Source organism: Mytilus californianus, unplaced genomic scaffold (genome assembly GCF_021869535.1).
Source record: "Mytilus californianus isolate M0D057914Y unplaced genomic scaffold, xbMytCali1.0.p SCAF_13, whole genome shotgun sequence".
NCBI classification, from domain to species: Eukaryota; Metazoa; Mollusca; class Bivalvia; order Mytilida; family Mytilidae; genus Mytilus; species Mytilus californianus.
The window spans coordinates 32,472,996-32,617,174 of NW_026262615.1; the positions used below are offsets into that span (position 1 = coordinate 32,472,996).

At 32.5% G+C, this 144,179-nt stretch overlaps 5 protein-coding genes across 5 annotated transcripts in view; 3 read left to right on the forward strand and 2 right to left on the reverse strand.

The window, feature by feature from the left end:
* Positions 1-8,020: 8,020 nt before the first annotated feature.
* On the forward strand, positions 8,021-30,964 carry LOC127723521 (protein disulfide-isomerase A6 homolog). The gene is made up of 12 exons (XM_052230159.1): positions 8,021-8,159; positions 13,121-13,256; positions 13,812-13,869; positions 14,181-14,307; positions 22,347-22,465; positions 22,871-23,092; positions 23,683-23,835; positions 25,158-25,315; positions 25,723-25,795; positions 27,636-27,721; positions 28,536-28,626; positions 29,300-30,964. The coding sequence occupies exons 1-12, from the start codon at positions 8,147-8,149 to the stop codon at positions 29,363-29,365; spliced, it is 1,302 nt and encodes a 433-aa protein (XP_052086119.1). The 5' UTR covers positions 8,021-8,146; the 3' UTR covers positions 29,366-30,964.
* Positions 30,965-49,363: 18,399 nt separating this feature from the next.
* LOC127723524 (coiled-coil domain-containing protein 43-like) lies at positions 49,364-54,663 on the reverse strand. The gene is made up of 5 exons (XM_052230164.1): positions 54,460-54,663; positions 53,240-53,324; positions 51,899-52,043; positions 50,839-50,885; positions 49,364-49,627 (listed from the first exon to the last, which is right to left on the reverse strand). The coding sequence occupies exons 1-5, from the start codon at positions 54,628-54,630 to the stop codon at positions 49,437-49,439; spliced, it is 639 nt and encodes a 212-aa protein (XP_052086124.1). The 5' UTR covers positions 54,631-54,663; the 3' UTR covers positions 49,364-49,436.
* Positions 54,664-54,707: 44 nt separating this feature from the next.
* Positions 54,708-69,287, forward strand: LOC127723523 (lipoyltransferase 1, mitochondrial-like). Its single transcript, XM_052230163.1, has 5 exons — positions 54,708-54,814; positions 59,264-59,799; positions 60,605-60,718; positions 62,081-62,212; positions 68,840-69,287. Exons 2-5 carry the CDS (start codon positions 59,308-59,310, stop codon positions 69,239-69,241), a joined length of 1,140 nt encoding a protein of 379 aa, XP_052086123.1. The 5' UTR covers positions 54,708-54,814; positions 59,264-59,307; the 3' UTR covers positions 69,242-69,287.
* A 33,299-nt stretch (positions 69,288-102,586) lies between these two features.
* Positions 102,587-106,414, forward strand: LOC127723525 (uncharacterized). Its single transcript, XM_052230165.1, has 4 exons — positions 102,587-102,600; positions 104,272-104,601; positions 105,293-105,452; positions 106,073-106,414. Exons 1-4 carry the CDS (start codon positions 102,598-102,600, stop codon positions 106,156-106,158), a joined length of 579 nt encoding a protein of 192 aa, XP_052086125.1. The 5' UTR covers positions 102,587-102,597; the 3' UTR covers positions 106,159-106,414.
* A 30,315-nt stretch (positions 106,415-136,729) lies between these two features.
* LOC127723803 (ANK repeat-containing protein nipk-1-like) overlaps positions 136,730-144,179 on the reverse strand; it is a 13,477-nt gene continuing 6,027 nt past the window's right edge. Inside the window, exons 4-5 of the mRNA XM_052230538.1 lie at positions 141,151-141,272; positions 136,730-139,029 (exon numbers count right to left, since the gene is read on the reverse strand). Of these exons, the coding sequence (XP_052086498.1) occupies positions 138,793-139,029; positions 141,151-141,272 (359 nt within the window). The 3' untranslated portion in view covers positions 136,730-138,792. The remainder of the gene's footprint in view (positions 139,030-141,150; positions 141,273-144,179) is intronic.

Below are 144,179 nucleotides of genomic sequence, written 5' to 3' on the forward strand. Positions count from 1 at the left end.
AGCAGACAAACGATTGCAACTTTCAAGATGAAGAACAGGAACAAGAGTGTTGTTACACTAATGTAGCGACTATGTTCGAGTCACGTGATATTGGTAATTCAATGTCAAAGCGTTGTCTAGTACAAACGATATTGTTTAATTGGCGCTTTATCTGAGGGGACAACAATTTTCGGGAAGATAAGATACAATTTATGATTAAAAAGGGAAAAAAGTAGAAAGTTAAATAACAAAAATATCGAACTCTAAGGAAAACTCAAAACGGAAAGTCCCTTATAATAAATTATCAAATGGCAAAATCAAAAGTCAAACACATCAAACGAATGGAAAACAACTGTCATTTTCCCGACTTGGTACGGTCATTTACTTATGTAGAAAATGGTGGATTAAACCTGATTTTGTAGGTAGTTATTTTAAACAAAGTCTTAGTAGATGACACAAAAGAAATTGAAAGGTCGATTGAACTTTCAATAAGTGCGAGCATCCCAAACTATTAAATATTTTGTGTTCTTGTTATCTATCATACCGTTATTTTAGAGTTGAATGATTTTCCTGTTCTGATTTTTTTTTATTGTATGTTGTTTTATGTAAGTTTTTTTACTTGCTCGAGATTAAAAAATGGGAAAGATTTAGATTAAAAAAAATTTAATCCCTCCACAATCAACGGTGCTTGTCAGGAACGTCAGTTGTGGCACATCTTAATTTCATTTTGTTGTTGAAAATTTGGTTTTGATGGTATAAGTGTTTGGATGGGGTTTACAGAATGGAGAATACTAGACAAAATGTGCAGAGTAAATGGCTAAAAAAATAAAGAATGGAGAAAAATAGGCAAAATAAAAAATAAGAATAGAGAACAGAGGACAAAAGAAATACAAATAGAGAAAAAGTGTATAAAATATTAAAGAATGAAAAATTAAAGGACCCCACATCCAGACCCTCATGGTACAGATAATTGATTGTTTCTGATTAATTTGTTCACAATTATTTTTTTACTCAAAATGATTTTGATGTTGACATATAGTAAAATGTAAAGTACACATGTCTATTGTTGAAGACTGTATGTTGTCCTCTTTATCTCTATATCATAGAAAACCGAAGGATATTGGGTATCCATCCATGACACAAACTCAGTATGTGCAGAGTAAAACACACACAAAAAGCAAAATGCGCTTTAATTACTGTCCTCATCTCAAATTCCTGTGAGGCCTTCGACACGGAGCAAAAAATACAACCTCATTGCAAGTTTAAGACGGCCCCTAACACCAGTTTGAGCGGAATATATGGTTATTTCTGTCTTATTGACATATACCAAGGCAACCGTTGGGCATCTCTTCTTATCTGTATAGATGTACAAAAATAAGAGTCTTAATGTAAAATGGAAACATACAAAGTGTCTTTTTTTCCTTTCTTCAGAAAACAAATACAGAACGGAAAATAATAGCAAGTCATGCAAAATCATTATAGTCGAACAGAACCAATGCGCTCTGGTGTATCCATAAAATACCAACTAGAACACCTCCAACGGATATTATATCATACTGCTTATGACGTCTTTATATTAAATCCGTTGCAGTTATTAAGAAATATTGAATAACTAACCATAAACACCAGCATTAATGAGAAATTAACAGGAAATGTTGTTATCTATTTACATGTGCTTAGATAGATAAAGGGAATGGGGAAACAATCAAGAACGAAGCCAGCTCGAAAGGTGATATTTATCAATGAGTATGTAAGAAAAAAGTTTTCTCAAGAACCTTTAACTCAATGCAGATATATCAGGTTGTGAAGAGAATGCAACCCTACGAATGGAAGAAGTTTCGGCAAGAGAAATATAACGAAAATGCATTGAATAATATATAGCCGATTCAATAAAACCATAGCTGGAAGAGTAACTTGAAGCTATAATGCCTATAGCTATAAACTAAAAGCGTACTCTTTTAGTAAGGATTTAAATCAAGACATTGGCATGATTTTATTGATAATAGTTTATTACATGTAATTAGCTTGTACTGCTATCCATTTATTAACACTTATGGTTTTACAGCCTGTCGATATGTATAATTTGGTATTGCATATGGTCATGCTTTTCTCATACTGCTTATGACGTCTTTAAATGAAATCCGTCGGAGGTGTACTAGTTAATATCTTAGTCTGGGAAATCATAATTTATTTAGTAGTTGCAATTGGGGTTTGAACTAGCTTCATGAGCTGCAGCTAGTACTTCTCATTCTGAACTTGATGTCTTTTTGCTTTTTCTGTAATAGTTGTTGTGGTTGTGCTTAGTATCGATCTGATGGGTCAAGTCCTTTCCAGCTGATTAATGCAGTTTATGTTACATTTCATGAGTTATTACACGACTGTTCTTAGTTAGGCAGAGGATTTAGTGAACACACATTATGTTTTACCAGCCACATTCTTTAAATATGTGCCTGTTCCAAGTCAAGAGCCAGCTATCTAGTGGTTGTCGTTTGTTTCTGTCTTTCTTAAATATTTTTCTTTTATTGTTTTTTAGAAAAAAAATTGTATGATCTCACTCAAATTGTTTCTCACATTTCGTCATGCCGAAGCTTTTTATAGCTTACTATATGGTAAGGGTGTTGCTCATTGTTGAAGGCCATACGATAACCAGTAAATGTGTATATCTGCGTCAGATGGCCTCTGGTGGTCTGTATAGTTGTCTTAGTGACAATTATAACACACCTCCGAATTTATATATAGACATGTACAAAGCCACAAAGGAGAGTATCAATGTTATTGAACCATAAGTTACCAGGGTGATATGAGGTGTTCCGGAAGGTTAAGCAAATCTTACTCTACATGCGGCACCAGCTGTGTTGCAAATGGTAAGTACAAATGTAGTGTTCTCATTCGGTGATGTCGCAATCGAGGAAACGAGAACGGGTTAATGGCTACGACAATTGGGACATACCCGTGGTCATCTGTGATACAGATATTCTATAATGGTCAACCAGCTCATGTCGATTGAATGCACCCGCAATAGCTTCCTTGTAAGCATCAACCCTCTATAATCAAGGAAATCATGACAAGAAACACAAGCTCTGGAATATCGTATCAATTGGAAGATATACATTCCACATGCAAGCATGTGCGGATCCAGAATTTGATGTTAGAGGGGCTAAGAATTAGGAATTAGAGGTCTTTTTTTGACACAAAATTGGCTATAATTATACTGTTATTGCATTTAAAAAAAAATTTTTTTAGGGGAGACTATCTGAATCTGCGCAGGCGCTAATTGGAGAACTCATAACTCGACAATTGTGGTATTAACAGTGGACTCTTTTCGGGGTAACGCGGAGCAATGTAGAGGAGGAACCGCAGTACATCCTGCCGGATTCAGCCTTATTGAAAAGACCTGCCCTCATGGTTCTTCTCTGCGGGTCACTAGTTGGTTGCTGGGTGTTAGAATACACAATTGATCCTTGCTGCACTGAATACTTCAACTAGAGAGGGGGTCTCATTGGGGGTTCTGAACCCGGATCCCGCTTACTGTTTTGTCAGATTCCCGTATCCCGCTTACACTATGAACGTAAGCAATTCTATTTTTTTTTGTAATTTCCCGTGTCCCGCTAGACTTCATTTCCCGTTTTCACGCCACAATAATTTGACTTTCACGTGTCACGCTTACAAAAAATTGGCAATCCCGGGTCACGCTTAGACCCCAACATGCCCAATGAGACCCACTAGAGACATGTATTGGTGTGAGCCAAGGCTCCGTGTTGAAGGCCGTACTTTGACCTATAATTGTTAACTCTTCGTTTATACATTGTGACTTGGATGGAGAGTTGTCTCATTGGCACTCATACCACATCTTCTTATTTATATAGTACTTTTTATGTCTGCTTTAACATGTTAAACAAGAAAACTAAAACATGTATTCTGATTAAACTGTGAAATTACAATATTGTATTATATGTCCTACGCTGCCTTATTAATGTATATCTTCCTTCTAGAGGTACAGATAAAGGACATGATACTTATAGAGCATCCTTAGACACGCTAAAAGAAAGAAACCCACTCAATTGTTATTGCTGGGGACTGTAACGCCTTGTTCATTAGACATTACAAGGACTCCCAAGATGAACTATTTAAACAGTTTTTCAAAGAAAATCAAATAGAACTTCCAGTCAAATACCCAACTGATCACACATATTTTCAAGGAGAATCTAGATCACAAATTGACTACATATTGGTCAAATCTATTGAGAATGATAAAAGACTAGTTAAGGGAACTTTTTCAGGTCAAGATCCTAAGTGTAGGTCACAACACCTCTGACCAGTGTCCTGTGTCTGCCGATTTTTGTATAGAACTAAGGACTAGCCAGAAACAGTACAGAGAAAATACCTGTACCAAAATCAACTGGGAAAAAGTAAATAAAGATAACTATGCACTAAAAGTGCAGGAAGAACTAAAGGATAGAACATATCTAAACATGAGAACACCTTAAGGAATTGATCAAGCTACAAACAAATTACTTAAATTACTTACTGGTTGAATAATGCACTAGAAACATGTTATTCTCGGAGGAAATTAAAGTTTAGCAGGAAGAAAAAGTAAGTTGGGCACCAAAGTTGGCTAATGAGGCCCCTCATGGGGGTGTCCAAGTAATCACATAATCACAAATTTTTTGTCAATATAATCACATAATCATGTACTATTTTTTTAAACAAGATAATCAAAAAATCAAAAATACAGTTCTAGATTATCAAGTAATCAAATAATCATGAAATATTTGGTCTGGTAATCAAATAATCACTATGAAAACGGCCAAGTAATCACATAATCAAAAACCCCATGAGGAGGCTCGCTAATGCGGTCAGTAAATCAAAAAAGGCCTTAATTCTACCTCTGGAAAAATCAGGATCACCTCCTTCTAAAGATAATATATATAACATACATAGGCTTGATTCCAAACGTACATTAAGATCAATACAAAGACAACAAAGTGCTGACAAAAGAAATCAACTCGCCATGAAGAAATTATGAGAGCATCTGACAGGAACAAAGATTTTTCTTTAGATTAATATAAACTCAAAGATCCTCTTCCTCCCAATTCACTCACACTCTACAAACGGCGGACAAGGAAGCATCCACCCCAGATGATATGAATGATCTATTTAAGGAACATTTTGCAAACTTAGCAAAAACAAAGGTTAATCATCTGCACAAGAGATAATCTTAAACCCAAAAAAAAACTGGAAAAAAACTGACTCATGATATGATAGATTCAACTTGGAAAACAAAATGGTCTGAGATAGCTGAAACCAAAACATCACTGAATCATATGGAAGTAAGCAATTGGAACTTCCGAAAACCTAATACATGTTAGAGCAGTGACAAGAGACAACAAGCGAGATGTTGCTAAAGGAATAATAAAGTCCAGAATATTGACTGGGATATATAAAACTCAAAATATTAACAACCGCTTTGATTCAACAAAATCTGCAGAGTGCAAATTGTGTATGAACGGAACAGAAGATTACAAGCACTTTCTTGTTAACTGCATAAGCCTTAAATCAGTGAGAAAAATCCACAACATCAGACTTAAACACTTGATGGCTGAACTTAATTCAGATCAACTACAACTACATCGTTGAATCTGAAGACGATCTGCTTCAATTACTAGTCGACTGTTCCAGCAAACGTCGCACACCTGTGATTCACCTAGTTGTTATAGAAATGATATGCAAAGACTGGGTATATGCATTGCATACCAAGAGAGCGGAATTATTGCAGTAAAATATAATGAACATTTATTTTTGACTAGAAGATTGGAACCTTATAAGATCCTATACAAAGCTGGCTACTATCGGTCATGAGAATGGAAACAATTTAGAGAGAAATCATTAAATTAAATAAGGATAATCTTTCTCAGTATCCTGTGCAGGGCTCCTCTGGAGCATTATCGCACAATCGGACTATGTACAGTTAAAATCGGAGTCGTGTGAGACTTAAGCCTATTGTTGGTTAGTAAATATATAACTATATGACCCCTGCATTCTATTTTACACATAAATAACAACTTTTACTAATAGAAACCAATAACTTGGGTCTTTGACAAGATTTTAAATTTTAACAATATCTAATGTATGGAACCCCACGTGATTGTTAGAACTTTTTATTTATTTTTAAACTATTGGAAACTTTTAACACAGTTATTCATGGTTATTAGAGTTCTATTCATTTTAAAAATATGGTTTGAGCTTATGTCAGTCTGTTATAAGAGGGGCGTAAAGGGGGGTATCTGCACGGAAGAACGCGAAATAAAATTGCCATTTCACGATGAACGAACAATTAAAAATTTCTTGCACGTTGATCTTTTTACCGATTTCTCGAAACACGGTGAATTACGAACCTTTTAAGCTTAAATCTTCGGCAATAAGCTAATGCCTAGGCAGTTAGTCTATTGCCTAAATGATGTTAGGCGTTAGTCTTAAATCCTAGGATATAAGCTTAAATCCTGAAAAATGTGTACAGGCATTAAGCTTAATTAATGCCTAAAATATAAATGCGAGTACATAAAAGACATTTATTCATTTAGATAAAAATATATTTGTAACATAATAACATTATGAGAACTGAAGTTTAAAATGTCATCTACCGATAATAAAATATTTCCATTCGATCTCTCAATAATACCCTGTGATTGGGGATGTCTCGGCTTCCCATGAATGATAACACATGCAGTCACTATATGGCGCACCAAATATAGTGAAAATAGCAATTAGATTAAAAGCCACCTCAGACATTTTGACGTAAGAGCTTTAATGTTACAAAATGTGTAAGGTGATCTTGGAACACCATAAGAAATTTAAAGTTTGAAACTTTCAATCTAGGTTTGATTGAAAATCATTCAAATAAACTTGTCCTCTACTGTTAAAGTCTTTAGATAAAATAGTCTTCACTACTTCTTCCTTCCCTATATGTATTTTTTTTTTTTTTTCATATTACAATTTTCATATTTAGTGAAAGAAATAGTTCAATAGCATCACGGAAAATATCAGCATATCCGTTATTCAGTTGTTTAATCATGCGGTTAATCCAGATAAAGGAGGTAAAAAAGGTAAAATGGCCTAGGGGTATTTAACAAAATTTTTAATAAAGAAAATTTACTTATCCAATAAAAAAATTGGAAAAACGGTGTGAGCAAAAAATCATATCTTAATTTTGTCTACTTTTGACCAGTTCAAACCAGCTCGACAAGTGAAGAGTAAAAAAAAAATCAAATAATTATTATAATTATTATATAGAATTTCATCCCCCCTTTTTAATTGGATACAATCACTCTTTTTAAATCTTTATCATTTTTTGTAATACAACAAAAAATATGAGTCAATTCTGTTTTGAATATGAAAAATACTAAAATTTGAAGATCTGTCAAATGAATCTATATTAATATTAGGACTATAATTACTGAAAAAACTACTTTATATCAAGAATAAATCACCGAATATACATAAATTCCAGAGTTCACTTATTGCCTAAAATTATGTTCGGCAATAGGTTGAATAATCATCATCAGATTTCAGGAAATATTATAAGCTTAATGTCTGAAAATTTCAGGCAATAACTTAATGCCTAGGCATTAGCTGGATTTAAGCTTAATGCCTAATTTCACTTATTGCCGCTAACATATACAAGTTTTACCTTTAATGCTTTTTATCCGTATTATTTTATTTTAATTTACCCTAACACAGATAACATATCTTAATCTAATAATTTTTTTAAAGTACGCATATTTAAAAATATAAACTAAAATATGTTTTTAATGCGGCGACCCTGCAAATAGGATCAAATAGGGTGGACTTCCGTAAGAAGAAGAAGATGTCCGCCATTCCTTCTGAATACTCCGCTCTAAAGGTAACAATTAGCAACAAAAAAACAGTTGGCCAGTTTAGCTTATCATGTTATAAAATGTAAAATAATTGAATTTCCCGCAAAAACGACAAGGAAAACGGTGCTCGGTTATGTCTGCTACACGTAAGAATTATGTTGACCAATGAAAACGGGCCACGATCGGTTTCCGGTTCCATCAACGTGTTTGTTGATTTGTTCAGCTTCACTATTCCCAACTTGCATCTAGATATTATTACTACAGAGGAAAATAAGTGAAAAAAAAACACCAAAATGATTGTTCTTGGTAAGTGCTTCACGGATCTTAGGGCAAAATAGCTTATGACACCTTATATTATTTTTTTTTAACGTCGACATCATAAAAATTTTTGTACTTTTTTTTTAACTTCGATTTGTCACAACTCACAAGTTGTCAAACTACATGTATTTGTAGTTTTTATCTTTTTGTGTTCGTTTTCTATCAAGAAGTTACTTATCGAATACTGAATGAAGGCTTTTAAGCGCACAGCAAATTAGTTTGTGATATTAAATAATGAAGTAATTATAGAACTAATCCAAGAATATTCAATTTCAAATGGAAAAAAGTCACTCAGGCTACGATTACTCGCAAAGAGTAACTATAAGAAATAATTATTATTTCCAAGACTAATGGTTGAAACATATTTCCAGACAGGGCCCCGACTTCATACGGAAATTGCAGCCATGCAGGTAGTCCAAATAATTATGACATCTTGAAAGGCTATTATATTGTTTTCTTTGACGCCTTATATACCATGCAGGTAACAATTATATCATGCAGTTATTGTTACCTGCTAAAATTTAATCAGACAGACTTTGATCTAAAAAAAATGTTTGATTTTCGAGCAACCTGTGTAATGAATTTAAAAGATTAAATTATGATGTAAAAAACATTAACATAAGAAATTTTCAGATGTATTGACCAATGGCAATGTGACATTCACTTTTGCCTAAGTCAATGTAAGATTTGTAAGTGGGTTGATTAAAAACATCTCGCTATAGACAACTTTCGAATTTGTGGACTTTTCTGTAAATGTCACAATTTATTATTGCTATCTTCAATAAATAATTTCAATTCATATAAATTTTTTTCAAATATGTAAAACAACATAAAAAAAATGAAGACAGTACAAACACCCGATGTTACATAAAAAATGACATAATTTGCAAATGTAAAATTTTGCAGGTAACAATAAAAAATTATAAAATTGGGTCCCTGTCTGGAGACACATTTCGGTAATTAGTCTCGGAAGTAACAATTATTTCTTATTGTTACTTTTAGCAGGTTATCGTAGCCAGTGCCTATAGAAAAATATTTAACCAGTGACCAAACAACACAGGAATTCATGAATGCATGTAGCTCATGAGTTAATTATCAGTGTTTTTCAGTCAGGTGTTGTCAGAGTGTTGAATATTTTTCGATATTTGAATTCTTGGATTAGTTATTCTTTTTATTACCTTGACCATGGCAGAGCTCCAGATAAGAATTCACAAATTGGGGTTTTTACCCACCATTTTTTTATGTAATTGGGTGATAAAGTTTTTTAATTGCATTATCAATTCCAATTCACCCCTCAAGCAAATATCAAATTGGGTTTTTCACCACCAAGCTCCTTAATGTATTGGGTTTTTTCATCAACACAATATTGAATATTTAGGCATGTTATAATCACATTATATCAACCCCAGATGTGTTTCCATCTTAAATGTGTTTCTTTCTTTGTATATGTGCTTAGCTGTTTTATTTGGTTTATTCACTGACGAGCAATTGTACGTTTAATTTGTGTCCCGTTTTAAACGTTCTGTCAGTTTTGTATTTTCTCAAAACTTATGTAAACTGCAGCTGGTGTCACTAGTTGGACAGTAACTAATTGCCTTTCTAGATCCCATATGATCACCCTACAGTTTATAGTTGAGGTAGGTTTTGCTAAGTGTTTAGATTTTTATGTAATATATGTGAAATTTAGGTGCTGTAAGAAAGTTTTGCCAGTCCTTTCACCTATTTGCCAGATCTACTTTTTAATTAAAATAAAAAGTAGTTCACCAGATTTAAGATATACCCCAAAACCTTGAGATTTATAGGGTGGTTTAATGATGGAGACCACATTTTACAAATTTACAAATAATTCTGCAACATCAAGTAAATAAATGACAATGTTATACTGCACTTGCCAATAAGACAACTATCTTAAGCATCCAGAACAATTAAGACCAAAACAAAGAAAGTGTCAAGATGCATAAGTTGACGTAAAAAACGGATATGTGTATTCATTCATCAACTCAAATGAGAAAAAAAACTAAGATATAAACTGTTTTTGTTTAATTCAATTTACATAAATCTGGATTAAGTTGTCCCTTTTCAGAACTTTTGGTTTCCGATGCTTTCCAACTACATATCATGTCATAATTGATTTGGCCTTTCACTTTTTCCAACTGATTTCGTTTTTGATGAAACCCCGTGTTTATCGTTCTATAGCAATGTTCTCGTTAAGGTACGCAAACACGCCCGTGCGTTCAATGGACGCTTCCTAAAATCACTAGCTGAGTCTTGTTATCATCATAACTTTCCCTCAGCTATCAAAAAGAAGCCGAAAACATGCTTCTATTCAATATTTTTATTGGACATTTACTTTCGTTTTAATTCATTGTATGTTATGATAAATCCCGAGCAATTCGAAAAAATATGACAGCATGTCACACGCTAATTGGATAAACGCTGAGAAGATCGAAATGTTTTCATAAACACGTGTACCTTTTGAGCAACGGAAAATTCCAACAGGGACCCATTACAGCTACTTGATGCAGGGCTCTATTTTAAGAACAAAAGGACAGTTCCAATTATAAATATTATAAAAATAGATTTACGCGACGACTGTAATCAGATAAGGGTAAATAACGCAAACGATAGCGAATAAAAGAGTTAAGAACTCATGGTTTTGGCATATTATTGGGTTTTCCTTTGAATTAATTGGGTTATTGAACCCTGCAATGGGCAAATGCATTGGGTTTTTAATTATTTGTATTGCGTGATCACGCAAATACGCAGCTTATCTGGAGCTCTGCCATGGGCTTTTTTAATGGAAATAAAGAAAATAAATGACAGACAGTGAGGAACTATATCATATCTTTTTCTACTCATTCTCAATTGCAGGGTCCGACACTTACGGTTGTCCGATTGCCCGGGGCAAATTAATGTTGTATTCGGACAAGTAAAAACATCATCTTGGTTGTCCGATTGGGCAAGTGAAAAAAAAGTGTTATATGATTAAAATTTCACAAAATCAATAATGTCTGTTGTTTTGTCCAAAGATTACTCAGTGATAACACCGCACGGTCGAGTAAAGTGGTCTTAACCCCCCTTCAATGCGTATATTTCGTCATTTGTTCGCACTGAATTCCCCATTTTACCAAAAATAGATCACGTTTAAAAATATTAGCCAATCAGGCGGCCGCGGCGTTGCTTCATCATTATCGTTATCAATCGGGACACCACTCGGGCGTTTCCTACGCACGTGTTATTCCCACTGACCAATGGAAAGCGGAGGTCTATTTTCGTTGTTCTAACTTTAGAATTTGACATCGGATGTGTATTTCCCTAAGATGAAAAACATAAAAGCTTGAAAGAGAAAATGAAATTAAACTTTAACAAATTTCTCAGTTTATCAAGAAGGGTTTTTTGAAATGGCATTTCTTAGATAAATTATTATGAAATGAGTATCTCTATGTAAATGATCCAATTCCCGTATATTCGTCGATCTTTTCCTTCCCTCCTCGGCTCATAAATGCATGCCTCATAGTATCTCAGTGGTCAAGTCTAGTTGCTGCCATCATGGCACAACAATCAACCCTGGCAAGTTTTTTCAGTGGAATTCCTCAAAAAAAGAAATCTGACTCCCAGCTGTCTGCATGTATTACATTACAACCACAAAAATAGCATGTAAAAGTTTGGGCATGTAGATTTCACTTTCGGACAAGTAAAAGTAATAGGGCACTTGCCCAACTGGACAAGTTGGTATAAAAGTAAATGTCGAACCCTGAATTGTATCGATGCAATGACATCGACAATGTCTTGACACCACCCATTGTTGTATGATGTCAGAGGAGTGAAATTATAGGTTTTAATATATCACTGGGAATTCATAATAATTCATTGCAACCAATGTAATAAGTTTTATAACAGTGCATAAAAAAAAGATACAATAGGATTTCATTGAAAATATTGAAAAGTTTTGTTTGTCATGTTTGTCATAATTATCGTAGGCAAAGAAATAATAAAAAAAAATATACGTGTGATTATGGTACACTGATGGAACCTACATTTTTAGAGCTGAACCTAGAGGTGACAGTATTTTGTTTTGGACAACTTAACTAAGGCCATGCACAAAAGGTTGTTGGTTTCTTCTATTAAACCCTGCCAGGTCAATTCTTTTAACAGATAAACAAAAAATGAAAGAGTCTCTTTTAAGACAAATATCATTGATGCCTTATATAATTAATTGTCTGATAATTTCTTAAACTAATGTTTCATTTATCTATTATCATTCTTAAAGTTTAAATGGCTTATCTCAAAATAAAGATTAAGATGTAATGCTAAACAAGGTTTTTTTTTCCCTGTTGATGGTTTAGGCAAAATTCTCCGTAGAGTGAAACTGCATATGCCTTGTTTGATTTGATAACATAACCGTCATCAAGGGCATTATAATTGGCATCAGTAAGCTCGATGGAGTCAAAAAAGATTGTTTGTTATGACTGTGAATAAAGTTATGTTTTAACATGTTGAAAGGGAAGTGGATTATTCTCTAAAAACATTTCACACAGATAGTTTTTGGTTGGATCTCTGAAAGGTTAATAACAGGATCTCCATTTTTCACATGTCAAACCCTGTTATGATAGAATATAGATGCAATGACTTGTTTAACATGTTTAACACTGCCAAATCTTTTGCGCCTGTCCCAAGTCATGAACTTCAAGCCTTTGTTTGTCTTTATTTTGGTTCATTTATATGTTTCGGAGTTTAGTGTGGCGTCCTGAACTAGTATACATTATTGTTAAGAGGCTAGCTGAAGCCCAACTCTGGATGCATGATTTTCTTGCTTGGTTGAAGACCCATTGGTGGCCTTGGGCTATTTTCTGCTCTTTGTTCAGGTTGTTGTCACATTCCCCATTTTTATTCTGAATTCTATTTGTATACAATACGTAAATCTGTAATAAAGTTATTTTTCTTTGCAGTTTTGGCAGCCTTGTGTGCTGGTGCAACAGCCTTCTACTCCAGTGGAGATGGAGTTGTAGATCTTACCCCATCAAATTTTGACAGAGAAGTTGTTGGCAGTGATGCTTTGTGGATTGTTGAGTTCTATGCTCCATGGTAAGTATACCATGTAAACTGATCAATACAAACTTTTACAGAACGGAAACAAAATGTGAACTAAAAAGTCACTTGTCATGCTTGTCCTTTTTGTGATTTTTTTAGTTAGAATTCCATTACATGTATAGTATTTTTATACTTCAAAGAGTCGAAATTTTTCTCCAATAAGCTAGCCTTTTCAATTTCAGGCCTCATTGGTTTAAAGGAAAGTCTTAAAATTGAGAATGGAAATGTATAGTTTGTGGGTTTTTGAAATGATATTGTCAGACTGCTCAGATCAGTTTAAATTTATGCTTTTCAGGTATCTGATAATAAGTTTTAGTTTTCATGAATCACAAAAGATTCTGTATATTTGTTTTATGTTGTTATTGGTCTGGTGTCTCCATAAACAGTCGTCCTGAATATGCATGAAATATTTGCCACTGGACATTAAGCAACCAACAATCAATCAATCAATCTCCATAAACAGTGTTAGAGAATAGTAATATGAGAAATATATCATATACTGAATTACAAGACTGTTGTTTTAACATTTACATATTTTTACCTGTACAGGTGTGGACATTGTCAATCTTTAACACCTGAATGGAAAAAAGCAGCCAAAGCACTCCAGGTAAGAGGATGATGTAACATACAATATATTAATGATACATGTAGTTTATTAATTTTCATTGGTTTTAAAGTTCAAGGTCAATACCATACTATGTATTCTTTGTTTCGTAATATTTGTACATGATACATTTTTTTAAGGTCTTTTCTTTAAATTAAGTACAAGTTCGTTATGTCAGTCTTCAAGATAAAGTCAGTGGTGATCCTTACAGTTGCTGGTAGTGAAGACTGCTGTGTGTTAGTTTATAAAGTGGCCCTATACATGTTAGATTTATTTTCAGTTTCTGAATCTGACTTTTGTTCTTAATTTTTCAGGGTGTTGTTAAAGTAGGAGCCGTGAATGCAGATGACCATAGAGATCTTGGAGGAAGATTTAGTGTTCAGGGCTTTCCTACCATTAAAATATTTGGACTTAACAAAAATAAGCCTGAAGATTATCAAGGTTAGTGTTTCTTACACTCAGAAATGAATCACACATTAACTATGTTTGCTGTAACACCAACATTAATATAATTGATTACTGTAAATTCAGAAATTCGTTTCAAGTTCCTCTGACTTTTCCCATTTAATAACATTACCAAATTACCATCTTTTCATTTTCTTATTTCATTAAAAACATCATGAACTTCATCACAGCAAAATCTGGTTAAAAACTTCTTATTTCTCAAATGATTCTGACAGTGAAACTATTTCTATACAAAATATTAAAAATCATTAGAACTTCTGTTTCCACCTAATTTTGAAATGCTTACACCCAAAATCAAATGCATAGACACATACATTTTGTTGTAGCTTAATACTACATGTATGTATTGAGCACAGGTATTTCATATACAAGATTAACTGTTTCTTAAACTTAAGACTAGTGAACTTTCTTAATCATGTTAATGAAATCAGTGTTTCTATTGAGTAGAAAATGTAATTGGAAGAACCAAGCAATGATAAAAACTTATGATTTAATCATGTTAATTTTTGCTTGTTATATTTGATTGCAAAACAAATAGTTAAATCATGAAAATTAATTGTATGATAGCTAATCATGGCTAAAGGCTTTAACCATAAATGTACATATCTTATTCCACTACTTATTCTACAATTTAATGGAAGGATTGCAGATTGTTTACATGTTGTTCAGTTGATGATACAGGAGGGTCTGGATGGGGGTCCTTCATTTCTTTATTCTTTAGCTGTTTTAGATAATTTTTTCTGTATTATTTATTTATTTTGACCCTTATTCTCAATTCTTTATATATTTCAGCACCCCATTATTCTCTGTTCTTTATATATTTCAGCACCCCTCTATTCTTTATTATGTAAGCCTATTTTTCTCTATTCTGTAAACTCCAACCAGACCCTCATACAGGAATTGATACTCATCGGGATCTTTAACCATGTAAAAGAATGACTGGTACTTTTTATCACAAAACCTTGGTTTAAATTCTCTGCTTGAAATGTTTTTATCTAGTTACAAGAAAAACTTGTAGATCCTTTATCAGTCAGGGGAGTTACTTGTACAAGTGATTTTTAAAATCACTTATTTGCGTGATTTTTTATTTTTGCATAGAAACATAGCGATCGGTAAATAAAATTGAAAATTTGAATTTCCCGCAATTTGTAGCTCGTTGTAATCTCGCGAGATTTTGCGGAAACCACGTGGTTTTCCAAAGATATGGTGGGAAAATACTGTAAACATTGACAAGATAAGGAGTTTACAAAAATTGATTGAAAATGACTAAAAATAGCCTCGAAATATTAATAGTCTGGGGATTTTATAAGATTTTTGCTGATACTGTGAATATTTTTCCGATAAACTTCAACATTTAAACTACGTTTTGACGTTGAAAAATTTACGTACTCTCGATTGAAATTCAAGTACTCGCGTGGTCAGAAATTTGGACCTTCTGAAGATTGGAAATCACGCCAATGAGTGATATTTTTTATTCAGGTACAAAAGATCATTTCAGCAAGTGATTTTTGGGAATGGTATTAACTTAAAGGGGATTAACTCCTGACGACTTAAAAAGTTTAAATAATTTCCCCGTGCATGTTTGTCAGAATGTCAGAAAATAATTTTGGCACGATAAAATAAATATGAAATCATTGTGCGTTTTCTTTTTTTATTATAATTTCACACTGCAAACGGAAATATTAAATATTTATTTGATAAATACAGACTTAATAAAGCAGATCTTTTTTTACCAAACTTCGTAACAACTAACATGCAAAGATAATTTTTTTTTGCCAGAAATGGTAAACAAATAACTTGCATATTTATCTCCAAGTGTATTTTTTATAGTTTATTACATTTGTACATGCAGTTGTATAAATTGTGCATATCATGTACTATGTGTTTCAGGAAAATAAACAGATAAACAGTTGCATATATAGACTATGTGATTAACCATTACTGCATTAGGCATTAAATGTTCTATCACATTATCATGCATATTTCATATTTGTTGTTTTTATAAGTCCCCTAACTACTGACAAAGTCGAAGGGGACTTTAGGTTTGCACTCCGTCCGTCTGTCTGTCCATCCGTCAGTCTGACAAATCAGTTTTCCACACTTTTTTTCTTCATGCTTGAAGATATTGATTTGATATTTGGTATATAGTTTTATTATGACAAGTTTCAGATCAAGTTTTCATATTGTTCCGGTCTGATGATTTTGTGCAGAGTTATGGTCCTTGAACTTAGAAATTTCACTCAAAAAATCAGGTTGCCACACTTTTTTCGGTCAAGCTTGAAGATATTGATTTGATAATTGGTATATAGTTTTATCCTGACAAGTCACAGATAAGTTTGAATTTTGTTCCAATCTGAAGATTTCGTGCAGAGTTATGGTCCTCGGACTTGGAAAATTCACTCAAATAATCAGTTTTCCTCACTTTGTTTCGTCATGCTTGAAGATATTGATTTGATAATTGTTATATAGTTTTATCATGACAAGTTACAGATCAAGTTAGCATTTTGTTCCAGTACAATGATTTTTTAACGGGTAGGGGACTATATATTGCCATGCAATACTCCCAGAATGCTTGTTGATCTAACAATCTAACATTCAGATTTATGCATGTTATATGAAATTATTAAAAATCACTGTGCAGTAAGATCATTTGTACCATCATAGAAATCACTCTGTGCAGTGATTTAAAATCATTTGTACAAGTGATTTATATTATTAAATGTAAATCACTCTGTGCAGTGATTTAAAATCATTTGTACAAGTGATTTACATTGTTATTTATCCTGGTCTTATGGGTTTTTTGTCGAGCCTGCGACTTTTGTTGCAGAAAGTTCGACATAGGGATAGTGATCAGTAGGCGGCGGCGTTAGCTAACTTCTTAAAAGCTTTATATTTTAGAAGCTGGAAGACCTGGATGCTTCATACTTTGTATATAGATGCCTTATGTTACGATGTTTCCATCTGTCACATGTCCATTGTCCTTGACCTCATTTTCATGGTTCAGTGACTACTTGAAAAAAAAGTAAAGATTTTTTGTGAAGTTAATTTCTCTCTTATTATGAGTAATAGAATAACTATATTTGGTATGTGCGTAGCTTGCAAGGTCCTCATGCCCGTCAGACAGTTTTCACTTGACCTCAACCTCATTTCATGGATCAGTGAACAAGGTTAAGTTTTGGTGGTCAAGTCTATATCTCGGATACTATAAGCAATAGGTCTAGTATATTCGGTATATGGAAGGACTGTAAGGTGTACATGTCCAACTGGCAGATGCCATCTGACCTTGACCTCATTTTCACGGTTCATTACTTAGTATTAAGTTTTTGTGTTTTGGTCTGTTTTTCTTAAACTATAAGCAATAGGTCAACTATACTTGTTGTATGGAAGAATTGTAAGCTGTACATGTCTGCCTGGCATGGTTCATATCATACAACTCATGTTCTCCAGCTGAGCCTAGCAATATTCAAGGTAATTTATACACTGTCCAACATTGCCCTTAAAATCTGGGTTATAACCTAAAGTGCCCTTTCAGACAACTAGCACCCTTCTGCCCTGAGATTCAAGCTAGAACACTGATATGACATTGACCTCATTTTCATGGTTCATTGGTCAATGTTTAGTTTTCTTGATTAAGTCTGTTTCTTAGAAACTATAAGCAATAGGTCAACTATATTTAGTGTATTGAATGATTGTAAGGTGTAAATGTATTTCTTGTTTGGTTTATATGACCTTGGCCTCATTTTATTGGATCATGTTAAGTTTATGTGATAGTTGTAGTTAAGCTTTATATTTGTGACTATCAACATGATATCAATGATTAGTAAAGAAGGCGAGACATTTCAGCGTTTGCACCCTTGTCTTACTATTAAGAAAGCATTTTAACATCACAATGTCCATTAAAAAAGCATGCATATATAGTACAAATTCATATGAGGTAAGAAAACATATGATCTCACCATAATGAAAATCACTGTGTAGTGATTTGAAATCATTTAATTTGTACAAGTGACTTATATTATTTAATGTAAATCACTCTGTGCAGTGATCAGATTTGAAATCATTTGTACAAGTGATTTACATTATTATTTATCCTGGACTGCGTGGTCTTATGGGTTTTCTTAACTATTATAACAGGTTGGGAACAACCCCCAAATGAGGGATATCCCTTTAATGAGGGACTGTCCCTCAGACAAGGGGTCATTTTACTGTTGTAAAACGTAAAACTTATATTTTTTAACTTAAAAACAGTTTATCCCAAACTTTGACTGACCAACAAAATGTCAGACAAAAAGTCATTCGGTCAGACAGAAATTTTCAGATTTTTTTAGTTGAAAATATAGACGAAAAGGTCAAATTTCTTTTTCAGTCAGACAAACTCTAAAACTGTTTGGCATAGACTGTTAAAAGGGAAAAAATTATTATACATGTATTTCATAATTTTGAACAACTTTTCTAAAAGACGGGTACACTTATTTTTAATAATAAAGAAGATATACATGTAAGTCCAGAAATATTACAAAATTCTTGGACATGTTTTGACCATTTAATACAAGATAGATTTACAGTTCTTTGGGAAAAGTTTCTTCAAATAATATAAATATTTGCTCATTTGCACATGTATACCCTGTGATGCGTTTTCAGATTCATCACTCAACAACTAAAGTTACTTCCTGTTTACCGAACACTTGTATCGTTTTACACATGATAGCCAAGTTTTGGACGATCAATGCATTTGAATGAGAAAATATGGTTTTACACCCCTTATACATTAGTTGGTAAATATCACCATGATCACTGACAAGTTCAATAAATAAATTGGGTCAATTGGCTATAAATACCTTGTGTGCTATAAATATTTCTTATCAATTAAAACATTCAAGGCGTAACAATAATCACAAATACTACAAAATATTCTTGTCAAAAGTTGTTTTATATATATTATCTCCTTCTGGCGTCAACACTTTGTGGTGTAATTGTCAGGAAAACCTTTCATGTGCACTCAAATACCCCCTCCCCCCAAACCAATACACTTAAAAAGCATTTGTGCATCATCATCATAATGATCAAGTTGATCTGTGGCATTTTGAAGCTAAAGTAAAAAAAATCACTGGTTGAAGTGATGCACGTAGAAAAATTAATTAAAATCACTCTACACAGTGATTAAGATTCAAATTCACTACATTAGTTAAAGTTATTATAACTAAACAACTAAACATACTAAAAAAAACGATTGTGAAAATTTGAGATATTTGTACTTTTGTCCCCCCCCCCCCCCCCCCCCAAAAAAAAAAAACCAACAGTTTCCTTCAAGCTACACCTATTTTCAAATTTATTGAAATAAAGAACACATCATGCACATTAAAGAAAAAAAATACATTTGAAAATACTTGTAGTAGTACAATGTAGCTAATACTTGTAATAGATATAAAAAAGAAGATGTGGTATGATTGTCAATGAGACAACTCTCCACAAGAGATCAAATGACACAGAAATTAACAACTACAGGTCACTGTATGGCCTTCAACAATGAGCAAAGCCCATACCGCATAGTCAGCTATAAAAGGCCCCGAAATAGAAATGTAAAACAATTCAAACGAGAAAACTAACGACCTAATTTAAATTTAGACCTGGCCTAACATTAATTTGCTAGTTTGTCTGACCTTTCAAATAAGTGAGCAAAAAAAAAATAAAAAAGAAAGCATAGCACCCTCCCTTTTTTCAATTGATAAATGGTTTGGCAGTTATCGTGTTTTTGCCCTATGAAATATTCTTAAAAAATTATAGATTTGATCTGATTGATAATTTTTTTGTAATCAATGAAAAGATGTTACTTTAGTAAGTCAGTTTTTGAAGGTAATTTGAAATTAATTTAAGGATCCTGACCAGGGACATGACAATGTGAGAGGAATAAACATTTTTTTAGAATTGAACCCTGCTTTCATCCATGTATAATGCCAGGTAAATATGGAAACGAGTTCATGTAACCTTTTTACAGATAAATTTTAATCGCAATTTGAAATGATTTGGGTTTCAAGCACCTGGATAAATCAATTTTTTCTTCATGAATGATCTTGTGCTGGACAGTCAGGACCCCTTGCTGAACCAGATTACAACAAAAATGTTATCTGAATTTAAATTTATAGAAATAGTTATATTCTGACAAAAAGATTCAAATTACCTTAGGGACTGCAAAATTTGACAACTTTTATGACCTCTGCATTCTGTTTCAACCCTTACAAAGACTAAAATCTGCAACAGAGTTCAATCATTGATGATTAGTCCTGGTCATTAAATAAAGATTAATATTCTGGTACTGGGTTTCAAATAGGGGAGGGGTTTCTAATTGGAAATCACTTCTACCAGTGTTCTGTTGAAATCACTCTGAACAGTAAATAAAAGTCACTCAAGTCATCCCCCCTTTTTAGCTGACTGAGGCCGTAAGTGCCCTATGTGAGCTTATGTCATCACTTGGCGTCTGTCGTCATAAACTATTTCAAAAACTTATCCGCTGAAACTACTATGCCAAATACCTTCAAACTTTAAATGAATGTTCATTAGGGTATCTAGTTTAAAAATTGTATCCGAAGTTTTGATCCACCAACAAACATGGCCACCAATTCATTAAAGAACATTTAAATGGTATTTTTAAGCCACTCATTATTAATATATATTGAAAAGCAAAAATAATCATTGATGAAAGATTAAAGCAAAAAATAACAGGTAGGTGATTCAGGCTCTTGAGAGCCTCTTGTTTATTAAGATTCAATTGCTGTTGCACACATTTTGTTTCAGCCCTCTGAAATTATACAATTTACAACAGATTTGATTTGATTGATAAATATAGTTTTTTTTTATTTTGAATTAAAAAAAAACATATCTGTTTTTCACCATAGAAGTTAATTGGAAATACTGCTGGTATCAGAGATAAACACACATTTTAATTCACAGTGATTTTAAGTCATTTGTACAAGTGATTAACATTCTAATTGAATGAAAATCACTCTGTGCTGTGATTTAAAATCATTTGTACCAGTGATTTACATTATTTCAAAATGTATGTGATGAAAGACACCCTTTGAAGTGTTTTATTTTTATTTATACCAGTGATCAATACTATTTTTTTAATGAATGATTATATTCCATTAACTTCACTACATATTATAATTATGACCAGAAAATCTTATTTATTACTGTTTGAGTCTTTAGTTTTCTACAAATGTATGTAAAAATGTTTGTGATTTTTTTTGGTCATATATATATATATAGCATTTTCAGTTTATGAGTTTTTATTGTTCCTTTTTATGCCCCAGCTGTAGCGTAGGGGCATTAAGTTTTACCCTTGTCCATGTTGTCTGTACATCCCAAAATTGGTTTCCGTTCTCTAACTTAACTTTGCCTCAACCAAATGTAATGAACCTTATAGACAATGCTTATTACCGCCAAACTCAGCACGACTACAAATATGGTAGCATCAGTTTTACAGTTTGTGAGTTATGTCCCTTTATTACAGTATATGCAAGCAGTTTATTTGAAAGAACATTTGAACAGATTGCTACTAATCATTTCTAATGCTATTGTTTGTTCAGAAAATAAATTTTTCTCCTTACAAGTTAGTTTTTATTTATTTTCACCTTTTAAACAGGTGTCTTCTATTAGCTAATGTCAAAATGACCCCTGTTGTGATGTTGTCCTCTGAAAGAGGGAGATAACCCTGGTTTCTTATTGAAACTTTAATTTTCCAAACATAATAATCACTTGAATGAGTGATTTAAAAAAATATTTTTAATCACTGGTAGAAGTGATTTTTAAAAAGTAATGAAAGGGAATTAACTCTAGTTTTGTTGAAAAAATCACTTGAGAAAGTGATTTTAAAAATCACTTGTACAAGTAACTCCCCTGACTGTTTATCATGTTTATTAAAAATATGTATTCTGAAATTATATCTGTATGAACTCTGAATCATATCCTAGAATTTTTAATCCAGACTAAGATAAACTATGATTATAACATTTCAGGAGGTAGGACTGCTGATGCTATTATAAACACTGCCTTAAGCAAAGTACAATCAATGGTGAGAGACAGAATGCAGGGCAAGAGTGGAAGTGGTGGTGGGGGCAGTGGCGGTGGATCTCAGGTTAGTTATCATACAATGTCAAGGTCAGGTTGAAAGATGGGGTAGAATTTGACAGTTGTGAGGATCAAAGCATAAGGGTAAAAAATGTTGTTCTATTCTAAATACTGTAGACTTTGTGGTCCTAGTTTTAACAGGTATTTCTTTGTAGAGTCTACACCAGAATTCATTAGAACATACAAACTTGTCAAATAAATGTACATGCATACTTCAACGTTCTCCAAAGGGACTTATAGCACTATGGTAATATAATGCATTATAAATGTGGTGCTTAAATTTTAGAGGAGCAGTGCTATTTCAAGTCTATTTGAAAATGCTAGGGAGAACACAATTAAACTTCAAATTACATGAATTGGGTAAATACTGTAATTGAAAGTTTTTAAAAAATATTTTTTCTTATCCATACAGAAACCTGACCCAGGTGCAGTGATTGAATTAACAGACAGTAACTTTGAAGACTTGGTTATTAATGGTGATGACATGTGGCTTGTTGAATTCTTTGCTCCATGGTGTGGCCACTGTAAAAATTTGGCTCCACATTGGACACAGGCTGCCACACAACTTAAAGGGAAGATTAAAATGGGAACTCTTGATGCCACAGTCCACACAGTCATGGCTAACAGATATGGGGTAGGTATTTGTTTTATGGCTCACTTACCATAGATGGGGACATCTTTTGATTTAGGTATGTATGTCCGTCCTTTTCAGGTGTAAGTTGGTTGGTTAAAGTTTTAGTTTAAGGTACTGTACCATGACATTGAGGTCACATGGACCTGAACCTTAGTAGACATATATAAAAATAAAGAGATGTGGTATGATTGCCAAGTAGACAACTTTCCAACAGAGTTAAAATAAAGTGGTAGTAAGCAATTATATGCCTTCAACAATGAGAAAAATCCATACTGTGTAGTCTGCTATATATTAAAGGCCCACACATTCGATAAATGTGAAACAATTCAAACAAGAAAACTAACAGCCTAATTTATAACAAAACAATTTAGAAAAAACAAATATGACATGAACCATGCAACTACAACCAACATGTTATCTGATAGTATGTTCAAAATAATAATTTAATCAATGTTACCTGGTTACAGGTCTGAGGTTATTCTAAATGTTAATGTTATCAATGTTTCAGGTCTGAGTTTATTCTAAATGTTAATGTAATCAATGTTACAGGTCTGAGGTTATTCTAAATGTTAATGTAATCAATGTTACAGGTTAGAGGTTATCCAACAATTAAGATGTTTCCAGCTGGTAAAAAGTCTGAGAGTGATGCACAGGAGTATGATGGAGGAAGAACAGCTTCAGATATTGTAGCCTGGGTTAATGACAGATATACTGCTAACCTACCAGCACCAGAAATATATGAGGTAGGTACTTGCCATATTTAGAAACACTTACACATAGCAACTGATAAAGCAACTTAGCCTTTTCTTTATTATGTTATGTTGTACAAGTGCTTGTATCGAAATAATCTAAAGAAAACCCTTTTGCAAAGAAAAATTTGAGAAAGTAAGTGGTCAGAGGACACAGTTATCGTCGTTTGGTTTTTCGTTGTCTACAAATATAGTCCTTAGTGTGGACAGTGTATAACTTGCAAATTTTTTTCATACACTTTCCGAATTTATTTCTTTATATTTTATGCATGAAATATTAAGTAGGGGTATGGAAACTTATACAAAATACTTATTACTACAAAACTCAGATCAATAACAAATTTGGGTTGCGTCACTTTTACCGTTCTTCAGTTATGTCCCTATATAACTGTATATGATATGCAAGCGGGGGCATCATCTGTGTCCCATGGACACATTCCCCATTTATTTGAATTTGAATTTATTGTCTAAAAGAAATACACTACGAAATAACTGTGTTCTCAGGCCAAGTTACATGTAACACTCTCAAAAGTATCTATCCTGCCAAACGTGTCTGCCTTGCAGAAATGAGTCCTTTTTGCTCAAACATGTCCTTCAAATCACAAATAGGCCAAACGTGTCTTAACAATTTCTATCTGCTGCAGCATGTCCACTTTAAGACACCATAACATAACATCTCAAAAACTTGAAGCGCTTATAGTTCTCTATGACATCAATAATTTCTAAGGCAGTCATAAGGGACTTAATTGAAAACATCAGGGTTTTGCTGGAGTTAGACACAAAACAAAAATCAAAACAGCTATCCAAGGACATCAAAGCAGAATTACTAAACAACAAGAATAAAATTCAAAGTCATGAAAGTGGTGACCAAAAATTGAAGAGATGGTCAGAAAAGTCAGAAAGGATAATGAAAAATGCATACTGCACAATTGTATATTACAAGGAATCTGGACGCAGTGAAAATCTTTAATGTCAACCACAGAATATGCTAGACAAAAGAATAGATAATAGCCAAAATTATAAATACTTACAAAGTGTATTAATTGTGCAATTAGGAATATGCTTTCAACAATGAGCATTCACTTCACGATTGAAAAACAGAAATGATCAAGGAAATTTCTCAAAAATGTTTCTCACCAACATGGCCAAGTGCATTTGTTTATTGCTTGCCCCATTTCAATTTAATTCCTGGGGGTGAGCGCCTAATTTACTCATTGTGTTGAGAGTCAGACTTGCATTTAAATGTTTTATACGTTTGATACATAATTATCATCATGTGTTTTTTATTTTAATGCTTGTTGTTTCTTTCTTTGCAGATTACAACTCAAGACGTATTTGACAAGAATTGTCAAGAGAGCCAGCTTTGTGTTGTAGCAGTTCTCCCTCACATTTTAGACTGTCAGTCAGCCTGTAGAAACAAATACATAGCAACATTGAAAACTATGGGAGAAAAATATAAAAAGCAACAGTGGGGGTGAGTAAAAAGGGCAATAACTCTGTTAACTGTTAACTGTCTCGAGTAGAGAAATATGGTATCACACTTGCTGCAGTGGTAGAATCAATATATATATTTTAAAACCTCAGTTAGGAGAGGACGGAGAAACACAAAACAATACAATGTACATGTTAATGATTAAACAGATGGGAAACAAATGTGACATACAACAAGAAAAAGCAATATCACTAAAAATGTAACTTCTTTTTCTTCATTGTATGTCCTTCCAATCAGGAACACCAAGTAAAAAAAAATGTTTTAACTTGTATGAAAAGGTACACATACAAAACTGTAATATATTTCAGTATCAGGAAAATAGTTGGGAATTTAGATATATGAAAACTTTCTTATAAGCACAAAAAGCAGATTATGACTTCTTGTTTCAGATGGCTGTGGACTGAAGCTGCTGCACAACCCAATTTAGAAAAGACTTTAGGTATTGGTGGATTTGGTTATCCTGTATGTATAAGTTATTGTTTTTGTATGAAAATATAAAATTAAGGAATAACAGTACTGTAGTTGAAGAGTTGCCGCCATCAGTTGGCAATTTGATGGTCACAAATGCAATTTTACTGGCGACGCATATAGGGGAGACAGTATAACGGATATTTGCGACCTTCAAGGCAAAATTGACCGTGGCAACTCTTCAACTACAGTACTGTTATTCCTTTTCTAATGCATTTCAAAATTAAGAAATAATTCATGAAAGCCATAGATTTGTTGGAAATTTACACATGGCCTGGGCCATGATATTCGAATTTTAACCTGAGCGTTAGTGAGGGATAAAATTAACGAATATCACGGCCCAGGCCATGTGTAAATTTACAACAAATCTATGGCTTCCATGAATTATTTCTATTCTAATAGGACAAATACGGTCATTAAAAAACTGAAGCGATGGTGGGTATGCTGTGTGTGTGGCTGTTATTTTTTACTCCCTGTTAGATAAAGCTAAAACATTCTAATAAATATGTAGCTTGCATGAATTATTTTGTAAACAACCGCTAGAAAAAATGTGCTTAATTCTTTAAATTCTCAAACCCAACATTTGCCATTTTTAATTTACATGTTTTTCTCGTAAGCTACCGTCAAATCCAAAGTTGACATTTCGTAACTAAGGAGCCGCCATGTTGACTTGCTGAAATCAGTAAATATGCGAATAATGCAATAAAATAGAAAATAAAACAACACCTACCTCAAAAATCCGTTTTAATGTAATATTATACGAATTTCGATGGTTCACGTAACGGAAAAGCCTTCAGCTTTAGCGTTTTCATTTGTATGATGTCATGTTTTGAAATGACTTAAATGCGCCAAAAGCATTAATGGACTTTCGCGGAATTTTATTTTATTTTGATTTTGTAGATTTCTCCGAGCTCTTGTGCATTAATTCTTTTTGTTATGCATCCGAATAAGAATAAAAGTTCTGTAGTCTATTTTCAATTGCAATTTGTAAAACAATAAAATTCGGCACAGCGTTTGCCAATACATGTGGATTTACGAGGGAGGTATATTGTAACATCCATTATTATGTATATCTCTGAGTCTGCGCTAAGTATAGATATATCGAGAATTTTATCACGATGTTGTTTACAAAGCGAAAGAAGCACGTCATATTAGAATGAAGAAATATGTTAGTGCTTGAAAAAATGTATAAATTTGAAATAAGATAAAATTCCTCTAAACTTTGTGAATGATTTTGGCCCATAGACGTCATGGCTAAAAGTGACATCATATAAATGAGAAATTCCAAACCGAAGGTTATTCTGTTAATTCTACTATATATATTCAAATTTAGATAAAATCACATTAAAACAGCGTTTTTGAGGTATGCATTGTTTTATTTTAGCTAATATAATTGTAGTAATCGAACATTTGTTGATCCAAGTAATTCAAAATTGCATGTCACTCCTTAGTTACGACATGTTAACTGTGGATTTGATTATTAAAAAATTGTAAGATAAAAAATGTTTTTTAAAAAAAAAGATATGGGCAGATCCATAAAATCATACATGGGACCTAGGGAAGGAATATTAAATTTACAAACTTTGGGTCGGTGTTTTTGTATGGTGAGTGAAACAGAAGTTCTAAACTTGCCTCTATAGATATGGTTACCCCATTATCAAAGTGCCTTCCCATGTTTTATGGAACAAACCTTGGAATAAAAGGGAGATTTGAGGTCAGTATAATCAGGCAGAGTTTGGTTTACACATGGTTCGGTTTTAACAGGTTTCCATATGTTTGTTTTCAACAGTTTTGACTTGACTAGCTATCAACAATATTTGTTATATAATTCCAGGCAATGGCAGCTGTTAATTCAAGGAAGAAATTGTATGTTTTATTAAAAGGACCATTTACAGAAACTGGTATTAATGAATATTTAAGGTATGTAATATATACCCATCAATATAGAAACTTCAATAAATTATATATAATCATGCTTCATTGTATTGAATTTCAAAACAAATGATATGGTTAACATGGGTATATATACAGACTTGGTTCATAAGTGTTTCTCGTTTCTCGTTTTTTTATATAGATTAGACAGTTGGTTTTCCTGTTTGAATGGTTTTACACTAGTCATTTTTGGGGCCCTTTATAGCTTGCTGTTCAGTGTGAGCCATGGCTCTGTGTTGAAGACCGTACTGTGACCTATAATGGTTTACTTTTATAAATTTTGACTTGGATGGAGAGTTGTCTCATTGGCACTCATACCATATCTTCTTATATCTATTGACAGACTTATGAATAAATCTCAAAATGAACCATGTTTCACACATTTGTTTTCCCTGTAATTTGAATAAGAATGATTAAAATTATGCTGAAAGATATTTAAAAATCTATATTTTCTTATAATAAATTAAATGAGCAACAATTTACTTTTCTTTTATTGGACATTTCTAACACACAGTGAGCAATTCCAAAAGAAATATAGTCTTACATAAAGGTCATTTTGTAAAAAAATTATTTGGATTAGTGTGACCTGTCATAATATCTTTTAAACTAATTTGCTTATCCTTATCTGGACAGTCTAAGTGAGGTCCATCAAACTGGTCTTAAGTTTGCTACTTGTAGGAATTAATCCAAACACTTTTTCCAATCAAATTAAAATGTATAGCAGTAGTGAAAACAATTCTTAAGCTTTATTTTAAACAATGTTTTCCATTGTTGTATATCTATAAATATCTATAAATTTCAGGAGTTTATCATATGGTAAAGGATCAACAGAACCATTAAAAGATTTACCAAAAGTAGATAAAACAGAGCCTTGGGATGGCAAAGATGGACAGGTAAGATCCTACTTTTCACTCATATCCTTTTCAGACAGTGTTAGAATTAGTAAAATGAGATGCTGGACAGTTGTCAATGAGATAGAAGAGTTTTAAGCTTATTATGTACAAGCAGCTTCCTTGTGGATAATCTACAGAATGGAAGACTTTTAAAGACTGCAACATGAAATTGCAGGCAGCGCATATGAAAAAGAAGGAGTTCAAGAAGGGTCCAAAATGGCCCTAAGATTTTTGTTTTTTTATTTAGACCAAAATACTATAAAATACACCTCGCAATAGGTGTGATTTTACTTTTAGTTCAAAACGAAGTCTTTTGGCACATCACATTATAAATTACGGAGAAGTTACCATTTAATTATGCATAAGTTGTGTTGTAACTTCAGTGTTTGGTCGATTTTCTCATAGTAAATAACTGTTTTAAGCATAATTTACTTTTGCCGCAACACTTGATCCACAAAATGCATAAAATCATTGTATTTTGACAATATATCTAAAATGTGCTGACTTTGAAGCCCATAGTTATGAAGAAATTTGTTTTATCCAGCTTTAAGGCTTTTGAAATATATTCATTTAAGAACCAAATTATGGCTTTTCTGATATTTTATGATAAAGTTGAAATTCAAAGGTCATATATTTATTAATGCAAATTAAATGATGATTCATCTATTTGCAGTTACCAGTAGAAGATGATATAGACTTGTCTGATGTAGAATTGGACGATTTGAAGGATGAATTGTAATACAACGAACTGTAGACAGAGTTAATGTTAGTTTGCTCATTATGTTATGGAGGAGTTGATCATCAAACCATGTCAAAATTACTTTGTAATACTTAACAAATCAGTGGTTATTTAATTTTATTGGAGATATCTTAGTGGAAGCCATGACTATATTTTTAGTTGCTATTTGAAAAATATTAAAGGATGTGTCATCCAATTTAATTAAAAGCTACTGATTTTCAAAAAAGATTTGCTACATTTTTTATACTGGATTCTTTTACTCTTTGATTTGTTTGTATATTTTTTTTCAACCTCAAGCAATTTAAGATTTTTGTTAGAATAAGGTCAGTGTGACCTAGTTTTAAAGTCCAGTGTCTGTTTATTAGATTTGATTTTACAACCAAGGGTGAAAAAGTTGAAATTTTGCACTAAAAGTGTATTTTGAATTTATATTTTAGGGTACGATGAAATAATGTACTAATGAGAAAAAGGATTTGGCTTTTGTTATTTCATGAAATTGATTTTACTCATTGTTGAAGGCTTTCTGATGACCTGTAGTGGTTAACATCCTTGTTGTTGATATTTGTCTCCTTGACAAACACACATTCCACCTTATAGCTATAATGGACACATTTAATGTAAATTGATACAAAAAAATCAAATTGTTTGTTGTCCCACGTCCTGGAAGATCATGGAATTTTGATAAATGAATATTATTAAATATTTCTTTGAAGTAATTTTATTGTTAGCAATCTTGTAAAATGACTTATGTAACAAGGCAAGAATGGAACAAAAGAAGGTATCATTCAGGCAGACTTCATTGGCTGTTAAAAGTTATATAGTTGACCAATCAAGAAAATTTGAAACTCAGTCATCCTCCATTTTTTGTCATGAAATCCTGTTATGCAAGGTCATAATTGTGTTTAAAAGGAATACATGATGTTTTAATTGTTCATTGATATGTGTTTTGTTTTCTTATGTTGTACATGCAATCCAATTTTGTACCAAAAGAAAATGGGATATGAACATTTTACAATAACAAACATCTTAGAAAGCAAAAATCTTTCAGTTCTAAGCTGTTGTCTTCTATGAAAATTAAGCACAATTGGATTTTGTATATTCTAAGCTATTGTCTTCTGTGAAAATGAGGACAACTGTAAGGCCATGAAATTAATTTTTAGGTTAAAGTCTTCATTATTTTATTTGAGAAAAGACAGTGAATGGTTGATACCATCTTTATCCTCTATTAAAAAAACTTAATCCTAAAAAAGAAATATTGTGGATTCATAAATTGTCATGGAAGCCAATTTTCTTGAAATGAAGAAAAAAGGTATTCTCATGGTTCTAAAAAATTAAAAGAAATAAAAAAAAATCTAGATCCTCATGTTTATGTATTGAAATGCTGCATTTGGATACCCAGCACTGATCTTGTTGAAGACTAGAAACTCAAGAATTAGTTTTATTTGGTCTGAATTATATGATGATCATGTGGTAAATGTATGTGAATGATTATAGCACTTGTTATGGTGGATGTATGTGTGAATGATTTAAAGATATTAAATGTTGATAATGAAATATATGTTATGATTGTATGAATAAATAAATTATTTTTTAAAACAAGTCTTATTTTTTTATTTATATGTATTAGACATAACTTTGAAGATTTATGTACATTATTCAAAGGAAAGAAAAGCAGAAAAATATTAAATACAGAAAAAACACATATATCTCTGTAAAAGGGAGATAATTTATGTTATTGAGACAGCAGTCTTGCTTTTAATACTATGTAGAGAACGTTTTTTAATAGTTTGAGTGATTGCTGCTGAATGTTCAATGACGAATATCACATGCATAGTCAGAAAAAAAACATGCTAATGAGATATGTATATACCCTGCATTGTACCAGAAAGAACTGCCAGGGTAGAAGTGCTGCCAAACTGAGACACATTTTTCTGACTCAAATTCAATCAGTCTTTCTTTGTACCTCAAATTGCTTTAAGCAGGTTTCGTTTGCCCATCCAATTCTTGCTTTCTATTCTAGGTAATCCTTAAAATTCTCTGTAAAAAAAGCTTTTGAAAGTTTTCGACAGACTTGCATACACTAAAATAAAAGTTGACATGGGTTTTGGCAGATTCTGTTATACTTTGAGTTATGGGCCCTCATTACTAGTACTGGCAATATGCCACTTTCCATACAAAAAATTTACCTTCAGCATATGGGGATATTAAAAAATAGACCCACTGTTTTAACACATGATAAAAATAAAAGTAAGCAAGGAGCTTGCTTATGAGAAACTCAGCTGTTTCTTGGTGTTGACTGTATAATCATTGATTATGCTAGTACAATGTACCCCAACCTTCACGAAATATTGAGAAATAGAAATCTTAGAACTCCAGTATGGATTCTCTTCAGTTTTTCTCTGGATGTTAAAATGAAAACTAATTTTCTTTCAACAAACACTTTAAAATATTATTTTCAAATGTGTGGGCATCAGCATCTTAATTTTGATTTTTGGATGATCTTGTGTACCTTATACTCAATTCTTTATAGAAATTGTTCATATGATGGGTAGAAAATTAAGCAAACCCTTAAGACACTGATGCCTAGTTTGTTTATTGCCCCAGTGATTTCAGAAACGACAATGCCAATAAAAATTAAAGTGTTCCTAGATTATCCTTAGGTTGTCTTGTCAATTAGCAAATGATGTTCATTGCAGCCCACCAACCAACTTTACCACCTTGCAGGGCTTAAAATCTAATAAATGTCTAATATCTTGAAAACTAGAATATGAAGAAAATCTGTCACATTGCAAAAATGTTCAGAATGTCAAGATCTACCTACTTTTGACAAAACATCACAACAATGATCAGCAGTACATACCGGTATATAAGATCTACAATCTTGCCAATACAACCAAAACCATCAATTCATTCCTAATAGGATTTATGGCCCTTAAATTATGACTTTTAACCGGATTTTTCGAAGGAAATATTGGTTATTAAAATGGTGACATACGGCGGGCGGCTGCCAAACAGGGTCAGCACAATAACATGAAAACACTTGAACAAATTTTTTCAAATTTAAATATGTTGTTTCCTGGGACTTAATGAAGGTCTAGTTTAATTTTCAAGATATTAGTATATCTCCTTTGTGAGTTATCGCCATTTTTAATATCCAAAAGTGGAATTTTTAAATATTTTACTCTTGTTATCATGTTATGACTAAGCATAATGTCTTATCTCACAATAAAAGTTGGAGTGACAGATTTATTTGAAAATTAACTATTTCCTAAGTGGTAATGATTATAAGCTATATTATTAGACATTTTGAAGTTAATTACATTATTAATTATTAATTAGATCTGGGTTATATCTTAGCATATAATATTATTGGAGTGACAGATTTATTTGAAAATTTTCTGTTTCCTGATAAGATCTGTAGGACTGTATATATAAAGTTTGAAATTTACTAGTAGCACTGTATAAATAAAAATTGGAATTTACTGTTCATTATTAGACATTTTGTAGATAACTAAGTCTCCCTAAAACATATATATTCTTACCCCCACCCCCTTTCAATTTGAGGCCCCTGTTTGTGGGAAAAATTTGGTTGATTATATAGGGAATCACTGAAATATGATTGGAGCGGGCCCCCCCTTATGAAAAGTTCTGGATCCGCCACTGAAACAGTCAAGATCCCCACTTCGAAACCATATATATTGTTGTATGGGACAATAAAACAAATCTAATGAAATAAAAAGCGAGTCCCCTAGGGTCACCCCACCCCATCCTGTTTAAGAACTTGTAAACCGTTGAGATCCCCACCCCTAAACCATATATATTCTTGAATGGGACGATAAAACAAATCAAATGATATATAGGGGAAGTCGTCGTTAGCTTTTTACAAAAATCTTCTCCTCTGAAACCACTAAGCCAAATTTAACCAAACTTGGCCACAATCATCATTAGGGTATCTAGTTTAAAAAATGTGTCCGATGACCCTGCCAACCAACCAAGATGGCCGCCATGGCTAAAAATAGAACATAGGGGTAAAATGTAGATTTTAGCTTATATCTCTTAAACCAAAGCATTTAGAGTAAATCTGACAGGGTAAAACTGATTATCAGGTCAAGATCTATCTGCCCTGAAATTTTCAGACAAATCTGACAACCTGTTGTTGGGTTGCTGCCCCTGAATTGGTAATTTTAAGGAAATTTTGCAGTTTTTGGTTATTATCTTGAATATTATTATAGATAGAGATAAACTGTAAACAGCAATAATGTTCAGCAAAGTAAGATCTACAAATAAGTTGCATGACCAAAATTGTCAGTTGACCCCTTTAGGAGTTATTGCCCTTTATAGTCAATTTTTTAACAATTTTTTGTAAATTTTTGTAATCTTTTACAAAAATCTTCTTCTCTGAAACTACTGAGACAAATTTAACCATACTTGGCCATAATCATTATTAGGGTATCTAGTTTAAAAAATTTGTCAGATGACCCCGCCTTCCAACCATCATGGCCGACTTGGTTAAAAATAGAACATAGGGGTAAATTGCAGTTTTTGGTTTATATCTCTGAAACTAAAGCATTTAGAGCAAATCTGACAGTGGCAAAAATGTTCATCAGATTTAGATTTATCTGCCCTGAAATTTTCAGACGAATCCGACAACCCGTTGTTGGGTTGCTGCCCCTGAGTTAGTAATTTTACAAAAATTTTGCAGTTTTTTGTTATTATCTTAGATATCATTATAACATCTAATATCTAATACTATTAATTATGATTTTAACCTTATTTTACATGATTTCCAAAGCATCAGTAAATACAGGTGAGCGACACAGGCTCTTGAGAGCCTCTAGTTTTGAAAACTTGTAAACGGTCAAGATCCACACCCTGAAACTATATATATTCTTGTATGGGACAATAAAACAAATCAAATGAAATACAAGGCGAGTCCCCTGGGGTCACCCCCACCCCCTCCTGTTTAAGAACTTGTAAATGGTGGAGATCCCCACCCCTAAACCATATATATTCTTGTATGCAATAAAACAAATCAAATGAAATATAGGGGAAGTCCATGGGGGTCACCCCCACCCCCTTCTTTTTGATAACTTGTAAACGGTCTAGATCCCCACCCCTAAACCATATATATTCTTGAATGGGACAATAAAACAAATCAAATGAAATTAAGGGGAAATCCCCTGGGGTAACCCCCACCCCCCTTCTTTTTGAAAACTTGTAAAAGGTCAAGATCCCCATGCGGAAACCATATATATTCTTGTATGGGACCATAAAACAAATCAAATGAAATATAAGGCGAGTCCCCTTGGGTCACCCCCACCCCCTCCTGTTTAAGAACTTGTAAACGGTCAAGATCCCTACCCCTAAACCATATATATTCTTATACAGGACAAAAAAACAAATCATATGAAATAAAGGGAGAGTCCCCTGGGGATCACCCCCCCCCCCCCCTTCTAGAACTTGTAAACGGTTGAGATCTCCACCCTTAAACCATATAAATTCCTGTTTGTAATTTCAAGAAGATTTGAATGACATACAGGGTCAATCCATAGGCGTCACTAATGCATATCATAAACCAATTTGTACTGGACATAATGCCCAATGTCAAGCGACAATGGGAATGACGAATTATTGGAGCTTTGATTGGTAGACTTCGTAACAGCATTCTGTTACAATTATTTCTTGTTACTGATAAGTTTTATAGATTTTGAAATGACATTGTATTTTTTTTTTAATGATAAATAAAATTTTGGATTTTTTTCTTCTTTTCTTTGGTAAATTGTTTGTAGAATTTTGTGGCAAGTTTGTTTGTTATTCTGTAAAAACTAATTTTCTGAATGCTATATATATTTTTTTTTTTATGAAGTAAACTCCTTTAAAAACTAAGCTTATATTGTCTATTAATAAACATATATTTAGATTTCTGATTTTGGGCCCAGTTTTTAAGTTGGTCCAAATTGGGGTCCAAAATTTAACTGTGTTCGATTTCAACATAAATTGAATATATATAGGGTTCTTTGAAATGCTTAATCCAAACCTGTATTTCTTTTCATTATTAATAAGACAATACCACATTGAGGTCCAAAGGGTCCTAAATTACACTTTTGATTAATTTCATCAAAAATTGAATTCTTTGGTTCTTTGATATGCTGATTCTGGCAATGTTTGAGTGTTAAATCATATCTAATTTTAGAGAACTTAGTCATCACTGGTTGTTGTTATTATATTATTGATTATAATTTGAAAAATTGCATCATATCTTATTTTAGAGAACTATTTATCCAGTTTGAGTTATTTCCCTTTGCACAGAAAATACTATGGATAAAATTAACCTGTGTTTCATTTCAACATAAATTAAATATACATAGGGTTCTTTCAAATGCTGAATCTAAACCTGTATTTAAATATTAGATTTTTGGGCCCAGTTTTCAAGTTGGTCCAAATCAGGGTCCAAAATTAAACTTTGTTTGATTCAACAAAAAAAATATTTATGGGGTTCTTTGAAATGCTGAATCTAACCATGTATTGAGAGATTTTGGATTGTGGGCTCCTTTATCAAATTGGTCCACATTGAGATCCAAAGGGTCTTAAATTAAACTTTTGTCTGATTTCATCAAAAATTGAATTTTTGGGGTTCTTTGATATGCTGATTCTAATATGTACTTAGATTTTTTAAATTGGACCATAATAGGTATTTAAATGTCCAATTTCAAGTATTTCAGTTCTTAAACCACATTCATTTTGTGTCACAACCTATGCTGTGTCAAATATTCAATCACAATCCAAATTCAGAGCTGTTTAATTTATAATAATAAGCTTAAATATAGTGTCCATACTTGCTCAACTGTTCAGGGTTCGACATCTGCAGGAAAATCCGATTTGCTGACACTCTGACAGCCTCTTGTTAGCATTTAGCTTATTATTTTGAAAAGTATGATAGAAAGTCAGCAATAATTGTCAGCAATGCATCATCTATTATGAAAGCCCCAATATTATCGAAACCTTAAATTGACTCCATAAAGGAGTTGTTGCCCTTTAATGACATTTTTTTCCAATTTTATGGTGCTTGCCCAGTATCTTAAAATCTATAATAGGTGTGCAAAAACTGAAACTGTAGAAATTATAGATATTAGATCTACAAAAATGTAGTTATTGAAACAATCCATTGCTTCCTTTATTGAGTTGTTGCCCTTAACACATCTGTGTATTTGATAATAAGTAAATTTATTTTGATTGTGAAAAAAGGTAAGAATATTATCCATGTGGTATGATTACTAATGAGACAACTATCCACCAAAGTTTAAATGAAGTGGATTTAAGCATTTATAGGCAACCATACCATATAGTAGGCTATAAAAGGCCCCATCATGAAAGATATGAAACAATTCAATTGAGAAAACTAAGGGCCTAAATTATAACAAAACAATTCATGAAAAACAAATATGACCGACATGAACCAATGACAACCACTGGACTACAGGCTCCTGACTTGGAACAGGCACATCAAAAATGTTGTGGGGTTAATAGATATGAGAAGATGTGGTATGAGTGCCAATGAGACAACTCTCCATGTCAAAATTTATAAAAGTAAACCATTATAGGTCAAACGTTATGGTGGGGACATAAAAACATCTAACAAAAACACAGTCCAGGCGTGGCAGGATATTTATAAATCATTTAACAACAAAAAAGATCTGAGAGTACTCACAGTTACTGACAGCTAGTTCAAAGCCAGTCACTAATAAAAATAAATGTGGATATAGTCCACATGTGGACACAGATGATGCCCCTGCTTACATATCATATAGTTATTGAGGGACATAACTGAAGAACGGTAAAAGTGACGCTACCCAAATTTGAACTTGATCTGAGTTTTGTGGTAATAAGCATTGTGTATAAGTTTCATAACATTTGGTTGAGGCAAACTAAAGTTAGAAAACGGAAACGAAAAATTGTACTTGATCTTAGTATTGTGGTAATGAATATTGTGTATAGGTTTCATTATGTTTGGTTGGGGCAAACTTAAGTTACAGAATGGAAACTAAAAATTTTGCAATCTTTCGATTTATAAAGGGGCATAACTCAATAATGGTTAAAGTGACACTACCCAAATTCAACTTGATCTGTGTTTTATCAGTGGAAGTCAAAATTAAACATTGCATTGTATAAAGCATTGATTGTAGTTGATTAAACTATAATCATGGACAAAGGAAGAAAACTCCAATTTTAAAAATTACTTGATATTTAGAAGAAAATAAAAATCTTTCAATTTTTCCATTTATAAAGGGGCATAACTCTAGAACAGTTAAAGTGACGCCACCAAAATTCAAACTTGATCTGTGTTTTGTGGTAATAAGCATTGTGTATAAGTTTCATAACATTTGGTTGAGGCAAACTTAATTTAGAGAATGGAAACTAAAAATTTTGTAATTTTTCCATTTATAAAGGGGCATAACTCTAGAATAGTTAAAGTGACACCACCAAAATTCAAACTTGATCTGTGTTTTGTGGTAATAAGCATTGTGTATAAGTTTCATAACATTTGGTTGAGGCGAACTTAAATTAGAGAATGAACAAGAGTGCACACGCTGAAATATCTCGCCTTCTTTACTAATCATTGATATTATGTTGATAGTCCTAAATATAAAGCTTTATTACAACTGTCACATAAACTTAACATTAACCAAGAAAACTAAACATTGACCAATGAACCATGAAATTGAGGTCAAGGTCAGATGAACCATGCCAGGCAGACATGTAAAGTTAACAATTCTTCCATATAACAAATATAGTTGACCTATTGCTTATAGTTTAAGAAAAACAGACCAAAACACAAAAACTTAACACTGAGCAATGAACCGTGAAAATGAGGTCAAGGTCATATAAAACCTGCGCGACTGACATGTAGATCATAAAATATTTCCATACACCAAATATAGTTGACCTATTGCATATAGTATTAGAAAAAAAGACCAAAACTCAAAACTTAACTTTGACCACTGAACCATGAAAACGAGGTCAAGGTCAGATGACACCTGCCAGCTAGACATGTACACCTTACAATCATTCAATACACCAAATATAGTAGACCTATTGCATACAGTATAAGAAAAACAGACCAAAACACAAAAAACTTAACTATAACCACTGAACCATGAAAATGAGGTCAAGGTCAAATGACACCTGCCAGTTGGACATGTACACCTTACAGTCCTTCCATACACCAAATATACTAGACCTATTGCTTATATTATCTGAGATATGGACTTGACCACCAAAACTTAACCTTGTTCACTGATCCATGAAACGAGGTCGAGGTCAAGTGAAAACTGTCTGAAGGGCATGAGGACCTTGCAAGGTACGCACATACCAAATATAGTTATCCTACAACTTATAATAAGAGAGAATTTAACATTACAAAAAATGTTAACTTTTTTTTCAAGTAGTCACTGAACCATGAAAATGAGGTCAAGGACATTGGACATGTGACTGACGGAAACTTCGTAACATGAGGCATCCATATACAAAGTATGAAGCATCCAGGTCTTCTACCTTCTAAAATATAAAGCTTTTAAGAAGTTAGCTAACGCCGCCGCCACCAGGTCACTATCCCTATGTCGAGCTTTCTGCGACAAAAGTCGCAGGCTCGACAAAAACTAAAAAATTTGCAATTTTTCCATTTATAAAGGGGCATAACTCTAGAACGGTTAAAGTGACACCACCAAAATTCAGACTCGATCTGTGTTCTGTGGTAATAAGCATTGTGTATAAGTTTCATAACATTTGGTTGAGGAAAACTGAAGTTAGAGAATGGAAACTAACTTTGGGACGTACGGACGTACAGACGGACAAGGGTAAAACTTAATGCCCCCTCCACTACGGCGGGGGCATAAAAATTATGAGTATTTTTGCCAGGTGCGTGATTCATGCTATTAGGAGCCTCTAGTTTATCAAGCTAAATACTAAGGTAACAGTCTGATGATTTAACCTTAAGCCTTATAGTTGAAGCCAGTAATAATGTGCTACTGAAATTTTCATGAGAAGAGGCCTTGCGTGAAAAACCCGTTTTCGGTTTTGTGTGTAACCTACGACTGCATCTTACCCCATTACAGCCAGTCTTTGCCTTTTTACTTTCAAAGAGATGCAAAAAATACCAATTATAAAACTAAATTTTGTCTTCACCAGAGATAAAACTCATGCATTACCTTCCATTATCAAGCAACCAACTGATTAGGACACATATATACTTATCAGTGTCATCTAATTAAGCCAAAATCTGCCAAATAGTTCAACATGTTGCTGGAGTCAAATTCAAGTAAGAGTGCAGATATGAATAAATTTGCAATTTTCCCAGTTATAAAGGGCATTACTCTAAAATGGTAAGTGACTCACTGCCCAAATTCAAACTCTGTCTGAGAGTTTTGGTTTTTTGGCTTTGTGTATAAGTTTCATAAAATTTGGATAAGAAAATTTAAGTTAGAATGTGGAAATAAAAGTCGGACTGACTGAAGGACAGCCGGTATGACTGTCAAGGATAACACTTAATGCTCCCATTGCCTACGGCAGGGCATAAAAATATTGGGTGACTTTCATGCAACAGAAATAATGAACAGAGCTCATCCTGACCACTGGAGCATTAAAATTGAGTTTGAGACCTTAGGACATATACAAGACACACAGGTACTTCTTACAGCCAATTTCCATACCAAATACTGTTGACCTATAATGTACAATGATAAAAGAAGAAATCTCCTAAAAACCTGAATAGGTCTCGTCATGTACTTCCTTTGTGACAATTTTTATACGACCGCAAAAATTAAAAATTTTTTGGTCGTATATTGGTATGACGTTGGCGTCGTCGTCGTCGTCCGAAGACACATTGGTTTTCGCACTCTAACTTTAGTTTAAGTGAATGGATCTCCATGAAATTTTATCATAAGGTTCAATACCACGAAAGGAAGGTTGGGATTGATTTTGGGGGTTATGGTACCAACAGTTAAGGAATTAGGGGCCAAAAAGGGGCCAAAAATAAGCATTTTTGTAACTTCCAGACAATAACTTGTGTGTAAGTGTATGGATCTCTCTGACATTGTACCACAAGGTTCCATATCACAAAGGGAAGGTTGTAATTGATTTTGGGGGTAATTGCCTCAAAATGTTAGGAATTAGGGGCCAAAAAGGGGCAAAAAACAAGCATTTTTCTAGTTTCATGACAATAACTTGTGTGTAAGTAATTGGATATTTCTGAAATTGTACTACAAGGTTCCATATCACAAAGGGAAAGCTGGAATTGAGTTTGGGGGTAATTGCCCGAAACGTTTAGGATTTGGGGGCCAAAAAGGGGCCAAAAATAAGCATTTTTCTAGTTTCCAGACAATAACTTGTGTTCAAGTGTATGGATCTCTCTGAAATTGTACTGCAAGGTACCATACCACAAAGGGAAGGCTGAGATTGAGTTTGGGGGTGATGAATCATAAGGGGGTTCAAAAAATTTGGGGGGGGGATTTTTTTTTTATTCTTTTATTTTTCTTTTTTTCCTTTTTTTTTTCTTTTAAAATTTTCCATTTTAAGTTGGTTATTTCTGATTTATATTTAAAAGCAAATAATAATGATATGGTAGGAGATACACACCAAACAGGATGTGTAAATTATTATATAATAAGTATTGTGCAATAGCAAGAAATTTTCAATTGCACAGTATTGCACAATAGCAAGAAATCTTCAATTGCACAGTATTGCGCAATAGCAAGAAATCTTCAATTGCACAGTATTGCGCAATAGCAAGAAATATCCAATAGCACAATATTGCGCAATAGCAAGAAATTGTCAATTGTACAGTATTGCGCAATAGCAAGAAATATTCAATTGCACAGTATTGTGCAAAAGAAGATACTTCGTATAAATTGCTTATTTCTTGATCAATTTCAATGGGGTTTTATTCTTGAATTCTTGGGGTTCTTTAATATGCTGAATCTAACCGTGTATTAAGTTTTTGGATTTTGGGCCCCGTTTTTAAATTGGTCCACATTGAGGTCCAAAGGGTCCAAAATTTAACTTTGTTTGATTTCATCAAAAATTGAATTATTGGGGTTCTTTGATATGCCGAATCTAACCGTGTATTTAGATTCTTAATTTTTGGTTCTGTTTTCAAATTGGTCTACATAAAGGTCCAAAGGGTCCAAAATTAAACTTAGTTTGATTTCAACAAAAATTGAATATATGGGGTTCTTTGATATGCTGAATCTAACCATGTATTTAGATTTTTGATTATGGGCCCAGTTTTCAAGTTGGTCCAAATCGGGGTCCAAAATTAAACTTTGTTTGATTTTAACAAAAATTGAATTCTTAGGGTTCTTTGATATGCTGAATCTAACCATGTATTTAGATTTTTGATTTTTGGGCCCCGTTATCAACTTTGTCCACATTGAGATCAAAAGGGTCCAAAATTAAACTTTGTTTGATTTCATCAAAAATTGAATATATGGGGTTTTTTGATATGCTGAATCTAACCATGTGTTTAGATTTTTGATTATGGGCCCAGTTTTCAAGTTGGTCCAAATCGGGGTCCAAAATTAAACTTTGTTTGATTTCAACAAAAATTGAATATATGGGGTTCTTTAATATGCTGAATCTAACCGTGTATTAAGTTTTTGGATTTTGGGCCCCGTTTTTAAATTGGTCCACATTGAAGTCCAAAGGGTCCAAAATTTAACTTTGTTTGATTTCATCAAAAATTGAATTATTGGGGTTCTTTGATATGCCGAATCTAACCGTGTATTTAGATTCTTAATTTTTGGTTCCGTTTTCAAATTGGTCTACATAAAGGTCCAAAGGGTCCAAAATTAAACGTAGTTTGATTTTAACAAAAATTGAATTTTTAGGGTTCTTTGATATGCTGAATCTAAACATGTATTTAGATTTTTGATTATGGGCCCAGTTTTCAAGTTGGTCCAAATCGGGGTCCAAAATTAAACTTTGTTTGATTTCAACAAAAATTGAATATATGGGGTTCTTTGATATGATGAAAATAACCATGTATTTAGATTTTTGATTTTTGGGCCCCGTTATCATTTTTGTCCACATTGAGATCAAAAGGGTCCAAAATGAAACTTTGTTTGATTTCATCAAAAATTGAATTCTTGGGGTTCTTTGATATGCTGAATCTAACCATGTATTTAGATTTTGGATATTGGACCATAATAGGTGAATGTCCAATTTAAAATTTTTAAGTTCTTAGACCACATTCATTCTGTGTCAGAAACCTATGCTGTGTCAAATATTTAATCACAATCCAAATTCAGAGCTGTATCAAGCTTGAATGTTGTGTCCATACTTGCCACAACTGTTTAGGGTTCGACCTCTGCGGTCGTATCAAGCTGTGCCCTGCGGAGCATTTTATTGTCATCTATTGCAGTTTTAGCAAATACCAAAAATGACGAATGATAAAATATTGTTTTGTTTTTATGTATGAAAGCGGGAATAAGATATTGAGATTGTTAGCAAATTGTTAATTACTTCCTCAAAATAGTAATACCTATGATTTGTTTACTGCCAATTTTGTTACAGTTGAGACTATAATTAAATAAAATTGAGAATGGAAATGGGGAATGTGTCAAAGAGACAACAACCCAATTAAAACATGTTACTGAAAACTGTGCCACAGCAGTATTATTCATATCCAACTACTGTGGATTCATTATTATTCGTTGGATACCAATTTTCGTGGGTTTCGTGGGTACAGGTGAACTACAAATTCAAATGTTCAACGAATAACATATTTTCAATAGGCTTTGTATACAGAGAATGGCAAAACCACGAAATCAAATATCCACGAATATGCAAGTTTTCAGCAATCCACGAAAATTGATACCCACGAAAATAAATGAATCCACAGTACTATTTAAGGCCAATAATATAAAGTGTTTTTCATGTCTTGTCTCTCCCTTAGCCACCCAATCCTAGACCGATTAAGATTATGAATTGGCAAATAATATGGCGAGAACATATTAATGCAAAATAAATATGAACCCTGGTTTGTACTAGACCTACATGCTGAGCCTGATTTTTAACATACTATTTCACAAGGTAACAGTCAGCAGAAAGACATGACGCCACACGTAGAAACCTCATTCTGGAACTGAGTCGACCAATCTTTACTCTTACTCCTAAATGCCTCATGCTTAGCAGAGAAGCAGTAAATTGAAATTGCAAATTCCACTTTTCAAATCTATGTTTTAAAACCATGATCTCCCACACTTCAGGATAGCACGCTACCACAAAACCACAGTGATGGTATATGACAGCTTTTTTTTTAGAAATTCTTGCTAGACTTAAATGAATCTTTCCATCCCCAAATTATCTACTATAAGCATTAAGTTTTAAGGAATCTATGGAGAGACACAATTATTAATAAAATAGTTTATTTGTCAGGCAGTCAGATTAACATACATGTATATATATATGTGTGTAACAGACATAACACAACATGGTATACTAAACAACAAGAGAAATGCACCACCACTGTTTATTTTGTTGGAGTTAAAATAAAAATATTAAATAATTATAATGGAATGTTCAATTATTTTAATACTATGTTTTTGACATAAACAATAATTATAAAGGATATCAAATTCTTTAAAAAAAAAAAAAAAAATTCTCTTAAAAAATACTTATAGAAAAACAGCTATTTGAAGAAAAAAAAATCTACAAAAAAAACCTATATCAAGTAATTGTATAATGTGATTTTTAAGTGTGCTGTATTTCTTTCCAATGCAAGGTGCACACACAAAAAAAAACTAATCTCAGGTTTTGTTCCTCATTTTAAAAATTTTAAAAACCATGCTGCTGCTAGAAAAAATTGTCAAATTTTTTAAAAAAGATTTATTTTATTTAACTTTTTTGCATTTTGATGAAAACCTAAGTGAAAAGATGAAATGCAAAAAATTGTCTGCAAAGAAGTGGAGCATTTCTTAAGTTGTTAAATATAAATATTCATGAATAAATTATTAAACATTCCATACAATTCTGGTGACACAGTGGTATTGAAATCATTTAAGGAATATAAAAATTTGTGTATTTGTAATCTATGGTTACCAAGTATTCCTACTCTAATAATGTCTCTTATGAAACTTGTAATAACCATTAAAACGGATCTGGAAGTAAAAACTATATTCAATATAAACACCTGACAAAGATTTTGTTTTGACAAAAAATAGGTCTCTTCCCTTTCATCATGTCTGAGTTGTAAAAGAAAGTAACTCTGAAGAAAAGTTGTGCAATAGTCTTTTTGTCAATTCTGAAATTGACTTTGTATTAAGATATCCATTTGTAAGAGTTGTTTCCCTTAGGAGGGACATAAATTTTCATTGGCAATGAAGAGCTAGCAGAAAGAGAAAATTCATCTCTGCGCAAGTTTTTTAAATCTACCAGTAACATTTCATCTTTTGTTAAGCTAAAAACTTTTGATATCAATACCAGTAGTTATTTATCACTTAAAATCCCTTTACATGTATATATATCAATTTAAACTTAACATGCTTTGCATGGACAGTGGCTCATATTGTCTGGTTTAGAACCAGTCTAAAATACCAAAGGGAAACAACTTGTGTTAAAGGTGTGTAATAACTGAATCAAATCAGGAATTGGCAAATAGACCATTAGCACAGAACTTTAAAATACATAACAAATGAGCTGTGTCGCATAGAAATCAATCATATGCATGTGCATGAATACCTGTACATGTACAAGACTTTGATTGATTTTGGAACATTCAAATACAATATAAAAGATGTTATTTGGTCTGTTTTGTACAATTGTTAAATCTACTCAATTTTCAAAGAGATACAGACTGTGAATAGAGATTATTTGAACTCGAAATAGGTCAACAGATGTATTAATATTCATTTGCATAAGGTTGATTTCTATTGGCTGTAGCTCAAATGATATATAGGATGCCATTCCGTCAAATTTCATTCCATTTACATGTTAATAATTGTAGATAATTTCATTTTTGAATTGACAATCTTCCACATACTGTTGATTCATTATATTCGTGGGATACCAATTTTCATGGATTTAGTGGGTATAGGCAGACCATGAATTTAAATGTTCAAGGGAGAAAAAAAATTTCTGAAGAAGTTTATGCAGACTTTGGCAAAACCAACAAATCAAATATCCATGAAAAAACAAGTTTTTTCTCAATCCACGGAAAGTGGTGCCTACGATTAACAAATGAATCCACAGTAGACTATAAGCAAAAAACTATAAAAATCCACAACTTCAAATGTTATGTATGATGCTACTCTGTCAAATTTTAATCCATTTACACGTAATCTGTAAGTAATTTTGAACTACGTTAACTATCCTTCACATATAAGATATAGCTATATCCATGTACTAATATTAATATTGATAAATTAAAAAAAAATTATTTAATAAGTGTGGCACAACCTACACATTGTGAAGGATTTCTAACAAACTTCTTCCAATTCTCAAATTAAATGTAGAGGGCATCTTTTCACCAATTGTTTTTTTACAGAAAGATTGACAACAACAAAAGCCACAATATATTCTCATTTTTTAAAAATTGGAGAGAATGACCAGGTAAACTGTAGACATGATATGACATGAATAAATAAATTTCACAAATATTCAGAAAAATACAATGCAGTGATACCTAGCTTTAGTAATTGCACAGATTAATTATTAATCATGAGTTCATCCATCTTTAATACAAAGAATTAAACTAACCTAATATTGTATAAAAGACTCTGTGGTTTTCTATTTAAATATGGTCTTGCTAAAAGTACCAAAAGCTCAAGTCTACAAACTTAGTGTGTTCAATAAAAAACAAACACAAAACAAATGTACCAGCCTCAGATCCAGAAATTTTTAGAATGGGGGTACCAGGAGGTTCCAGCTTTAAACATATCAATTTTAACCCCCTTTGGATCCACCAATGTGTATCATATGGTAAAATTGGGATCAAATTATACTGTAAAATTAGACATTTTTCTATCGTTCTATGATTGCGAAACTTGCAAAGGAACAGGTTTCACAAAAAAAAATAGCTTTTTAAAATTTTGAAGCATATTTGTATGCAACATTATCTGAAATGGCAATATTTCTTCTCTTACTTTTGTTCATTTTTTAAAAATTGCAATGATAAATGTACACAATTTTTTTTTAGAATTTACAATGCATATAAGCTGATGTAGCAAAAACATTTGACAGTAACATGCACCCTGTTGAGGAAAACATTAATATACATGTATAGCCATTCTTTACACGTGTAGGTTGAAACCATTTTTGCAGAAATTTTTTAATTGAGATTGGTATTGTATCTGTATATTTTTCACTTTTAATGCATCAGTACTTCATGGGAGTAAGGGCTATTCCAGAAAAAAATGTATGGGTGTGGGGGGTTGGAAGGCACTTTATATTAATAATACATGTGTGATGGGTATCAGAATAACTTTTCACACTATATTGCACTATGATTCTCAATTACAATTATCTGGGTGGCAGATGCTGAAACAAACTGCCTTCCAACCCCCCATCAATTTTTCTGGAATAGCCCTAATATCAAATACGGGAAATTATCAGACACCAAAAATATTCAAAATATCAACGTGATTCACTTGTTCTCAAACAATTTCAGTGTAACAGAAGCTTTTTTTTTATAACTAATCAGAGACTTGTTATTTAAACTTCAAGTCATGTTATGGAGTATCAGTTGTCTCCCTTCAGAAGCATTTTAAGTGTACTATGATATGATAAATTGATTGAACTTGCACGCTTTGTCATATAACAACTAATCATACCTGCCAACTTTTCAAAATCTCCTTGGGGTATTTTAAGCACAATAGGACCTAATGCATACCTATACATGTCACTAGTGTACTTGTTAGAATCGGGCAATTTAGAAAAAATTCAAAACATGGCTGAAAAAAACCCACCGACCTAACCATCCTATTTTGATGTTACGATCATCCTGAGTTAGAAAAGATAGGTCTTTCTTTTATGCGTGTCAGGTAATTTGAGAAATCTCTAGATAACTTTTGGTTAGAATGATAGCAAATTATGGCGTTAGCTCCCCTTAATTGTTAATTTCTAGTGTATTTCAACCAAATTATAACTTGAATTACCAGAACAGGAAAATGAAACGAATGATATATTCGTGCACCATTATACATTTTGAACATAAATTAATGTCAACTTGAGTGGGTTTTTGTTTGTCACGTTTTCACCACTGCCTGATTCCTAGGCAGATTGGCACTTAATAAGAACATCTATGGTTTTGAATGAGTATACATGTGTTCAAAATGTATTTTTTACTTCTCTGAATACTTTTTTTAAAGTATTTAGTCTATTTAAATAATCAGGTTTTATAAGGATTAGGTCAACACTTCTCATGGGGATATCTCCCATAAAAAGGGAAAGTTGGCAGGTCTGCAAATCCTAATTCAATTTGAAATTCTATGCTGATAGTTTATTATTACTTTAAAAAAAAAAGAAGCTTAAAAGATATCAGTACTGTATTATAATTATGTCTTTTGGTAATTAGATATGGAAAATCTTTTGAGTACCGGTAGTCTTTTTCTATTTGTCTTAACATAAATTTTCACTTTCTTTTTAAAGTAGACACTTATTTCATGAAAACCTCATTGAGGAGCCAATGCATTTTTTTCTTAATCCAGAACAAATGAAAAACTTAACAAATTTATCAAAAAATAAACAGAACACTTTCTGTGGATCGAACAAAAGTATTGATGCTAAGACATGAAGAACACAATAATAAACAAGAGTCAATAAAAAGACCTTTTTATGTACATAGAGGCAGATTTCTGATGTAAGTGGAAACACTGATTAAACATGGGTTCCTGAAAACTATAAAAAAAAATTCACACAAATTTGACTGTTCATTTGGTATTAAATTACACAGCAATAGTAATACAACAAATCTTTTAATATCTATACTCTTAAAATAATACTATTTTTTTTACAGTATACTCAAATCAGATTATTTATAAAATAAAACTTGACACTTGAACATATTTTGTGTGTGTGCCAGTATCTTCCATTTCAGGGTGCTTCAGTTTAAGGAAACAAATTTATTAGACACCTTATGTCTGCCATTACAGAATATCACAGATGGTCACTTCAATAATAAAGCCACAAAATAAAATGTCTTCAGTTATATTGCTATGTGATAGTTGCATGAATGAAGTCAATAGGTCAAGTGTAAAATAACCTTTGGTCAACAATCCCAGGATCCAAAATAGCAATATTTTCTTTCAAAATTTGTAATTTTCTACATAACAACAGTGAAATGCACTAAAAAAGTTGACTCTTCTGTACCATATCCAATCTGGGTAATAAACAAAATTTAACAAAAATTATAAAAAGATCAGTTACAAAGTATTTGATCTTTATCTGTGCATAAGACTTCATTTATATGATGAAAAAATAATGTTAAGATAGTCTTCAACAATAGTGCAAATTTCAAGTGAAATTCTAAAACTTCAATAAATATATTCCTTATTCTCATAAATATGATGCTTCATGAGCATAAACATTTGTAGAAGAAAAAAAGTCTTCAAAGAATAACAAAAAAATATTCAACCAAAAAACTACGGTTTACCATTTTCATACTTGTAACCGGATATTTTTTTAAAGACAGTTCTTTAACAATAACATACACAATCTAGGAAGTACACAGATCCAAAATTAAATGATAAATTATAATTCGTTATGTAATTGTAACAATTTACAAGGTGTTTAATCTCTTTTTGTGCATTAGACTTTATAAAATAAAAACAATATGATGATAATCTTCAACAAAGGTATCACAAATTCCTAAGATTTAAACTATATTCCACATTCTCAAAAATGTATTCTTTTAAATGTAAAAAGGCATAAGTAATAATAAAAAAAAAAATTCAACCTACCACCCCTTACCATTTTCTTATTTGTAACCAAAAACACAAATTTTTTGTCATTGACACTAGTTCTTCAACAATAACAATTACTATATAGCTAATTCAATAAATTCTAAAATAACAATTGAATGCTATCTCCTTCTTTCTCCTTTCTGTGTTCTTTTCTTTTCGCTTTCTTTTCTGTCCGTCTGTTTTTGTTTCTGGGCTTCTCTGTCCGTTTTATCTTTTTCTTTCTTTTTGTCAGATTCCATCTTAGATTTTTCTCTTTTTTCTTTCTCTACCTTAGCTACACTTTCAGCATTGACGTTTTTCTGTAACAAAGCTTCAGCAGTGTTAAGGATAAATTATGTACAACTGGACTCAATCCTAATCTGATTACCTGTTCCAGAGGTAACTTTCTGTGCTCAGATAAAAAATAAAGACTTCTTTTAAGTAACCAACCAAATCAAATTAAAGTAAATGGGCAATGTTACAGATTTCATACGCCCATCATTTACAAGATATATTATGGTATACAGTTGTCCATCTGTAAATCTCTAAAAAAAGAAAGATTAATGTCCATTTAATTGAAATACCAAAATCATCATGATCCTAGGGTTACCAATTTCTTTTTTTTTTCATGCATTGATCATTTTGTTACTGTGTTTGCAGGGGAAAATGTAGGAAAAATGAATTTGCAGTGCTACATCATTAGGCTTACTTTAGTCTTTGGGTATCATTTTCATCAAGAATTCAATGAATACATTTTTTTTACATACACTTAAAACAATCAAAGTTAGCGGTACTATGATTGACTTGATGTCATTAAATTTTTTAAGGCAATTGTTAACAGTACAAAATAGTTAAAAAAAATATATAAAAAGTTATCTAAGAACAGCATATCCAGCTTGCATCATTAGTTTTTTAAAAATGTCCCTGTGGTAATTTACATTAACCATGATAAGTACCTGTGATTTCCCATAGATCTCAAAGCGATAAACAGCATGGCTTCCTAATATGTGGCCAAATTATAATGCAAAAATACAAACCATAGGCTTTGAAGAGGGTCCATTCTTAGTAATCCTCATTCCAGTCAACATTTGGAAAGATCTGACTTGGAAATTTCAGATGAAGGGAAACTAACTCATCAAATTAAGAAATTTGCTAATGGAAGCCATGTTTTATGCATGATTTGCCATTTCTAATTTTATGTCATAATAAATTAGCTACATGTATCTTACAGTTTTCAATGAGAGCAGTCAGCACATTATTGAAATCTCCATTTCCTAAATTTACACATCATAGCTAAGTTGTTTTCAACTAATTTTTTCTCCTTCATTTATTTAAATGGTTAAAACACTGAATTTTAAACCTTTTTCACATATTAATTTCAAATACTCAGATTTTTTTAGACATGTTCAAATGCTAGTAAGATTGCTTGAATATTAAATATTTTAGCAACACATGAAATTTCCAAAAAGGTCCTTCCGCCCCTGAAAAGCCCACTCCTAGAGTATAATTTCTCAAGTTTGAAATGTTTTCATAAAAAGATACAATTGTCTTGATTATCTCCTCCTGGATCAACTGGTCTGTCATCATCTCTGTTTATAGGTTAAGGAAAATATTAGGACTGGAAACCAGTACAGCTACTAAAAATTCCTTTGTCAATTTCAATCTGGGTTGAAAAATATCTAGAATCCAAACAAAATTTGAAATTATAACACTAAAGGGTTATTGCTTCAATATTGGTGAATACTTTCCTGAGGGCTGTTCCAAAATTTATCATGTAGAGGGATGAGGTAAGTAAAACGAAAATTTTCATGATCATAAAGAGTGCCTCCCATGCGTTTAATTCTGGAACAGCCCCGAGTAGAATTTTAGCTTGTACATGTTGTAAGTAAAATGTATATATACATGTATATTCTTTGAGAAATGAAATTTAACAATACTCATGCAATAACCCTTGTATTGTATAGACAAGGTTGAAAAAAGTACTGTTTTTAAAAAACATATATTTGTCACTAATGACATCAATAATATTTATCTTTATTTGCACCAGTGCAATACAATACATAATTGCACTCTAACTTTTGAGAACGTTCTGTATAAAATATGTTAATGTTGTTGCTATTATCACTATTTTTTAAATTTTGCTTTGATATTTTTTTGTGATAATTTTTCATATCGTGAACGCTACTCTAGTGATATAAGTATTTTCAGTCCTGTAGAAAAAGAATTATGACGTCCTGAGCCTACGTCATTGACATTGCCTGGGAAAACAGCTATAAACACATTATCTATGGTCTTTCAATCTCAAGATGGTTTCTTAGCTACATTTCATCCATGTCATGTCAGGACTGTCGCCCTTCAATTAGACTGTAGCTGAGAAACACCACCTTGTTTAATATAACCATCGATAATCTATAATTATAGGATAAAATTTAAACCTTCACATCCTTCATGTCCTTATCTATGTTATCCATTGGTGTTTGATGGTTAGTTGTCTCATTTGCAATCCTACCACATCTCCTTATTTTAAGAAGTACATGTACTACTCTTTAAATCTGAATTCTTAATAAGGTAAACACAAGACAGCATGACAATAAAAGGATACTCTTCATCAGACACCTGGGAGTATTGTGCTAAAATAGCTGCCTTTCTTTCTATCTCTTCCTTACTCAGATTCTCTTTAGGTTTTACTGATTCTATTTTTTGGTTTTCTAACATGTTGGATAACTGTTTTGCCAAATTCTCTGAATCTGTAAAAATAACAAAGTAGCATGTTACAAATACAAAAAGTTATTTGGATTCAGATGATTGTAAAATTTGAACTTGGTTATTTTAATCAAACTTGTTATGACACAGGGTAATTTAGAGAAAAGAGTATGACATCTGTTTCAGATATCAATATACTTATACTTTTTATGTATGTGTAAGTACTTTTCAATTGTTGAAGACAATATGTTATACTTGACTTATATTACTAATTTTCTTCTGTTTTTTAAAGTTCTTGTTAAAGCATGTACACCAGTCCTGGATGCATGAGTTACATTTTGGATGCACCATTTCATGAACCTTTGCACCTCCTGATTACACTAGCTGAGTCTTGTCATCATCAATATATTAAGTCTTATTCTTAAGTTTATAAAAAGTATCTGAAACGTGCTTCTTGTCAATATTTTGACCAAAAGTTGACTTCTGTTTTCATTCATCATGTTCATTGTTTTGTATGATGGAAAGGTCGGCTGAAATTGAAAAGAAATGATGCATGCATTGATCATGTGACCAGCTTAAAGGCAGCTTTCTCTAATGGGATATTAAAATTTGTTTACTCTATATATATATAGCTAGCAAAAGTATACCTATTTATCTGCAATAAGGTTGTTAAAAAAAGTAATTTTTATCATATGATCGCAAACCAATATACTTAAATTGATATCTATCATGACTATGTTAATTTGTTATGTAACACTCTGGAAATAATATGAATTTCATTCCAGTCCAAGCAATGATGTTGGGGAATTTGTGCTTACAAAATCAACATTTTTGTAATTCTGACTTTTTTAATTTTTGTGTAAAAACTTATTTAGTTCCTATCTTTTTATGATTTTTTTATTTAACTATATATATAAATGTGGATTCATAAATTTATATTCATGGTAACCAATTTAAGGGCATTATGGAAAAATTGCATTTTCGTGGATATTGATTTCATGGTTTTGCAAAAGTTAGCAAAAAATTGTACTTTGTTGAACATTTAAAAGCATGGTTTACCTAGGCCTTTATCCACAAAAATTGGTACTACATAAAATATTATGAATCCACAGTAAGGCACTGTATTCATATGTTTATGGAACATTATTCAAATCTGATTTGTTAATTTGAAATGAATCTTCTTAAATGTATTTCCAATTTTTTGCATTTGGTTTAGTTTAATATAACTTATAAATTTCACCTGAATTGTCTTTTGATGCAGCTAAGCCATTTATTTCTTCCCATTTACTGTAAACTTCAGCACAAATATCAGAAGAGTTTTCTGGCTGCAAAAGAGATAATTGGAAGTTATGTCATAGATTTCTGATTATTGTAATTCCACTTGACAGGTCTTGTACATCTAATCATATACATGTACCAGTAACATTTCTAAATATACAAATGTACATTCATATGACATGTATGACAATTTTACAATGACATGAATGAATGTCAATAGAAAACTTAAGTTTAATTTTTTTATTACGTTCGTAATTAAATGGTTCCGAACCCAACTTAGCATTCAGGCAATATTAGTGTCCAAAACAACAATATTTTTTTTGTTATTGTTATCATGGTTATGTTTCAATCTAATAGACTATTTTCATATTACCGACTTTTGACTACGGATTATATAATTTGTCGACTGGTTATCTTGGACATCATGGTACCAAGTCAGGTAAGAGCAAGCTAAAGAAGTAAAACCAAGCTTTCAATCGGTACAATTTTTGGGGAAAATTACCTGGTTAATATTTTTTTTTCACTACAAAATCATCGTAAAACAGTAAACTTTCCCCTCAAATTACACCGATTATATGTTTGATTTTACTTATTTTGGTTGCTCTTGCTTGACCGAGTACCATGATGTCCAAGGTAACCAGTCGACAAATTATATAATCTGGAGTCAAAATTCGGTAATATGAAAATAGTCTATTGTAGCCAGTGCCTATCTTTTCAGGGACAGCGAGCCAATGCTAGTGATGCGCTCATGGTGAAAATATTCTGCAGGTGCTGCAGAACTGTACGAAGAACACTGCCTGTGGTGGTTAACCATCTTGCTGCCGGTAGTTAATATCATGAATATGGTTGCATTTCATGTGCCAGAAAATACAACAGCTGGACGTCTGTGATATCACATGCACAACAATGACGGCATTCAATATTTGATGTCATACCCTAATGATGTTACAATTTGTTGGTATAATTTTTATTTGAAAGAGACACAGCAATTGTGACTGTGTTAATTAAAACATGGACATACATGTATGTGTCCCTGCGGCACAGCCGGTGTGGACACATGTGTCCTTCCGGCAACAAGTGTTAAACCACCGTTTTCACCCAATCTGTTTACTGGGCAGGATGTTTACAAAAGATATACATCATGTACATGTAATTTGTAAACAAGTGAGGAGTAGTACTCACAAATACTTCTGATAAAATTTCTGACATAGATTCTTTCTTTTCATCGGAAGGATCGTCTGTCTCCAAAATTCCGTTAATGTACATAACAAATACATCAGTATCGATTTCTGGGTCCAGTGATAAGAGTTTTGCACAAAGCCATTCCTCAAAAGGCTGCTGACTTGTTGCCATTTTGCTGGAGCATTCGGAATGCCGGAAGTCTGTTTTTGTCTCTCTAATACCTCACTGCAGTCCGAGAACCTCGAAAAATACCAATATGGCTGCGCCCACAAAAAAACATGATATTTTTTCTAAATTTTAAAATTCGATCATGCCAGGTCTTATATCTGCTAAAATGATGATAAAAATAAAGACTGTGAGTATTTGTCCATCCCGTATATACCTTTAGAATGTCTATTACGGAATAGAAGTTCCTTCATAATATAAGTTCCAAAAGGAAAAAAATATTCTGGAATATCCTACCGTAGTCTATAATCGGTCATAACGTTGGTTCGTTCGGATTTTGTTATTGTACTTATCATACGGGAAAACTCCGCATTGACGTCACTACGCTAATACCAGCGTATAAAATTAGTGCAGAATACATTTTTTCTACACTTCTAAATAAAATTATATCTCTAAAGATATGTTTTCATTATTATTCTTAAGTATTGTACAAAAATACAGATTTTCTAATGGCCATTTCAAACCTGACTTCCGAATGCCTAAAAGCATTTCAGAACTTAGGAAAACCCCTCTTCCGGCCTCCATTGCTTTGTTTACATTCCATTGAGCGTCATCAATCTTAATGGCAGACCAAACAGGCCAAGCAAATCGTATTTTTAAGAATTTCAAAATGGCAAGCACCTTACGTCTTCCGCGATTTTCCCGCGAAAAAAAACATCCAAATTGAAAGAAAAACTTTGGGAAACAAACGATAATCATGTAATGTTTTTGTTCAGGAATATAGAGTAGGTTAAGAAAAAACAATATACATATATTTTTCATAAAAAAAAAATTGGTTTAATATAAAGAGATCGATATTCTGACCCTGGGAACAGTATATCAATATATATGTTCCTGTCTGACCATAAGTAAATATTCATATAAAATTCCATTGATGTCAAATTTCATGGCTAATAATGAGTTTTCCTATTGAAGAATCCCCCAATTTATTGCAAACTATTTCAAAGCAATATCATACAAACAAATAATATAATTGCCTTGTACTAAAAAATCACCTAATTGACAGTAGAGCAATTTGATTGGATATAACGATTCAATGTGTCACGTGGTTTTGAAGCCATTAGAATTTGAATGTAAACAAACCGGGTCAGCTGCTCCCGTATGGAACAACATCGTACATTCAGTGACTGAGAAACAATTATGAGCAACCAAGCTTGACAATACACAGTATTAAAAAAACAAAACTAAGTCTACAGAAAAATAAAATAAAAAATGGCCTTAAGTGCACGACTTACCACCATTGCGGGATATTATTTCCACAGCCACAGGAATATGAGTGCGAAAAGAAATAGAAACGAAAAGAAACGAAACGAAAAGAAAACAATCAACATAAAACGAAACGAAACGAAAAAGGAACCTACGAAAAGTAAAGAAACGAAACGAAATAGAAACTAAAATTTAAATTGTATCAGGTCGTTCTGGCCCCAAACAGATCCCGCCCCAAGTCGATCCGGCCCCAAGTCGATCCGTCCCACGTCGATCCGGCCCCATGTCGATCCGGCCACATAATAAAATAATGAATAATTTATATTAACTTCAGAGGATTTTGGGACATTTTTTAATCAGGATTAATGGAATTTGTAAAAAGTATCGATTAATGACAGCAGGTAATTGAAGTATGCCTAATATTGGAGTAACATTCAGATGATTTATTTTAAATCGATACGAAAATGAGTATGATTAGTACTGTTTGTAAAGCCACATCAGCATGTAAATATGAAGTTATTTTCCATGATAACTTGGAATATCATGGGAGGGGGGGGGGGGGAGTTTTTATTTAATTCACACATAGATATTTACAATCCAATAGAACATATAATAAGGGCCTATGTAATCATCATCATGACTTGTTTAAATCAAATCATTAATCTATAATTGGTTTGTTTATTCAACAATTGTCTGATGATCGTGAAAAGGCCAGTCGTTAAACACATTAAGCACTTAATTCAATAAAAATCTTGATTGATAAAATTTACTCAATCAACAAGGTCTTTATAGTTTGATCTTTTATTTGAAATTCTAATAAGTAATTGTTATTTTTTTCATGTAACATGAAGAAGAAATGTACCATTATTTCTTTTCATCACTGTCTTTTCTGTGTCAGTTTTTTGTTTGTACCATTGAATACATTTTTAAATTTGACAATCTTTTTAATTCATGAACAGAATGTTATGAAAATTAAATATTCTAATAGTCATGATAGTCTTCAAAAGCCAACTTTTTACCGTCCACCTTTTATATTATTTCAAAATTCATAAACATTTATATTTATCTTTATTCCTATTCCTTATAAATATTTTTTATATTGGGGCCGGATCGACTTTAAATATGGGGCCGGATCGACTTGGAACGGATCGATTTGGGACGGAACGACTTGGGACGGATCTACTTGGGGCCGGATCGACATGAAAGCATTTAAATCAGTCAAATTGAATATTAAGCCGATTATATTTTTTTAGAAAAAATATCCTGGCCCTGATTTAGGTAAAACAAATTATCTGTCCAGCCAGCACTTGGATTAAAAAAAAAATAATCCAAGTTGCCCACATTTTTCCAATAGAAAAAAAAAATCCCAAATAAATTTTCTACATTGAACAATGAAAACAATAATCTGTCCCGCGTAGCGTTCGAAAAAAAATCCTGGTCCACATGAAAAGACCAGACTCCCCCTCCCCCAAAAAAAGTCAAATGGTCCGTGCCTTAGTCGGTTTTAAACTTGGATGCTCCAGTGTACCATTAAACAGCTAGGATGACAACTGTAGGAACGTTCATTCCGAGAGGCCAGTCAGTGTTGCCTCACCCTCACGAAAAACCACAATAAGGCACATACACTAGTAATACAATATTGTATTTGTCTAAGTATTTTATGATCTTTTTTAAGTTTTGTTTTTAAATAGATTAAAATTTTTTTATTAAAGTGATCAGTAATTTGATGTCGTTTCGTTATTTGATTTCGTTTCGTTTCGTTTTATGTTGATTTCGTTTCGTTTTGTTTCTTTTCGTTTTTCTTTTGGTTTCTTTTGGTTTGGTTTTGTTTCTTTTCTTTTCTATTTCTTTTTGCACTTTATAGGCATCCCCAGGAATATATATTACATACACAGCTGTATGTGGTGTTCCATGAATGGAAGGATATCCATGCAATAGAAGAAGATTACAGTATATGTTCCTAACGGAATAAATGGTATAGAATATTTGTTCCAACAGGAATAGATATTATGACATATTGTTTATAACAAAGTTTCCAGTGGAACTTCTGTTAGGCGGAACAAATATACGTTGACATGTCATCGTCTCAACTTTCATGATTTGACTGTTATATTTTTGTAGCACAGGCACTTGTTGTTCAAATAATTTGGAAATCTTATTTTAGTAAAAAATAATCAATTACTGAGAAAGCAAGATTTATTTTACTTCTCTATTTCATAATTGCCTTTGAGATTTCATAAAAGGCCATTTTTATTTGATGCAATGCCTTCATCAGGGTAGGAATGCTATTCATCAAGCTTAAACGCTATCATTAGTGTCAAATGAGCTCTAATTTTCTATTGTCATTCATCAAATCTCATTTTGTAGCTGCCGTTAGCCATTTGTAAATGTCAAATGGAGTAAAATGCTATATCGTTAACCTTCGTTAACAAATATTTTAATTACCGTCATTTGTACCCTCATTCATAGTAATTTTTTTTTGGACTAAGGCTTTTGTTCGTTTTCCAAGTGGTTAGATAAATCATGAGCTAAGGTATGATTGTATTTAACTAAATGGTCCAAATATTTAATAGAGGACATAATAATTTTTCTAGTCCAAGATTACTCTGACGTCCAACAGTTGTTTTGCCAGACAAGCTAGGGCCATGGGACATCCAAATATTTTTGATATGGGACGAGCTCTGACGTCCCATGGCCCCAGCTGGTCTGTCAAAACAGCCATTGGACGTCAGAGTAATCTTGGACTAAGGGAAATCTAGCTAGTTATTGATGTGCTTACAGACCAACATACATGTAGTCCTATAATATAAGACTTCAGAGTTTCATATCATTTACATTCAACGTTTTTTATCGGATATTTTTTTTTACTATCAATGTTGAAACCCGGGATTCAACATTGATAGTAAAAAAAAAAAATCCGATAAAACACGTTGAATGTAAATGATATGAAACTCCGAAGTCTTATATTATAGGACTACATTGATAGTAAAAAAAAAATATCCGATAAAAAAGTTGAATGTAGATGATATGAAAGTCCGAAGTCTTATATTATAGGACTAAACATACATGCAAACCAGGAAACAAAAAATCTCCCTCAAGCCATGTAAGTTGGAACAAGGAAAGTGAATAAATTCACAGTAACATGATTTTAACACATTTATCATGTTTATATTGACATGATTGATAAACATAATAAAATTACGAAAATATTTTTTTTTCTCCTAAAGCTTCTAAATACCATGAACACAGTTCAAAATGACATTTGACAAGGGAAACAACTCTAACTGACAATGGATTGACTATATGTTTAAGTTAGTTAGGAGTAAACTCTCATGATATCAAAAATATGATTTCTTTTTGCTATTTTTTTCAGTGATAAAATATAGCTGTAATTGAAGACAAAAAAATCAAAACAACATGGTGACAAGATACATAAAGATAAAACTACAGTTTTGTCAGCAACTTCACACGTGGAATCATCTAACATGTCTAAGAAAACATTATACTACCAAATCAGGTGACCTTGTATTTGTTTCCCTTTCCAATGACATTTTTATGAATCTAGCCTTTGAAGATTGGCTGTATGAAAATGAAAATTTAAAGACCAAATCTATTTTGCTGATGTGGAAGAATAATCCTGCTGTTGTGATTGGATGTCATCAGAATCCATATCTAGAATGTGATGTGTGGAAAATTGCTGAAAATAACTTAAGTCTTGCTCGACGTAAAAGTGGTGGAGGAGCGGTATATCACGATAAAGGAAACATAAATTGCTCTTTTATTAAAGACAGATCTTTGTACAACAGGTACAAAAATCTTGACCTTGTTGTAAAAGCTTTGTCATCCCGTTGGAACATAGATTTAAGTATAAATACTAGGGAAGATATATTATTGGATGGCTTTTATAAGGTGAGAAACCGAATGAGAAAAAATCACAGTCTTGAAAATAAATTTCATTTAAAATTTTGTAAGGGTTACCGTTTATTAAATGTACTAAAACCAAGCTTAAGGTTACACATCCCTCAGACTTAGCAGATGAAGAACCTCAGGAGAGACATAGCTATCCTATATTCAGTTAGCATCATCAATATTTAGGGTCAGTCTGTCTTTAAGTTTTTTAGACACCAATAACCATGATAACTTTATCAAAAATTCATAGAAAATGTATTAAAGTTGGACAGAAGCTTCTTCATGATTGAAATACAATATCCAGCATGTTCAGATGTCCAGAGCAAGATTTTTTTTTTCATTTTCTGTATTTCACTGACAAATGGACTCAGTTTTTTTTGCAGTGAACATTTCATGATTTAGATACAGCATGTACCATGTGTACAGATAAAGTTTTTTAGGCATTAATAACTTTTTCATCCTTTATGGAATTTAATAAAAATGATAATCATGATGATAACAGAAGCTCTAACAAGAAGCATGATACTGAGAAAAACAGTTTAACTGGAATAATCTTACTATATCTAGTGTGTGCTAGTCAAAATATTTGAAAGCATAGCATATGAAATGTTTGACAGCATAAAAAATTTGTATACAAATATAAACTCTCCTAGACAAGAAGAATTTTGATGCTTTCACTCATTTGTTGCATTTTTTTTTTATTGATGGCCTATGAGCAGAAATTAACTTGCAGTATATTGACTGTACCATTTAATTTGGTTTACAAGATCATGTTATAGAATTACTTTCATATTTATAATTTCAGGTCTCAGGAACAGCTTCTAAACTTGGACGTAATACAACCTATCACCATTTCACCCTAATATTTGATGTGGATAAAGATAAATTGTTTGAATATTTGGACAGCCCAATGTCAACGGTAACAATGTGGTTAAAAATACAGTTAACTGACAAAAACAATTTGACATATATCATGTATATCATGTATATCATGTATATCAGAAATAATGAGATATCAGGATAATACAAATCTATTATTTTACTTTTAGAACTAAAGAAACTTCAAGATAAAAAGTGTGAGATAACAAGAAGCAACTGTATTTCTTATTGTATTGTCTTAAAGTGTTTGAACATTAAACCTAAACCATATTTTTTCTTATACCTCATGCATGTCCTTGAGAGAAGAATTAATTGTTGGTACACCCCTGTTGTCCTATATTGATTAGCACTATTCTGTATGCTTAGTAGCTACGGAAAAGGGAATTTATTGGGGTTGATGTGCATCCCATGTACAAGCACAGTAGGTGTGACAGAGCGGCTAGTGAGCTTTATAAAACCAAAACATAATCTGAAAGCAACAAAGTACAATAAAAAATTTACAAAGACAAGTGAAGGTCTGCATACATGTACTAGTATATATATATCAAAGGTGGCCAATCAATATCTTCTATTTGCCATCTTAAACCTTTTTACGCATCACTAGAGTTGATGTAAGATTGGTGTATCTCCACCCTTTACTTTCTCTCCACTGCTACTGAGTTATCTTCTCTTGTCACAATTTTCTTATTATCATTATAATTTTGACTTATTGCATCTTAAGAGCTACTGTAAATTCAGAAATTAGTGCGTGCATTTTGTTATTGCAATTTTTGAAAAATGGACAAAAATGCGAGGTTAGAACTGCGATTTCAGGAAAATCTGCATACAGATATATATGTTTCAGATACATGTATCAGAATGTGAGTTCTTATTATTGTGATAATCCCCAAGTCACATTATTTCGCATAACTAGAAACCTTGCAATAATTTCTGAATTTACAGTATGCAAGAAGATCCAATGGACTTTAATTTTTGGAAATTTAGCATTCATTGACATTCAGTGTCATCTTTTTTGAAATATACACAGTAGGAATTATAATGCTATCAAGCCTGTAGAAAGTGCATGTTGTTTAGTTTGTTGCAATGGTCAGAATTTATTTACCTGCTTATTTCTCCATTCTGGGAAAAAGAAAAATTTCTCTCAGTCGGAAAAATTAAGAGTCCAATTGTAATTGTAATTGTTCTAGATTACAGTATCTGAAATTTTCCAAGTTTATAACCATAATTATGTTCATGATCAGTATAGTCATTGTTTTATATCACTTTAGCTAGAAAAAATCATTGGAAAAAGCAATTTTCTCAGATGAATGAAATTGTTATTGTACCAATGATTAGATCACTCGAAAAAATGTTGATGATACTATTAAAATTTTTCACCCTAAATTTTTTATTTATTTTAAAGGTAGGAGTTCACAGCAGAGCAACACAGAGCTTGAAGTCACGAGTAAAGAATTTATCGGACAGTATTCCTGGTGTAACATATGATTCTCTGGTTGATGTGATAGGTCAACAGTTTTTAAAGGGAAAGAAAAATGTAATTATTGTAGAAATTACTTAAGATATCACAGTTGGTAATTCAGGTTTAAAATATGATTGATTGTTGGTGTTTTAACACCACTTTAAGAGGTCTTGGTCATATATTATGGCAGCCATTTTTTATTGGTAAAGGAAGCTAGATTACCCACACTACAAAAGTCAAAAAGTCTGAAAAGACCAATTTTTGTCTGAATTTGCATGATTTTTTACTCTTCATTCTTTCTTTGTCTGAATTATTTTTAAAAATTCTTAACAAAGTATGAATCTGTCTAATAAGGTTCTTGATTTTTCTTGACAAGTGTCTTGACAGTATTAACATTGTCTTAAAATTTCTCGACACTTTCTGTATCATCTGATAAGAGTCTTCATTAGTCTAGACCAATTAATGACTGTCTTAAAATTGTCTCGATCAGTCTTGACATATTCTTGACATTTTTAATAATGTCTGAATATGTTTTGACATATTCTTGACATTCTTATTAATGTCTGAATGTGTCTTGACACATTATTGACAGTCTTAAAGCTGTCTGAATATATCTCGACATATTCTTGATGGTCTTCAAGATGTCTTGACACTATCTCAACATTATAAATTTCGCCTGAATTGTGTATATACACATTCCGCACTGTTTAAACACTTTCTCATGCTGTTATATACTCATTTTTATTATCGCTAAACTAAACTTAGAAGAATCAAGGATTTGTATAGTGGTGCACCTAAGTGGGAATATTCCAAATGACCCCCCCCCCCCCCCCCCCCCCCCTCCATGTAGTTTTAATTTTGATTTATTTTTTATTAAACATTTTAATTCAATTATTTTCACTTGGAATATGTGTCGAAGTTACTGACAAATAGCATTTGAGATTTTTGTTGGTTGAAAAACTGCCAGTCAAATTTTCTTTACTAGAATGGGTGACTTTAGGCAGTTTTAAATTGTGACCATGTGTCTCTTTTGAACCCAACCATTCATCTTGTGCGTGTGTGTGGCTAAAAAGGGGGTACATTCGTTTGGGACAAAGAATTTGTTCCCATCTTGATTCAAAAACTTATTAATTTTTTTTAGAACAAGCAAAAACTTTTTTTATTCAAAATTGAGTGTTGAATTTCATAATTTTATATCAAATCTAAATATTTGTTATACTTCCCTCCTGATTTTTGTCGAGCCTTCGACTTTAGTCGAAAAAGCAAGACATAGCGATCCTACATTCCGTCGGCGTCGTCGTCGGCGTCTACAAATATTCACTCTGTGGTTAAAGTTTTTGAAATTTTAATAACTTTCTTAAACTATCCTGGATTTCTACCAAACTTGGACAGAAGCTTGTTTATGATCATAAGATAGTATCCAGAAGTAAATTTTGTAAAAATAAAATTCCATTTTTTCTGTATATTACTTATAAATGGACTTAGTTTTTCTGCCGGGAAATATTACATTTACTCTGTGGTTAAAGTTTTTAAAATTGTAATAACTTTCTTAAACTATCCTGGGTTTCTACCAAACTTGGACAGAAGCTTGTTTATGATCATAAGATAGTATCCAGAAGTAAATTTTGTAAAAAAAAAATCAATTTTTTCCTTATTTTACTTTTAAATTGACTTAGATTTTCTGCCAGGAAACAACACATTCACTCTGTGGTTAAAGTTTTTAAAATTTTAATAACTTTCTTATACTATTTTGGATTTGTACCAAACTTGGACAGAAGCTTGTTTATGATCAAAAGCTAGTATCTAGAAGGAAATTTTGTAAAAAAATAAATCCTTTTTTTTCGTATTTTACTTTTAAATGGACTTAGATTTGCTGCCAGGAAACAACACATTCACTCTGTGGTTAAAGTTTTTAAAATTTTAATAACTTTCTTATACTATTTTGGATTTGTACAAAACTTGGACAGAAGCTTGTTTATGATCAAATGCTAGTATCTAGAAGGAAATTTTGTTTTCTTCCAGTTAACATTACATTCAGTCTGCAGTTAAAGTTTTTAAACATTTATTAGATTCATAAACTATCCTGGATTTTTACCAAACTTGGACAGAAGCTTCTTACAATCAAAAGATAGTATCAAGAGGAATATTTTTATTGATTTACTTCCTCATTTTTGTTGAGCCTGCGATTAACAGAAAAAGTAGGCGAGACACTGGGTTCCGTGGAACCCTTACAAATTTTTTTCTCAAGCAATCATAGAACAAAAAAAATGTTTAGATCTTAATCATGCATGTCTGTTTGAGATCCATTTCATAAGACCAATGATTTCTATAGAAGTCATTGATGGGACCCTTTATAAATACAGTTTTCTATTATTCCTGGAGTAGATAATAATTTTCTTTTAATCGTTGGGAAATTATCCGATTTGTTTTTATGTTAAATTATTTCACTTCATAATTTCAATGAAGAAAATCCTTTTTACATTTTGTAGTTCTAAATATTTTATATAAAATGATGATTTTCATTTTGATCTATCAAAAATATTTTCAAATTGTAGTGGCATGGTCAGTCAACTGATAATTCTAATGCAATTATTTTGTATCAATGGCTCTTATTGGATGACAATAAGTGTAAAATTCTCTATCTCCCTGTCTGTAACTAAGGAAGCCGACATTTTGAATTCCGGAATGTATTGACATGTAATTTCTCCAATGAAAAGCAAAAAGACTCACATTTTGCACCTAGAAATCTTCTTTTTATCAAATTTTATTACATTCTGAAGCGGACAAGAAGCCAAAACAATGCCAGGTGTTTACGTTTGATGCCGGAAGCATACTTATGACGCTACCTAGTTTAGGCGCCAAAGAAGATAACATCATTTCGCGGGATTTTCGTTTAATGAAAATTTACACTATAATAATGACTAAAATTGAATGATTTGTTTATTTTGCATAAGAATAGAGATAACTGTATTGTATTTGAAGCTTTGAGGACGTCCATCGGTAGTTTTACTGTCGCAAATAACTGTTTACCTGTCTCCGCTACGCGTCGCCATGTAAACTAAATTTGCGACAGTAAAACTACCGATGGACGTCCGCAAAGTTTCAAATACAATACAGTTATCTCTAAAGTTGCATGTTTGATTACAGGTAAAGCAGTAATTTTCCATATGACAGTCGCGTGTACCCTGGGGTGTGTATAACTTATTTGGAATACCTTAATTTTATGGGGAACATCCTGTCAACATGTAATACTTTAGATATATTGCAACAGATGACATTACACAAATTTTCTTCTGTTAAATCAAAGACTATACAAATCCTTGAAAGAATTAGGATACAATAATACTTTGCTATTTATAAAAACCACATTTTGGTACAATAATTGTTTATTTACCATGTTAACATTGAATATTATGCATGTAGAATGAAATATGTCTACAGTATGATTGGTTTTAATCATTTAGCAATTATTTATAAGATTTAGGAATCAACATTTGTAATTATTTACATACCCACATTTAAATTGGTTTATATCAACATACCCACATTTGTATTGTTAATACTTTAAATTTCATAGCCATATTTGTATTTATAAAATTATTTATATACCCAAATCTCCAATTATTTTATATTTACATGCCCAACTTTTGTTTTTGTTGTAACAAGTATAACTTAAAACAACAGGATATTATATAAAGAGAAATAAAGATTAAGTTATATCATGTATATTGGTCATGATTTGTAAAACTCAGTATTGTCAAGTAAATTTAAGACACAATTCAAAATGTTCAGAATATGTCAAGCCATACTGAGAAAAAATAAGAATGTCGAGAATCAGTCGAGAAATTTCAAGACAGTATTCAAATATCAAGAATTTGTCAAGAAATTCTAAGACCATATTCAGAATGTCGAGAATTTGTAGAGTAAATTTCATACAAATTTAATATTAATCAGATTTTGTCAAGAAAAATCAAGACCTAAGTCATACTTTTGGAGAATGTTGAGTAATTGTTCATGCAAATTAAGAAAAATTGGTCTTTTCAGACTTTTGGACTTTTAAAGTGCCATAGCAAACCACAAACCTTTGACAGGAAAATAAGCAATTCTAGTCAATTAAGATATGAGTTGAAAGCATCTTGCCATGAGCAGGGTTTGAACTCAAAAACTCAGTGTTAACATGCTGGTGATAACTGTAGATACAATACTTAACAACTTGGCAGCTGAGGTCTAAAATATGAACCAAAGGATATGTAAGGTATACATCAATTAGACAGCAAGCCAACAGTATACAAACCAAAATCTAGAGGACAGCATAACATCATTAAGACTTTGTACAATGTGTCAAGCTGATATTATAATATTAATGTGTTGTTTTACTGAACTAACCTCAGTTAGCAACATCCCTAACCACGTGGATTCATTTAAATTTTCGTGGATTGAAGAAATTTTTATTTTTGTGGATATTTGATTTCCTGGTTTTGCCAACGTCTGCATAAATGCATATAGAAATTTTTCACTACATTTGTGGTAACCTTTACCCACAAATCCATGTACATTTGTATCCCTCGAATGATAAAATGAATCCACAGTATGCAAGTAATTTTCAAAATGTCATATATTATTACAAGTAATATTTGTGATTTTGATATTGAAGTGACAATAAATTTTATGTATGGAAATATTAACCTTCATTAATATGTGCCTGCAAATTTTACCAGCATTGATTTTTTCCCAAGACTTCTACTCATTATGTCCCCACCTATCAGCTGAAGTGACATATAGGGATCATCTCCGTCATTTAGTGTCGTTGTTTTCTTTACACATTGTTAACCAGCATCTCCTTGAGAATAGCTCAACAGAATTTAATATAACTTGCACAAATTCTACTACTGGACATGCAATTGTTCACCTGCTTTTAATGTTTAATCTTAGTTTTTTTGTGCTTTTCCCATATCAAAACAGTGATTAAACCATGTAGACTTTTATCAATTATCTTTGAAAACAATTTTAACAAAATTCAAACATGTCAAACGATCTTGTAGATTTTTCTTCAGGACATGAAATTTTGCACCTGCTATTTTAATTTTGATCTTATTTGTTGTTTTTTTTACATTTCTGATATCAAGACATGGATTTAAGCAATTTGAGCTTTCATCAGTTTATAAATCCACAACTCCTTGAAAACTGCTTGACAAAATTTCTCCTAGATTTAATAGATTTGTATATAAGACATGAAATGGGGCACCCACTACTTTAAATTTTGATTTGAGTGATTTTCAGGATTTCCCATACCAAAAACAAGGATTTCTTCTTAATTCATTTCACGATTTGGAGATGGCAGGTGTCACATGTTTTAATTTGAAGGCTCACACATTTTATTTTTCCCCATGAACTTGTTTTTCTGAAATATCAAATAACTGTTTTATGGTTTAATGTGCTGGTTGGTGTTTTTGTAATAACAAGAATGGTCTTTGGACATTTCCAATCCCCTGTTTTCCCATCCATTTGTTAATTTACCTCATTAAAGTCAGTAATTGGATGTTTCTCAGATGGCTTTTCCTTCATTTAATTTGTAAAATTGAGAATTGAAACGGGGAATGTGTCAAATAGACAACAACCCAATCAAAGAGCAGAAAACAGCCCAAGGCCACCAATGGGTCTTCAACACAGCGAGAAAATCCCGCACCCAGAGGTGGGCTTCAGCTGGTCCCTAAATAAAAATGTGTACTAGTTCAGAGAAAATGGACGTCACACTAAACTGGAAACATTTAGATGAACCAAAATTAAAAAAACATACAAGACTAAGAAATGCCAGAGGTTCCTGACTTGGGACAGGCACAAAAATGTGGCAAGGTTGTACCTTTACAAATTGCTTGTTTTGTAATGGATACGAGTCAAGATAATATTTTCATGCATTTTATATTATAAACGTTTAATGACAATTTGTGAAATGCAACAGATTATAACTGATTATGTTTAATGACCTAAAATTGCTTGCTAATCAACCATGCTTCTTTCCCTTCTGAAATATAAAATTTAATCTGGCAGTTTCAACTTTATTAGGACACTAGGTTTCTACTATCAAGTAACAGTAAATCATTGTATTTTGAATCTCATACTTGTGAAAGTGTTTTAATATAATTGATAATCCTTTAACTTGAGAAATTTTACAATGAAATTATTTTGTGATTTTCAATAAAGTTTCTTGTACTTGTTAAAAAATGGGGGACACTTGCATGCATGCACATCAGGATAGTAACTAGAATGTCCCTTGCTTGATTGAACTGAAACTTATACAGATGAAAGATAGGGTTTTGTTTGAAGCCTATTGACCTTGGGATCAATAGGTCAAAGGTCAAGGTCACTGTTATTAACAATAGTAAAGAATAAGAAAAATTGTTTCTGGATGGTAACTTGAGTTTCTCTTGCTTGGTTGGAATGAAACTGATACAGATTGAAGATATCTAGAAGAGGAAGAGGTCTTAAGATTTTGGGGTCCAACGGTTAAAGATGAAGGTCACTGTCACTAAAACAATTAAAAAATTTTAAAAATGCCTTCCAGTTGGTAGCTTGAGTTCACATTGCTTGATTGGAATGAAACTTATACAAATGGAAGATATAGAGAAGGGGGAAAGCTGATTTATGTTAGGGTTAACTTGTCATGCTTGTAGATGATAACTTATGGTCTGATTTTTATTACAGATGGACAATTTTCAGTTTATAAATCCATCTGAAGCACAGTTCCCAGGTTTACAGAAGATTTACAATGAACTTTTTGATTGGGAATGGATTTATGGAAGAACTCCAAATTTTTCCCTCACTAGACACTTTGCTAAAAATCTAGAATACTATATTGAACATCAGATTACTATAAATGTCAACATTGAAAAAGGCAGGATATCAAAAATTGACATAGAAACTAATTTTAATGAGACATACCTAAAAATGAGGCCATTGATACAAGAACATTTAATAGGCACTAGATTTTGGTTTAATGATTTACAGATGAGCTTAAATAAGATTAAACAGGAGTCTAGACACTTTGGGGAGATTGAATTACATTCTTGGATTGGCAACTGTTTATCTAAAGTTTTATGTGTGTGATGATAGATCAATATAAATCAAGTTATTATTAAAAAATGTACTTATATCCCTTTTTTTCTTTACTTTTTCAATGCAGTCTTTGCAAAGTATAGATATATATGTTTGAAAAATGTAATATAACTATTAATTATCTTGGTGTAATCAGGGGTGTACACCTGTGTTGATTATTCATACACCTTGAGGGGCAGCCGAATTGTGTATGCAATTTTAACACCGTAGTAAAATTCTGTACACCCCTGATTACACCAAAATAATAAATTGATTTCTTATTATGCGTTCCTTTACTACTTTTTATACATGGTGTAAAATTAAAAAATTCGTATGAAGAACTCCACTACAAATTGTTTTGTCAAATACTACCTTTCTATTTGATTTTGGAGAATTTTGGAAAAAAAAAATCAAATTTTACCTTTTTTTTGTAATTTTTGAATTTTTATATGACCGCAAAAAAATTTTTGTGGTCGTATATTGGTATGACGTTGGCGTCGTCGTCGTCGTCGTCGTCCGGCGTCGTCCGAAGACACATTGGTTTTCGCACTCTAACTTTAGTTTAAGTGAATGGATCTTTATGAAATTTTACCACAAGGTTCAATGCCACAAAAGGAAGGTTGGGATTGATTTTGGGGGTTATGGTAATAACAGTAAAGGAATTAGGGGCCAAAAAGGGGCCAAAAATAAGCATTTTTGTAACTTCCAGACATAACTTGTGTGTTAGTGTATGGATCTCTCTGACATTGTACCACAAGGTTCCATATCACTAAAGGAACGCTGGGATAGATTTTGGGGGTAATTGCCTCCAAATTTTAGGAATTAGGGGCCAAAAAAGGGGCAAAAAACAAGCATTTTTCTAGTTTCATGACAATAACTTGTGTGTAAGTGTATGGATCTTTCTGAAATTGTACTACAAGGTTCCATATCACAAAGGGAAAGCTGGGTTTGAGTTTGGGGGTAATTGCCCTAAACGTTTAGGAATTTGGGGCCAAAAAGGGGCCAAAAAACACATTTTTTTCTAGTTTCCAGACAATAACTTGTGTTCAAGTGTATGGATCTCTCTGAAATTGTACTGCAAGGTACCATACCACAAAGGGAAGGCTGGGATTGAGTTTTGGGGTGATGAATCATAATGGGGGTTCAAAAAATTTTGGGGGGGGATTTATTTTTTTTTCCTTTTTTTCTTTTTTTCCTTTTTTGTTTCTTTTAAAATTTTCCATTTTAAGTTGGTTATTTCTGATTTATATTTAAAAGCAAATAATAATGATATGGTAGGAGATGCACACCAAACAGGATGTGTAAATTATTATATAATAAGTATTGTGCAATAGCAAGAAATTTTCAATTGCACAGTATTGCACAATAGCAAGAAATCTTCAATTGCACAGTATTGCGCAATAGCAAGAAATCTTCAATTGCACAGTATTGCGCAATAGCAAGAAATATCCAATAGCACAATATTGGGCAATAGCAAGAAATTGTCAATTGTACAGTATTGCGCAATAGCAAGAAATATTTAATAGCACAGGATTGTGCAAAAGAAGATACTTCCTATAAATTGCTTATTTCTTGACCAATTTCAATGGGGTTTTATTCTTGATTTCATGGGGTTCTTTAATATGCTGAATCTAACCGTGTATTTAGTTTTTGGATTTTGGGCCCCGTTTTTAAATTGGTCCACATTGAGGTCCAAAGGGTCCAAAATTAAACTTTGTTTGATTTCATCAAAAATTGAATTATTGGGGTTCTTTGATATGCCGAATCTAACTGTGTATTTAGATTCTTAAATTTTAGTTCCGTTTTCAAATTGGTCTACATTAAGGTCCAAAGGGTCCAAAATTAAACTTAGTTTGATTTTAACAAAAATTGAATTCTTAGGGTTCTTTGATATGCTGAATCTAAACATGTATTTAGATTTTTGATTATGGGCCCAGTTTTCAAGTTGGTCCAAATCGGGGTCCAAAATTAAACTTTGTTTGATTTCAACAAAAATTGAATATATGGGGTTCTTTGATATGCTGAATCTAACCATGTATTTAGATTTTTGATTTTTGGGCCCCGTTTTCAACTTTGTCCACATTGAGGTCAAAAGGGTCCAAAATTAAACTTTGTTTGATTTCATCAAAAATTGAATTATTGGGGTTCTTTGATATGCCGAATCTAACCGTGTATTTAGATTCTTAATTTTTGGTTCCGTTTTCAAATTAGTCTACATTAAGGTCCAAAGGGTCCAAAATTAAAGTTAGTTTGATTTTAACAAAAATTGAATTCTTAGGGTTCTTTGATATGCTGAATCTAAACATGTATTTAGATTTTTGATTATGGGCCCAGTTTTCAAGTTGGTCCAAATCGGGGTCCAAAATTAAACTTTGTTTGATTTCAACAAAAATTGAATATATGGGGTTCTTTGATATGTTGAATATATGGGGTTCTTTGATATGTTGAATCTAACCATGTATTTAGATTTTTGATTTTTGGGCCCCGTTATCAACTTTGTCCACATTGAGGTCAAAAGGGTCCAAAATTAAACTTTGTTTGATTTCATCAAAAATTGAATTCTTGGGGTTCTTTGATATGCTGAATCTAACCATGTATTTAGATTTTGGATATTGGACCATAATAGGTGAATGTCCAATTTAAAATTTTTAAGTTCTTAGACCACATTCAATCTGTGTTAGAAACCTATGCTGTGTCAAATATTTAATCACAATCCAAATCCAAAGCTGTATCAAGCTTGAATGTTGTGTCCATACTTCCCCCAACTGTTCAGGGTTTGACCTCTGCGGTCGTATCAAGCTGCGCCCTGCGGAGCATTTTATTCTATTTATTTTTTTTATTTTTCTGAAAATTTTTATCCCTGTGTGAACTTGGTTCCAGTGTTATTTACACCCAGGTAATTAACCAATCAGATAGCAAGATTCTTTCTTCATAAGAAATAAACAATTATATTCCTCAGCAGTTGGTGCCATTTGACTGCGGTATAGCAATCTTGAAAAATCAGTTTGGAAAACAGTAAAGAATTGGTTAATACGATTTATGAAACTAACAAATTTTTTTTTATCGTTCAATAAACATGATAAACAGAATGAATTTTTACTTTCTTTGTTTCTGATTTGAAATTTTCAAATCATAATTATGTCTGTTAATATATGTTCCACTATAAAACTTTATATTCAGTTTATATGTAATTAAGCAGATTAAACATGTCAATACACTGATAAAACTGTTTTTTTTTTAAATTTTATGTCTTTCTGGGTGTGTTTTGTTCAGAAGATCTTAAATCTTGTACCAAGATATTTTATTGTGTAGGATGAGAAAGCAGCTCAACACAAATTACAAAAAGAGACAGCTAGAGGTCAACATACAGTCTTCAACAATAAACAAGTGTCTTTACAATATTATGCAATAAAAAAAAGGAGATATGGTATGATTGCCAATTACACAACTATGAGGCAACAAGTTCTTAAATCCTCAAAGTCAAACTATTGTTTGAACGAATTAAACAGAAACACTAAATTCCCCAATTAACAAAAAAATACTGTAAATTCAGAAATTATTGCGAAAAATGCGACAGGCTTATAATCGCAACATTTTGAACTCGCATTTTGATTATTTTTATATGAATGAAACAGAAATTTTCTCAATATCCCAAAAAAATTGAAATCGCATTTTAGTCCAAAATGACAAAATCGCAATAATAAATGCACGCAATAATTTCTGAATTTACAGTACTAAGATATATGACATGTGCAAGAATTAACTTGCTGTGATACTTTTTCCTGAATTTAAATCACAGGGCTAGAATGGATTTATAGTAACCTCCCTTTAAATTTTCATGAATTTTCACTTTTGCTGTTTCCAGAGTTATGTAACTTTATTCCTGAAAAATTGATTTTTTTCATATATTGCCTACTAACCATGCTAACTACAGTATGCTAGGATTGATTTACTTGAAACTTTACACTGTTATTGAATGAAAGGAAGCTTCCTTTCGATTTTCAGGTTTGTCATTTCTAGATGTACAGGATTTCAGATTTCAGATGGACAAGGTTCATTTTTGGTCAAATCTGGCCTTGAATTTCAACTTTATCATTGTATATGAAAATGGCCATTTTTTTATGTCTTCATAAGAGTACATTATAGGCTCGAAAGCCAAAACATTTTTGACATATTTCTATGTGAAATTTGTAGTAATTTTTCTGGATGAAAAAAAACTTAAAAATATTACGGCCTTTTTCAACCTACTCTTTTTTCACCTCTTTTTATACGACCGCAAAAAAATTTTTGTGGTCGTATATTGGTATGACGTTGGCGTCGTCGTCGTCCGAAGACACATTAGTTTTCGCACTCTAACTTTAGTTTGAGTGAATGGATCTCAATGAAATTTTACCATAAGGTTCAATACCACAAAAGGAAGGTGGGGATTGATTTTGGGGGTTATGGTACCAACATTTAAGGAATTAGGGGCCAAAAAGGGGCCAAAAATAAGCATTTTTGTAACTTCCAGACATAACTTGTGTGTAAGTGTATGGATCTTTCTGACATTGTACCACAAGGTTCCATATCACAAAGGGAATGCTGGGATTGATTTTGGGGGTAATTGTCTCCAAATTTTAGGAATTAAGGGCCAAAAAGGGGCAAAAAACAAGCATTTTTCTAGTTTCATGACAATAACTTGTGTGTAAGTGTATGGATCTCTCTGACATTGTACCACAAGGTTCCATATCACAAAGGGAATGCTGGGATTGATTTTGGGGGTAATTGCCTACAAATTTTAGGAATTAGGGGCCAAAAAGGGGCAAAAAACAAGCATTTTTCTAGTTTCCAGACAATAACTTGTGTGTAAGTGTATGGATCTTTATGAAATTGTACTACAAGGTTCCATATCACAAAGGGAAAGCTGGAATTGAGTTTGGGGGTAATTGCCCAAAAAGTTTAGGAATAAGGGGCCAAAAATAAGCATTTTTCTAGTTTCCAGACAATAACTTGTGTTCAAGTGTATTGATCTCTCTGAAATTGTACCACAAGGTACCATACCACAAAGGTAAGGCTGGGATTGATTTTGGGGGTAATTCCCTCAAAATTTAAGGAATTAGGGGCCATAAAAGGGCAAAAAATTTTACAAGCATTTTTTTCTAGTTTCAGGACAATAACTTGTGTGTAAGCGATGGATCTTTATGAAATTGTACTGCAAGGTTCCATATCACAAAGGGAAAGCTGGGTTTGAGTTTGGGGGTAATTGCTCCAAACGTTTAGGAATTTGGGGCCAAAAAGGGGCAAAAAAACAAGCATTTTTCTAGTTTCCAGACAATAACTTGTGTTCAAGTGTATGGATCTCTCTGGAATTGTACTGCAAGGTACCATACCACAAAGGGAAGGCTGGGATTGAGTTTGGGGGTGATGAATCATAAGGGGGTTCAAAAAATTGGTGGGGGGGGATTTTTTTTCCCTTTTTTTTTCTTTAAAATTTTCCATTTTAAATTGGTTATTTCTGATTTATATATAAAAGCAAATAATAATGATATGCATACATGTGAACCTCCCAACGGGAGTACAATAATCCCGTTTTCAGGGGTCTCCTCCCGACCTCCCGTTGACGAGAAAAAAATCCAGTGTATGAAATTTTTTCCCCAACATATCATCTCAGACATCTGGTGTAACTGACATTACCTGAAGTTATATTTTACATGTAAATCAATTAGCATGCATAATTATATGGCTTCACTTGTCAGCTTGGGTGTCAAACTTACTGGTAATCAACAATTTTTACCTCAGGCTAACTGCCGTTGTGTAATAAAAACTTTGTGTATTTATTGGGTTACTTCCCTTGATTTATCCTGTTTTAAGTTTCTTTCCTTTCAATAATGTAAATTTTTAAAAGAATATAAATAAAATATAAATTGAACAAATAATCATAAAAGGATGGTAATTAAATTATTTTAAACGTCTTAGGACAAATAAAAAAATAATAATTTGAAAATTATTAGAGGGTTCTATACTTCCTTTCAAGACTTAAATTGAAATTTATATAATAACTATGACCCTTTATTCTAGACCTTATATATATGTTTCTTAATATGCAATATAAACTAATTGCAATTGCTGATAGTTAAACAAATGTTCTGAATGCAATGATTGTTCTATAGAATAATGATATAAAAGATATGAATTAAAATTTTTTAAAAAAGATGGAGAAACTTTATAAGTACAAGGGTACTATAAACATAATACATTCGGATGGAAAGTTGAAGAATACACACTTTAAAAGACAATTTTTACAGCACACGGTTACATTTACGTCAAAATTTATGTCGACTAAAAACCTCCTGATCTGAGTCCTAATCTCCTGACCAAAATTTCCCAATCTCCTGATCTGAGTTTCACAAAAAAATAATGATTTTTCTGTTCTTACTGTGTTGGTTTCCCGTAATAGATGTGAAAGTCATTCTTATGTTTGCTCTATCTAAAGTCACAATAGTTAATATTATACTCATATGATTTTTAGCATGTCCTTTTTATAGCTGACCTGGACAAAAAAGCCAGTGTAAAGCTTGATACCAACTCTCGTTATTTAATTTAAATAGTAATAATAAACTTGCCAAAGGCTTGTTTATTATTATATTGAAATTAAATAACTCGAGTTGATATAAAGCGATATCCCATTCTCACTCGTTATGAAACCTATCAGTAATTACAGAAGCCTACAGCTTCTTGGTTAATTATATTCTCCCTCACTATGTTTGTCCGAATATAATTTAATTTTGGATGTAACGCGTCTTCTGATTGGCTGACGTTGTTTTGTTTATCAGCTCATAGACATAATTTTGTCATGCGACCGTGACGTCAACAACGTTTTTCATGGTTTACTCAGGTTAAAATAGAATTTAGAATTAAATTATAAGAAATGACTGTAATATTTTTTCTGTCTATTCGAAATAACATAAAAAATGTGGTGCACACTTTAAAATAACCTGCTACGCGGGTTATTCAGTGGTGTGCACCACATTTTTGATGTTATTTCTTCATAGACAGAAAAAATATTACAGTCATTCCTTAAATAAACATGATAAAGTAATTATATTATATGGCCTTATTAACAAAGAGCAAAGATCTAATGTAGGTGGGGGCCTTGGTGGCGGTCTAAGTAGTTACTACTGTAATCACTAACCAGTCAACACTGAGGTTGTGAGCTCGAACCCTGCTCGTTCGTGTGCACTCGACTCCAATGTTAATTGATTAGGATTGTCAGTTTTCCTATCGAAGGTCTGTGGTTTTCTCCGGGCACTCTGGCTTCCTCCACCAATAAAAACTGGCCGCCACGAAATAGCCCAAAAGCGGTGCTTTAAAGTGGCGTTAAAACACAGAACATCAAAATCAAAATCAATCTAATGTAGGTGTGCTACTCGCTATATAGCATGCCCTATGTAAATTAAATTCAAATGCATTTTATGTTTTAGAAAATTTAAAACTTAACTGGATTTTACAGTGCATTTTTTTTCGTCCCTGCAGAAGATGATAAAATTAACAAACAGTTGAGTTTCACTTGATGTGGTCCACTCAGGTAGACGGTTTAAATCACCAATTATTGTCAGGTATCTATTGACCATGTCAATCAATACAGTTCACTTCAATTATTACCTGTGGGGAAGTTCTCAAAATTCTTTCACAACTTTGTTTATTTTGGCACCTTCTGGAGGAATGAAAAAAGTGCATTGCAAAATCCTGGTAAGTTTTTAATTTTCTAAAACATAGATATATTTGAATTTTATTTATCTAGGGCATGCTATGCCTGAAAACTTTTTCAGATACACAGGTTTGTCTGTACTCAGAGTAAATTTTGAAGTGAAAATGCAGCCATTTTAGCCAAAGGGTCCACATGAACCTTAATATTTTTATCAACTTAATTCAATTTTGATAAATCTAATGAACACAATCTAAAATATGAATTCATAATGAAACGGGGAAGATCATTTTGAAAGCAAAATGAGATTACAGAAATTACGAAATTTGTCATCTACATACCGATGTTGATATCTTAAAAAACACCACAAGAAAATTAGAAACAAAATTAGTAATTTAAAATCGAAAAATCCAAAGGAATACTGGAGAATTTTAAATAGCAACAAAAAATTTAAAACTCCAGATATCCCAATTACTGTTTTGTTTAATTTTTTCAAAAGATTTAAATAAGGGACAAAATGTAGAGAACGAAAATCCTACAGAAAGCCATGTTGATGTAGATAGTTTGAATGTATATATTAACTCTGTAATTACTCGTGATGAAGTTTAAAAAAAATGCTTTTAAGGGTCTGAAGAATAATAAAGCATCTGCTAATGATAGAATTGTTAATGAATATCTTAAGCATTCATTTAGTGTTATGTCTGATATTTATGTGAAACTATTTAATGTAATTTTTGATACAGGTATCGTACCCGAAGAATGGCTATGGGCGATATAATTCCAGTGTTTAATAAAGGGGATAAATTTGATCCAAAAAATTTCAGACCTATCACCATAATAAGCTGTTTTGGGAAAGTTTTCACATCTGTATTAAACAGACTAAATAAATATTCGAAAGAATATAGCTTGATATGCGAAAACCAAGGAGGCTTCCTCAAAGGAAACTCCACCACTGATATTTTATTTATTTTATATTCTCTCATTAAGACGATGAAAAACAAAAAGAGGAAACTTTTTTGTGCTTTTATAGATTTCGCTAAAGCTTTTGATACCGTTTGGAGAAATGGCCTGTGGCAAAAATTACTATAAATTGATATAAATGGTAAAATGTAATATTTAACATGTATTTTGGTATTAAATCTCGTATTTCATTTAATGGTGAAACTACCGAATACTTTCCATGAAATATTGTTGTTAGACAGGGAGAAATCTTATCTTATTTTCTTTTTACGTTGTATATGAATGACTTGGAAGAATTTTTTCATAGAAATGATGTATTATGTTTAAACATAGTGAAAAATGACATAGAAGAACAAATTAATATTTTCTTGAAACTTTATGTACTACTTTATCCAGATGATACTGTTTTATTTTCTGAAACTGCACAAGATCTCCAACAGCAGCTAAATACATTTTATGAATACTGTGAAATATGGAAACTGAAGGTTAATCCAACCAAAACAAAAATTGTTATTTTTTGTAATGGTAGATTGTCAAACAATCTAAATTTTACACTTTGTGGTAAGGATTTAGTAATTGTCATGGATATATCATATTTAGGCATTATTTTTTCCCAAAACGGGTAGTTTCACAAGTGCTAAAAATAAACTCATTATTAAAACCACCAAAACTATGTATGAAGTTAAAAAAAAGGGCCGTATATATAACCTGACAGTCAAATGTCAGTACGATCTTTTTGATAAAATCGTTAGACCAATATTGCTATTCGGCAGTGAAATTTGGGGATTTAGTAATATTGATGCAAAATTTGAAAAAAAACCTAAGCTTTATGGTTTATGGAGAGCTAGGCGCTTATCCTATGTCAGTATATGTGGAACACCGTATGGTAACCGTTTGGTCTAACATTGTAAATGGTTCTGATCAGAAATTGACAAATATTCTGTATAGATAATTATATGTATAAACTCAACGAAGATAGTGGATATACTTTTGAATGGTTGATTTGTATAAAAAATATCTTGAATTAATATGGATTTTCAAATATTTGGATAAATCAGAGAAATTACAGTTTTAATCCAAAATGGTTAGAGTTGAGCATTAAACAGAATATTTGACCAATTTCAGCAGACTTTGAAATCAGAAATGGAAAACTCTCCAAAAGCATTATGCTTTAAACATTTTAAAGAAAACTTTGAATTTGAAGAATATTTAGACTTATTACCTTATAAAGATAAAAAAACGTTATTATAAAAAAGAAGATGTGGTATGATTGCCAATGAGACAACTCTCCACAAGAGATTATGTCGGTTTAGAACTGGAAATCACCGGTTACATATAGAAACCGGCAGATGGCTTCGAATTGTTAGACAGGAAAGGTACTGTGTACTTTGTAATTCTCGAGAGATAGGTGATGAATTTCACTATATTCTAAACTGTACAGCTCTATCAGAAAGTAGAAGAGCTTTTCTTAAACCTCATTATGTAAGCCGAGTAAATGTTTTGAAATTCGGCAGTTTATTTGTTTCAAAAAATATTCGGGTATTGAAAAATTTGTCTAAATTAATCAGAATTATTAATACAGAAGTATGTTCTCCAGGTTGATCATCAATCTCTCATCTTTTTATGCTCGTTTTGTAAAAACTTGTCATGCGCAGAATCTGTTTGTTATTATATGTAAAAATATCTTTCTTTGTACCACTAACTTGGTTTTATAAGAAATAAAGAATCTGATAATGTTTGGTACTAATAAATGATGACATTTTTCTGAAATATTAGAAGATAAATTTACTATTTTCTAATTACTTCGGTTATTACAGTGTTCAACGACCAATTTTGACTTTTGCTTTTTTGTCACCTACATAACGATATTGACGACTACACAACAAAAATGTCCACTACATAACAAAATTAGGTAAATTGTTATGTAATTGACCGTTATGTAGTGAACGTATTCACATTTTGGGCATTTTTTAATACCACTGTTACTTCGACATCACATACACTGCACTTTTTCTATAACACACAGAAAATTGATTATAATGATACAGATGTGGACGTGATGTTATAAAATTTCTATCCTGGTATCTATGATGAGTTTATTCCATTGTTATCCTGAAAAAAAATCCCGTTACCAAGTGCACAAGTTAAAAAAAATACGGGGATACCTCTACTTACTTAAATGCCAATAATTGTTGATACCATTTACAGAGTTGCTTCCGTCATTATAATGATATGTAGAGTTAGTGCCGAGGCACGTTCTAGTTAAAAAGGGGTAATCGAAGTTGTATTATAGCAAGCAAAAACGTTTTCGTTATGTAGTTGACAAAATATCAAGGACACTATAAAAAATTAAAATAAATCTGAAACCATAGCCAGCTACTATTTAAAGGGTGTATAATATCATTCTACGTTGTATTTTCTGTCTTAAAACAGACAATTGTAAGATTTGTGGAATTTTTGGAGTGGGGAGTAATTTTAGAGCTTTGAGCACCACATTAGGAATGTTTACAATGTCAGTGTGTAACATTACCTAATCATAACAATCATAATGTATTTCATATAACAAATCCATAAAACCATAAAAATATATATTTCACTTGTAAGTAGTATATTGTAAAAACCAAATTATTTATGTCATTTTGTAGTTGTCAAGTTGTAAGTAGACCGAATATTTTGTTTTTACCAAAATGTGTACAAGCTATGAAAGTTTGAATGTCCCTTTGGTATCCTCGCCTCTCTATTGAAATTAACTACTGAAGAAAAGGGTCCGAAATATACTTGCATTAATGTAGTTTGACCCCAGAAACCACGTATTAAATGTCATTTAAATGTCTTCTGAAGTTAAACCGTAATAAAACAGAAGGAATTTGGATTGGGGCGCTTAAAAATAGCATAGATAAAATTGAAGGCATTCTCTGGACAGACAAACCCGTTAAAGCTTTAGGCATTTATTTTTGTCACGACAAACACCAATGTGAAAAGTTAAATTGGGAACCTAAAAAAGATAACATGAAATCATTAATTAAAACTTGGGAAAAAAGAAAATTAACAATGGTTGGGAAAATATTGATCATAAAATCTTTAATATTACCAAAATTTACATTTTTGGCTACTTCGTGCAAAGTTCCAGATATTTACCTAAAAGAAATTGAAAGCTGCTGTTTCAAATATATTTGGGAGGGAAAAAATGACAAAGTAAAAAGAAACACACTTATCGGAGAATACCAAATAGGGCGATTAAAAATGATTGATTTTAACAGTTGTTTTACAGCACTGAAAGCTTCATGGGTCTCCAAATTAACAACAACCGAACTGCCGAACTGGAAGATTATTCCTACTAAATATTTTAACACACTTGGTAAAAACTTTCTTGTCTTTATAAAATGAATTTAGGTAACATAAAATCTCTTAATGAACTTGGAAACATACCTGATTTTTATTTACAAGTAATTTCAAGTTGGATGAAAACAGAAGGAGGTTTAACAAAATTTTCTGATCACTTTTCGGGTATCAGAAAACAGATTATTTGGGGAAATAAATATATTAAAAATCGCAATAAAAGTTTGATCTTCCCGAACTGGGTTAAAAGTGGATTGGTGTATATTAACGACATACTGGATAGTGAGGGAAAATTATCCGAAAGCTTTATTTTAAAAAAGTTAAAGAATAAATCAAACTTGATTGCAGAGTTTAAGATGTTAAAATCTTGCATTCCAAAAGAATGGCTGCAAGTTTAAAAAAGAAAAGAAAACTCCGTTAAGAGTATAATCAATATATGTAAGGATAAATTAAGATGGCAAAATAAAAAAATTGAAGCAAAATATATCAACAATAAAATACTCTGTGATACTTTAATAGATAAAAAATATACAAAGCCAATCGGTATTAATATTTGGACAAGATATTTAAAATTAGAATACACACCACATACGACATTTGTATACGATTTTATATTTAAAATTTTAACAGAAAACAAGTTGAAAATTTTCAGATTGAAACTACTTCAGTATATTATTCCTACAAAGCAGTTACGTTTAAGATGGAAAATATCTGAGAATGATAAATGCAATTTTTGTAAAAACAGAAGAAGAAGATTACTTGCATGTCTTTATTACATGTTCATTTTTGAAAGATTTTTGGGAGAAGGTACATTATCTTCTAGCAAAAATGAATTTTCATAACAAGGTATTAGCAAAACATATATAGTATTTGGATACAAAATATCAGACCAGGGGTATTATGGTTTTAACTATTTTTTGACAGTTTTAGGTTTTTGTATTTACAAGTCATATTATGTCTCCGAGCAAAAACTTAAATTTTTAGATGTGTATAATATGTTTATAAAAGAAATACGAAGGGTTATGAATGAGAACAAAACAGTACCTAAAAATGTATTTTTCATTAATTTAAAAAGATTGATATAATAGAAAAAACGTTTATATTTTATTATATTCTGAGTATTGTCCTGGATACTCAGAAAGTATTTCACAGGGATACTTTATTGGAGCTTGGACAGTGAAGTAAAATTGTAAAAAGCATTCTGAAGAATAAAGAATATTTATTTGTTGTTAAAAAAAAAATAAATGTCTTCTGTCACATGGATTTATTTAAGTGTGCACATGCGCATAAAATGATTTTAGAAATACGCTAAGATTTAGGTTCAGCATGGTATATGAATTTCGTTGATCTACCAAGAGGATTGTGCATCCTTATCATAAAACCCTTTGCTACAAGTTTTGTCAGCATATTTATGCAGGCTGTTTATCATGTCGGTCCTCAATGCGTCAAACGCACCCTTGTCCATACCTGTTGTTCTGGAACTCATTCATCATTTGTTCTTCATGTGATCATCATTTTATATTGTTTATGTTTCATTGCGTACATCACTTTATATATGCTCCAGTTTTAGGAGTTTTATACAGGACAGTGTAGGAACCCATGTTACTTTCCCCTCTCTTCTGAGTGACAAAAACAGCTCAGCAGGCCGTGTGCACAACTGCAAGGAACATTCAGCGCACACGTTGTCCAAAGGAACAATTCGTAGCTAACCACAGCGTGAGTTACCTTTAAAACATTACAAATTATGTCTTTACATCAGCGATGAACTGTTTTCATATGTTTTCCTATGTTAAAAAGAAACTATGAACATTTAACCGTTCAAACTGTTCGTATCTGCGATTACACAATTTAATTCAGACAGAACCCGACGTGCATGACGTGTGCAAGAATATTCATCTATTTATTATTATAAAGAACATTAACAGCTTTATATATCTACGAACTGTTTATCCGTATTTTAATGGACTTTAATTATCATTGAACACATTGTAAAATTGTATTTATATTTGTATTTTCAGTTTTTCACCGTTTGGACTGGTAGTGAAATAAAAGTCAGCTCCTGATTGTTTTATCTTTACATAAACCCAGTCATCTTGGTTAAACTCGCTGGTCCGGCCAGTACAGTGAAAAAAGCTACAACTTGCCTGTTGTTTTTCTTGGATATCGTACGCCACTCCGCGACAGTCAGCAGACCCATAACGTAGTTTCGACGACAACGTTTCGTGCTAGTAAATTGACGACAACCTGTCTTTACATATCCAGACAAGGAACGACTACGTAGCAACGTAAATACCTTCACACTGACAGTGGACTACATAACTTGTGTGTACTAGGCAGCAACCCAACAACGTTGAGTCACCATGGATCCCAGTCACGTGGAACAGCAAGAAGAGGTTCAGCCCCAATAGGGAGATGTCCCTGAACTATTAGAAAATCCATCTAATACAACACATTCAGATGAAAATCACGAGACTAGGCGAGTACGTGACCTCACGGAAAAAGGAAAAGGAGCTTTCACAGAAAAACGTGACAAGTTCTGTCAGGAACAAGAGGCTCTCTGGACAGACATTGAATCCCAGTTATTGGAAGTCACCACGCCTCCTAACGAGCTCCAGCAACTCCTAACAGCCCAGGACAAACTTGTTAAAGCCTGTAATAATTATCGTAGGCTCACAGATGAATTCCTGGACTTTCTGAAAAGGACCAGAACATCGGAGAGTCAAAAAGAAATAGAAGCATGTAATCTCTCATTGGATTTTCGTCTGTCCAAAGTGGAACTGGTTATGGAAAAACTACACGAGCATTGCCTCGCCCTAACAAAGGCCAAATCCACTAAAACAAAGACCTCAAAGGGTAAGAAAACCTCACACAGCGGTAGCTCTAACGTGTCAGACATGTCAAGCCTAGCACGGAGAAAGCGTGCCAAGGCAGAGGCTGCCAAGTCTAAAATAGCCTTTTTCGAAAAACATGCCCTTATCCTACAACAGGAGGCAATATTAGAGGAACAAGCCCTGTTCAGACAAATTGAAATGGAACAGAAAGCAGCACGCAAAAAGGCTGAAATGGAACAGGAAGCCACACGTAAAAAGGCAGAAATGGAGCAAGAAGTTGCTCAACGTAAAGTTCAACTAGAACAGGAGGTCGCACAGAGAACAGTTCTGCTAGAACAGGAGGCCGCTCACAGAAAAGTGCAATTATAACAAGAGGCCATGCGCAGGAAGGCTCAAATGCAACAAGAAGCCGCACGAGTAAGCCGGGAAAAGGCCGAGCTGAAAGCCAAATTTAACCTTCTTGAAGCACAGAGAGAAGCTGCAGCCGCAGAAGAAGAGGCTCGTATCCTGGAATACGACGACAGCCAAGCATTTAGCGATCTCCCTGATGAAACGGAAGACCCTCTCCAGCGTGTGAAAGATTTCGTCAATAAGCATCCTGTACCAACTGCTGCACAGGAAGTAACAGGACCTCAAAGATAAAACAAATTCCTGTTAAGATTGAGCTGAGTCATGAAGCACCAGCGTTCGTGCCATCTGTGGCACTGAACTTGCCATCACAAACACCTGAGGTATTGCCTACACATGCTAAGTTACCAGAAGTCAATGTATTCCCAGATCTGGGAACAATAACTGGCATAGGAAAACATGACGTTTCAGAAAAGATCCCTGTCTTACAACAAAAACAAGGCATTATTGAAGAGATCCCTGTCTTACAACAAAAACAAGGCGTTATAGAAGAGATCCCTGTCTTACAACAAAAACAAGGCGTAATAGAAGAGAACCCTGTTGCATACCAGCAACAAATCAATCTTACGTCGGAGATAACCAGATTTCTCCTACGCAAGGACCTGTTGTTCTCCCGGCTAACAAGCTTTAACGACCGGGCAGAATCCTTCCATACATGGAAAGCCAGCTTTAAAAACGTCATAGACGAATTACAAGTTTCGGACTCGGAACAGATAGACCTACTTATTTAATGGCTTGGACCAGAGCCTGCCAAACATGCCATGAGTATAAGGGCATCAAATGCCAACAACACAACAAGAGGCCTACATAGACTATGGGAGAGACTTGACGACCGATATGGTGCTCCAGAAATGTTGGAGGCGTCTCTCGTTAACAAACTTGTCAACTTCCCAACACTAACAAATAAGGACAACTCACTCCTTTACGATTTGTTAGATATTATCTCAGAAATAGAATATCACAAGGAAAATCCCAAGCTGGGATGTTTGCTTGCGTATTTCGACTCTTCATCCGGGATAAATCCTATAGTGGAAAAACTGCCATACGGACTCCAAGAAAAGTGGATAACAATTAAGGGCTTCAAGATACAAGTCTAAATATGAAGTTGCATTTCCACCTTTCACAGAATTCTCTGCCTTCATCAGGGAAATTAGCAAAATAAAGAACGATCCTGGGTTCATTTTTGGGTCAAGAGTCACACCAAGTACAAAAGATGCTGCGCCAAAGTTCACACCTCAAACATATTCTAAAGTCAATGTTCATAAGACAGCAGTTGGACAGCAACCTGGAGACAGCAGTGAACAACAAAGTCTTTGCATTCTGCATAATACAAAGCATACCTTAAACGAATGCCGAGCGTTCCGTGCCAAATCAATCGAGGAACGCAAGGAACTGTTCAGGCAAAACAAATGAATCTTTGTTACAAATGCTGTGATTCGACTATGCACAGAAGTCGTGATTGAAAGGCAAGTATCAGTTGCAATGAATGCGGAAGTAAACAACACACCACCGCATTACACACAAATCGAGTGTACCAACCCAAAGGTGCACCGCCTTCACCGTCTAGATCAGTCGACGGCGGGGAGCAACTTGAGTTAGCTGAAACCAAGCTTACCTCTGTTAGTTCAACTTGCACAGATATCTGCAAAGATGGCAACAGTAGTAAATCTTGTGCCAAGATACTTCCTGTGAATGTCTTTCACAAAAATAATCAGGACAAAGTAATTCGCATGTATGCAATTATTGACGACCAAAGCAACCGGTCTCTTGCCGCTCCTGAATTCTTCAGCCTATTCAACGTACAGGAAGAAACAAAAGACTATATGTTATCCACATGCTCCAGCAGCAAGGTTACTTCCGGTAAACGAGGAAACGGCTTTGTCGTAAAGTCTGTACAAGACAATACTAGATTCAATCTGCCTGAACTGATTGAATGCGATAACATACCCAATAATCGGAACGAAATTGCTACACCTGAGGATATATTGCAATATCAACACTTGCAAGAACTACAAAAAAATATTCTCCCGATTGATGGAAAATGCAAAATCCTATTGCTCATTGGAAGAGACCTAATAGAGGCACATCACGTCCTAGTTCAACGTCTAGGACCACCAAAGGTTCCATTTGCGCAAAAGTTAAACCTGGGTTGGATTATCGTTGGTGAAATACGCTCCGATAAGCAACATGTTCATCTTGAACTCACTACAAAGGAAACGAATCCAACTTGCAGTGTTGTGAAACCACTTACAAAGAAATTACCTGAGTGTAATAAAACCAACACCCAGTCAAATGGAATTCAAACTGATTCGTTTAAACATTATCCCCGTTTACATGGGCAGCCGAAAACGAAATCAGCGACTTCGATCGTCAGATTTTCAGAAGCCGAAAAGTTCATTTCGGAAGCAACACCACCAAAAGTGAATGCCGACAAAGAAAAGTACATCCGAAAACATTTAATTCCCAAGGAAAGCTTCAATTCGCCTTTGGATACGCAAGGACAAGAGGAAAGTAGAATAGACAATTCCGACTTAAATCACAGAGAAAAGGAACATGGCACCGGATGGTCTACTGTATGCCATAAACGTAAAGGAAAGCGTCCGTTTCGCAAGACGTCCCCGTTGGATCGCATATCTGTGTCGAAAGAGATTCATCCATCAGAACTACAGCAATGGAATTGGATCTTAGATCGGCGCGATCTCGTCGGAAACACCACCTTATCTAGGAAAGAAGCTGTGAAATACCCAGCCTCCCGTTGGATTACTTCCAAGTTCATATATAAGTGGAACTTTGGACGGCTGTTATATATTTAACATTTTATTTGTTTTAATAATGGAATAGTGATGTCAGATAGACCTCAGACGGGGAGTGTTCTGGAACTCATTCATCATTTGTTCTTCATGTGATCATCATTTTATATTGTTTATGTTTCATTGCGTACATCACTTTATATGCTCCAGTTTTAGGAGTTTTATACAGGACAGTGTAGGAACCCATGTTACTTTCCCCTCTCTTCTGAGTGACGAAAACTGCTCAGCAGGCCGTGTGCACAACTGCAAGGAACATTCAGCGCACACATTGTCCAAAGGAACAATTCGTGGCTAACCACAGCGTGAGTTACCTTTAAAACATTACAAATTATGTCTTTACATCAGTGATGAACTGTTTTCATATGTTTTCCTATGTTAAAAAGAAACTATGAACATTTAACCGTTCAAACTGTTCGTATCTGCGATTACACAATTTAATTCAGACAGAACCCGACGTGCATGACGTGTGCAAGAATATTCATCTATTTATTATTTTAAAGAACATTAACAGCTTTATATATCTACGAACTGTTTATTCGTATTTTAATGGACTTTAATTATCATTGAACACATTGTAAAATTGTATTTATATTTGTATTTTCAGTTTTTCACCATTTGGACTAGTAGTGAAATAAAAGTCAGCTCCTGATTGTTTTATCTTTACATAAACCCAGTCATCTTGGTTAAAGTCGCTGGTCCGGCCAGTACACCTGTTGTGACCTTTCATATTGTGGTTTGAGCACAAACTGGGTGAACATTTTATAGGCAGCTTGATAGACGGTGATATTTTCATTTATGTTTTTCACAGTATCATGTTGAAGATACCTTATTTTCTATTCTGAATTCTGATGTATAGGTATCTAACGTGTAAGTGACAATTACATTCCTACTGGTTTTTATGTATGCGTATAGGAAAGCTAGCTTTAAAACCAGATTTAACCTACAACTTTCTTTGGAAAATGCCCGTAGAAATCAAAATATGACAATTGTTTTCCATTCGCTTAGGGGGTTGATATAGTCGAGCGTTTGATTTTGTCAGATTTTTTGAACCTCCTTTTTTTTTTAATTTATCTTGGAGTTAAGTATTATTGTTAATACGTTTTTACTTAATTGTAACAGCCCCAGTTGCATACTTATTGTTGTTTCCCATATTGTTCTAAATATAAGAAAGAGTTTTGCAGGTGTTCAATTATTCCATACATATCTAAGACTTATCATGCTTAAATATGTGTTATTATGTTATGATAGTTGAGGTTTAGTTAAGAGTGATAGGATTTCCAGTTCTTGGTTGAGATATATATGTTCATATAATATATATATTATTTGTAATTTTCATTTCCAATAATGAACACGTGTCGTGTGCTGCAATCTGGCTATAGATACAATGAGTCAAATTTAGATATAGAGACGTTAGCTGAGCTAATGTAAAGACATGTGGTACGAAATACCAAATTGTAAAATGTTCCAAATTATCGCAGTAAATATTTCAGTCAACTCTATCTTCACAATCAAGATACGTCCGGTCTGTATTTTTGTTAAATGTTTTTCTGCTTTGTATCAATCTGTTGACTTAAGCCCTTTTCAACTAATATTTATAGTGTGCTCTTATGTTGTGCTGTAACAGCACTGTTCCAAGTTAGGGGAGGGATGAAAGCTCACAAACATGTGTAGTCCCGCCACATTTTTTATGTGTCTGTCCCAAGTCAGGAGCCTGCAGTCCAGTGGTTGTCGTTGGTTCATGTCTGTCGTATTTGATTTCGTAAATTATTCTGTTATAGATTAGGCCGTTAGGTTTTACGATTGTTTCACATTTTTCATGTTGGGACCTTTATAGCCGACTATAGGTTGCAATTCTGTAAATATAGACAATGCAATTTCCCATAGGAACTCCCTTTGTAGCTGAAACTGTGACACTTTTACTATGAAGTTTTCATTGGAGAGTAAACTTATGCGTTTTACACAGTGGCCTATTCTTTGACACTTTTTCATTCAGTCCAGGTGAACTGTTGCAATAAATTGGTATTTACTGCTACTCGGTTGAATTTAGCAAAAATTAATAGCTTATATAAATTCGGTTAAGACTAACCAAATTAATTGAAATATATCCTTTTGCATTAACCAAAGTATATAATGTCCTCATTGGTGTATCTAATATTTAAACACCTAACACCATAGTCGTGCATCTGTAACACCCTAGTCAGACTGCAGACTGTAGATACATACAGTTTTCATATTATCTTTGTCGCTGACATATACACTATTAATTGTCATTATTAACAGGTAGGATTGAATTTATGAAGCTTACATAGTAAAATGTTCTACTTATGTTTATAATGTAACCATAACCAACTAGTTTTTGAGTATTAGTGCAATTTATGATAGGTGCATATTCATATACGATACATGAATGCTGTTTTCCGGATTTTTAGGAAGCATGCCTGATTCAGCCAGTTGATGAGGGAGTAAAAAAATCATTCAAGGAGTGGTATTTGAGCAAAATATCCAAAGCACAAAGCAGATGAAATTGATGGTGGAAATGTATGTACGGTAAAGGTTCCAAAATTCCACTTTGCCTCAAAAATAAACAAATGGTTCTGGCCCTCATCCAAAGACATACAGAATATATTGTAATTGCCCTAATGGAGCAAAGAAACAGTACTGTGGATCAGGTAGATTTCTTACAGATTTGTTATTCAAAAACATACTTTTAGTTTCACATTCATAATAAAAAAAATTAAACCGTCTCGTGGTAGTGTGTTTGCCTCGAGCGCGGGAGTTCGATGGTTCGAACCCCGTCTGGGTCAAACCAAAGACTTTGAAATTGGTATTTGCTGCTTCTCCGATAAGCACGCGGAATTCAGGAGTAAGAACAAAGACCTGTCGACTCGAAGATCAGAATAATGTGTCCAGGTACGGTGACATGTCTTCTTGCGGACTGTTACCTTATGAACTTGCACGTTAAAAATCCGGCTCAGCGTGTTGGTCTAGTACAAAGTAAGTTGATATTCATAACTAATAGGTCCTATCATTATTGAAGACTACAGCTGTCATTAGCGGATGTATTTATGACCCAGGTGTTCTTTGTCATCAAAATTAGACAATATTTGGTTGAGATATGATTTATTTAGACTTGTTTCCAATATGCCTTTCCAGACATCCCTTTAATGTGTCATCATATAAACAAATTCAGACATTTATAGAAACAAATTCTCATTAGTTATCTGCTTTTTGCCTGTCGTGTGTATATGCTCAAAAGAACATGTTTTTCACAGAGTTTATACTTTGTTTTGAAAGTTGTATTATTTCAATTATTACAGTCCTCACTGGCGTCACATTAGATGGGTAAAAGAAATCCCCTTGAATAAGCAGATGGAAAGGAGAACAATATAAAAAAGAAGATGTGGCATGAGTGCCAATGAGACAACTCTGCATTCATAAACGAAAAATTAATGAAATTACATAAATTGAAATAAAATTGTATACCTTAAAATGAGGAAACTTAACTATATGCCGAACATTGATTTGTACAGGACAATTTTTCTTTTTTGTAATTTGGATCTGTTTCCTTCTTTTCTTGAAGTCATGGTCTCCCTGAAAATATATCATATTCAATAACATGAGCACCTGCTGTTGTCTTGGGCATATTGAAATTGTGGCCAGATTAAAATGGAACATTTAGAAAGCATCTATTATTAACTAGCTAAATATTCTTTTAGAAAAACTTGCATGACGATATTCTTCAGTGTATAAATATTGCCTTACATATGACTGTTAAAAAGTCCAATATCTGTGAAAGATACTAAATTTATAATTATCAAAGTCAAAAGGAAGCTTTTTTCGTCAATCGTTATTTCATGAAAATTGGTTAAAGCAAATTTGAGTTATTGTGAGAAATGTTTACATACAAAAAGACTGATGGACGGTCGAACTAAAACACACATAATATGTCCCCTCTAGGAAGGATGTATAAGAAAGAACCATATAGCATGTACATCTATCAAAATAAAGAAGGGTTGGGTAACTTAAAAGTTGCTTTGCTGATCTGGAATATCTATAAATGCACCTCTGTTAACAATAATCGGCGATATGCAATTGAAATTGATCTCTCTTGATATTAACAGGTTAAAGTTCAATTATGAAAAATAATCAACTAATATTTATACTGTTTCTTCCAATCTCTTTCTGTTTCTACCAATTAAACTGTTATTTCTTTGTCTTCCTTGATGACCATCCCATTTCTTTTTACCAAGAATAACAAATGGTATTCTGTCAAAGGGGATGAGTGGTACTTCATTCTTTTGTGTATCTCTCCACCTCACTTAACTTGTTATCTTTTGCAAGTCTACAATATACCCATATAGTATTTGTTTTTAACATGTTTAATAAAAAAGTATAAATCCTTTAAGTAAAAACAAACTAATAAATGTAAAGTGGATATTGTTCGCGGTTTGTTATTTTAACGAATTTAACTAATAAACTGTCTGCTCTGGTTAAAATTCGCACATTGAACTAATAATGTGTACGATTACGTCAATAGTGTTGCTGTCTACAAAACATACGAACGGTTGATATATCCAAGCAGTTATGTAATTCAACTCGAAGCAAACAGCAAGTTAAATTTAATACCTCATAGTCATAACAAATAAAATTGTTGCTGTCTTTCATATCTGTTTTCAGATTTATTGTTATGTGATAAATCAGGCCCTTTTTTTTCTTTAAATGGTTTTTCATCTTGTCATGTCAGCTATTTTATAGCTGACTTTATGGCTGGTCATTGTTGAAGGCTTTACCATAACCTATTGTCTTAAATCGACATCATATAGACTTTGGGTTATATTAGTCTCATTTGCAATAATAACGCGTTTCCTTATCTTATATTGTAAATCAGTTCAAAACAGATTAGTGTTCCTAGGAGCCTACAATGCTAAACAAGAGAAAATTACAACATAACTGCCTACATTGCAACCATCTATAGACCAAATTTTATTTCAGCATTATATCAAATTTGAAGCCTAAAAGTGTGGACAACGACAAATTTTTATGTTCAAAACCATAATTCTGTCAAGATCATTAAACAGTGGATACATAATCTTTATATGGCAACCATGGTTACAAATGATTTTGACTTATATGCTCAAATTGTTTTGTTGTTGTTGCTGAGATTGGTTACAGGACAAAACTAAAGTACTAGATACATACGTGTACATGAATGTGCTAACTTAATAGAAGATTGGAACTGTATGCAGAATTTACTGGGAACTGGATTTGGCGCAGAATGAGAGTTGTCGTTCATACAACACTTCTGTCATTTAAGAATCAAAATACGATGACACGACGTGCAAAATTGATCCGTTCTGCCGACAGACGTCGAATTTCATTAAAAGTGACTTCGCATTAAAAAGAAGAATGATAGCGAAAAGGAATCATTCCCAGTGACCCAAAGGAAATTAAATCTTTTATGAATTAGACTTGGGATTCCTCTAATAATTTACATAGGAAAGAAAGGCGATAGGGTACGAAGTGAGATTCCTTCTCTCTTTATATACAGAAAAACTAGAAAATAATTGAAATTATAATAGAAAATAAAAAAATAACGGAGTTACGAAAAAAAAATGAGTTGGCTAAAAAAAATTGTCCTGTCCCAAGTACCTATGGTTGTAGTGGCTTAAATTTAATACAGCGGGGATTGTCTCATTGGCAATCATACCGTATTTTTATAAATTGCATATCGAAGTCGGTTTTGAGATTCGTATCTCATAAATCATTGCCTTTCAAATATTCAGCTTTGAGCACTTCTGATGAACGTAAATCCAGAAAAGCGCCTCGGACGTCTGGAATATATAAAGTGTTGTTTTCATTTTTTTTTCTCGAAAATTGGAATTTCATCTTTGGACAATATCAATTAAAACTTATGTCTGTCAACTTGAAAAAGGTACAGGGAACTTCACAAACATGTTTTATTAGACGCGACATGATACTGGAATGAACGGTAAATATATTTCATTATTTTATTACGTAAAGACTTTCCAAGTTGCAAACATCTATTGCACAAATTAAGGTTTAAAAAACTCATTTTTTATCGTGACGAACCCTATAAAGTGTTTCATTTTACGTGATTTTTATACATTGCCTTGAGATATGTTGATATCGTAAATAGTTTACGATCCATTTAAACCCTTTGATTCTTTGAATAAACTTAAAGTTCCCACCTTAAGAACCTGTAATATTTTTTTTATCTATACTAACATGATGATTGTATTACAGTGTTTGTCGTTTGTTTGCTGTCTGTCATATTTCTTTTTGGCTATTTGTTTTTAAATAAATTTGACCATTGGTTTCCTCGTTTGAATTGTTTATATTTTCTCATGTCGATGTATTTTAAAGCTGACAAAAAGGTAGGCTCTGGCGGATAGTTGTGTCTTTGGCAATCATATAACATCTTCACACTTTTATATTAGTTTGAAATAAGCTTATGTGTTCATGACTATTACATAAAATGTTGTATTTTATTCATCTCCTAACAACAGTCAGAGCATTACTTAAACCAGTAAATCTAAAATTTACCTATACAAGTTATGTTGAAAACGATAGATATTACTTGTATAAGTAACTTTTGTAAATTTTATTTACATAGGTGTCCATTCATACAAATTTAATAATCTTAAAAAAATTTTCTCAGACATTTGATTATTTTCCCCATGAAATGTAATAACTAATTCTCCTGAAACGCCAATTACCTTACTCATTGTTACTTACACACTTACATTTCATATCGACGGTTTTTGGGTCAAAGATTGGTCTTTTCGGACTAATACAATATCATTTTCCTTGAAAATCTTGAAGGTAAAAAGATATAAAAATAGATGGAAACCTGTGATTTGATTGAGACTTGAAGTTATTAATAACTTGTAGAAGAGTTTTGTTTTGCTGAGATTGAATTCGCATTACTATAAGACGTGTCACGGTATTTTTCTATCCAAAATTCTTGTATTTAGTTTTGATGTTATATTTGTTATTGTCAAATGTCTTATCGTTTGTAGTTGTAATTCTTACTTTTTTCAGTTCTATTCGTGTGTGAGTGTAAAGATAATTTATCACCCAGTTCATTTATAAAATTTAAGTTTGGGTCAACTAAACTTACACTATGTATTTGGTTTTCAGTTTGATTTAGAAGAAATACCGACATAGCTAGATAATACAATTAATTATCTAATTACTAACACAAGTTCAAATTAATAAGTATTGTAATTTTCATTGTTATTAAATACATGTAATATCAGTATTAGAAACCTAATCTTGAACTCTATCCTATTTTTGGAAATTTTTAGAAATTTACCTGTGACGTCATTTTTGTGCGTCGATCTATTCGGCTGACATACAATACGTTGTTCGGCTGTGCTGTTTTTATGTGCTGATCTAGGTTGTTTTACGTATTCGTTTTTATTCTGTAGTTAGTCACCATTTCGGTGTTAACATGTATATCAATTATATGGTCATTTTTATATTTTTTAAATTTACTGTTTGCAAAAATATGAATTATTCTAAATACTTAATATTTTCTTATCCCAGGCAGATTACCTAGCCGTATTTGGCACAACTTTTTGGAATTTTGGGTCATCAATGCTCTTCATCTTTAGGCCTGGCACCTTTGATAACTATTAGCTTGTCGTAATGTTCTATTGTATTTTTTATTTGTGTGTTTCTCTGTCCTGTAGGTTCTTCCATTTATTTGTATTGTAGTCCTGTCATGTAATGTTGTCATTTTAGTGTTATATTTAACATTGCCATTAAAGCGGGAGGTTTGGCTAGCCACAAAACCAGGTTCAACCCACCATTTTTTCTTAAAATGTCCTGTACCAAGTCAGGAAAATGGCTATTGTTATCTTATAGTTCGTTTCTGTGTGTGTTGCATTTTAGTGTTTCTGTTGTGTCTTTGTTCTCCTCTTATATTTGATGTGTTTCCCTCAGTTTTAGTTTGTAACCCGGATTTATTTTATTCTCAATCGATTTATGAATTTCGAACAGCGGTATACTACTGTTGCCTTTATTTGTGACCAAAAACAATTAGATTCGTGCCTTATGTAATAGTCACTTCTAATTATTTCAAAGCTGTATAACATAACTTATAGAAGTAATATTTGTTTTTGACATAGTATTGAAGCGTACATTTTATCAGTATACTCCCCTCAATTTGATCTATCTCAATATCATGTGACAAAAAAATGTAAACATTCATAAAAACTTCATTTAGTCCATGCTTCTCTTACCATCTAAAATAACTTCATTGAGTAATTTAGATATAACAATAACTTATATAGATAAATAAACAAAATGAATTTAGGTAACGCTCTTGACTGAAAAATGTGTTATGTTCTCAAAAATGTAACAACATACCTGAAAGTTTGAAAAAAACTTTAACAAGATTGATCATGTACTAGCAGTTTAAAGACAGCAAATGTGAAAAAGCTCGAACCGTGAACATCAGTTTCGTTTTTATATTATTTTTGTTAGTGTGTCATAACATAGCTATAATGTTTGGATTTTTCACGAATTAGAGCATTCTACTCTAGATTTAGAAATTGTAAATTTTAAAAAATGGACTACGAAGCGAGATTCATTATTGCGATTTCAGGAAAATTTGATTGAAGATGCATGTATCAGATATCAGAATGAGAATTCTTTTTATTGCAATACGCACCCAGTCACATTATTCTCGTTTAATAAAAACCTTTAAAAAATTTCTGAATTGAGTATGAACAAATTGCAAACAGTCCATTTTTCCTTGAATCAAAAACAATTATACTCCAAATTTCTGTTGCGTACTTTCAACATTCAAATACACGTATAAAGGAGCAGACGTGTTTTGTTTTATCATTGATTCATTATGGCAATAAATAAATTCATTTCTTAAAATAATCAAAATTGGTTTAGTGTCACATATTTTTGGATATTGACCTTTGAAAAATTAATTACTGCGATGTTGTTAGGGTTGGTTATACCAATTTCAGTGATAACAAGTAAGTCAAACATACTGGAATTTATTGAATTCTTTGAAATCACAAAATTTTAGAACAATATTACTTTTTTGTAATAATAGAAGTAATAATACTATATTTTGCGCTGCCTGTACGTGTTTCTACATGATGTCCATTTCTAATTTTTATTTTTATAGGGAGGTTACATCGTAAAATGTAATATTCCTTCCATATCAATAAATGAATGAATGGATTGACTTTAACACCAAGTGGCAAATATAACTTTCATATCATGACAAAAACAAGTTGATTAGCTACATTCATGAAATCTTAATTATACTCAACCGACACAGCAAGCAAACTTTATAGCGGACAAGTTTACAAGGTAAAAGTTTGCATATCAACCTACCCCGACGAGTTTTAATTTTGGGACGATGATCCTTTGCTCTTACTTCTATAATCGCCGCTTGTTAAGCGGAAAAGCAGCAAACACTTTAACCAATTTTCAATATGCACTCGAGAGAAAGCACGTTACCACGAATTTCTTGATACAGGGTTGCTGCGTACTAGTGATCTATTAAAACCAGAGTACCAAGGGGTTAATTTGAAGTCACATCTTCTGGAATTTTACGGACACCAAAACGAGTTGGTTTGGAATGAAATTGGGAATAGAAATGGGGAAAGTGTCAAAGAGACAACGACCCGATCAAAGAGCAGAAAATAGCCCAAGACCACCAATGTGTCTTCAACACAGCGATAAAATCCCGCACTCAGAGGCGGGCTTCAGCTGGCCCATCTACAAAAATATGTACTAGTTCAGTGAAAATGGACGTCACACTAAACTCTGAAACATATTAATGAACTAAAATTAAAAGAATATACAAGACTAATAAATGCCAGAGGCTCCTGACTTGGGACAGGCGCAAACAAGCGGCGGGGTTAAGCATGTTTTGTGAGATCTCCACCCTCCCCTATACCTCTAGCAAATGTAGAATAAACAAACACACATCAAAAAAGTAAAACTCAGTTAAAAAGAAGTCCGAGTCAGAATAGGTAACAAAACTAAGCAAAATTACAATGATACATAGATTAACAAAAAAATACTAGCAGTTACTGACATGCCAGCTCCAGACCTCAATTAAACTGATTGAAAGATTATGTCTCCATCATATGAAAATCGAGCTCAATCCCTCCCGTTAGGGGTTAAGTATAATACCATCATAAAATATATAAGGAGAACATTAACCGTATCATGCCAACAACTGGTTTTAGAATAAATGTGTTTATCTCCGATGGAAAGACCTTGAGTGAATTAATATTAATTCCAAAATATGCATCTTTAATGACCCGCCAGCAGTATCGTAACTATATCCCTTCTGAATAAGTCTGTTCAAAGGTTTGGTTAGCTTTTGAGGTGAATGACGACAATTTCCTGCTTTGTATAGAATATTACCATAAAAGATTGGATTGAAATACCTGAACGTATAAGATGTCTGCATGTCTATTTCACTGATGAAGATGGATATATTCCAATTGTTGTTATCAAAATCTAGTCCTTTTTTCATCGAGACAGACATATCGCCGATACTTTATTTCTATGAGCAACACGACGGGTGTCACATGTAGAGAACGATCTGGTCACCCTTCTGGAGCACCCGAGATCACCCCCGGTTTAAAGTGGGGTTTGATTTGTTCTGTCTTTAGTTGCCTATGATATCAGTCATTGTATTGAATCTAAACTGGACGAAATAAATACTAGAAAATATCTTGTCAGTAAAAAGTAAAATAACTAAAAAAAAAACTCCAAGGAAATGTACATCATGTGAATGGAAAACAACTGCCATATTCCTGACTTGGTACAGGCATTTCGTTATGCAGAAAATGATCGATTAAACATGGTTTTAAAGCTAGCTTAACCTCTCATTTGTAGGACAGTCGCATTGAATTCCATTATAATGACAACAACGTGTGAGCAAAGCGAACATACATAATAGGTAAAATACACAGTAAGATAGAGTGTGTACATATATACCAACGCTGGTCCCTTACCAAATCCTTGCCATTAAAACTTAATCTGTTGATATACAACAGTCTTGTCATGTTTTTGTGAAAAGTTTTTGATACTTAAAGAGACAAGTAGGCTCAATAACGGGCTTCTCAATTAGTCAACGCCTTGCCTTACAGTATGGGCCAGACAACATGAGTTTCTGCAGTGACTGTTAAGTTTATGCTCTGTTGTTGTAATTTGTTTTCTTGCGGTCAGGATGGTGGTATGAACAGATCAAAGACATTTATTCAACATTCATAGATCACAAAAATATGTTATTTAGACAATAAGAAGATTTAGTATAATTGCCAATGAGACAAATATGAATCAGAGATCAAATCACGATGTTTATATAAGCCACTATAGATACACAGTGTAACTGTCATCACCTTCAACAATAAGCAAACCATTTATCATATACTTGAATGGTTCCGACATGACAAAATAAAAAAAAAAACAACTTTAAACTAAAATACCAATAGCCTGAATAAATAAAGACAACAGTAGTATACCGCTGTTCGCAATTCATAAATTGATTAAGAAAAAAAATTCGGGTTACAAACTAAAACTGAGGAAAACACATCAAATATAAGAGAGAACTACGACACAACAGAAACACAACATTAAAATGGAACACACACAGAAACAAACTATAATATAACAATGGGCATTTTCCTGACTTGGTACAGGACATTTTAAGAAAAAAATGGTGGGTTGAACCTGGTTTTGTGGCTAGCTAAACCTCCCGCTTTTATGGCAATGTTAATTATAACATTAAAATGACAACATTACATGACAGGAATACAATACAAATAAATGGGAGAACATATAGGAAAGAGAAATATAAGAATAATAGCTAACAAAAGAAACCAGGTTTAAAATTTAATACGCAAGACGCGCGTTTCGTCCACACAAGACTAACCAGTGACGCTCAGATAAAAAAAGTACAAAAGCCAAAACAAGTACAAAGTTGAAGAGCATTGAGGACCAAAAGTTCCAAAAAGTTGTGCCAAATACGGGTAAGGTTATATGTCTGGGATAAGAAAATCCTAAATATTTAGAATAGATCATACTTTTGCAAACAGTAAATTCATAAAAATGACTATATAATACATATACATGATAACACCGAAATGGTGACTAACTACAGAATAAAAACGGATACATAAAACAACATAAACCAGCACATAAAAATTCATAGCCGAGTTAGCCTAAAAGATCAACGCTTAAAAAAGGTGACGTCACATTTGAATTTCTGAAATTTCCCCAAAATAGATAGTATTAGGATCGAATTCAAGATTTGGTTTATAATACTCATATAACATTTATCAATAACAATGAAAATTACAATACTAATTAATATAAAATGTGGTAGTAATAAGATAATTAATAGTATCATCTAGCTATGTCGGTATTTCTTCTAAATCAAACTGTAAACCAAATATATCGTATAAATTTAGTTGACACAAACTGAAATCTAATTAACGAACTGGATGATTAATAATCTTTACCATAACACACGAATACAACAGAAAAAAAAATAAAATTTACAACAACAAACGATAAGACATTTGACAAAATTCGATGAGAATAACAAATATAACATCAAAACTAAATACATGAATTTTGGATAGAAAGGTACCGTGACACGTCTTATAGCAATGCGACTTCACACTCAGCAAAACAGTCACAATCGGGAATAAGTCGCGTTCGGTAATTAAAAGACCAGACGACGTAATGTCAAACCACAATCTAACACGTGGTAAAAATGTCCTTAGCTAGTTTGGACAAAGACACATCGTATGGATCGACCAATTCGTGATGGTGTCCGTAAAATTTACGGAGTGTCATTTTTAATCTGTCCTCCTCAAAACTTTGTTGGAGCAGTTTCTGCGTTAGGAGCACACTCCTGTATATGAAGTCCGTATAGTGTGAACATGCACGAGCATAACGTATCAACTGAGATATGTAAACACCATACGAAGGGGCAGAGGGTATGTTACTGCTAAGAAATGGGAAATTGAAAATTGGGAAGTTGAAATCGTCCCGTTTATCATAGATTTGCGTGTGAAGTCGTCCATCTGTGTCAATATTGAGGAAAAGATCAAGGTATGGAGCAGTCCTTCTAGTATCAGTAGTATCCTTAATTTCAAGTTCACTGGGATATATGAGATGTAAGTATTGGCTAAAATATGGGTTATTCAATGATAGGACATCATCAATTTATCGGAAAGTAAAATTAAAGAATTTCGCAAGGTGCTTTTTTTTTTGTCTTTGGGAAGGTTCTGAATAAATTCTGCTTCATACGAGTACAAAAACAAATCGGCCAGTAGGGGTGCACAATTAGTACCCATTGGAATACCGACTGTCTGTTGAAATATAAATCCTCCAAACATTTTGATAATATCATCTTCAGTATATTTTCTGGTAGATTCAGTGTGGTTCTTCACAAAATATGAATTATTGTAACCCAAAACAAGAAATTTGTATCTACGATTCCCATTTTTATAGAAAAAGCTCTGTTTAATGAGATGGTGAAGTATAGTATTCAGTACTTAAGAAAGATGTAGTTTTGTGAAGTTTTGGTATCCAGTATAATGATGGTAAATTTTCTTCGTTTTCTTTGATGTTGATACCAAAAGAAAGAAGGACAGATTTGTGATTTTGTAAAATTTCGTCCTTGGTAAATGATGTTAGAGAATATGTAGGAATACCAGAAGTTCTATTTATTCCAAGCTCCGTTGTGAGACATTGCAAATAATGGTTTTTACATATGAAGACAATATTATTAGATGCTTTATCTGCTGGAACAACGACATATTTGTCATGCAAAGAGGATAAAGCATCCACAACATCCGGATTCTTGAAAGGGTTAGTAACTCTTGTGCTCATAGTACATCGTAGTTTTTGAATGCGCTTCTGAATGCATGATCGAATAGCTTTGATCCATTCAGACAAAGTGTCCAGTTCTAGTTTGTCTGGTTCGCGCTTTACCCATTTTCTTGCATAGTCCTCAACTGAGTTATGTTAAAACAAAACAGGATTTGTTTTCCTATTCATTCTTCTTGTGTTTTGTCTGCTTCTTACCACTGTTACGTATGATACAGATTTAAATGAACTAAGTATGCACTGGCCCACTATATATAGTCTTTTGTTGTGCAACGCAATTCTATTGTCCGTGAATTTGTTCTGCTCAATTCATAGTTATTAGTATAATCTTCTGTTATTTTTCGTTTTCCCTTTGTCATTTTTCTTTTTGATCATGTTATCTATTTTTATGAATGTTATTGTTTTAGATTGTCAGCTTTGTATCAACTTTTCCCTTTGCATATAAGGATGTTAAATATATATTTATCATATTGTTGAGATGTATAATGGAAAGAATAATAGAAATAAAATTGCATATCGTACATTTCAGCCCAGAAGAAATAAAAAAAGGTATTATTGACGGTACAAAATATGTATAGGATAAAAACCTTGATACAGTTTGGATTTCCTTTTCCCTTAACGTTTTCTTCGCGACACAAAACATTCGTTTGGTGGTATTAAATGACGTGATGATCAATTTAGGTAGTACGGCAGTTTTCAAAAGATACCTATATTCCTATGATCACCCTCATTTTGTCTCATCGTTAAAGGCATCTACACATGCAACAAAGAAATGCATGTGACAAAAGCCATTAAAATGGTGTTTCGAAGACCGAGATATTTATCAAACATGTCAGATTCCATGTTAAATAAAGGCAACATTCGTATACCGATGTTCGAAATTCATAAATCGATTGAGAAAAAAACAAATCCGGGTTACAAACTAAAGCTTTGTTATATTTTTGGAATACGAAATTAAAAGAAAAGATCCGGTGTGAGGACGAACATACAACTACACATTTTATATAAATAGTTTCTGTTTTACGATATTATGTTTACAAACTATTACGTTGATATTCTAAGCACGTAATTTCCAACACATATTATTGATACACAAAATGTTTTATGCATTTTTGATATGCAATACATTGATGTTGTGTACTGAATGACTCTTTCAGACTTTTATGTCATATAACACATTTACATTGTAAAATTTCCCTTTATAGTATGTGGTCGAACTATTTTATCATATAATCGTCAAATTTGCGGATTTTGATTTTTTGTATTCTAGGTATGACATTTATAAAAAATATGGAAAGTTTAACCTCGAAAATATTTGATGCATAGCTGCAGCATCAGGAAGGATTTTCCAATCATAACACTATATAACAAAATAAATCGAAACAAAATATCTCTTAAACTTTCAAGAGAAAACTGCACAGTAAAATGGTAGGTATATTTGTTCATATATTGATGATTTTGCATTTTTACACATTGCCATGGCGTTGTCAGTTTATTTTCAAATTAATTTTGACTTATGAGTTTGAATGTCCCTTTGGTATCTTACGTTTCTTTTTTACAACGTAGATGGGTTATGGTTATTCTATGTAAGTTCATTTTGACAAGATAAATAGTTTGGTACATTCTCTGATGAAGTTAAATCCAGAAAGACTTGTTACAAGTGATAAGGTTGAAAAACACCCCTAGAATTATAAGAAAATATTGTCGACTCATGTCCTCCATTTTAAAATATTTTCCATACCAGTATTTATTTGTTTACGTTTTGTCTCATGTTCTTATTTAAAAGCATCATTTTTTTTTTGACAATTTCTCAAAAAGTGCATAAACTAAAACAAAAATAATCTCATTGCGCGATCATTTCTCTTTCATTTAAATATGAACCTTAGGGCCAACTTAAAAATATATTTATTATTTTCAACTTGATTTTATTTAAATCTGTAAGTAAAATATCTTTTTTGGGTGATGATTTCCAATTTTCTCATTTGCCCAAACCTGTTTGTTTTTGTATAAAATTGATTGTTAGGTAAAATATTTCATTCACAGCATGACGTTACAGTGACATCTCAATTATTCTCAAGTATCAAATATGTATTACGTTATTCATTTACAAAATATATGAATATATGAAAATAATTTGAAGCTATTAAAGAATGTCTCTTTTTCAATTTCAGGGGCAAAATGTCCGATCGCTTGCTTTAAACATAGTTGCTTTCTTAGCGGCAAGACATTTTAACTACCTAACACTTGATGTTGACCGTCATCTGTCGTTTTTCCTATCGTAGTTCAACAGTACAATTATTTCCTTGCTAATAATAAAAACGAATGCGACTGATCGCCAGGACGTTAATGAACTTAATGAACTCAACAATAGGCAAAGGTTGGAGAAAAAAATGCATATCAGCCCTGGGCACCTGAGTCGATATTTAGTTTTTTTTTAATCTGTCTGAATTTCAATGTTTTTCATTGTTTTGTGCCTTTTTTCCTTTTTTGTGATGGTGTGTGTCTTCTAGTTATAAAAAAAAGTTGGATTTTCTTATATTGGGTCTATATTCGGCTGGAAAATTATAAATTTCTGGAGCAGTACGATCTTAATGAACGTACTGTATCAGCTACATGCATTTTTATTCAAAATGATAACTTTTCAACGATAATACATTCTGCATGATTTAACATTTAGGTTATTGAATAAGCAATTGCTATGTTAATGTCCAATATCTAGAGATAATGCGAAAGAAGGGAAAAGTATTTTAACGATACATATTTTCGATATATATCCGTTTATTTGGTTTAACTTTTTTTAAGCGTAAGTGTGAATTTTAGGAACAGCAATTGTAATATTTCACAATGAAATTCATATTTTGAATAATATAAAGATGTGGGTACTTGTTTATTATATTACACCTATGTCATGTATGTTGATCATGCGCTTGTGTGCATCTTGTGAGTTTGCGTCATCATATTATTTGAAATATTTATTAGATTAAAATTAAAATGTCACACTGAGGTTATAATTAAAAAAAATGAAGAAAACACAACTTATCTTGTTTTTTGTTTCAAGTTAGTAAAACGGTGTTTATAAATATTTTACTATCTTTTTAGGACTTAAAACTGAGTTGCTTTCTGGTAGTATTAGCTTCCTGTGCAAGTTTTACTATTGCTCAAAAACGGAAAACCACTGTAACTGGAGATTTGACTAAGGATAAAGATATTGGAACAAGGGTAGATCTTGGAATTTCCCATCAACGGGGAAACTGGGGTTTCGAAGGAACAGGCTTCGGTACCTCAAGAGGACACCGAGGAGGGAGTTTAGGAATATCACACAAACGAAAAAACTTGGAATTTGGAGGATCAGTTTTCGGTGATAATCGGGGAAATCGAGGTGCAAAATTAGGCTTCAAATGGAAGTTTGGAAAAAGATCTGCGGCATGGGTATATATATTTTTCTTTTAATTTTTTACCTATATTTTCTTATAATCTTGGTAATTGGGCCCTAAATGAGGAGTGTTTGTTTAACTAGCATTTTGTTTTTAATACTCCAAAATACAACAAACAAACAAAAAAACATACAAAAACCTCAAATTTCAAAGTAGAATTGCGTCCATCCGTCAATAAAAGAAAACATCAAAGTAATAAAAATACTTCGCAATCCACTTAAAATATTACTGTTTATGACATTTTTGTCGTGAAGCATTTATTTTCAGGAAATTTGCGGTAGCCATATTTTCTTCAAAAAAGATACGCTTTAGTATAAATGCAAGTGACAGATAAACCCTTCAGATTCACTTAGCTCGGGTTAATACATTTACTTGTATGCTTACCTGAGATATGTTCATATGAACTTGTATAACATCACTAGTGACAAGTACTAAAAACCGATTCAGGATAAAAGGAAAAAAAAGGCAACAGTAGTTTACCGATGTTCAAATCTCATAAATTGTTAAAGAAGACGAATTAAGTTTACAAACAAAAATTGAGGGAATGGTGAACACTCAAAAAGGAGCAAGATCGAATTTGTCGACAGAGTGAGCGTCTCTTACTATGTATGCCTTAGATAAACATATATGCATATTGCTTTTATTATGAGATAACTTGGCAAACTATTTTCCTTCTTTATTCTTAGACCGGTGAACATTTTGAAGTTCGAGTTATAGTTAACCATTGTGACTTCAATGTTTATGATATAAATGAAGACAGTGTGATCACAGTTGATGAGATTTATGAATTGTTTCCTCAAAGGAATGACGCACATAAATTGTTCAAGGCGCTTGATTCTACATCAGGTTAGTATAATTCTACTGTAATTTTGTAGGGGTAGTTTCTTTTTATTTATTTCTTTTTTTTGTCAACATCATTATCTAAGAAATTTGTTTTTGTATGCCATTTTTTCTGAAGTAAAAATAATTGAAAATTTTCATTTGTTTACTTTTCAAACCAAACATATTTCAATGTCATATATAGTTGTTATATTGACAAAAAAATGTAGGAAGAGGAAAACACGTGTACCATGCTGATGTCATTTTTTAGTAGACCTACATATTTTAATTGTATCTTTTTCATGTGCTACCTCTTAAGATGTTTGTTTTCCGTTCTCAAAAACAATTTCCTTTACAAAGTTGGACAATCCGAGTACATTTTTTTTATATCTGTTACATTAGAAATAGTATGTATATCTAGGTTAACATAGTTAACATGGTTAATGAGCAATGCCAGATAAATACGAGTTTAGACATATTCTCCATTTACAACATGACATGTATGACCAGAGCTGTTACCTTTGCATTTAAATATTCTAATGATTTATTGCTACGTAACAAATCATATTGTTGACGTTAAAATGATGTGAATGTATTTTATACAAAATGTAGTTATTATGGTTTTAAGAATTTTTCCTTATTTTCAGTTGATGGAAAAGTGACCATTGGTGAATTCAAATTGATGGCTCCACAAGTTATAAAAAAATGTGAATATAACAAGTATAAGTATTAATGATGGTTCTTATAAAATGTATAACAATGAATTGATAGTGACAGTGATAAAGTAGATATTAGATCAATAATTGTATACTGTATTCTCTAACCAATGACATACGTCGATCAATCAAGCATGTTATTCTTTTATATATTTATAAAATATTACACCAATACGAATAAAGTAAATTGAGAATTGTATCCTAAGATTTTTTTGTTTGTGTATATGTGTATAGGAATGGATCATTTGTTAATAAAGTTTCTACTTCATCGAACTATCAGTCATTCATTATGAGCGGTGTGTAATTTGCCCGTTCTTATGGTTGTTCTTTTATTACTGTATGTTATATTGAAATAAGGAGATGTTGTATGATTGCCAATGAGACAACTATCCACCAAAGATCAAATAATGTTAGTAATTATAGGCAACCGTACGGCCTTCAACAATGACAAGAATGAGACAAACCTATACAATGGATGTCAAGTTGGTTCAATATTTAAAAAAAAATGAATGTTGAATGTTGAATGTTGAATATTGAACCAACTTGACATCCGTACCTATACAGTATAGTCGGCTATCAAGGTTCCGACAAGAAAAATGTGAAACAATCGGGAAACCTAACGGTCTAATTTATAACAAAATTAATTTACAAAAACAAATACGACAGACATGAACCAACGACAACCACTGGACTGCAGTCTTCTGACTTGGGACAGACACATAAAGAATATGGCGGGACTACACATGTTTGTGAGCTTTCAACCCTCCCCCTAACCTGAGAGGACTTATTTCTATTTTTTGTTTTAACGAGCTCATGGGATCCTCGTGTGTTGTTGTATCGACACACAACTCAAAATAATGAAGGCAGAAATTTCATTCGGTGATTTAAAAGTTCTTAGAACAGAATGTAGAATAGAGTATTGTCAGATCTTTGTAAGGGAAGCTTTGACACAGGATCTGTATCATAATCAGACATGGTATCTCCTCAGACAATGTTGATGCCTATAATAGTTTACGGTCTTTTATACAAATTATATGTATATGTGTACAACTTAAAAAACAGTGTGATTGTGTCTTTGTTTTATGTACAGTTAAGGTGATAGTATTATTGTATATTGATAATTATAATTTTAATTCAGTGAAAATGAGTGGCTTATTACATAAGAACAAAGGTTTTGTTTACACCTTTGGTACAAATTAGTTGTTCAAATCAATAAAGTAAATGATTTATTATAACACTTTATATTGGATTGCATTCACTTTCATCCATGATCAACAGCCTGCATAAATATGCTGACAAAACTTGTTACAAAGGGCTTGATAATAAAGATGCACCATCCTCTTGGTGGATCAACAAAATTCATATAACATTTTGAACCTAAATCTAAGCGTCTTTTTAGAATCATTTTATGCGCATGTGCACACTTAGAAAATAAATCCATGAGACGGAAGACATTTATATGACATTTAATAAGTGGTTTTGGGGTCAAAACTGCATTAATGCAAGTACATTTCGGACGCTTTTGTTCATTAGTTAATTTCAAAAGAGAGGCGAGGATACCAAAGGGACATTCAAACTTTCATAGCTTGTACACATTTTGGTAAAAGGAAAAGATTCGTCTATTTACAACTTGACAACTACAAAATGACATAAATACTTTGGTTTTTACAATATACTACTTACAAGTGAAATATATATTTCACGCACATAAATGACATCATACATTATTGAGAAACAACATGTTTTTATGCCTTTGTTATAAGAAATACATAGAAATTGTGTACTTAATGATTTTTATGATTAGGTAATGTTATACACTGACATTGTAAACATTCCTAATGTGGTAAAACGTACTATGGAAAATATCGCAATTTAAATTTAAATTATAATTTTCATTTTTTTTAAGAAATCTTTGTTATAAACAAAAATTTTGATCGCAAGTGTTTATTTCTAAGAACAGACCAAGTATGAACTTTTAAATATCAACAATATATAAATAGACCTATTCGCGTGAATATATATATATATTTGAAATTTATAGTTGAAAAGGCCCGCCAACATGGTAGGTATTTTTTCATTTCTTTATAATTTTTACCTGTTATAATCAAAAATAAATATCTTTTTTTATCTGTTTCGTTTTGTTGCTGTCTCATTTACGCATACATTGCATCACCCTTTATTCATATAGAACTTTTTTTTAAAAACTGTTTGTAGTCATTATCTTGTCCTCCATTCCTTGTTGATGACATGACTAATAGTCTATTTGACGCTGCACTTATAGATCCTCCCTTTAAAAGAGAGGTGAAGGATACCAAAGGGACATTCAAACGTCGAACAATAAACTGACAACACCATGGCTAAAAAAGAAAAGACAAACAGACAAACAACATAGAAAACCTTAAAAGATTGAGACAAACGAACCCCAACAAGAACTGGGAGTGATCCCAGGTGCTCCCAGGTGCTCCGGAAGGGTAAGCAGATCCTGCTCCACATGTGGCATGGCAAAAAAAGACAAACAAAAAACAAAAAAGAAAAAAAACAGTATACAAAACACAGGATTGAGAATTAAAAACTGAATAGCATAAACCCCGCCAAAAACTGGGGGTAATCTTAAGTGTTATGGAAGGGTAAGCAGAACCTGCTACACATTCCATTACAATACGCTTTAATTCATTTTACTTTTTGCTTTTGTTGTAAAAATTGTTCGAGGTTTATTTTCCAGTTTGAGTGAAATTTTGAATTGCCCAACTACTTATTTTAGCAGAAAAGAGGTCATTTTTTCCGATTTAAAAAAAGAACCGTGCGAACATCACTTTTATCATTTTAAAATGTCTGCTTCATAGCTTGATTATTTCCTCGATATGGCTGTTGTTTTTTACTTGTTCCGTTGATAGCGTTTGATTATGTCCGTTGTTATGACCCCCTTATATATCTTTCGGTTCTTATACATCCTTGATTTTTCGGCTTTGAGCGTTATTCCTAAAACCTTTGGACCCATTATAAGTTGTTGTTTATGAAATGTTTGACCCGATAAACATGATAATATGTATATATTTATAAAAATCATATCTAATTCGACAAACAAGTTGTTGTGACAAATGTTATAACACTGTCAGAATGATTTACCACAGCAAATACAGATACACTTATATCTCCAAGAAAATAATGATGATTATAATTCATCATTGTTAAGCTTTCAACATCAATGGCATCATTGTCTCCTGTCGCAAACAGTATCCTGTCTAAATGATTTTAACTTATGAGTTTGAATGTCCCTTTGGTGTCTCTCGCCTCTCTTTTTTCAAATACCCACTTCCCTCGTGTTACATATATTAATCGTTTCTTACAGACTTCTTAAGGAATAGTAGAGACATTGCACAAAAAATAAGAGCTGACATAAAAACGTATTATCAAATTTAAATAAATTCAACAATATTGTCAATTTATAAATACTACTTAAATTATAGACATGCATAATGACCATGAGTTTCTTTTTTCTTAACTAGCGAATGAAGGAGAGGTTACTTCGAAATTGTATAATTGAAAAAGAGATCTGAAAGTTTAAACAAGAATAAACGTACGGTGATCTTATTTTTTCAGAGCATTTTAGAAGAAGAATTGTCTAGTACTAGTCTATATAACCCATAAAAATGTGTCATTTGTTGACAGCCAATAAACAAGCTATAATGACCTATCGATTATAATATTTTTGAACATATTACAATAAAAAATCATTGACAAAGTATAAAAAACAGCCCTAGGCCATCAATGGGTTTAAATAAATTAAACTTGTTTTGTGAGGTCTCAACCCTCCCCCTTTACATCTAGCTAATGTGGAATAAACATACACACAGCAAAATTCAGTTCAAATAAGTCCGAGTCGGATGTTATAATAGGTTGGTAACAGACGAAACCAAGAAAATTGAGAACAATAAACATAAATTAACAAAGGATTAATAGCAGTTAATGAAGCATAACCGCTGTTTGTTCGATAAAGTAGAAACTTTATTAATAATCAATAGAACATAAACATAAACACATACACAAACAAATTAAATGCTAGGATGAAATTCTCTATTTTACTGGAATTGGTATTGGTAAATAAAAAGCAATATATAGAAAAAAAGGAAAGCTTGATTTTTTTACGTAATAACTGTATGTTATTTATTATAAAATAATTGATCTGGTATCTTCTTGTACATCGACCATTTCATAGTTTTCTATTTAGTAAAACCATTATTATCATGTATACTTGTTATGTCTACATTTCTTTATAACTTGAGGAGCCATGAACTTAAATTCTTCAATGGTAACCTTTCCATCAGCTGAAAAATAGGAAATATTCTCAAAATCTATTTTATGTACTTTCGTTTCTCGGTTTAATCTGGTACTGCGATAACTATATTTAGTATATTTATTAAGTTCTATTGTTATTTATCAAAACATGTCCTCGGATTGCAATACTTTGTAATGGTTAATATCTTTTTGAGATGTCTTATGCAATACAGAGCGCTTCGGACGCATGAAATTTATAACGTGTTGTTTTCTTTGTTTGCAGCACTGAGTCGATACCTCTGCTAGTGGATTATCAGTCCCCGAGGGTATCATCAGCTCAGTAGTACTGACATGATTTATAACAAACTTTCTAAAATTGCCCGTTTATAAGATTTGAAATTAGAAAAAGCCAAGGTTTCAACTCCCTCAGGCAAAGTTAGCCTTAAATGGAATTGGCTAATTTTTAGGTCCTTTTTGGTTTATAGCTCTTCAACGTTTTCGGTCCTTATACATCCTTGTCTTTCAAAATATTCGGCTTTGAGCGTTCCTGATGTAGGTAAACCCAGAAAAGCGCTTCGGACGCATTAAATTTATAACGTTTTGTTTTCATTTTTTATTCGGTAGAACGTAAAACACTCAGTCTGTCGGTGAAGTACCCAAACGATATCAACAGCGTACCACGTTTCCTCTATAACTGTTTATCGGCGCAAAGCGTTTTGTTTGAAAAGTGAAACATTTCAAATTTTAACTTTTTTATACTATTCAACAAATGGCCTACACAAATTATTTGTTTCGATAATAATGTTTAAAATATGACAGGAGAAGCAACGAAACACAAAGAAACAACACCCTTACAAGATAATAACTATACTAACCTGATGTAGAATCAAGCGCTTTGAACAATTTGTGTGCATCAACTCTTTCAGGAAATAATTCATAAATCTCATCGATAGTGATCACACTGTCTTCATTTATATCATAAACATTGAAGTCACAATGGTTCACCATAACAACCACTTCAAAATGTTCTCCGGTCTTAAAAAAATAGGACAAAAATAGTTGTCAAAGTAGTTATCATATAGTGTCATATTATTTTGAACAATTAACCATTTGTTACTTGCTATACCACATGCTTAAACCTTATTCCAGTTAAGATATTTTATCTAAATAGTTGTTTTCCATTCGTTTGATATGTTTGAGGTTTTGATTTTGACATTTGATAAGGGACTGTCCGTTTTGAATTTTCCTTGAAGTTCGGCATCGCTGTTATTTTACTTTTTTTTCATGACAGGGGAGCCAACATTTTAGACAGCATAGTTTGTAAATTGTAGTCTGCTTTCTTCTTTCACATTTACATTGCAGTGCATTATCATTTTTAATTGATAATTATTGTCAATACTAAATAGTGACAGAAACAAATGTTATTATTATGTCTAATACTTTGTAATATCCTCGTATTGTACTATAAACCATACCAGAGTAACAATTTACAGTACATGTATAACAAGATTTATTCAATTATCTAAACAGTCATTTGCTTGATATATTGTCCGATTAAGTTGCAATTTACACAATACAGGCGTCACATTCGCTTTGCTTGGATAATTATTTGTTACGTTTGACCTTTTATCATTGTTTACCTGAATGAAATGATCACTACTGTTATTATTAAGATTTCATAGTTCATTTGACATTATGATAGGTAAGTATACACGTACACTCATAAAAGATAATATACTTGTTAAAGGGTTTTATGCGAATATTGCATTGTAATTGCGCTTATTTATTTGCAGAAGAAATGGCTATTGCGAAAGAAATTCGTGAAAATAAATACATGACGTAACAATTTAATATACATATAGTATAATTAACACATTTTCTGCTGCGTTCATATGGATATAAGGTTATTCATTGTTTAACTCTTTTAATTATCAAATATTTCTTAAATATTTTTATTTATTGTACTTTATAGTAGAGTGTAAGACAATGGTTTTAATCTGATGTGTTTGGTTGCATATACCTGAAGTTCTACTTTGTAATATGCAATATTCTTTTGGGGATTACAAGAAATCTAAGTGAAAAATGCATATCTATGGTCAGATGAATGGATTATAATGAAATATAAGTTAAAAATACGAAACCTACCCATGCTGTAGATCTCTTTCGAAACTTCAATTCCAAGCCTACTTTTGCACCTCGATCTCCCTTACTATCTCTAAAAACTGATCCTCTAAACTCAAAGTTTTTATGTTTACGGGAAATTCCAAGATCTACCCTTATTCCACTATCTCCATTCTTTGTTACTCTTCCAGTTACGGTGGTTTTCTTTTTTTGGGCAAGACTTGCACATAAAGCTGATAATACAAGGAAGCAACTCAGTTTTATGTCCTGAAAAGATAAAATGTTTGTAGGCATTGTTGACTGACTAGAAACGAACAGCACATAAGTTTCTCTTCTCATTACTTCAATATGCTATTAACAGCTGATAACAATTTAAATTAGTATGCTCATGTAAATTAATTACAGGGATGTCTTGGTGACATGTGATCAACCAAATATCATCACTATTCTTATGGAAATGTTTCCACCATCTCTTTTTGTTAATCGAAAGGTCATAATAGGTCTCGAGTAAAAGACAAGTGACAACAACTTTATATGATTCAAAATATAAATTTGTTCGTTTCCTTTGTATTGCCTTCCTAAACAGTCATATTTAACTCGTAAGTGTTAAAACTCAATTAATCAAAATGTGCCGAAAAAATGCAATTTTCAAATATTATCATATTATTTCTCATTTTACTGAGTATTTGCAACCCCAGCAATAGATTACCTAAGCTGTTTTTTGGCAAAACCATTCGGAATTTTGGATCCTCGATGCTCTTCAACTTCGTGTTGTATTTGTTATTTTAATGTTTTTTGGAATCGAGCGTCACTGGTGAGTTTATTGTAGAATAAAAACGTGCGTCTGGCGTACAAATGTTTGAGCTTGGTATTTATGATGAGCTTTTTCCCCAACAATGCATTTTCTCAAAAAAAGCTAATGATTTTGTATACATATGTTATTGTCGTCGTTTAATACTTACAATTGACAAGAAAAACATGCAACAATTTTCCGAATGGATTTAACTTTATCAACAACTGTCAAAATCAAAAGTGTAACAGTCGAGAATGTATCAATTCTGAACAATTTGTATGACCAAAATAAACTTCAACAGTCATCAAAACTATCTACGATGTAAACGTCATCATGTGAACAAAAATACCTACCATTTTGCTGAATAGTTTTCACTGAGAAGCTGAATATATAATTTAAATCGAATCTTTCTATTTATATAGTGTACGGTTTGAAAAAATCCTACCGGATTCTGCAACATTTGCAAAAATCAAATTTTCGGTCATGTGAGATTAATGTCATTCCTGTGGTTCAAATATTTCAAATCCTCATTCTGGAAGGTTGTTTGATACGACAGTTTGACCTCATAATATAAAGGGAAATTTTCACGATGTTAACGTGTTACATATGTATATGACATATACAAATCTAAAAGAATCATTTAGTACACAGTATCAATGTATCGCATATAACACATGCATAAAAACATGTTGTATTGTGTAGCAATTTGCGTGCGTTGAATATAACATTAGTTTCTAAACAAAATGCCGTGAGAATCAACTAATCTTATTGTTAAATATTTGTTCTTAAACCGGATCTTTTCTTGCAACTTGGTATACAAAAATATTTGTACTTAGACCGGATCTTTTCTTGAAATTACGTCTAACAAAAAAAATTAAAGATTTAAATTGGCATTTGATTTATATTATACGATTAACACTTATCGTTACCTTATCTCATCCCTAGAAATGACATATTGAACGACAAGATAATGACGTCTGCAACAGGTAATGATATAATATTCTATTTTGGAACTTCACATATTGTAGAGACATTATTGTGGTGTGAAATGTTCAGTTATGCCTTAGAATTCTATGCGATTGTCATACAAGTGAGAGGTTTAGTTATCTATAAAACCAGGTTTAATCCACAATTTTCTACATAGAGAAGAGCCTGTACCAAGTCATTCATATGACAGTTGTTTTCCATTCGTTTGATGTGTTTGCATTTTTGACTTTCCGTTTTGAATTTTTCGTGGTACTTTTGTTATTTTACTTTTTGTAAATGCCGCTTAGTTACTAGTACTTATTCGTTTGTTTGCATTCATCATGTTCATATTTTAATCCACTTCTTATTCATAAAGTTTTCTTTATATGCAATATGCATTTCATTGCTAAAGGCGGCAATATATGTAAAACATCAACATAATAGGTGCACTTACATCTTCAAATTCGAAATATGCATTCATTTAATATTAGTCAATATACCTAATCATATAATGTTCATTTCATCGTTTATTGTTAAGTAGAAAAACATTCAAACAAAATGTTGATTAGCAATAGAATGATAGCAAATCACTCTATGGCAATTTTTCTGTGTGTATAAGAGAGTATTGGTAAGCACATATCTTATTTCGCATATGTGTATGTCTCTTACAAAGGTTTGTTTTATTGATTAATATTTGCAGCCCGGGGTTTTTTTCATAAGAAAAATCTAACGCCAAAAATTGATCGTAAGTAATACTAAAATATTTGTAATTTACGACAATTCTTTCCCGTAAGATTTTTCTGAAATAAGTCGCAGGTTTGATGGGCGTGGGACAAACCGCATATCAGTTTTCAAAGGTGTCAGTTATGTTGATATGCAAGTTGCCATGATCATTTGTTTTCACGCAATGCTATTCAAAACGTATGTGTTTGATAAAATGACTGTATTGCGCTGATTAAATTTAAAATTTATATGCCTTTAAATTATCGACAGTATCTCTCAATCAAACAATACCTATTCATTGTGATCGTTTGGTTAAATTTGTTGTTCAGTTGGTGCATAGTTCACAAATGTGATATCCTTTGTTTTTCTATTAGGTAAGTTCAGTTGTAGTTGGTTTAATTTGTTGTTCAGTAAGTGCTTATTTCAACAATGTTCTAGGTAACTTAAGTTGTAGTTGGTGAAATTACATTTCATCATCTGCAACGCTTTCAACATCCATTGTGACATCGTCGTCTTCTGTCACAAGCTTAAGTCTGTCAGATTGATTTGTCATACGACGCATTGCAAAATTCAGTCTGTTCTTACGCATTTCCAAATCACTCAGATTTTTACGTTGTTTAGAGTTAGTTGAGCAGCTTACCACAAAAATGATGCAAATGGTGATACAAGCATGAAACTTTGTACGAACATGCCTTTAGGTGTATTTAATCATATTAAAGGGGTAGCCACAAAAAAGTCTATCGCGTCTATCCAGGTAAAATACATCAAATATATGTTCCATTTGTATGCATATTGCTTGTATTTTATACAAAATGCTACAAGGTTGAGCGAATGAAAGTTTGTTTGTCTTATTGTAGTAAAAAATATCACTTCTGGTTTTATTACTATCTAATATTTGACCCACACTACCACACGCCAATGTTTAAATCATAATTTTTTTATAGTTAATAACTGTGAATCATCGTTTGGGGTTGGTCTTTTGACCTTATTTCTAAGTAATTCGTAATGTTTAGTCTTTACTTGGCGTCTGTCCTTAACCATTGCTTGGCATCCGTCCATTGTAATGTTGATCGACTTTGTCAAATGTCATTCATTACTTAATGTTCATTATTTAACACTTGAAGTCTTTCAGAGATTTATTTGCAATACGAGGGCACACTGATATACATCGCTGCCGGTGATATCGGCATGGGGTCCATTATCAGCTTTATAAGATTAAAGTGCTCCCAAATACTTCATGATTGCCCCAATTATTAAGTCATGGAGTCGTTCCTGAATCGACAGGATGTGCTAACGCGGGATAGCCGAGCCAAAGAGAAGGGGCTTATTCCTCTGGATGATGTACTGATCGCACGGGAGTTAAATAATACTGATTGAACGATCGGGCTGAATGTAGGCAACTTTTAATTGGGTTAACCGAACTCAGTTGTATCCCATACAACAAAGTGCTATACAGGTGGTAAAACGATAATCCCTCGGCCTGAATATCAGAAGAGTTTGTTTATTTTACTCAAACAATATTTGCGTTATTGTTCTTTCGTTACATTGTTGATCATTTTAGTTAATTTATATAATAGTTGATTTTTGAAATGGCGAAAAGAATTCGATTGTCAGCTTCCGCAGCAAATAGTTGGACAAAATGTGTCAGGAAGACACAACGTACCTACTAAAATCTTCAGATGAGGGATATAAAATGTTGGACAAAATTATCCCTCTTTATCAGGAAGTAAATGCACTCCCTATCCCTCTAGATATTCGGCGATAAAGCGACGGAGATGGAATTTAATGCACAATGAACAAGTACCATAATTTATGCAGATTAAAGTTTAGCAATACAAAACTTGAGAGAGCCTAGAAACGTCATATGTCACTAATGCCATCTGGAAGTTCGAGTAAATGTAAGTTCCCTAAACTTTTTAAAAGTACTCGTTCTAAAGACCAACAAACAGATCTCGTTGAAAAAGTGCATAACTGTTTCATTTTTGATATAGAGTCGCCTGTATCCGCTATAAGAGAGGCAATGACAATGAAACTGAACCAACGATTAAAGAATTGAGAAACATTGCTATAGGATAAACAGGTGTTGGTAAAACTAAGTAGTGGTGATGTTATAAGAAATGAAGTATCACCCGTCTTGTCTCGCAGCTGTAAATGACAGAGAGAGAGAGAGAGAGAGAGAGAGAGAGAGAGAGCAAAGAAGAGACAAACAGAGGCAATTGTTCTCAGGAGGAAATATGATGAAATAAACTGCATTAGCAGAGCTGGTAACATACATCTTTGAAACTAAAAGAAACTCCGAAGAGTCAGTGGTGTTTCGGTTAGCAGACCTGGCAAACCTAAACGAAGAAAGATTGACACAACTTGGTTCTTCTGCACAGGTACATTCTATGCACCTCAGGAATAATCTTTTGCAGAAGATTCCAGAACTAAAAGCACACACACAAGACAGCAATGTCCTTTTGAAAAAAAAGTAGGACCAGCTATTGCGTTTGCTTGTGATTACAATGACACACCATGCATATGGCAAAGACGGCCGAAATGATTCGCTGCCAGTTAGCTTCTAAGTACACAATATTTTCTTGATCCTTGGTCTCTGAAGATATCGATGACAACATCCCACCTCCAATGTTACAGTTGGTTATAATGATAGATCAGGGATCTGATATTAATTTGCAGTTCGACAACATTTCTACGAAGTCCGAGCTCTGGCCTAACTATTAAAATGTTTAATTACCATCCAAACACCGAGATGGTTCATGTACAACTCAGGCATTCAGCTGACCTTGAGACACCATTTTGTGTGTATCTTTGACTATTACTCTTTGCAAAATGCTGGAAGATACAGCTTACAGATACATTTTTTCAACATGGGTTATGCATCTGTTATGATCTGGTACTGGGAATATCAATTCAACTAGGTGAAGCTGTAGTTGAAAGTTATTTGAATGAGTGTGCAGTATGTCCTCCTTTATTCAAGGGCTAAGTGCTTACCACAGCTGCGGTAACATAGACCACAACCCGAGCTCAACAACATCGAAATCATCGAAAAGTCAAGACACTACAAGTACAACATTTTTGGGTTGCACTAGTGAACGGAAAACTCCTGCGATGGCTTCCGATTCACTAAATTGATCATGCTTTTGGTTCTAAATCAGTGGCTTTGCAATTTTTTCATGACTACACTAGATGTGACACTGTCTCCTCTTTTCATGGAAAGGGACGACGTTGGCATGGCAGACGTAAGAAATACTTGATGACGTAACCGAGGTGTTTGGGCAATTCAGTAAGAAACCTGCATTGGTCAGTGTAGCTGTTATGGAGTAGATAGAGGCATTTGATGTAATTATGTACGACAGAACTACAACATTTGACATCAATGAATCCAGGCTTGAATTGTTTCCACGCAAACAAAGTCAGTATGACACATCGCTGACCAGAGCTGCATTGCTTGAGCACACCAAATCGAGCTGCATACCAAGGAGGTCATGTATGGGGACAGGCAGTCACACATGAACAACATCTACCTAGTCCGGGCGATTGGAGATTGATAAAGGAGACCGCAGATGTATTGTGGATTCCCAATTAGACACAATTAGCAACCATTGCAGCACCTTGCCAGGAGTTACACAAATGTTGATGCAAGACAAATTCTGGTAGATGCAAGTGTTAAAAAGCATATATAAAATAGTGTTCCTGTAGCTTTAAGAACGAAATACATCGGAAAATATGGTAGAATAATACGTTAATCGACCTTCCTGCATTTCCTAAATAATTACCTATATATCAAACGAACATTTGTATCGCATATCCTTACTCCCATTTTTCACTCAATTGTATGAACTTTTATCACCCTTACCGGAAGTGGTGCTTTATTTTTATAATTTCTGTGTGTTTGAAATATTTTCAGGTAATTGTGTTGTTATTCAAATCATCTTTATTACGTTGGAAAAAAGTCTAGATCTGTTTTCAATCTCCACTATTGAGCAATATCATGTCAATTTTAAACTCAAGATGGCCGCCGTGACAAAAATCAGAAATATGTTGGCTACCCCTCTGATATGCTAAAGAACACCCTAAAGAACGTATGTGCCAAATCTTATGCTTGTATCACCATTTGCACGATTTGGGCAAAGGCCCATGTGAAGTGTTTCACGATGTACAGTTTCAAATAACTGGTTACCTGTTATTTCGTGTAATGCATCTATGAGTCAGTATTCTCGAACTATTTCTAGTATAGTAAAGCTAATGCACAAAAGCTGCAAAAATATCATTTAAAGTATGATCAATATAATAAGTCTAGCAGATAGGTGAATATTTGTGCACTTTGTGTTAAAAGCATGAAATTTGGAACAAAGCTAATTTGAACCATTCTAAATATTCTTGAATATAGAGGCAACCTTAAAAATATTCTTGCTTTATCAAATATGGCGTACATGCATTTGATAACTGAATATGGTTATGTATTTCTCACAATTGTTAGCCAACGTCTGATTGATACACCGTAATATAATATTATTTACCTGGTTCAACATAAAGCATAATTTCCTTCAAGACCTTGGGATATTTTAATCAGTATTTTGTCATTTCCGATCAACAAGATCATACAAAAACATAATTTACATGTATAAAAATGCTCTGAAAAAATACATAACATACCTAATGACACATAGGTCTTTGCTTTGCATCTCTTGTTGATGTCTTTCCCATTAGTATGATTAGCAATTAAATCACGTCACCTTTGTTAAGCAGAAGACGCTTACTTTATCGACCCACCCAGTAACGTTAATTTTGTAATTCGTGTGACAAACACATGCATGCAACGTTTTGTTTGTCCACTTATCGTTAGTATAAGGGAAGTATTAAAATTTCATACAAAAAATGATTCGGCAACACATCAATATGCCTGTCCAAAATCGGTAATTTCAACAGTGGTTGTCGTTTGTAATATTTTACTTTTTTTGTGACTTGAAGAACTTCGTGTTGATGATAGTTTTTTGGTTGTATCTGTTCAATTGTTCAATGTATGCTTGGTTTATCGTTTAGAATTTTGTCTTTTGCTGAAGGTCATTAAGTACATCTGACTATTTCTGTCGTTGTTACAAAAACATATACCCTACGTTTGATTTCATTCAACAGACTTTGCAGTTTCGGTGTCTGTCTGACATTGACAAACTTATAACTTTAGAGTCACACATAACATTCAATTCCCCCTTGTTCTCTTTTTCCGAATGAAAATATGCCAAAGAATTTGATGGTATTCTTCGCACACATTTGTAAAACAGTGACTGGAACTCTAATCACTAATTAATGTATTTCAGTTTTGAAATCTTTCAATATATCATATCATGATCCCTTTCACAGGTTTTCATCTATAAACTAGCAGAATTAAAAATTTATAAACAAGTGTCATATAAGTGTTAAAAATCAAATGGTTATATTACCCGAAACAGATACATATACACGCATTTAAACATACATTATACTTACCTGCATTATGATAACTATTGAAATTGCCACAGGGAATACAATCCTGTAATTAGGTATTATACAGGTTTTTATATCATGCATTAATGTATAAAACAGACCAAGAAAAATCAAGAAGTAAAATATAATTTTACTGTTTGTTATATGTATTTAAAAATATATATGATGCAAATGGGATCGCATGTCTCGCACTTTAACTTCACAAAACTATTGCACAGTTACTGTGGATTCATTTATGTTCTTGGGTACTAATATCTTAAATTGAGAAAAACTTGGATTTTCGTGGATATTTGATTTGATGGTTTAGCTAAAGTCAGCCTATAAAAACCTGGAAATTCGTTGAATATTTAAATTCCTGGTTCGCCTATACCCACCAAATCCACGAACATTGGTATCCTCCGAAAAATAATGAATCCACAGTTTATCTAAAAAAGACTGTTTTACCTATTTAGGTTTATATGTCTTAAATGTTCAGTTAGAATAGATTTTACAGCGACTTGGTGGCAACACTTAACCATTTACTGTCTTTGATTACAAACATATGGCCAATGCTATTTTCATATAATACTAATTACTAAAATACGAATGCCGGATGTTCAGTGTCATAGTATCGATTAATCATTTCGAGCTTTAGTTTTTTTTTATAATATAACACCATTGATTTGGGGACTTTGTTCATTATTTCATTAAAAAGATTTTTGATTTTTGAATATTAACAAAAAATCATGTAGCTCACGACTACACCTTCTGAATCAAATCAGTAACGACACTAAGTACGATTCTCTCGGCAAAACCCAATCAAGTCGTTTCCGAAAAGAGGTTTTCTATTCAAAACAAGAAAGCTACAATTTTTATCAAATTAAGGGATCTGTTTGGATATTCATTAAGTTATTAAGTTAATGATTATGACAACGTGTTTAATCGTTACATTTACACAGAACACTGCGGTCAATTAAAAGTAATAGAACAAGAAGGACGGTTATCCTTTCAGAAAACAGAAAAACTATGACACGTGAATAAAGTTCAAATTACCATACACTAACAATATATGTTTGAATACCATGTCCCTACAAAAATACAGATTCTCATGATGAGTTGTTTATTCCTGTTCAATGTATTGCTGTCTTATTCTTACATATAAACATAAAACATACTGACATCGCAGTGGTGCAAATTATTTGTTAATAAAGTTGTACAAGCGTTGGCACTCTTTGATTCGTATGGGTACACTCTTGTTTCGCTTTTACGACAGTAATCTGGAATAGATTTGCCATTCTGGTTAGGAGAAGACCACCATGTGGTTGACTGGAAGGAACTCCAACCAGCAGCTCCAACTCCACAACATTTATTCTAGAACATAATGTTTAGCTCTGATAGAAACACAATTGCAAATAAAATTAACATCTTTATTTATTTACCCAAACAAAGTTTAAGGGTATTGCTAACCATAGGTCTAAAAATGTGCCAAAGCTCACTGGACGAAAAACCATAATTTTGATTTAACATGATATACAATGTATTAGGAGCACACAATTTACAGGAATTTGCAGGATTTTTGTACAAAAGTTGTATCAATTTACAATACTATAAATATGTTTATATATTTATATAAAAATACACATATAATACTTAACATATCTATTATTGAAAATTTCAGAAAGACATTTCACTAACAATAATTATTATTGACTTGAATAGTACCATACAAAGTCTATTATATTTAAACAACTTCTTTTTAGTGAAATTCTTGTATACCAAATTAAGATTTCTGGTGCCCTTTTTTTTCCAAAAATTCATGGTTAGGCTTTAACTATAAATAATATATGATTCGTGTTATTCTTTTGGTCCTTTCTCGTTTTTGCCATGGCGTTGTGTCAGTTTGCTTTTGCCTAATGAGTTTAAATAGCCTGTTGATATCTTTCGCCTTTCTGCCAAATATGACAAAATTGTATTCCTAAATCAAGATTGAAAGAAAAAACAAGATTTTTAATTTGATTAACATTAAATTGTTAAATTTGAACCTTGATAAAGGCTTGAATATATATTAAATATTCTTTTTTGTTTATTTCAATTTTAAAGAAACAACAGTTTTACTGTGATCGACGTGGTCACCTAACTTATAATTATTCAGCAAGAGGTCTTATCTTATGACAAGAGTTTTGAATAAAAGAGGATTTAGTATGTTATTTTTTTCCAGATGCATGCAAACTGCAACTCGTGCATATTGAATTAAAACAGAGAAGTGCTGACAACTCGGCTATTAATGCTGATGGGATTGCAAATTTTCCTAGCATTGACATTGGCCCAGTTGTAGTTAATACTAATCAAACATACCAGACTTAAACAAAATAAAAATAAAGTAGGCAAGACGTACGTTTTATCTATACAAGACCAGTCAGTAACACGCATGTCAGAACAATTGGAAGGCCGATTCATTTTGAGAACAGAATTCAAAATTATAATTAGTTGTGCAAATCGGTTCATTTTCGACTCCGATAAAAATCTTACTTTTTAATGAATGTTTGATTATATGAGTAGTAGATTTAAGATTTAGAAATAAACGAGTATGAGAATGATTTGAAAATAAATGTGTTAATTTGTTGTTTGGTTTTTCATACATACAGCCGTATCCTAGAGTCTTGATATAAACATGATAAAAAAAGTATAATAGCTAATGCTCTACTAGTGACATCCTTCATCCGTCATATTGCACAATAGTCAGAAACAATTAAAAGTTAGAACCGAGACAGAACTTAAATCTTTCGGAATTGAGGTTCCTGATATCTCGTTTATTACGAAGTTTAGATAATATGAATGTTGTGTATGCATTCATATAAACAGCAACATAGATTTTACAGCTTGCATTGAACTGTGTTTTTTTTGGTGACATATTCAATTAAAAGGAAATATAATTGTGTGTAACGCATTCATAGTGACGAATTGAGGCTTATATAGATAGGTAAATAACATGCAATATTTCAAATAATTTACCACTAGGTTATTCTTGTATATCTTATAAATAAGTTACTTTTCTTTTCTATTATATGAACTGATTCTAAATGCGCATCTGATGCAGTAAAACTGGTACAGATAATGTTATTTTGTGGGGGTTAAATATAAGACACAAAAGGTATCACTAACCCAGTATTTATTACTTAGTTAATATTGATATTGATTGGAAAAAAGTAAGACATTTTTGTTCCTTCAGCTCTCCAATGACTGTGTTGGGCTTTGATTTACAAAATTTTAATCTCGGCATCGGTAAATAGACATTAATTGTCAAAATTAGCATCTGAACATCCACTTCATTTGAACTTTAGTGGATAGTTGTCTGTTTCATTGCCGATTATACCACATCTCCTTAATTTCATATCTGGTTCTGTAAAACTGGAACTGTTAATGTTAGTACATACATTAACATAAAGTGTGTTCTACGCCAGAGATTTACCATGATCTCAAAACGTAGCTGATTTATAATAGTATACCATGTCATTAGATAGTTTTTCTGAGGCTTTTTTTTCATGGTCTTATTAGCCTAAAAAATGTAATTATAAGAAATGAATTTTATTGGGTGTAAAAGTGTTGATCATGCACACATTTCTAGAATACAAAATGTGCTTTGGTCAACACTTTTACACCCCAACAAAATTACAAAAAGAAGCATTCATTTCTTAAATATATTACAAAATTATGAGATATGAAATACAACAAATACACTCAGTATTCATCAAGTGCTATAAAATGAAAATAACTCTTTATAAAATTAGTGCGTCTTAAGTTGATGGATATTTTCTCAATCGAGTGTTGTTCTTAGGGGAACTTTTCTGAGTTTACTTTTATCAGAAACTACAACATATACACTTGATAGGTCCAAAAACCTTTAATCATGTTAATGCATTTAAACGAAAAGAAATGCCAATTTCAATGTTTACTTCAGCGCTTGAATAGTAAAGCGCTATGACCAAAACCTAAAACATTAACCAAATTAATCTAAGGTCAACTTTGCATGGTTTATAGATATATTTTCAATCTTTAAACGGAGAATTAAAGAAAAATAACATATTAAGCATGTCAGTATCGAAAATCGACTACGGAGATGATGATACCATCCAGGACTCACAATCGACTAGCAGAGGTATTAATCGACTGCTATTTAATGAAAATAACACTTTATAAATTTAGTGCGTCTTAAGTAAGTTTATAGATACTTTCTCAATCGAGTGTTATTCTTGCAAAAACTGTTCTGGATTCACTTTCATCATAAACAATCAAACTCAAAAATCGAAAGACAAAGTTGTATAAGTATCTTAAAATGTTGAATTTATGAAGAATTGTATATACGGAAATGAGCCTTATATGAAAAGCTTACTCCATCTACATGGATATAAGAAGATGTGGTATGAGTACCAATGAGACAACTATCCATCCAAGTCACAATGTGTAAAAGAAAACCATTATAGGTCAAAGTACGGCCTTCAACAGGGACCCTTGGCTCACACCAAACAGCAAGCTATAAAGGGCCCCAAAAATGACTAGTGTAAAGACATTCAAACAGGAAAATCAACGGTATAATCTATATAAACAACGAGAAACGAGAAACACTTATGAACCACATCAACAAACGACAACCACTGAACATACAGTCAACTTTGCTTGAGAGAGATAGAACCTCAGTGTCTTAACAAAATATTGAAATATCAACTGATAATGTAAAGTGCCAACCACATAACCATTTAAATTGAATTACAAAAGCTGAAAATTACTCATGAAGTCCAAAGTCCACTGACGACTAAGATGACAATACTGCATATGGCCAGAAGTATTAGGGATACTAAAAACTAGAAAGTAAAATTATACAAAACATTTCTATAATTTTTTGTGAAGAAAATAATGTATTATATTAATGCCCTAAAATGTATTATGTGATCAAATAAAAATGAACGTTATAAACAGTTTTGTATTATAGTACAAATTCTTTTTGTTAAATTCATAATGCTTTTATGCCTCTAGACAATATAGTATTCGAGGGGACGATTTTTGTAGATATTTGTGTATTGTTGAAGACCGTATATTGAATTATAGACATGCTAGATGTTGTTTAGTTTAAATTTGTATTATCCATGACGTATTACCCTCATGTACGTTTTTATAATTTATTCGATTATATCAATTCCACTTGAAAATAGCAGTTTAAATAACCGAAACGTACGAGTTTGTCTTGTGGACCATTTAATGCATATTGTGTGTCATTACATCCCTATCTAGACAACAATATCGTATTGTGTAAGGCAGCTTTATCTAACATTGCTTTTGATGGACACGTTTAGCTTTGAATATCTGTAGAATTTGTAAAAAAGGCAACAGTAGTATACCGCTGTTCAATAGTCATAATTCACAGGACATTTTGTGTATGTATGTATATTGGTGTATAAATCATGAATTAATGCAGTTCTTTTATAGTTTGATATACTGTTACACGTTTTCAGTGTTTTTAGAAGAGTCAGTAACCCTTTCCTAAAACCTTTGATCAATAAAAAGCATTCTAAGAACTGATACTTTTATGTTTTATGTATGTGTTTATTTTTTATTAAACCACAAAATGATCTTACCGATATCAAAAGCATAAAACGTCGTTTATTCGCCGTCAATATAATTGCCAGTCCAAAAGTGGACATGCACCACAATGCGATTGAATAAGTGGTGATTATTACAGTAAAATAATACAAAATGTCCGTAAAAGACACTTTCCCAAAATAAACATCTTTAAAAAGATGATCATTTATGTCTGTGTTACCAAACACAGCATCGTATCGAAGGCATAGTATTAGTATCAGCATCAATAAACTACTAATCTGTAAAATAGACTAAATATTGCTATAAATGCTGATACATAACAGGGAAAGAACTACAATTGTATGAATCAACTGTATATATACATGTATCGCCTAATCTTTAAAACAAAGCATCAAGTATGAATAAAATGAAATATCTTATGTTCATCGATTAGATAGCAACACAATGACAAAAGATTTTAAATTTATCAAAATGTCCGTTACCATGGTTACTTACATTTTCGAAATTTAAGGCATTTCAAATTTAAAATCATCAGCATTAAGGGTTGGGATTTGCTACAAAAGACACCTACATTGAGTAAAGTAAATATTAAAAAAAAAACTCCATGGAAAATTGAAAACGGAAAGTGCTTTATCAAACATTGTCAAATGGCAAAGTCAAAAGCTCATAAATATCAAACGAATGGAAAATAACTCTCATATTCCTGACTTGATACAGGCATTTCGTTGTGTAGAAAATAGAGGATTAAACTGGGTTTATAAGTAGCTAAACCTTTCACTTGTATGACAGTCGAATAAAATTCCATTAGATTTACCAAGAGTTCCTAGTAGTGAAGTTGAAGTCATCCCTTCGTAAATTTTACGGACGTCATCACGAGTTGGTTGACCGTTATGGAATATCCGTTTCACAGATGAAAGCGGATATGTTCCAATTGTCGTAACTACAATCCCGCCCCCTTTCCCCGAATGTGACCTTCCGAATTAGACTTATGCCCTGGTTTGTACTAACACGAGAAACACGACGGGTTCCATATGTGGAGCAGGATCTGCTTACACTTCCGGAGCACCTGGGCTCACCCCCAGTTTTTGGTAGGGTTCGTGTTGCTCAGTCTTTAGTTTTCTATGTTGTGTTTTGTGTATTGTTGTTTGTCTGTTTGTCTTTTTCTTTTTTAGCCATGGAGTCAGTTTATTTTTGTCTTATGAGTTTGAATGTCCCTTTGGTATCTTTTGCCTCTCTTTTCTGCTTAATTCAGTTTGATAGGAACTACTTGTAATAGATGAATGATTATTCTATAAAGTTGCATTACTTTCAGTTCATATCAGTTTGACAACTATTTCTAAGCCCTGTCCCCTATGTCATGGTCTAGTGACTTTCAGTTAACAAGCAATTTTCAATGTTAAGTGTTCTGCTTCAGTCAAGTTGATAGGAACTTCTTGTGATAGATCAATGATTCTATCAAATTGCATTACTTTCAGTACATATCTGTTTGACGACTATTCCTAAGCCCAGCCCCTAGGTCATGGTCAAGGGACTTTGGATTAATAAGCAAATTTCAATGTAAAGTTTTCTGCTTAAGTCAGTTTGATAGGAACTACTTGTGATAGATCAATGATATTTTCTATAAAGTTGCACTACTAACAGTACATATCAGTTTCACAACTCTTTCAGGCCCTGCGACTTTAAATTCATTAGCGATGTTGCTTTCCATCAGATTGTCTTTTTTCGAAATTTCTCCCGACCGCCGAGACATTTCTCTCTGTCAATATTTTAATTGTCTCGCCTTGACAGAGGCAAAAAGCGAGTCTAAGGTATGCTGTTCCGACAGCAGCGTAAGCGTCAACAATTTGGTAAAGTTTATGATTAGGTCAGTTTATGGGGAACCTCATAAGGTAAATCAATGATATTTGGTATGCAGTTGTGTAAGCATTGGCACATCTGGAAATTATTTAGCTCCACTCTCTCAGTTATGGTCTATTAACTTTGGAACTTTTGCATGGGTTTAGGACAGGGACAGCTAGTATGAACCACCGTGGGAGGTTTTTTCAACTTAAAGTTGGCAACCAGTAGCGGATACCGGATTTTCAAAAAGGGAACTCAGATAAGGTATAAATCAAAAATGTACGAAAAAGCACTCTCCGGCAATTAATGGAGCCTTTGTTCTTTGCCACCCTCATTCCCTGGTTTGGCAAACATTATGCTATTTGTATCAAATTCAAATTCAAATTATTTTTTTGGTGTTAAATCCAAATATTTGATTGTTGGCAAGACAAATATGACAACATTTACAAGCATACACAATTCAAAGTTAACAAACATTCATATTATATAAGTAAATCATATATTTAGATATTTTAGCGGAAGTACTTTAGCAAATTTGAAAATAAAAGTACAGTATTCTTAATGAGATTGTTATGAAATATAACAAAAAAAAAAATAAAACATAATCGCAAATTTGTATTACACAATTCTAGTTTTTCTTGTCTACTATGCTATTTTTTAGTACATATAAATCATTAACCCCCTAAACAATAATTTTAGTTATGTCATACTCATTAAAGGTAAACATAGTTGTTAATTTCTGTGTCATTTGGGCACTTGTGGAGAGTTGTCTCATTGGCAATCATATCACATCTTCTTACTTTTATATTTATAAATGTAAATTTTTCCTTACCAGACATTTTGCTGAAAGATGGGACATTGGATTGTGATGGATGTTTTCCTCTGGCCTAAAATTGATATTCACAAACCATCAAACCAATGAAAATCCACAAAGCAAGACACATCCTTGGCACTAAAACTACTCGCAATGTTCATTTGACCACAGCCTTGTTGATCAATTAACTTTTGACCAATTCGAGAAAAAGGAGCCGATGAATAAATTATAATAAAGAACGAACATTCATTTAAATTCTTAATAAGAAGTACGTGAAAAATTGTTTTTTTTTAAAGGTATTTTTTTACAACATATATATACCAATCAATGTGTTATAAATACGAAATTAACTTAAACGGACGTACAACTGATATTTAGATTTCAATACGGCACCCGGATTTGAATCTATATAGAGCTTTTCAATAAATTTTAAATTCCTGACTCAAACTATTTGAGGAGTCCATAGCTGACAATATATAAGGGGAAAGGTTTGAACTTACTCAATGGACACACTTCCGATAGCGGAAGACCAATGTCCCCGCCCTACATCGAATGACCTACGTATTAGTAAATGTAACAGTGATATATGTTTTACAACAGATAAACTTTATGTTTTACTAAAAAAAAATCAATCAGCTTTGTTAATCTTGTAGTACGGGTTTTATAACCTGTAAATTAGTTTATGCAGCAGTTGCGCTTGTTAGGAACTTCGCAATGAAAGAGACGGGTTAATTAACACCAGAAGATGACCGAGGTTTACTGAAAAATTGGGTCATTTGGACTTTTGAGGGTATGCGATAAAGTTTTGAATATCTTCTTTACATAAGCATGCTCTAAATTGCTGTATTAATTCTTTGGAAATAATTCATTTTTATTAAAATTTAATATCACGCTCACTGAAAGTTACGAAATCCTTATCGTTTTCCTTTTATAGTTTCCGTGGTTGACTACGCAAAATGTCTGCCCTTGTCTAGCATACTACTTTTTACAAAAAGGGGGAGGGGTCAAAATTACCAGTCTCACTCTCTGATGTGTAAATGCATGACATATTTGCCACTGGACATTGAGGAAAATGTTACAATAGGTAATCGTTGTTTTCAACATTAGATATTAATTTGAAACTTTTGCATAGTTGACATGTTAATGTTTGTGATTAGGTCAGTTTAAGGGGAACTACTTATAAGTCAATGATATTTGGTATGCAGTTGCATAAGCTTTGGCACATTTCATTTCCATGGAGATTATTTGGCACCGCCCCCCTCAGTCATGGTCTATTGACTTCGAAACTTTTGAATAGTTTACATGTAACAGTTTGTGATAGATCAGTGTAAGGGGGTCCATTTATGATAAGTCATAGATATTTAGTATGCAGTTGAATAAGCATCAGCACATCTCTTTTCCAAGGAGATTATTTTGACCTACCTCCTCAGTCATGGTCAGTCGACTTTGAAACTTTTGCATTATTTACATGTTAAAGTATTTCTACTATAAATTCAATTTCTGCACTTTACTATCAAACTTACAAACAGACACGACAAATCTTTGTGCCATTTGTTGTTTATTGTTTTTTAAACCTGTACTATGTTATTCTCTTGTGTAGTACATATGGAGATGTGGGATGTCATCAATGAGAAAGCAACCCAACACATATAGAAAAGAGACATCTAGAGGTCAAAATAAAGGCTTCAACAGTAGACAGGTGTCATTATGATATGAAACTATAAAAATAAAGTGATGCGGTGTAATTGTCAATGAGGCAACTATGAGTATAGGGGGAGGGTTGAGATCTCATAAACATGTTTAACCCCGCCGCATTTTTGCGCCTGTCCCAAGTCAGGAACCTCTAGCCTTTGTTAGTCTTGTATTATTTTTAATTTTAGTTTCTTGTGTACAATTTGGAGTTTAGTATGACGTTCATTATCACTGAACTAGTATATATATTTGTTTAGGGGCCAGCTGAAGGACGCCTCCGGGTGCGGGAATTTCTCGCTGCATTGAAGACCTGTTGGTGGCCTTCTGCTGTTGTCTGTTCTGTGGTCGGATTGTTGTCTCTTTGACACATTCCCCATTTCCATTCTCAATTTTATGAGGAGGCAAGTTCATAAATGCTACAAGTTAAACTTGGTTGTGAATGAATTAAAAAGAAACACCAAATTCCCCAAATACCACGATGTCGATAATTTGAAGCTTTATTTGTACTTCATGCACTAGTGCAATATCATAGAATATCGAACTCCTGACTTTTCGCTACAGTCTGTTAGAAATATTATGTTGCTATGCTATAATTTAGAATATACATGTATATCTCTATGGTTTGTTCTAATCATATATGGGAATCAGTTTAGCAGTACATGTATTATAAATACAAATAATTTGATATGTATAAAACAGATTCAGGGTATGTGCCAAACATACATCAACCTTATTACACACCAATTTTCTTTACTTTTGAATTACACCTACAAGGGATTAAGCAATAACAGGAGGACAATAAGTCAAATTTTTTTTTAAATGATAAGGGGTAACACGGGGTGCTCATTTCCTCCTTTTATTGGAATTTTTTCCCACATCCAACTTGTTTTCCTTCTTTTTCTCAGATTCCTCTTTTTTACCGCCTATATCCCACATCTTTAAAGTGTGTCATCCCCCTCTATATTAATGTGCTCGTAGAACTGGGGTTCAATGCCCTGATCTCCAACTACTGTCTATAGAGGACTCAAATATGACAACCAGAAAAATAATAAGGTGATGTGGTAAATTGTTGACGAGGGAACTATCCATTTAACTATTTATTTATCAACTATCACCATATTCAACATTGAACAAAACCTATACCATATCAAAAGCCACATATAACAAAAACTTAGTCACCAAAAAGTCTGTGTCGCTCACTTGCATCTTTAATAATAACCACTTTTTAGTAAAAATCAGCGTTAAACAGGAATAACACTAGTGAAAGTTAACTGACAATTTTTGTCATGTTGAAGTATTTTTACAGAGGATGACCTTGAGGTCATTCCGATGTATTGCTATCGCCTAAATTTCCATTATGCAAATTAGTTTTGGGATTTCAACCGATCTATAAAAATTATAGATCCGCGGTCATTAAAAGGGAAAAAAGTGCATTTTTATACCTGCGATTCCGTTCTCCGTTCGTACGATTTTTCATCAAAAAATGGAATCATTTCAGTTGTTGATTTAGTACTGATAATTTGACTGAATTATCTCCTTATTAAATACGGTTTTATGTTTAATAGGTGTTTAAGAAAGAGGTCAGGTGCTCATGTTCATTCATAAAATTATCGTTCATTCATGAATTTATCGTAAAATCAAAATCACTACACAGGTCACACAGGTTGTATACGTAGTGTCAAAAGATTACCTGTATAGTATCTAAAAATAGACAAACTTAACTGACTCCCCTTACTGTAGTGTGTGATAACATTTTGTGAGGGAATTCGATGTTTGCTATACCACTGTTCATTTCAACGCACTTTATGACGATACCACTTTATCAATATGAATGAAATTTTTTGCAGTGTTTTAAGAAATAATTTTACTTTAAAATCGCGTATCATTTGTGAACTATTAAATGTTTTACAAGGACGAATTTTCTGTATAAAGTCAATAATTGTGTGAACTTTTGAAGCCCAAACTTTTTATAGCCTTAAATACGCTAATGAAAGATCCGAAAACTATACCCATACAGAAAGACATGTTTTTGAAATTGTAGCAAAACTTTTGGTTGACAAATTTTAATTCGTTATTGCATAAATATTAACTTGAAATATCTGTCATTTTCTCCCTACCCAGTTTACCTCTATTACTCATTATGATGTGGACTTGACATTGTTATTGAATCTTATGCAATTTGATTGGATTAAGTTATTATTAGATTACCTTCAAACTGTTCATGCCTTTTCGTACGAGTATATTGATTAAATCAGAGCGTGCATGAATGTGTACAGAAAATTAAATGACCTGCAAACTGGACACTGGACCAGTCCATATTACGTTTTATCAATGAATAGATTTTTTTTTTATTTCCCAAATTACAGGGCCCATACAGGGCATAAGATCAGATACAATTGATTTACATAATTGGTAACAACAACAATAATAGCGGCATATAAATAGATATTTAGTATATAAGCATTGGTCAGAATCAGATGAACGAAACTTAAGGTATGAAAGGTAACAATTGCCACTTTTTATCTTTTCACATTATTTTCCACATACACATTAGATAAATTATTTTTGATAGCCTATTGCGGAGAAAAAAGAGAAAGTTTACTGTATTAACGTTCTATTCCATTAAATACGCCATATTTCGAAGATAAATGCAGAAAAACATTTATGAACGGCTACGCCAGGTAAAATTGTTGTTTATCCTAAAAAAAAATACAATTTTCAGTTTCATTAGAATATTATAATAATAATAAATCCCAAATTTATGTAGTCATTAGATAAAGTCCTTATATGTCCGATCTGCCTATTTTTGGACATCAAAAGACAATACGATCGTTTTAAGGTCAATTTCGTCTACCTCACACAATCTTGTTAGGCACTATAATGAAATGGACCTGAAATTTATTTCACATGTTTCCTGAAAATTGATAAATATCAAAGCAACATAGAGCTGTTTGTTCTAGTTCGTATAATGTCATGTTTGTTTGCGATGACCCCCCTTTTCGGGATTGCATCAATATTATAGTTATCTCGTATCGCATGAGGATGACACATGTCAACTGAGCAATTATGTTTGGGACTTAGTTTTGAGAAATGATGTCAAAGTAACATTATGAAAATATTTTTAGTAAGCTGAAATATATATTTATTTTTTACATGTTTATGTCTTGTAAGATATTTTATTTCTGTCCCGTTTTTCAACATTTGCGTCTGGAAAGTTGAAATGTTTTAACTGAATGGTTAATTTAAATTAATTATGAAAATGGTTAAAATTAAATCAATAAAGGAAATTATTGCCCAGTTACAAACACTACCAGGGGATAATCCATAATGATTTTTTTTCAGTTATATGTTTCAGCACATGTATAATTAACCCCAACTTTAGCCTGGTAAACTTGTTGTCTCCTTGTAAAATATAAAACATATTTAAAATGATTTCCTGCTAAAGTCTTATATTGATATAAAGTTAAAACCGTCTTGCTTCTCACTAGTCAACACTCCTGTCCTGTCAGGTTTAATTCTTATATATATGGATGAAAAATAAAAGTCCACAAAACATTAACATGGCAGCAATTGCTTTTACAGCCTTTAAGACTTTGATTTTTTTTTACAGAAGAGTGTACACCATGCACTTGCATTACACTATAATAATAGTAGAATAGTATGATATACAAATAGATGAAAATTATATATACATGCAACCGTAATATTAATATAATATATAACAACAAACCAGTGTATTCTCTGGAACTATTATTATATTAGTATAATAGTCTAAGGTATACTGATTTGTATCACTACAATATAAGTTATTACGGTGAGGTTGAATTTCCTGTCATTTATTCATCATCCAAGCACGAACTTGTATAAGAAAAAAAATCTCTGTAAATTAACCTCAGTTTCAGGTATAGAGATGTGATCTGTTTCTGTGACATGTGCTTTTGACCATCCACAAGAACCTGCGGTCATCCGATGTTCAGTACTTCAGTACTTTGATTATATCCTGTTGATCAATTTTACTGTGTAAAGTTTCTATTTATGTATTACAGTTTTTAAACAATGATAGACAAAAAAATGTCAAAACATTATAAAAATTATCATTAAAGGGCAATAAATCTAAATAAGAGATGACTGAAGATTTCGACCATGACGACTTATTAATAAGGGAATTTACTTCAATAAGGAGTCGACTAACGGTTTCGATCATATTGAATAATTTGTATAAGAGAGAGGCGAAGGATACCAAAAGGATATTCCAACTCATAAGTCGAAAATAAACTTACAACACCATGACTAAAAAAAACCAAAAAAAAAAACCAAACAAACAGACAAACAGCAGTATATAAAACACAAAATAGAAAACCAAAGGCTGAGCAACACGAACCCCACTAAAACTGGGTTGTGATCTCATGTGCTCCGGAAGGGGAAGTAAATCCTGCTCCACATGTACATGTACATGGCACCCTTCGCGTTGCTCATGTTAGTACAAACCCGGTGATAATTCTAATTCGGTAGGTCACATTAGGGGAAAAGGGGACGGGATAATAGTTACGTAAATTGGAACATGTCCGCTGTAATCTGTGAAACGGATATTCCAAAACGGTCAACCAACTCGTGATTGCGTTCGTAAAATATGCGAAGGGACGATTTCAACTTCACCACTTGGAACTCTTGTATATCTTGTACTTCTCACATTTCTGTCTTTCTATAAAAATTTTCGAGATAATTGGCAAAATCTATTGTTTAACAGCTTACTCCTACAAGAAGTCGTCTAACAGTTAAGATATCAACAGACAGAATGTACAATTTGTACATCTCATTGTTCGGAACATTCTTGACCCGTCAGATTCACTCCTTTGTTTAACTTTTAGCCATTTCGTCAGGCGGGTCATCGGACACTTGTTTTAAAACTAGATACCCCATTGATGATTGTGGGCAATTTTGATTAAATTTGGCCCAGTAGTTTCAGAGGAGATGATCTTTGTAAAAGTGAACTGACGATGACAGATGCCAAGGGATGACAAAAGCTCACACTGGAACTTTGGGCCAGGTGAGCTAATAAGAAATGATCCAAAAAAGAAAACCAACAACCTGAACAAAGCTAATGATTGATAATTTAGTCTCAGATGCATGATGTTTTTATTAGTTGTTATTGGTTTTGAACTAGTTGTCAGTAACTGCGAGTACTCTCAGATCTGTACTTAGTGTCTTTTTGTTGTTGGGATGTACAAGAACCCGGCCACGTCCAATCTGTGTTTTTGTTAGATGTATTTCTATTTGTATTCATCTGATGAGTTAAGTCTTTTTCAATTGATTTTTATAGTTCGTTCTTATGTTGTACCGTTACACCACTGTCCCAGGTTAGGGGGAGGGTTGGGATCCCGCTAACATGTTTAACCCCGCCACATTCTGTATGTATGTGCCTGTCCCAAGTCAGGAGGCTGTAATTCAGTGGTTGTCGTTTGTTGATCTGTTACATATTTGTTTTTCGTTCATTTTTTTGTACATAAATTAGGCCGTTTGTTTTCTCGTTTGAATTGTTTTACATTTGTGATTTCGGGGCCTTTTATAGCTGACTATGCAGTATGGGCTTTGCTCATTGTTGAAGGCCGTACGGTGACCTATAGATGTTAATTTCTGTGTCATTTGGTTTCTTGTGAAGAGTTGTCTCATTGGCAATAATACCACATCTTTTTTATATGTATTACCATTAAACGAAAAACAATAATCTGAGATAACCACTGGACTACAAGCTTGCTTGAGGCAAACATAACAAGAATTATATACATGTATGGTTAAACATTTGTGATTGTGAACATGCCCAACCCTCCCTTTACCTTACAGTGTTGTAACAGTTGAAAACGGCTGCTCATCAGGTCCTTTTGGTCATATAACTCTTCGCTTGTTTCGATTCTTATACATTATTGGCTTCAAATATTCGGCTTTATGTTCATGATAAAGGTAAATCCAAAAAAGCGCATACAGTTTGTATTATTTTCATTATTCATTGATGCCAACAACTAACAAAATGACAAAAGACCAAGACAAGCAGTTATAGTAACGAAGTTTCAAGTCCAATTTCAACTAGGAAATAGACCACTATATTCACCAGTAAACCCCCAACAAAGTTATGTTGTAATATTTAAACTGCTCATTTATTTGTTGAAATAAGATTCTGAAATGATTACACATTATCATTGCTAAGAGAAGCATAATAAAGTCTTGATTAAGTGTTAAACTAAAATCACATAAGAAAAAAATATTAATGGTCTTTATCTACAACTCTAAATTTTTTCATATTTTTTTTTGTTTTCTTTGAATGTTCCTATACCTCCATTCTTCAATATTTAAAAGTCTACATTTAAAAAAAAAATAGCTTTAATATGCCTAAGATTATCAATACTAATACTACAAAGTACAAATTGAATAAAGCATAACAAAAATAAAGATACAGGCTAAAACAAAATTCAGTACAATACATTCAATGCTCACAATATAAATGATTATAAGGCATTGAAGCTATAATACAAACATGTGTATGATATCAAATTTGCTAAAAACTGCAAGCTACTATAATATTTTAAGCTAGATATCAAATTTAAATTAGAAAATGATCTTTTCAAAAGAGAGGCGAAAGATATCAAAGGGACATTCAAACACATAAAAGGAAAATAAACTGACAACGCCATGGTAAAAGAAAAGAAAAAAGACCAAAAGACAAACAACAGTATACAAAACACAACGTAGAAAACTAAAAACTGAGCAAATAGAACCCAACCGAAAACCGGGGATGATATCAGGTGCTCCGGAAGGAAAAGCAAATGTTGTTCCACACATGGAACCCCTGTCCGTCTGTACGTACGTACGTTCCAAAATAAGTTTCTGTTCTCCAACTTTTGTTTGCCAAATGTTATGAAACTTATAAACAGTGCTTATTACCATCAAACACAGAACAAATCGAGTTTGGGTGGCGTCTTTTTTTACTGTTCTTTAAAAATTAAAATTTGCCACATTTTCTGTTTTGCCCACTCACCATACAGAAACAAAATTAATATCAGTAAGTTTCACAGAAAACAAATGTTATATTTTTGAATTAGTACATTGACTCTAGCATACTTACAAGTGCGGACAAAGGGACACATTCTTCTTTTATTTTGCTAAAAATTATCGTTTTTTTGGTTGTATTCTCATCTTATTTGTACGGTAACAATTTGTTTAATAGCGAACTGATGGTATAAATAAACAGTAAAAAAACTAAGATTAGAATTGATTTTTTTAACTCTTCCACATATGTACCCACGCATTTGATAAATAAGATATACATTTATTAAACTCTAATCAACTGTAAACATAAAGATATGAAAGTTAAAATCAGTAATTGAGGTGGATCATATATGTAGGTATACATTTCCTCAGACAGAATTTTTCTCATACTCTGGCAGAACGTAGATTTTTTCCATGCTTTTTTTTAAAATATGATATAAAGTATGGGTCACCGTCCTATTTTTCAAGCTACAAGTTGTGCAAAAGTGCCCAAATTTGCATTGATTGATCATGAAAATACACTTATTTGCGAATAAAAAGAAATCTATGACCGAGATATATTTTGAAATAAAATATGAGAATATAGGTTTTAAAATATGCTTTAAGACCGAAAAAGAAAGAAGGGTGTCACCGACCTTGTTTTCTTGCTACAGGTAAAAATGGAAAATTTCTATATCATTTCTTTAGTAAGAATTTTACTCTTTAGGTTATCTCCCCTTAAATGGCTAAGATGACAATTTGGTTCGAACAAACATAAACATTTGATATTTGATAAATCAGTCTGATTAATGCAATGAATCACTTATTTCCCTTTATTCAAAGAATCAATCTAACCAATGAATTGCCAATCTTTCTTAAAATTTGCAGATTTAAGCAAAGAACAAGACCTATTGAGAACTACAATTTTACAATCCAAGATGACGGTATACAGATGGTCCAATTTCAATATTTTCTGAAAATCCTGCCAACGTTCACAATTTACTAAGGATTTTCCATGAGAATTGCTGATCTCACTTTTGAAATTTTTTGTTATATGAACTGAATGATTCGATGCAGGCATTCAAAATTATATTTAATGACTTATTTTATACTCATTCAAGGCCATTGTAACACCCATATAAAATAGATACATTTAATACCTCCAAGGAAATTTTGAAAAAATGGCAGGGATGAATTTTTCAGATGCAGTTTCACTCGAATATTATTGATTTCAAAATTAAAATGAAAAAAAAAATAAAACAAACAAAAAAACAGTGATTGTCTTTTTCCATACTGCTTACCATAGATTACATTGTGACATTGAAAATATGGAATCATATCCTGAAGAAACTATTGTGGGTCCTCATTTATGATCCTGAGTAAATCAGTAAGTTTTTTGTAATCATTCTTTGTAAATGAATCTTTCAATTCTTCAATAATTGAATGGACATTTTTGCCATCAAATGTTTCTGATTTTAGCAACTGTCGCATTTTTGTGTGGTCAATTAGTTTTACAAATGTCTCAACTAAGGTTATATCTAATTTTTCTATTGCACACATTAAAGGTGTTCTTCCAGTTTTGGTTTCCTGTAATAAAAAAAAATCATTTTGACATTTGCTTTATGTAAAAGGAAAAAGTGGAAGTTTTAGTGTAGCTGTTTTAGTAGCTGAATTGATATAAAGTAAATTATTGGCATTAGTAACACTTACCATCTATTGTCCATACTAAAACAAAATATGCCTTTGAACTCATCCGGGTTTTTTTGGGGGGGGGGTATGACGTTTCAAAATAACTTAGGATTTTTCTAACCAATTGAATAAGTCTATTTCTGTTCTGGTTGACCCTTGGCTTTGTGGCACCAATAAGGTTTAAGAAATTTAAGAAATTCACCCAATGCTTTAAGACTTTTTTGAAATGTTAAAAAGCTAAAAAGGATGAGAATGACAGCAAATGGACAATCAAAAGTCATAAGTTGAAAAAATACCGACAAACCATGGCAAAAAAGAAAAACGTAGAAAAGACAAACAACAGTCTGCAAATCACTACAAAGAAAACTAAAGAAAAGGAAGCTTGAAGTCAACAAAAAAAAAAAAAAAAAAAAAAAAATCGAAAACAAAAACAAAGCAAAAAAATAATTATCATTTAATCCTTCCTGATACAAGATATGTGTACCATGTTGTTCGTTCGTTTTTATGAAACAACGTTTCAATATGTCTTTTAGTTTGGAATGAGGAGTGCCAATGTTTTTTTTATATTATTGTCAGAGGAAAGAGACTTAGATTGAACACAATTAAACATATCTGTGGAATGTTTTAGTATTTACATCTTATTCACATCACTCATAAAGTAGATAGTTTCACAAAACTCTCAAACACGGCTTTGCTTCTTGATAATCAATATATATTATTGAGTTTGAAAGAGGTGTTGTGGACCATATACCAGATCAAGCAATAACACTTGTTTTTAAGGACACTAACGCAATTATGGCATCCATTACAGCGAAGGAAATCCTTGCTTTTCCTCCTTGATTCAAATTGTAACAGTATGTTAACATTTAATATTTACAACAAAACTTATCAATGTACTAACTGTTTTCAATACAAATAATCAATCAACTTAGATTAAATTTAGCTTTATAAAAAGCAGGTGTTGAAACCGAATCGCCAAAGAGGAGCTCTTGTTATTATGAGGTTATCTATTCTGAGACAAGCTGCGTCATATTGGAGGGGAAGTGATTTCAATTCCGTACACATGTTTAAATGATCAAAATAGAATAGACCAATTGAACAAAAAAAGAAAAAAAAAAACGTTTATAATATAGGTTATAAATGTGTAATGAGTAAAATGTCGAACCAGTTTAACTTCAAATAAGGATATCACAGATTCAGGCAAGTGTGTTTCAAATTTTGATTTCCATATCAAAAACGACAACAGCTTTGGTTGGGGTAGTTTGAAGAAGGATGACACCATTTTTTCATTGCGAACTTGTGTATGTTGTCACGCATGTGTAGTTGAATATGGGGAACATTTGTGTCTTAGTTGACATTAGTTATATTCCTATTTACCAGTGGAACAGTGACTATTTGTAGGATTGAACCTATCTCAGATGTGTGAAATAATTTGTGTTGTTCAAACGTGAGGTTTTCGTGGCGTTTAACTCTGTTTTGTATATCTAGCCAAGTTATGGTGTTGATTGTTCATTTTTTATAATTTCAAACGGCACATCATATCGTCTTATTTTAGTTAACGTACTCTCATTTGACAGTAAAAAATGAATCTTTCTAAAAATTGATATTAAAAATGTAAAGTACAGTTAATAGGCGGATTAAATGTAAAAGGCATTTGGCAATATTCCATGTAATATTTCATTGACCCCTTGTTTATGAGTATTTGTTTACGGTATGAACAACATATGCTATGGGAATATTATGCGAAGACAGCACATGAAAAAATAATTCAATCAAACTATATAGCATAGAAGTAATCAATGTTAGAAGAGCAAGTGTGGGACGAAACCATTGTGTTTTTATTAGCTTGAATTTTTGTCTTGTGAGTTAATGCTTTGTTGTCCCGTTCATTCAATACATCATTCACAAATCAGAAATTTCTGAAGCAATTGTTGTTTTTAATAACAGTCACTGAAAACTGGAAAACAAACCTATAACACTTGTTTAAACATGTTACGCAAATGAATAGTATATATTTACCTGTAGGTTTGGGTCAAGTCCAGCATCGATTAGTTTCTCAATTATACATTCGCTATCAATGTTTTCTTCCTTTGACATTTTACGTCCATGTGCCATTACTGCAAGGTGTAAGGCTGTGCATCCTAGAAGTAAATTATCACATTTTGATGTTCTTGTTTAAAGGATTAGGCCTATCAACTAATATGCATACATCACATGCAAAACATGTTGAAATTTAGACTTCTGGGACCAAATTTTTGTCTGACCAAACATAATGCGTATGATTAATTTACAATACACGATAGGTATAGTTACTTAGCATATAAGGATTAAATAAGAAAATATATATTCGTCTAACATTAGTCCTCTTTGTCTCGCCTCAAATTAAGTACAAGGAGAAGCTTCAAAGCTTTAATATAATTCAGGCACGAAGAAGATTGCTTTCTATAAAGTTTTTGTATTTGAGAAGGAAGAGAACTGAATAATTGATATTTGATAACAGATGACTTATGGTTTTGATTTCCGACTGGAATCGGTCCGTTTGCATAACCTTATTGTCATGGTGGAATGACCATATTAAAACAACGAATGAGAATTCAGAATTTCATATTTGATTTGTTTTTCGAAGGTAATAAAAGCAAATAGTCTATGAGAGACTTCATGACAGGTCAACAGTATTTGGTAATAGGCGGATTAAATGTAAAAGGCATTTGGCAATATTCCATGTAATATTTCATTGACCCCTTGTTTATGAGTATTTTTTACGGTATGAACAACATATGCAATGGGAATTTTATGCGAAGACAATCTTGCATTCGCCATATGAACCATGCATGACTCCATTTTAGCTTGTCATATTGTACAAGGTCCAGTTGATTTTTAACTTGACATTTTACCTCTCCATCCTTTCTCACCTAAACTTTTTCGTAGGAGTTACCTATTTAACACCGTAGTAAATTCTTTAATCATTGCTTTAATGGATAAACTAACACTGATTTTTTGTGAAAAAAATAAAGCATTATTAAATAATATGATACTTTATTCTGTCGATACTGTTTACATATATTTTAGCATTGCACAAGGTCATGTTTTTCTCAGAGTTTTTATTTGTCTCGTATCGATTGTTTAACATTTTTGTAATGATGGGGTCTTTTCAAAACTGAATATACGGGTATACATGTTTGACTTGTTGAAGGCCATACCTTGGCCTATAAATGATTACATTATTTGAAATCTGGTTGATATTTGTCTAAGTAATTGTCAATTATAATACATCTCCTTTGTTTTTTTTCATCAGAATTCATATGTTAACCAATGTTCACATTTCGCAAATCAAAAAATATGAGACAACATATAATCACTAAGGAAATGCATTAACTGTTATGCATGCATCACTCGTCATGCGAATGCACACTCATTCAAATTGTCACAATTTGGAATAGGACACAAACTAAAAACGTGTTTTGTCTCTTCAAAGTAAGGAAATGTGTTATCTCGCCCCAAGTATATCGATAAAGGTTCCACACATATTAATATATGATAATATTTATACACATTTAAAGCTCTAGGCAAAGTTGAGGGTTAAAATCTTCATAAAATATGGGTAAGGACTGTCTGAACAATTTAGAACATATTCACACCTTTGAGTAACGTTACAGGTTTATCATTTCTCGTTGTAATCTATTAAAACTAATTTCACTTTAAAGTGTTACAAAATGAGATGTTAATTATCTCTGATAGTCATTTCAATAGATGGAATGAAATAGCACTGTAGACTGTACATGTCATTACTGCAATTATTGAAATCTTACTATAACAATTAATATACAATTAAAATCATGAATGTATAGCATTGAGTTGTGCATGGAAAGCACTGAACTATGGGATAACGAAAGGAAACAAATACTAACTTTCCATTGACCACGAAGGCGTGAATGTGGTATAACAATGTTATACATAATTACCTGAGTATGTTTTTAAAAATGTTGCACAAAAATGTCGACATTCACCTAGAGCTAACAAAACCTTTAAACAGACTTATTAAGAAGGGATTTAATTACGATAATGTTGTCAGGTCATTATAGATGTCATATTTTGGTTTTAATTTTGATTCACTTATAGGGTCTTTGCATCGGAAATAAACACATTTATTCTAAACCTAGTTGTTGGCATGATATGGGTTATGTTCTTCCCATATATTTTATGATGGTATGATACTAAACACCTAACGGGAGGGATTGTGCTTGATATTCATATGATGAAGACATAATCTTTCAATCTGTTTAATTGAGGTCTTTTTTTGAAGTCCTTTGTTAATTTATGTATCATTGTCATTTTGTTTAGTTTCTTTTGTTACCTATTCCAACATCGGACTCGGACTTCTTTTAAACTGGGTTTTACTGTGCGTATTGCTGTGTGTTTGTTTTTCTACATTGGCTAGAGGTATGGGGGGAGAGTTGATATCTCAAAAAAACATGTTTAACCCAGCCGAATCTTTGCGCCTGTCCCAAGTCAGGAGCCTCTGACCTTTGTTTGTCTTGTATGATTTTAAATTTTAGTTCATTGATATATTTTGGAGTTTAGTATGACGTCCATTATCACTGAACTAGTACACATTTTTGTTTTGGGGCCAGCTGAAACACGACTCCGGGTGCGGGATTTTCTCCCTGTATTGAAGACCCATGGTGGCTTTCGGCTTTTTTCTGCTCTTTAGTCGGGTTGTTGTCTCTTTGACACATTCTCCATTTCTATTCTCAATTTTATTTCAAACATATCACGTAGTACTGATCGTGTTTTAAATATTAAGTCATTGGATATATATTTCCAAGGGCAAAGTTGAGGTAAACCCTTAGCATTAAATACATTGGTCATAAATTTTATTAGTTATATATATCAATGGTATTATCAATTGTCATATAATGGTAGTTTCCATATAACTCAATGTGTTGTGGTATTCCTTGCATGAACTTCAATATTTACGAGGGTCTAGAAAAGTGTGTCCTTCAGTTATGCAGTGTTTTTTTAAATTTCTTTTAGCTATTTTTTTCTCT

Bases quoted from the DNA above. Each gene is read 5' to 3' on its own strand.
- LOC127723521 (XM_052230159.1), top strand. The intron at 13,257-13,811 runs GTAAGTATACCA...TTACCTGTACAG, and splicing joins GTTGAGTTCTATGCTCCATG to GTGTGGACATTGTCAATCTT. The intron at 23,093-23,682 runs GTAGGTATTTGT...TCAATGTTACAG, and splicing joins TCATGGCTAACAGATATGGG to GTTAGAGGTTATCCAACAAT.
- LOC127723524 (XM_052230164.1), bottom strand. From the start codon at position 54,630: ATGGCAACAAGTCAGCAGCCTTTTGAGGAATGGCTTTGTGCAAAACTC. The intron at 52,044-53,239 runs GTGAAATTTATA...TTATTTTTACAG, and splicing joins TGCATCAAAAGACAATTCAG to ATTCAGAGAATTTGGCAAAA. The intron at 50,886-51,898 runs GTATCCTTTTAT...ACCTATAAACAG, and splicing joins TCCCAGGTGTCTGATGAAGA to AGATGATGACAGACCAGTTG.
- LOC127723523 (XM_052230163.1), top strand. From the start codon at position 59,308: ATGGTGACAAGATACATAAAGATAAAACTACAGTTTTGTCAGCAACTT. The intron at 59,800-60,604 runs GTGAGAAACCGA...TTATAATTTCAG, and splicing joins TATTGGATGGCTTTTATAAG to GTCTCAGGAACAGCTTCTAA. The intron at 62,213-68,839 runs GTAATTATTGTA...TTTTTATTACAG, and splicing joins TTTTAAAGGGAAAGAAAAAT to ATGGACAATTTTCAGTTTAT.
- LOC127723525 (XM_052230165.1), top strand. The intron at 104,602-105,292 runs GTATATATATTT...CTTTATTCTTAG, and splicing joins GAAAAAGATCTGCGGCATGG to ACCGGTGAACATTTTGAAGT. The intron at 105,453-106,072 runs GTTAGTATAATT...CCTTATTTTCAG, and splicing joins GGCGCTTGATTCTACATCAG to TTGATGGAAAAGTGACCATT.